General features: G+C 42.9%; 1 protein-coding gene across 2 annotated transcripts; it reads left to right on the forward strand.

Moving 5' to 3' along the window:
- The first annotated feature begins 4,749 nt into the window (after window positions 1–4,749).
- Window positions 4,750–106,550, forward strand: LOC137323667 (activin receptor type-1-like). 2 transcript variants are annotated; one of them, XM_067987433.1, is made up of 12 exons: window positions 4,750–5,157; window positions 12,255–12,342; window positions 30,375–30,448; window positions 51,672–51,935; window positions 52,454–52,717; window positions 60,287–60,504; window positions 63,483–63,582; window positions 75,383–75,529; window positions 78,487–78,762; window positions 86,608–86,805; window positions 102,041–102,171; window positions 105,197–106,550. In XM_067987433.1, the coding sequence occupies exons 3-12, from the start codon at window positions 30,382–30,384 to the stop codon at window positions 105,329–105,331; spliced, it is 1,800 nt and encodes a 599-aa protein (XP_067843534.1). In that variant the 5' UTR covers window positions 4,750–5,157; window positions 12,255–12,342; window positions 30,375–30,381; the 3' UTR covers window positions 105,332–106,550. The 2 variants fall into 2 exon arrangements, with proteins under 2 accessions (XP_067843534.1, XP_067843535.1); XM_067987434.1 differs by lacking the exons at window positions 4,750–5,157; window positions 12,255–12,342 and adding an exon at window positions 29,867–29,984.
- The last annotated feature ends 27,704 nt before the right edge of the window (window positions 106,551–134,254 follow it).

Genomic DNA, 134,254 nt, shown 5'->3' on the forward strand with positions numbered 1-134,254 from the left:
ACGATGTGATAATTGTTAATGACTTCAAATCAACCTCTCTTGCCCAGAAAGTGAACAATAATAAGTGTGGAGTCCCATTCATTCAGGTTGTGAATTATTTTAGGAGATATAAAAAAAGTTTAATTTTTATTCTTACTTTTCTTTTCTGTCTTTTTTCTCTCTCTCTTAATCCAATCTTTCTTTCCCTGTATTTCTCTTTCTGTACCCGATTTGACATTGAAATCACCCACTCTAATTCACCCTCCTTCTCAGTCCTTCCTCTGCTTATTTCTCAATCTTTAAATCTCACTGGTTAAGGAAGGAGGTACACTGTTTGTCCTGTGGTTCACTCAGGTCCCAGAAGCCCTGTTGAGAATTTGAGAGCTGCAGTCAGTAAGGAAAATAGGGTATTTATTTTCCAGGAACCAATCAGATATCAAGAAACGGCTGAGTGCATTGGATACAACAAAGGCTATGGGCCCGACAACATCCCGGCTGTAGTGTTGAAGACTTGTGCTCCAGAACTAGCCACGCCTCTAGCCAAACTGTTCCAGAACAGCTACAACACTGGCATCTACCAGACAATGTGGAAAATTGCCCAGGTATGTCCTGATCACAAAAAGCAGGACAAATCCAACCCGGCCAATTACCACCCCATCAATCTACTTTCAATCATCAGCAAAGTGATGGAAGGTGTCGTTGACAGTGCTATCAAGCGGCACTTACTCACCAATAACCTGCTGACCGATGCTCAGTTTGGGTTTCGCCAGGACCACTCGGCTCCAGACCTCATTACAGTCTTGGTCCAAACATGGACAAAAGAGCTGAATTCCAGAGGTGAGGTGAGAGTGACTGCCCTTGACATCAAGGCAGCATTTGACAGAGTGTTGGCACCAAGCAGCCCTAGTAAAATTGAAGTCAATGGGAATCAGGGGGAAAACTCTCCAGTGGCTGGAGTCGTACCTAGCACAAAGGAAGATGGTAGTGGTTGTTGGAGGCCAATCATCTCAGCCCCATGACATTGCTGCAGGAGTTCCTCAAGGCAGTGTCCTAGGCCCAACCATCTTCAGCTGCTTCATCAATGACCTTCCCTCCATCATAAGTCAGAAATGGGGATGTTCGCTGATGATTGCACAGTGTTCAGTTCCATTCGCAACCCCTCAGATAATGAAGCAGTCCGTGCCCGCATGCAGCAAGATCTGGACAACATCCAGGCTTGGGCTGATAAGTGGCAAGTAACATTCGCGCCAGACAAATGCCAGGCAATGACGATCTCCAACAAGAGAGAGTCTAACCTTGACATTCAACAGCATTACCATCGCCGAATCCCCCACCATCAACATCCTGGGGGTCACCATTGACCAGAAACTTAACTGGACCAGCCACATAAATACTGTGGCTACAAGAGCAGGTCAGAGGCTGGGTATTCTGCGGCGAGTGACTCACCTCATGACTCCCCAAAGCCATTCCACCATCTACAAGGCACAAGTCAGGAGTGTGATGGAATACTCTCCACTTGCCTGGATGAGAGCAGCTCCAACAACACTCAAGAAGCTCGACTCCATCCAGGACAAAGCAGCCAGTTTGATTGTCACCCCATCCACCACCCTAAACATTCACTCCCTTCACCACTGACACACCGTGGCTGCAGTGTGTACCATCCACAGAATGCACTGCAGCAACTCGCCAAGGCTTCTTCGACAGCACCTCCCAAACCCACGACCTCTACCACCTAAAAGGACAAAGGCAGCAGGCACATGGGAACAACACCACCTGCACCATGGGAACACACCATCCCGACTTGAAAATATTTTTTTTATTCGTTCATGGGATGTGGGCGTCGCTGGCAAGGCCAGCATTTACTGCCTATCCCTAATTGCCCTTGAGAAGGTGGTGGTGAGCCGCCTTCTTGAACCGCTGCAGTTCGTGTGGTGAAGGTTCTCCCACAGTGCTGTTAGGAAGGGAGTTCCAGGATTTTGACCCAGCGACGATGAAGGAACGGCGATATATTTCCAAGTCGGGATGGCGTGTGACTTGGAGGGGAATGTGTAGGTGGTGTTGTTCCCATGTATCTGCTGCCCATGTCCTTCTAGGTGGTGGAGGTCGTGGGTTTGGGAGGTGCTGTCGAAGAAGCCTTGGCGAGTTGCTGCAGTGCATCCTGTGGATGGTACACACTGCAGCCACTATGCACCGGGGGTGAAGGGAGTGAATGTTTAGGGTGGTGGATGGGGTGCCAATCAAGCGGGTTGCTTTGTCTTGGATGGTGTTGCGCTTCTTGAGTGTTGTTGGAGCTGCAATCATCCAGGCAAGTGGCGAGTATTCCATCACACTCCTGACTTATATCGCCGTTCCTTCATCGTCGCTGGGTCAAAATCCTGGAACTCCCTACCTAACAGCACTGTGGGAGAACCTTCACCACACGGACTGCAGCGGCTCACCACCACCTTCTCAAGGGCAATTAGGGATGGGCAATAAATGCTGGCCTTGGCAGCGATGCCCACATCCCATGAACAAATAAAAAAAATCAAAAACACTTGTTTCACTACCTCTAGACAAGTGGTTTAGACACATACAAACATACGAACAATGACGGACAGGAAAAGACCCTCTGGTTCACCCAGCCTGTAACACACAATTGTGATACCAGGCCAGTTTGGAGAAAAAAATCTGGAAGATTCCTCTCTGACTCCCCAGGCGTTCAAAACTAGTCCAGGAAATCACTCTGACCCTAATAATTCCTTGCAGCATCTACGTTTTGTAAAAGGTAATCTCTGCCCATTCTAGAAGCAGGTCCTGCTCTCGTTTGAAGGAATTCAGCGAATTGGCGTCCACTGCACAAGCCGGCAGCCTGTTCCAAAGGTCCACTGTTCTCTGGCAAATGAACCACCTCCTGACATCCAACCTACACCTGACCTTATATAACTTAAAATTTTGACCCCTGGTCCTCTCTAACCTATTTAATTGGAACAAACTGTCAACTCGAACGCAACCTATTTCCTTCATCATCTTATAAACGTCGATCAAATCACCCCTAAGTCTATGCTTCTTTAAAATGTAGAGTCCCAGCTCTTTTAGCCTATCTTGCTAACTAAGATGCTTTAAACTAGGAATTAGTCTAGTGGCCCTCCTCTGCATCCTTTCCAAAGCCTCAAAATCACCCATCATGTGAGGAGACCAAAACTCGACTCCCGTATTCCAACTGAGGCCTGATAGTTTGTTCCAATTAAATAGGTACAAGGACAAAATCATATGCTTTGTCTTATAGTCAATTGTGCTATACATACGCCCCAACACCCTAATCGCTCTAGCTATCGCTTCATGGCATTGCTTATGAACCTTTAGAGATCTGTGCACTAGAACAACCAGATCTCTTTCTTTTTCCACCTTCTTTAATGCTTTTCCCTGAAGGGTGGATGTATGTTGAGCATTTGCCCTGTCCACATGCATAACGCTGCTCTTCTTTCCAAATTCTTTCATCAGAGATATGCACCATTACCCACTTTGACACCTTACCATCTACATGGAAACAGAGCACAGTATTAACTTTTGAGTGTTTTATGAGGTAATTTATTTGGCACAAGAACAATGTTCTGGGGATATTTTTATATATTTAATTTATCTTTATGAAAGCAGTCATATTAGTGTCAAAATCACTATTTTATTTTCCAAAACTTAATGAAAAAACTTACTTAACTGTCAGTGAAGAGAACATCTTTCCAAATTATCTCCCCGTCCACCCTTGCCAGGTCCCATGACCTCCCAATTAGAGTACCCAATTCTCAGGACCCCCACGCTGCCTGACTCCATGGTAACCAGCCTGGTGCTGTCAAACCCAACCACCATCCTCTTGGTGCTACTAAACTCCAGGAGTCCCACCTTCATTGTTGCTAAGGCTTTGGATACACTCCACAGCTCTGCTAAACCCCAGAACCACCAAAACTGCCAAGCACCAGGACTCTGTCCTGTCTCCAATGCTACCAAAGCTAAAGATCCTCCAGTACTGGTAAACCACAAAACACCCCCTCCCCTCCAGCACTGCTAAATACCTGGTACTCCTCATCTGCCACTTTTCTTTGCATTCTGAGCTTTAACAAAGATTAAAAACTGAGTCTATAGGTAAAGGACAGATAATCATGGTCACCGATTTGAAGTTTTTGCAGAAAAATGTATAAAATCATGGAATTTGAACTTTAAAACACTGGCAAAAATCCCACAATACCATGTAATAAAAACATAATTTGGCTTAATTGACCACCATAAATCAATGTCCTAGAATCATAGAAAGATTACAGCACGGAAGGAGGCCATTCGGCCCATTGAGTCCACGCTGGCTCGACGCAAGAGCATTCCAGCTCGTCCCACACTACCTATATTGGTAGGAAATCGTACATTCTCTGATTCATGGTAAGCAATGCCACGGGAGATCTGCCAGTATACAAAACATAAAAACTACAAATATTAATCGGGCATTTGTACAAAACATAATACACGTTAGTTATCTTTGATTAAAATCTGAATAACTAGCAACGTTCAGTTTGGTTTGAAAAAAAATTCACTCAATGGGTGCTAATAGCTTCATACTAACAGACGCCTTGAAAAGAACATATTTCGTAATGAACTTTATCATAATAGATATCTGAGGTTAAAAAAGTTGCAACTGGATTGGTTTCCCAATATTTGCAACAGAAAAGGAATGCGCTGTCAAGTCTGAATAGACGGTGTCTGATATTTAATTGGCCCGAGTCCCCATCCCCCTCCCCCTCGCCCCAGGTGCCTGCTCGGGGAATTTGGACAAAGAGGAAATGATGTGGTAATAGGCTTGTTAATTACAGCCTGGGACTGATCAGAGCGAGAGACTGTCGCTCCACGGGGCAGAAAAACAGCACAACAAAAACGCATCGGATAGTGCGATCGGCAGCTTTTTCAACCCTTTACACAAGGGAAAACCCAGCAATCGCGACAAAAAAATAATCACAAACTTGGAGTTCCGGAAGAGCAATGTCGGCTGAATTTGGCTGACATCACCGCGTCGGTACAGTTTCGGGGAGCCGTCCTGTTCGTCTCCAAACTCCACTTAGTTCAATGGTTGAACATTTTTTTTTAAGTAGCGGCAAAGCCTGATTGAAGGTTTGGATCGATGTCGGCCTCGTCTAAGGAGGAATTTTGACTTCGCGAGAGGTAAGTTAAAGCTCTTTCCAACTTCAGACAAATAAACGAGTCCTTTCATTAGCTGTGCAGAGCTGATTGAGATAGGTGGAGTGTCAACACATCTTCACACAATCTCCAGATAACATAGATTCAGGGTTTTGTTCTTGTACCCGAGGATTTAGAAAACCTCGGCCAAGTTATTGTTCAAGTTTTCTCCCATCTGATACAGTCGCACAGCTTCAAAAGATCAAATGCCGGTTTGGTTGTTGCAGCCCCAGCCAAGTGTGGTCACAGCTGTTACACATTACAATGCAAAGTTTTAAATCTCTCTTCAACAGGGTAACCATAGGAGCCTGGTCAGAATCCTGGGAACCACACAACTTTTTTCCCCCTTTTGGTACTTTTCTCCAAGTTTAAATGGCGGCTTGAGGTATAACCTGGCAGGGCATTGAATTATATTCACTCTGCCACGCTCGGGGCTGTAATTACTGTCGAGTTTCGACCAAGTTCGATGTCCCATGTGATGGATTATTGGCTGGGAATATATCTTTCACTTTCTGCAGTTTATTTCCTATTGAGCACCATTGCAGCGGACCATTATTACACAGAATGTAAGTAGGGTGACGTTCAGCTCTAAGATATTATTAAACACAGTTCTGCTACTTGTACAAAATTAGTTGAAAGGATAATCAGTGAGGCATATAACTCTCTCTTCATCAGAGGAAGGGATTCTTTCCCCTCAAATACTTGCTTTGATCCCTCTTTATACTCATGCATTTAATTAATAATAACCATAGGTTTCCTTAGGCTGTGTTCTGCAGGCTTTTGGGATAAACTCCACTGCTTTGCTGGTTTTGGACTAGAATCATAGAAAAGTTACAGCATGGAAGGAGGCCATTCGGCCCATCGAGTCTGCGCCGGCTCTATGCAAGAGCAAACCAGCTAGTCCGACTCCCCTGCCCGATTCCCGTAGCCCTGCAAATTTTTTCCTTTCAAGTACTAATCCCGTTCCCTTTTGAAGACCATGATTGAATCTGCCTCCATCACCCCCTCTGGCAGTACATTCCAGATCCCAACCACTCGCTGTGTTTTTTAAAAAAGTTTTTCCTCATGTCACCTTTGGTTCTTTTGCCAATCACCTTAAATCTATGTCCTCTGGTTGTTAACCCTTCCGCCAGTGGGAACAGTTTCTCTCTATCTACTCTGTCTAGACCCTTCTTGATTTTGAATACCTCTATCAAATCTCCTCACAACCCTCTCTGCTCTGAAGAGAACAACCCCAGCTTCTCCAGTCTATCCACATAATTGAAGTCCCTCTTACCTGGAACAATTCTAGTAAATCACTAAGGCCTTCACAGCCTTTCTAAAGTGCGGTTCCCAGAACTGGACACAATACTCTAGTTGTGGCCGAACCAGTGTTTTATAAAGGTTCATCATGACTTCCTTGCTTTTGTACTCTATGCCCAGGATCCTGTCTGCTTTTTTAACTGCTTTCTCAACCTGCCCTGCCACCTTCAACGATTTGTGTACATATACCCCCAGCTCTCTGTTCCTCTTCCCCTTTTAGAATGCGCCCTTTAGTTTATAGTACCTCTCCTCATTCGTCCTACCGAAATATATCCCTCGCATTTTTCTGAGTTAAATTTCATCTGCCTCGTGTCCACCCATGCCACCAGCCTGTCTATATCCTCTTGAAGTCTGTCATTATCCTCCTCACTGTTCACTACACTTCCAAGTTTTGTCTCATCTGCAAGCTTGGAAATTGTGCCCTGTGCACCCAAGTCCAAGTCAATAATATCAAGAAAAGCAGTGGTCTTAGTACCGACCCCTGGGGAATACCACTCTCCAGTCCGAAAGACAACCGTTCACCACTACTCTCTGCTTCCTGTTACGTAGCCAATTCTGTATCCATACTGCTACTGCCCCTTTTTATTCCATGGGCTTGATGACAAGCCTATTATGTGGCACTTTATCAAACGCCTTTTGAAAGTCCATATACACCACATCAACTGCATCGCCCTCATCTACCCTCTCTGTTACCTCATCAAAAAACGTTAGTTAAACACGATTTGCCGTCAACAAATCTGTGTTGGCTTTCCCTAATCAATCCACACTTGTCCAAGTGACTGATAATTCTGTCCCGTATTATCATTTCTAAAAGTTTCCCCATCACCGAGGTTAAACGGACTGGCCTATAGTTGCTGGGTTTATCTTTCCAGCCTTTTTTGAACAAGAGTGTAACATTTGCAATTCTCCAGTCCTCTGGCACCACCCCCGTATCTAAGGATGTTTGGAAGATTATGGCCAGCACCTAAACTAATTTGGCAGGGGGATGGGCACCAGGATGAAGCACTGGAAAGGAGAAACAAGGTGCACAAAGGATTGGGAGATAAACATAGTACTACAATAAGAAATAGTATGATATTAGGTGGGATCAGACTGAGAGAGAGTACAAGAAAGTCTAAGATTGGTATACAGTGCATGTGTAAACGCACAAAGCATGGTCAACAAGATTGGTGAGCTGCAGGTGCAATTAGCCACATGGGAATATGATGTGGTGATAAAGGAGACCTGGCTCAAAAAAGGGCAAGATTGGGTACTAAATATTCCTGGATACAAGGTGTTCAGGAAAGAAAGGAGGAGGGTGGGGGTGTGTGTGTGGCAGTATTGATTTAAGGAGAATATTGCAGTGCTGGGGAGAGAGAGGATGTCCTGGAGGGGTCAAGGACAGAATCCATTTGGTTAGAGTGAAGAAACAATAGAGGTGCTATTACACTACTGGATGTATTCTATAGGCCACCAACTAGTGGGAAGGTTATAGAGGAGCAAATTTAAAGGGAAATTACAGAGAGGTGCAAAAGCCATAGAGTAGTGATAACGGGGGACTTCAACTATCCTAATATAGAGTGGGATAGTAATATAAGGGACAGAGAGGGAGGAAATTTTTGACGTGTGTTCAAGAGAACTTTCTTGAGCAGTACATTTCCAGCCCAACGAGGAAGGAGGCTTTGCTGGATTTGGTTCTGGGCACGAGGCGGGCCAAGTGGAGCAAGTGTCAGATGTTTCCCATTTATGGAATAGCGATCAAAGTATCATAAGGTTTAGAATAGCTATGGAAAAAGACATGTACCACTCTAAAGTAAAAATACTCAATTGGAGAAGGGCCAATTTCAGTGGGATGAGAACATATCTGTCATGGTTAAATTGGAATCAACGATTGGCAGGCAAAACTGTAATTGAACAATGGGTGGCCTTTTAAAGAGGAGATGGTTCGGGTACAGTCTAGGTACATTCCCATGAGGTAGAAAGGTAGGGCAACTAAAGGCAGAACTCCCTGGATGACAAAAGAGAGAGAGTAAGTTGAGGCAGAAAAAAAGGGGGGGGGGGGCGTATGATAGATGTCAAGTTGCTAACATAAGCGAGAACCAGGCTGAATATAGTAGTTTCAGAAGGGAAGTGAAAAAGGAAATAAGAGGGGCAAAGAGAGAGTATGAGAATAGACTGGCGGCCAACATTAAAAGGGAATCCAAAAGTTGTCTTCAGGCCTTTAAATGGGTAGGAAGCGGAGGGGTGGGGCCGATAAGGAGATCTACTCATGGAGGCAGAGGGCATGGCCAAGGTACTAAATGAGTACTTTGCTTCTGTCTTTACCAAGGAAGAAGGTGCTGCCAGAATCTCAGTAAAGGAAGATGTAGTTGAGATACTGGATAGGCTAAAAATTGACAAAAAGGAGGTACTAGAAAGGCTGGCTGTACTTAAAGTAGATAAGTCACCTGGTCCGGATGGGATGCATCCTAGGTTGCTGAGGGAAGTAAGGATGGAAATTGAAGAGGTGTTGGCCATGATTCCCAGGCTAATGTCCCTCTTGAACTAGTCCATGGCCTCCTTCCATTCCAGTCAGGTGGCCATATGTTTGTTGACAGCACCCAGCTCTACTTTGCCACTACTTCCCTCAATCTCAAGACAACCTCTGTGCTGTCAGACTGTCTGCCTGATATTAAGTTGTGGAAGAGTTAGAATTTTTTTTCCAATTGAACATTGGGAAGATGGAAGCATAGTTTTTGCCCCTGCAATAAACACTCCTTCCTTGCCACTGACTCCATCCCCCCCTCCCCGGCACTCTGAATCAAGCTGTGGAAAACCTCAGCATCCTGTTTAATCCAGAACTAAGCTTCAAACCCAGCACCATAACCACCACTAAAAGTGCTTACTTGCACCTCCACAATATTTCCTATCCATGCCCTGCCTCAACCCCTGTCAATGAAACCTTCAACCACATTTTTGTCATCCCCAGACTCAATTTCTTCAATGTTCTTCTTGCTGGCTTCCCAGTCTCCAGTCTCCATAAACATTAACGTCCAAAACTCACCTTCTGTCTGCTATATGTTCTACTCCACCATCACGTATCCTTGTTGATCCACACTAGCTTCCTGTCGCTCAAAACTTTGAATTTTTAAAAGTTCATCCTTATATTCAACTCCTTTCATGGCCCCACCCAACATATTTCTCCAACCTCTTCTAGCCTTATGGTGCCTCCTGCTTCTTTTGGTCCTCTGCTTCTGCTGTTCTGTGTATCCTTTCCCTTTGCCTAACCATTGGCGGCAGTGCCTTCAACTGCCTTAGCTCTACTCTTCAGAATTCTCTCCCTCTGCCTCGCAACTGCACTTTCCAAGTTTAAAACCCATATTTTTAACCAAGCTTTTGGTTTCTCTCCCATCAAGTTATGGCCTCTATTCCTTTTTATTTTTCCTTCCTCTGTATAGTCCTTGGAACATTTTTGCATGTTGTATTTAATTATTTTATTGCAGTGTTTCAAATATGTATTGATTTTGCAAATGTATTTTTAAATTGTAAAGAGGTCCAAAATGAAATTGGCTTGTACTTGAAAGGGTAGGTATGTTCCCTTTTTCTTTCCATCTTTCCATTCATAATCCTAATGCAGATTTTGAGGGAAAATTATCTTCCAAGTGTCAGTACAATTTTTGCCCACTTTCCACCAGGTGGGAAAATGGATTTTATTTGATTGTGTATATTTAAATCATTCTCTAAGTTGGTTCAGCTTTCCTCACTGTTGTATTTTTCTATTTTAGCCAATTATTAGGAAGTGATCCAACCAAGTTGAAGTTAATGTGATTTTTCCAATATTTCTTTAGCCGTGAACAAAATTTAAACCTGAGAAGATTAAAAAAACTATAGGCTGTACGACATAAGAAATGTTTTTGTTCCCCACATGTGCATTGTGCAGTCTTCTCTTCCTCTCTTCCCCCCTGCCCCCAAAACCGTTACAGATAGTTAGAACAATAAATCATTACTTCTTAATACATTTGTTCACAGAAAACATTGTTGTATTATGTTTTGCATTATGTAGAAATGACATATTTCCAAAATATGTTTGTGAAAGTTTATTGGTATGACATGTTTATTTATGTTTCTGAAATTGTACAATTCAAACAGCATGCAATGTTAAAATGTATGTGAAGGTACAACACATAATATAAAAGAGGTTAGATGGAACCATGATTAGGAAAACTCAATAATAACACAAAGTTGTATTGCCATGTTTGGCGTGCAGATTTAACTTTTACATAAAATAAAATTCACATATCCACCATTATATTTTGATGAAATCCTAATGAAAAAAGTCTACAGCACTAAAATTTCATATGCCCATTACACTTACTAAACTTCTTGTCTAGCCTTCCTATTATGGTTGAATCCAGGTTACACTGTCCAATTTTGGCTTCTGATAGGTGGGGCTAATTTCTCTCCTGTACCCTCTGTAATTTTGTTCATGGAAATATGTCGACAGCTCATGGAAAGTTGGGCTGAATTTTGTCTTTTACCTACTTTGGTTCTGTTTAGATGTATCTCTTCAAAATGAATACTTCCTTACCATACTTTTAAGTCTGTTCTCCATATGGACTTTGAATGTCCTGATAGTGACTGCAGGTTCTTCATACTGGACAGATGTGTAAACAGCAAAATCCTCTGCTTGGATCATGATGGTGGTTTGTTATTCTTCTGTCTCATACTCAAGGATATGATGTTGAAAAATCAGCTCTAGAATTTGAATCTCTCTGAATTCATGCTGAGCTATATTGTAATAAGATTATTTAAGAATTTGTAACATCAGGGATGATTGTGTCGAACTTGTGTGAAGTGAAAGGATTATGGGCCACTTTGAGCGACTTGCATATATATTGTGTAATATTCATTGCAATATGTAGTCTCAAGTAGTGTAAATAATAATGGTGCTTTTACACTAGTATAGTGCTGTCTCGTAACATGCTGATTTTTGCAGTGGAGACACAGATTTACCAGGGTTTCCAGATCCACTCTGATTATGGTCCATGACCTTTTTAAAAGCGGTGAACCAGTACAACAGTGGTTGCTTGGTGTCTTGATGTAAATTCACATTATAACACTGGTATGTATGGACCAATGGGCTGGCTCAGCATCTCTTCCCTCAAAATTTATTGAAAACATTATATACAACAACAACTTGCATTTATATAGCGCTTTTAATGTAGTAAAATGTTCTGAGGTGCTTCACCAAAGCGATTTTTCAAACAAAATTTGACACCAGCCACGTAAGGAGAGGTAGGTAGATTTTAAGGAGCGCCTTAAAGGAGGAGAGAGGGGTGAAGAGGCTTAGGGAGGGAATTCCAGAGCTTAGGGCCTAGGCAGCTGAAGGCAAGGCCACCAATGGTGGAGTGATTAAAATAGGGGATGCGCAAGGAGCAAGAATTGGAGGAATGCAGAGATCTGAGGATTGTAGGGCTGGAGGAGGCTATGGAGGGATTTGAAAACAAGAATGAGAATTTTAAAATCGAGGTGTTCCTGGACTGGGAGCCAATTAGGTCAGCGAGCACAGGGGTGATGGATGAGCAGGACTTGGTGCGAGTTAAGATACGGGCAGCAGAGTTTTGGATGAGCTCAAGTTTCTGGAGGGTGGAAGAAGGGATGCTGGCCAGGAGAGCATTGGAATAGTCAAGCCTAGAGGTAATAAAGGCATGGATACAGATTTCAGCAGCAGATGAGCTGAGGCAGGGGCAGAGACAGACGATGTTACAGAGGTGGAAGTAGGTGGAAGAGGAATATAACTGTCTGTTGTCTCTGTCCTGCAGACCTGTTGAAAGGGACTGACTCAAAACGAATAGCTGGTCTTCTGCACTCTCCGTTTTCGAAATCTGCTTCTAGGAAAGCAACATACAGGTGAGTTGTGTATCGCTCTCCTAAAGTTTGGGATAAATATTTTAAAACGCTTTATATAATCACTAGATTCACTGATGTTGTCACAAACATTTGGCATATCACAGATTGAATATTGCGGCCAATCTTTTTTTGTCAAGATTGCATTATTGTGTTGAACTGTGGACCTTTTATTATTAATAGCATTTTTTTGGTATAGGAATGTCTGCTGAAAGTCATTGATGTAGCAGGTGTTTAAATGATCTCAACTTTTTTTTCATATTAGCATTATATGTTTTCAGCTCTTAATGGTAGGCATTTTTTATGCCTAAGAATGTATTTTTGTGAGTTTTTTTTTACAAGTGCTTGTAAAACCAGTATGGACAACTCAGATTTCCACCTTTTTTTATAAAATCCTGATATAGTTTTACAGCCTGTGCAGAGCTGAAGATGTAATTTCCAAAGGTCAAATTTTGGCTTTCTTCCAATGACTAAGGTGTCAATTATCAATAGTTTTTTTTTCTGTTGGTTAAAGTTTTTTTTTGCATCAAAAAAAATAAGTAGTTGAACATGCAACAAAAAATATCACCTACAACTCCTCTGTCATTAAAATGTTAAGTACAGGTCAGAATTGTGATAATTGGAACCTACAAACTATAGAATTTTAATTATTTTAAAAGGACATGATGTAATCTCCACTACAGATCTGAAAGAGCAAACATATGTTTATAATCTACAATTAAAATACATGTATCATACCAACACTCTGAACTTTGAGTTGTGTGCTTCAATAAATTACAGAACTCTTGTTTGACAAATGCTTGTGATGTTTAAAGTGTGGCAATATCTATGGGGCATACACAAGACGATTCAAATCTATGCAGTTTAGTATCAATCTTTGAGTGATGCTGGTTTCAGTTTTAAATATTCAGTGGTAATCATTCCAAAGTATCTTGGCTATTTAAAGATACTCTTCAGAAAATAAAATTAATGCAAAGGGCTGTGTTGTCTTTAGAGGTATTGGGTGATTGGTACTAATGTGTGTTAGGAGAAATCTTAAGCATTAATGTTGTTTGAAAACATTTAATTTGAAACCTCTAATCGCTGCCACCACCAGTGATGGACCTGTAACCACCAGTACTTCATCTTAGTGTTGTACAGTTCAAATATTTCTGCAGACAATTTCTATTGCTCTTTACTTGGAGATGTTATTAAGGTCTTTGCATTATATTGGTTGTTTGATCTGTTTGCTACTACAACTCATTTCTTCTGTTTTTGAAGTCATTTTGGTTTGAGTCAGTCTCTGGTGTCACTCAATCTCTGAAGTGTCATATATTTTCTTTGCTCAAAACATTGTTCTGGTCACAATGAGGATCAGTTTCAGCCCATCCTTCAATAGGTTACATGTTCTACATGTGGTTACTGGGCTTTCCCAGCAGCTGAATACTGAAACATCACCAATGTTAACTTCTGATCAGGTGTAACTTTTAAGAACATAAGAACATAAGAAATTGGAGCAGGAGCAGGAGTAGGTCAATCGGCCCCTCGAGCCTGCTCTGCCATTCAATAAGATCATGGCTGATCTGATCCTAACCTCAAATCTAAATTCATGTCCAATTTCCTGCCCGCTCCCCATAACCCCTAATTCCCTTTACTTCTAGGAAACTGTCTATTTCTGTTTTTTAAATTTTATTTTGAAGTATGTAAAGCTGATCTGTCCTTCTAGAAGGATACGTTGAAAGCAATCCTTGATGTGTTGCCTCTATATAACGTGAGCCAGAGTTTGGAGCACGGCATTCAATCTAATTCCTAAAAAGAACCAGGAGTACTTTGACTATCTTGTCCAGCACAAGATGTCTTAAGTCTTTGCTACTGTATTTTTTCAGTTCACTGGTTGGCCACCAGTCAGAGCTGGTGCTATTCTGGAGCAGGTAACTGAGGTAAAACATCAGTGTGAGCCAGCTGATTTTTTTTCCATCTCATTTCCAAAGCCTTAAGAGTTGGCTGGTACAGTATCTGAATCTGAAAGTGCTCCTTCTTTCTACAGGTGTGTGATGCAGAACTTTATTAACATAAGATTTATAGCTAAACTGATTTCAGATGTTTACTGTTTGTACTAGACCTTGTTGCCACTAAATATTTTTCATGTTTCATGGAGCTGACTTTGCATCATATTCCAAAATGCCCTAATAATTAGAATATTGTGCGTGGATTTAAAATTACATTGATGTACTGGAAGGGTTCAGGAAAAAAAATGATCAAGGTGATTTTGGGACTTGGGTTATGAAGAGGGACTTGCTGAAATGAACTTGTCCTTGCTGGAGATTAGAAGATTGAGAAGCAACATGATGCAGATTTTTTAAAAGCTGAGAGGAAATGATAATACAATTTAATGACATTTGGGATTGTGAACTCAAAACTGGAGGATGCCAGTACAGAATTAACCAATCTTAAGTCCATTGAGATTAACAAGAATTTATTTTCCAACTGCAGATTAGAAATTCTGTGGAACAGACTCTCAGCTGAAGCAGTTAATGTTGTCCATTAACACTTTAAAAAAACCCCACTAATCTTGTTAGGGACAGGATAAAGATTAGAACGATAAATACAACGGAAGTGCTTTAATGTTAGTGTGGAACATGATCATTCCTGAGCTGCTAGGATTGTTTATTCTGAAGGATTTAAGGTTAGATGTGTACAGTCTACTCCTAATAATTCAGTAATTTTTGTCTTTTAAAAAAAAATTATTCAGTAATTTGAATTAAGTGACTTTGAATTATCAAGAGTAGGTTTTATTTGATCTGTCACTGGTGGTAGGGAGAAATTTTGCAAAACATTTCCTCAGGGGATGAAGTAGATTGGATAGCACTGACACTGGAATGGTTTACATGAAGTCTGTGGAATGCGTATGTTTGCTAGGCTGAATAACTTTTTTTCTATGTTTGTTTATGTTCTTATGACTGCACAGAGCAAGGGTACTCAAACTATACAGCCCTTGGTTCAAATGTGGTCCCTTGGCTCTGGTATTTCATAAAGCCCAGGTGACTCAGTTCCAGTTGTGCTTTTATTTTTAACTTACTGGTTTGTCCTGTTTTGAATTTTGGGAGCGTGGGGGTTTGGAAAAGGATGTTCTTGATGCTGTTACCTCATTGTTGGATAAATTCTTAGGATCTCCAGCTTGAATTATATACCAATTGACAGGAACATATCTATATAATAGTAAACAGTATAGAAAAAGTAAATAGTTAACACTACTTCAGACTAAACTGTGACCGTGAGACAAAGGACAGTGAGTCAAACCAATGAAAGGAGAATTTAGGAAGTTTTTCATACAAAGAGTGATCAACATATGGAATGGACTTCCAGGCAGCATAGTGGGAGTGAAAAATATGGAATCATTTAAGAAACAGTTGGATGCTGCGATGGGGGTGGGGGCTTTGTGGGTATTTTTGGATGGATGAAACATGCTTGGCCCAATAACTCATCTATATGGATCTTATGAACTATGATCTTTTGAAATAAGTATTAAAAACAAAAATATTATAAACCTGCAACAAAAAGTAATCGAGGTAGCACTTGTGGCATCTCCAGTTGCACTGGAACCAAAGCATAAAAAAATTGTACGCAGTCCAAACCTTTTTTTAATATAAAATGTTATCCCAAAAGTCATGCTGCAGTACATCTGTCTTCCAGTGCCTTCCCCAAGTGGCCATTATTCCTGTGTAAACTTGGAAATGTTTGAGTAGTCATTCAGCCATGAGCCCTATTGCAGCTGCGTCTGATATATACATATGTATTTTCCATCTGAGAACATTGGATAGCAGTTGTTGGGTGGGAGCCCTAGTGGACTTTATATTTTTGTGCAGGCCAGGGTTTGAACCAGGTATACTACAAGTTCAGTACTTTTTTTTTCCCCCCCCACCCCTCCTTTTTCCTCTTCTACCCCCTTCTCCAATTCAGAGTTTTGGGATCCTGGAAAAGAATGAAATGGAGTAGATGGCAGTGTTGAGTCTTGATTTCAACTCTGTCTAGTTCAATTTAAGCAGATAATGACAAAGATGTCAAACTGCCAATTTGGAAAATGAAACCACAGTTTCCACTTAGAGATTGAATGCGCTCCATGATAAGGTGGCAGAGAAATGTGTATCACCTTTCTGGCTGAAGAAAGTGTCAGTTTTTTTTGCTTTCCTCATCTAAGGAGGCTTTGATCCTTGCTGGGATATGGTCATGAGTACTGATCCTTTTAGTATTTTTTTCTTTTTTTTTTCTTCCCCCCCCCCCCCCCCCCCCCCAAACCAAGTGTCCATTCTGAGCTGAGACCGTAAATTAGTAGGCTATTTGATATTCACAATTGGCCTCAACTGACATCCACACATGCACTTTGCCACTGACTGACCCTTCCAGGAATCAGGAATGGGAATCCTGACTTTTATTTCTCTTCCCATCTCATTGACACCGAAGCCAATTTTAATTTGCCTTCACTCAGTGTTGTCTCAGCATAGACTAAGGATCAAGTCAGGGACCTCCCTGATGTGTATAGTTCAGCCCCTGTACTGGTGGTGTAATTATGTGTATCAAAGACTTGGGCAACCCATTAATGAAACGGAGATCATTACAGTATTGTGCTGTGCTAGATACTAGCAAGAAAGTATGCAAAAATATTCTGCATGTGTAACAGCCGATCTTTAAGCTAATTTGTAGTACTGCAATTTTGAATAACAAAGCAAATCGGGTACTGGACTGCATTCACAGGACTATCCGTCACAAAATGAAACATACCATTTTGTCCTTGTATAAGGATTTAGGCCTCATTTGGAATAGTGTGTTCAGTTTTGGCCCTCTCAAATGGTGGGTGATATTGAGGCTTTGGAAAAGATTCAGAGGCATCTATATACTTTAGAGAAGCATAGTTGCGGCGATTTGATTGAGGTCTACAAAATAACGAAGGGACTAGATTGTATGGTGGGTGGGTCAGGCCCTGTGCTGAGGGTGCAGCTGAGTGATGTTAGTGACCTGGAGAGGTTTACTGTGCCTGCCCAGTGCCTGGATGCAAGGTCCTCAGCAAAATTGATCCTCTTATTTGATGTTTTGGAGCCTACTCTAATTTTGAGAGCGCATCTTAGTATAACTTTTTAAAATAAATTAAATAAACTGGGTCGCTCGGAAACCAACAACACACTTTAATATTTTCTGTCTCATGTTTGTGTTCTATAAGCAATGGGAGTAAGTAACAGCCTATCTGGTTCTGACAGGCTCCAATTGCACCTTACAAATGATCTGATTGGTCAATACTGGTAATCTTCAGTGCCAGTGGGGGGAAAAATTATTTTTCTTGTAAAATGCTGTTAAGTTGAAAACTTGGCTGTTTCAAAACGCTGATGACTAATATGTTAGCCTTAACAATGATCGATGCCTTCTTATGCAGTCTAGTAAGGCTGCTAACAAGGAAGAAATAATACAGCAAATTTTGAATCTGGCATGATTCATTATTCTTGAAGCTATGCTGAATGTCTTTAATAGAATGATTCCATGAACATTTCTTCATCTGTTTTAAATCTCAAACATGTTCTATCATAGACATCAAACTAGTGGTTCAGTAATTCTTATGATCATGTATCAGCTCTTTCTGTAACATCCATTGTCTTTCAGCTTTCCAGTACTCTCAATGTTCTTTTTGAGACCTAAGGACATTTGTCTCTTCCTGAATCTGAAACATGGTTGGATGTATCCCATCTGATTCATGTGTTCTTTTCATGTTCTATGATTTTCTTCTTGACTGTGTGTTTTCTGGTATTTATATAAACGAGTTTGATCCTTATCTGTGCGGGGACCGCCTGCAAATATTGACATGCCCCTGGGGATACCCAATTTAACTTCAGTAAGTTTGCAAAGGAAAACAGTGCCATCATTGCAGAAATTTTTTTTAAAAAAAATGAATCTCTAGGAATATAAATAATGTGCTAGTAAATCAACAAATACAGAAAAAATATAGAAAGTTGAATTTGTGGGCCTTGCCATGAAAACCTATTATTTACATTCATTGTGGACTTTTTTTAATACTGAGATTTTCACCACCAGAAAATCAAATTATCTCACTGTTCTGGAGCTAATCGATTATAGTTTAATGGCTAATTTCCTGTTGTCAGTGTTTCTTCTATCACTCTTTTGAAGTTCCAATGTACTGTTAAATTTTGATTATTGAACAAGCATGTTTAATTCAACTAATATTCCTTGCAATACTGATTTTAGTTTTGGAAAGCTGTAACTTTAACCTAGTAACAGTGCTAAACTTGTTTGCTGAAATGTTGCATGGCTAGATGTGGTTGAAACTAGTCTATAAGCTTGCTGCTGCTTTCCTGGGTCTGACAGTACGTTACCTCTGGTTTAACTGTAAGATTATTCCATTGAATCAGCCGAACTGAAGTTTATTGGTTTCCTAGTTTCTGCGCACACAATCCTGAACAATGTTTGAAGTGGAGGGGAGGGTTAATAGCACCAACATTTTTTGGCATGTACCAGCGGGATTGGAGGATCTTATTGTTATAGTAACTACCTAAATAACAATATAATGAGTCACTCACTCACCTGACGAAGGAGATAATCTCCGAAAGCTTGTGATTTTAAAATAAAATTGTTGGACTATAACCTGGTGTTGTAAGATTCTCTACATTTGTAATCTGACCCTTTGTGTATTCGGTATACTGGGATGTACTGTTTTCCGTGGCTAACCTGTCTGAACACCAACGACACCTTTTGATAGACTGGGACACGATCACACCAAATATAAGCTATGCGATTTGAGAACCTTTCACTCACTCACCTGACGAAGGAGATAATCTCTGAAAGCTTGTGATTTTAAAATAAAACTGTTGGACTATAACCTGGTGTTGTAAGATTCCTTAATTTGTCCACCCCAGTCCATCACCGGCATCTCCACAGCAATAAGAAATTAGGCAGTTTTTCTGGTTATTTACGAAAGACACCTTGCCATTGTGTTGGAAAATCCATTGATCTCTGTTGGTCAGTGAGAGGGACAGCCTTTTTGACAGAGTGTGAGAGGCTTTGAAGAAGAAAGCGGACACCAAGATAGGCAGGCAGAAGAAGGCTGTGTTAAGACTGGGAACTGCATTGTAATAAATGGGATAGCCAGGTGGTGAAGGATCGAATACTAGATCTGGTCTTCAGTTGCTTCCAAGCCTTTATTCAGAGATCCACATTACCCCCTCCATACCTTAGATAAACTCTCATATAAATGGCTACGAGAGAGTCCCCAATTGATACGCACCACCTGAATACAATTAACACATTGATATAAATCATATGAATTCAATTAACATGTAAGAGAGTGGTTCTGTCTTGGTCTGTGGGACAGTATAGATTATTTAGTTTAAAAGCTAAGTTATTTTGCATTCTAGTACAAATGTAAGTTGTGCCATTTGAGCTAAATTGACTTTGATCATAGCTATTGTTCTGTATATTTCACTGTGCTATGGAATAAAGCAAATTACAATTTGAACCAAACTTTGCCTCATCTAGTTCTACCTCCGTCACCTTCAGAGAGATTGTAAATCACGTGCAAAAGGTACGAGTTTCTGGTCTAGATCACAAAAGGGTGATAGTGTAACAGTGTCATACAAGTAGATATAGGACAGTGTGAGTCAGTTCCTGAAAAGTAAGACACCCCCCACCAAGCCACTTATGGGAACATACTGCTGTGTATGTGTATTAATATTAAAAGTTGCTTACATTCCTTAGTGTAAGGCCAATCTGTTTGGTTTGCTAGTAAGCCACTCCATTATAGTCATTTATAATCCACTTGCTTTGCATAGAATGTTTCCTAAGTTTGATTTTGAATAATGAATTTTGCAAAAACTGCAAATTAATAGTCATTCTAAATTTATGCAAAGTTTGTGATCTCAAGGGGGATTCAACGTGCAGGGGTTAATAGTGCAAAGCACATCCACATCATCACATCATGATTGGTAGTGGATCCTCAGTCTCCCCCCATCTAGCTACCTTCCAGCTTACTCCCTCTGCTTCCAAACTGCCTTCTCCCTTTGTGAGTTCATTCCCTGTGCCCCTGACATTTTCATAATCTTCGCTCCACTGTTGTGTTTGCTGTACATTTGTAGTTCTGGTTTGGATGTAAAGTTGTTCTGCTATCCTTTTTGCTTTCCTTAACAAGAACCTTAAAACAAAAAATCAATTGGCGTTACATTGGGCACGATTTTGACCTCTAACCAGGAGGGGGGGTGGAGGTGGAGGGGGGGTTGGAATTTTCGGGTGCGAAACCCAGAAGATAAGTTGGCGGACATTGCAACTTTGAGGTCAACAAATTTTACTTCAGGGCTTAGTGTCCCAGCAGCCAGCCCGAACAGGTAAGGTTAAATTCATTTAAGTGATTGACAGGAAGGCCTGTGGTAGCGGGCTGGAAGGCCGGGATCGGAGGGAGGGATTGTAGGCCGGGGAGGAGGCGATCGGGGGGGGTCTGATGCTGGGACTTGGAGATTGGAGGTCAGGTAAAGAATCGAAGGTAAGTGGGGGGGCCACCATCGGTGGTGGTGGGGGGGATGTGGTGTGCGGCGCCCAGTCATTGGGTTCCTGTCGGCCAGATGAGCTTTTTAGGGCCTGGATGAAACACTCTTGCTCCTCCAGGCCCACAAGCAGTACAATAAAGGCACTCACCTCATGGATCCGGCCCTTCCCGCCTGCTTTCACCTGATGTGAATCAGAAGCAATGGGAAACCTGAACAGATAAGGTTAAATTCATTTAAGTTTTCCAATACACAAAGAATTAAGTACTTCAAGTATTTCAATGAGGTATATTGGCTCGCCGGCTTTAAGCAGGAGCAGGTCTTCCTGGTGTCGGTTGTGCACGTGCATACAAACCTGCCTAGGTTAAACCCAGAAGTGGCCAAGTTGGAGCCGGGATGCGGTCCCGCTCTAAAAAGTTGCTATTTTAACCTGTCACCGGCCCCCAACCCACCTGTTCTTGGGGGTTAAAATTACCCCCATTGAGTCTGCAGCACAGAAACAGGCCATTTAGCCCAACTGGTCTATGCCAGCATTTATGCTTCACAAAAGCCTCCTTCCTCCCTATTTCATCTACCCCTTTCAGCATACCCTTCTACTCCTTTCTCCCTCGCGTGCTTATCTAGCTTCCCCTTAAATGCATCTATGCTATTTGCCTCAACTACTCCTTGTGATGGCACGTTCCACATTCTTATCACTCTTTGGGTAAAGAAGTTTCTCCTGAATTCCCTCTTAGATTTATTAATGGCTATTGTAAATTGATGACCTCTAGCTTTGGACTCCTCCACAATTGGAAACATTTTCTCTAAGTCTACTCTTTCATTATCTTAAAGACCTCTTAATCAGGTCACCCCTCTGCCTTCTCTTTTCGAGAGAAAGGAGCCTCAGCCGTTCCTGATAAGTATATCCTCTCCGTTCTGGTATCATCATTGTGAATCTTTTTGCACCTTCTCCAGTGCTTCTATATCCTTTTTACAATATGGAGATCAGAATTGTTCATAGTATTCCAAGTGTGGTCTAATCAAGGTTCTGTACAAGTTTAACATAACTTCTCTGCTTTTCAATTCTATCTCAGAAATGAACCCCAGTGCTTGGTTTGCTTTCTTTATGGCTTTATTAACCTGCGTTGCTACTTTTAGTGATTTGTGTATCTGTACCCCTAGATCCCATTGCTCCTCTACCCCATTTAGAGTTATTTTCCAAGCAATATCTGGCCTCCTTATTCTTCCTACCAAAATGCACCACCTCACACTTATCTATATTGAAATTGATTTGCCAATTACAATCTGCCAATCTGCAAGTTTATTAATGTCGTCTTGAATTTTGAAGCATTCTTCCTTTGTATTATCTACAATCCCCAATTTCATGTCGTCCAAAGTTTGAAGTTGTACTTCCGATTCCCAAGTCCAAAATTGTTGATGTAAATTGTGAACAACAGTGGTCCCAGCACTGATCCCTGTGGAACCCCACTTCCCACCAATTGCTAGTCTGAGTTGCTACCTTACCCCCTACTCTCTATTTTCTATTTTGTAGCCAGCTTGCTATTGATTCTGCTACTTGCCCCCTGATTCCACATGCTCTGACCTTAGTCATGAGTCTACAATTCGGTACCTTATCGAAGTTGCTTGTTTAGTTTTGGGGGGGGGGGGGGGGGGGGGGGGTTTACAACAGCAACTTCCATATAGCATACTAACTTCTATTTGTCTAGATACCTTTTTAAAAACTCATGGGAATACATTTTGCTTTTTATATTTGAACATTTTTCCACAAAGAATTTTTAAAAGCCCCAAAATGTGACTATTTTGTCAGTGTTGGAATAGGCTTTTAAAGATTTGGGAGGAAGGTAGAGAAGTGGGGAGTTTTAGGAAAGAGTTCCAGAAAAAAGGGCCAAGCCGGCTGAAGCCTCTAGCGCCAAAGGTGGAGTGGAGTTGGGAGGGGATGCACTGTAGGCCAGAGTCACAGGATTGGATTTCCTCTTGCACAGTGAAGGCCATAGTGTAAATAGAAGTTTGAACAGTTTAGGGCTATCCATTATTAAAATATCTGCCCATCGTGTGTGCCAGCTCTTCACTAGAGCGAACCAAAACTAATTTCACTAACCTGATCTCTCATCCATAACGCTGCATCTTCCTCTGCTTCAAATATTTACTCTTCCCTTTTAAAAATGCAATGTATCTGCCTCAACTATTTCTTGTGGCAAAGCATTCTATGCTGTAACAATCCTTTTGTATATAGAAATTTCTCCTAACCCCTCTCTTCACACTGTGACTATTTTAAGTCGATGATCCACTTGTCACTGACTCCCTAACTAGAGGAAATAATCTTCCCCTATTCACTCTATCAAAACCCTTCATAATTTTAAAAACCTCTAAAATCTCCACTTGGCCTTCTATGTCCCAGTGCAAATAGTCTCAATTTCTCAAAGTTTGCTTTACCATTCCATCCCCAAGGGTACTACAAATTACAATTTTCAAATTGTAAATCATAAGTAATTATCTCGTAAAATATTAGCATTTGTAGATAGTCCCTTAGTAGAGGCTGTTGCAATTTATTAATAAAAATCTCCAATATTCCCCACTTTCCTTCCTTTCACTAGTAAAGTTCCCAGGACATTGCTGTCCCTTCAGCATGCCACCCAGATGGCCATTGTTCAAGTGAGCTTTGGATATCTGATTGTGGAGGATGTCACAGCCAAACTGACTTTACCCTCATCTGTTCCCTAAATCACAGGCACTCCGGGTGAAAACCATGAACTCCGCATCTAACATGCATTTTAAATTAAAAGTACACTTATTAGAATATATAATACATAATCCTTAATTGGAGCTATTGTTACCAAAATCAGGGTCCAGCTCTCATGCTGGCTACCAAGTATTCTTGATTGGCTAGTGAAATTTAACCGTTGCAAATTGAGAAGATAAGCGTTTAAACTGAGACACTGATATTTGTGCTAAGCCTTTTTTATGTTGGTGCTGTTTTAATTCGAATTCCGGGCAACCAGTGTCTTTGAATCAACACCTGGTGTTTACATTGCTAAACCGGCTACTTACCCTAGCCCTAGACTCTCAGACTTTTTTTTCTAAATCTATGAATTTGTTATCTGACTAAGTCAGCTGGAGTTAGCAATGTTAAATAAGAGTTGACTCGGGGATACCAGTTTCCTGAATTCTGAATTAAAATAATTGCAATATAGAAGTAGTTTGTTTCTCAAGATTCAGCACTAGATACTGCTAACTTCCCTTGATCTTTTGTCTGTTGAGTTTCTTTTCTTATGCTTCTTTGCTAGAGTGTAATGCAGATCGGGGAGGGGAGGTAAAGAAAGATTTTTGCAATGGAGTTCACTCATCAAAGGAAGTTCTAGAGAGCTTTGAGGGTATAAGTAAACATAGAGCTGGGCAATATGAGATAAAGAGAGCACAACTGAACTGGGAGATAATTCCATATTAGGATAGGTAGAGAACAAAGTAAGAAGAAAAAAATTCCTTAGGCTCCTGTGTTCTGCTCCACTGGAAATGTTTCAAGCGGGTGACACGCGAATACTCGTATGCATGTTCCTTTGTTTTGGACTCTTGCTGTTAGAATGTGTTTGAGGAGAGAGCTCAGGTTATTCGTTTTTAAAGATGGAAGGGGAAAGAGTTTAACATGTAAGCATCACTGTTTAAAACCAAATCTGTGAACCACCTCTATATACTTGGTACTTAACTTCACTCCCTTCCAAAATGTGTATAGTCTAGGCTTCTTAATTTGAAGTTGCTTTATTTGAATTGAAATCATGCAACAAAAAAAAAGTCTGTGCTGCTTTATCTAATTACTGGATAATTCAATTATTTTTGCGCCAACTCAAGAATGACCGATTTATAAATAAGCCTTTGACTTACGAATACTAGTAGTTTTGCGGACATGGTAACCAATATATAGGCATACCTGACTGTTTTTCCCCACTCCAATACTGTGAAGAACTAAGGGGAAATACAAATGTTGACGGCAGATAATTGGTGCAGTTCTAGGAGGATCCAGGATGCGTGCTTCCTCAGAAAAATGCCACTTGCAGCTTTCACTCTTTCCTTCATTGCCATCCACTTTCTGTTCTTTCTCTCCTCCAGTGTAGCTATTGATGTCAATGAAAAAGAAAATTGGAATGGAGTGTAAAATGGGCTGCCGATTCACTATAATCTGTTTTGCATTCCTGCCTAAGTCAAATTTATATCTCATGGTATTTTCAAAGTAGTCCAGTGCTACTTTCAGATTAACCTGTGAAAGAGTTCATTTCAAAATGGAAGTTCTTTGTATTGCACTTTTGGTACAGAACTATTTTTGAAAGTGGCTAATCATTAGTGTTTTTGCACTGCTGATGGTAAAACCACCCCATTTACAGAGCAGAGGAAGTAATGGACAAGAATGCTTGCTGTTTGTGCTTTTTTTAAAAAGAAAATCTGTCCTATGCTCAACTCCTCGTCCCACAGTAACTGAAGCATTTTTGGACCACCTATCGTTAGTGGCTCCAGTGCTGAACTGTTAACTGTAGAACAATAAAAACTTAAAATATACTTATTCACTCACTTTGGGCATACAGCATATTGATGTATCCGTTTTTAATACTTTTTTTTATTTTGCACTAATACTGATGAACGGTCCTAAATCTGTTTCAGTTGCAGTGTGAAGAGAGGAATGGAGATGGTCTTATTTCTTGACTTGCTAACTTCACCTTTGTTGCCATCTCATTGCGGAAGGAAAACTGAAGTCAAAAATGGTACATGGGATTTTTGACTACTGGAAATCCACCAGAGAGGTGGATTTCATTTTAAACTAGCAGTTTGCGCACTCAAAATTTTGCGTGACAAATGGGAGGCAGAATTGTGCACTCGGTTGGATCCAGTTTGCTGCTGTGAATAAGATGTTATGCTTTTTTTTTTGTCCAGTTGGTTTCTAGAGGCAGGTTTTCATTAATGTCCCCTACTGAATCTGACTTCCTGCTGTTTGAAAGGAATTGCCACATTTTATTACTATTCTCATGCATTTTGCCACTGTCCATAATTGACAATAGTTCATTATTGGCAATGTGTCTGTGAAAGCAATTACCCATTTGCAGTTAGATTCTAATGTGCACTTTAATTTAATATCACGGCTGTAGACAAGCTGTATTGCAGTACAACTTGACACCAATCTGATTCATCCTCCCCTGAAATGTTGGACAGTTTGCCAAGGCCACACCCATTAGTTTCCAGAACTAGCCTATTATTAAAGTACAGTCCAAACATAGCCGAAAAAAATCCATGCACTATTTATAGAGGGTCTGACCTCATTGGGGCTAAATATTGAATACATGTGGGAAGTTTAAGTGGAGCTGACTCTTGGCATAGCAACTCCATGGATTTTTTTTTTGCACATGAATGCTATGTTCTACCATTGACAGGCAGTATAGTTGTCTTGATTTTTTTTTAAAAAGTGGAGTTGATGCAGCTGCAAATCTAGTGACCGTTTTAACTGCATTACATCTGTGCCAAGTGAAATTACACTTAAAGTTTTGCGCTTGTTTATGTTTATTTTGTATTGTGCTCACTATAGTTAAAGCAACTGCATTCTTATTTATCTGTAATTGATAGTTGAGAGAACTCAGGTAAAGGGTTAACTTGTAAGCAAGAAATCCTGGGAGAAATGTACCACTATTCGAGTTTGGAATAAGTCTTCAATTTAAACATTTTACAAAATCAGAAAATTAGTACATTAAACAAATTTGCAAACTTCCCTTATTTACTAAATATCTCTGCAGCAGTATTATTGTTAGAGGTATCTAAACAATAAAAGATACAAATGAGTAAAATCTTAATTCTTATATATTTGTCCAATATAAAAACTCACCCCAGCCTGATGGAACAGTTTGTTTATTCAATATTGTTGTTAAGACTACTTTAATCTCCCTGTATATTAAACTTTGAAAGGAATTATAATTTGTATTATTTCTCAAAACATTGTATTATTACTGTCACCGTGAAGGAAATCTAAAAGAAATTGTAAAGTAAAGTATTAATGTTTAAAGCGGTGTCGAGAATTAAAAGGAAAACTTGGTTAAAACAGCTGTAATCATGCGCTTCAGGTTGTGTAATCAGGTAAATGTAAATTTTCATATTTTATAATGTGACTTTTGATGCTTCAACATTGTAATTGGTAATGTTGGCCTAGCCTCCATGAAACTATTTAAGTGGCTGAAAAAAAAGTAGGCTGACTCCCACGCCTATTGGTGCGTGAGAGAGAGAACAAGAGGCATCCTGTTTGTTAAAAATGGTAATATCAGCTGCAGAAACTAGCACAAAACATGTGTGGAAATGGTTGGTTTTGTAGTGGAAAATAGAATTGCCTTCAACTCACTGTGATGCATCTAAATTGGTCCTAACATGAACCTCCTTCCCACAGGTGACTTTATCTGAAGTTGGGCCTAACATGTTGTACAGAACTCACTGCATCTGTATTGGTCAGCACTCTAGGTTTTGGATCTAATCCAGTTTCCAACTGCCTGAATAAACAGGGCTTTAAACACTTTTTTAAACAAATAAAATCATCTTGCCAAATTCCAAGAACAGGGACAAGGGCAAGGCAATGATTTATTCGGCTGTCTGTTTGAGCACATTGGGCATCAAAGCCAAACCCCATCTTGAACTCGCTTGGTTCTGGTGGAGGTCACTGAATAGTGATCAAGAGCAGGAACCTTGGCCACTTTTCATATCCCTAACCCTGGCCAGCTGAGGCTACTTGTAGAGCTCATACTGCTGCCTGGCTGAGATTAGCTAATCTCGGTGTATCGATGGGATCAAACCTGGTACAGTACCTGCTTAGTGTGTGTGGTTGAGCTGTCCACTGCATTAAACTCTGAAGCCAAACTCTGATTTATTTTTAAACCATTTTGTCTTTGCTTTTCTGTGCAAAATTGTTTGTTCAAATCCAGTAGAATTCACCCTTGCACAAATGTAAATGGATTGAGTTGTTAGTTGAAGTAAACTATCAAATGTTTTTTTTCGTAATTTATCTTCATTTCTACCCTCTACCCCTGCCAAAAAAAAGCCTGATTACATCTACAATTTTCCTTTTTCTTTCCTCCCACTGGTTCAGCATTTCCATGGCCATATCCTGACCCTGCCTTAAGCAGCTGGGACTCCTATTATTTTCAATGGCATATTTGAAATTCCAATAAAATGAGATTGTTTTAACATCGATGCTGCTGCATCACTAGATTTAACATCAGCTATCCTACAAAAGCGAATATCAAGGGACCTCTACCATAAATCCATTGTACTTAATGCAGATGTTTGTTCTGTTCCTGAATTTTCCCCATTTATATTACATGTTTTCCTTGGAGTTCTTCTGTTAAAGATCTGCACTGAGTCTGGGCATGCCTTGTGCAGGATTGTGATTTACACATCTGGTGCCCAACCCCTCCCCCTCCCATCCCCCCCACACCACGCAGTCTAAAACACAGTCAGTTAATCTGCCATAGAGTGTGTACTAGATACTGATGAGACGTTCAGAATCACTTGACTTGGGTGCAAATGACAAAAGGTGTGTGTATATATACAGGCAATTTTTTTTGAAATTGTAGCATACTAAGACTGGGTAAATGGAAAAAATGATAAAACCTCAAATCAAGGGCTAGAAAATTCCACTTCTCTGTTCATCAACAGGGAGTATTTTAAAAAATAAATAAGAGTCTAGATCCCAGATTCTTTTGTTTCCTTTAGTGCTCTCTTGCCTTGATCTGTTTTTAGCTTTTTCATACCTCATGGAATTGCTTCTTTCCTAAACCAAAGGTATGTAGAATTATAGACTGTTCTGGCATAGAAACTGCCTGTTTGGTCCATCGTGCCTGCACTGATGTTTACTTCAATTCCACACTCATGCTTGCTCCCCAGCTCCCTTAATTTTCCTCATTTTCAAGCAAACATCCAATTCCCTTTTGAAAGAATTTTAGAGGCTGCTTCAACAATCAATTGTGGCACAAAATTCCACATCCTAACCACTTTGTGTGTAATAACCACTATCCAGATGCCCCAGTCTCCAAATCTGCCATCTGTATTTTCGTATCCTGTGCTGGCCTTGTTAGCACACTCAGCATGCTTGCATTGTGATATAAGAAATACACTATCAGTGTTTGTTTGCTGGTCTGTGCTGTGATTTTGTTTTCAAAGTGGAAATATAATTTAAAACAAATTTGGAAAAACCTTCAATTAGTGTCTTGTGCCTCTGCTCTCATAGGCATAAAGATTTCCATTTTCTGAATTGGTCTCTAATGGGCCTTGAGGATAGCAGAGGCACAGGTTAGTTTATAGATGTGGGAGAGCGACAGAGGTAGGTTGGCTTAATTTTTCCAAAACCTGGAATAAAAGTGCCTGTGACGTAATGTAGTGTGTGTAGCATAAGGAACATGGTACATTGCTGTCCGGAATTGGAGGCCAAATATGCTCTGATCAGTATATGTATTCTTGATTATTGTTCGTGATGGGTGATAATAGTGACTACCACAACAATAAAGGCTGTAATTAGATGGAATCTTATTCTCTTTTACCCCCCACCCCACAAGAGCAGTTGTAGGAGACTGCTTTGATATGTATCTAGTAAAGGGTGTAACCTGCTAGACGGGGCTGGTCACAGCTTCTAAATTTTACCAAGAAAGTGAAACCACAAAAATGTCTGGCCCTGGCAGGCATAATTGCATTGACTTTCAACATAGTGTTTAGTTTAAGAACAGCTGCATCTTCAGGACTTATATCTGCAGCAGGAAACAATTTATCCCAGAGACTGAGAGCTTAGGATCCCCACCGGGTGAAGCTATATAGAGACACCAATGGGACAGGCAACCAAACTCATCTCTTACACTGGTTTGTGGGGCTGAGGTGCTCATCAGTAGCTAAGTCTCAAGTGACAGATAATTTGAATAGAATGCAGCACTGAGCTGCATGTCTCAGCTCCCACAGCCTAGCCTCTGGAACACTGCCATTTTTCCTTTTAATACAGCAAGCAGAGGGATATTCAGCCAGATACTGAACCAGAGGACGTTTCGATATGTTTCCCTTAGATCTTCTGCAAGGCGGTTAACTAAAAGCCCCCATTTTGAGGACGTTGTGGCCTTAAGAAGCCTGTTTAAGGTTTGTGTAGCTGTTACTCTAAAATCTCTACAGTGACTTTCAGCATATTCACAGTAAAGTGGCAACCAGCTGAATGCTGACATAGTTTCAAAGTCGTTGGCGAGCTTTCAGCTGTCTAAACACAGTGTTGGATGGAGCCAGATAACCTATTTTGAGAAAAATCACATTGTGCAGTGTGCAAGCTGGTTGGTTCAGTAGAATTGTGGTTTCAGAAATGCCCTGGAGCTAGGGAGTATTTGGATTGTACAAGTATACTGTCTGTGTCTGTATTGTGATTGTTCCCCTCTTCCATTGTGTATTTTCCCTATGACTTTTTAAAAAAGAGTTCAGATATATGTAGGTGATGCAAAGCTTCATTTAAAATGTAAATTGTAATGTGTTTTGTTTCAGTTGTACGATGTTAACTGGTACGATGATCCTTCCTGTACTGATGACACTGGCCTTTCAGACTTCTAGCTGTGAAGGTATGGCACAGTAATGACTGGATTTTAACCCTACTCATACTGAATAAAGTGGGATACCATGCAGTTTTAAAAAAATTGTTGTGAATAGTTATTAAATGGTCAAAATGTTTGGATATGTAGCAATAGAAGCAGCGAGGGCTTCACCTTCTCAGTGTCTGTCATCAAAGTGAATTTCGAGGTGATCTAATCCATTTGTTGGGTCAGTTTATGTCATTATTTGAGCAGTATAAGTGAATACTTGGATTTCTTAAATAATCTGGTCCTAAGTTCTTGCTGCACAGCTATTCATATTATTAAAATGGCTCATGCAGGGTTTTACCAGCTGTTGGCCTGCATGTGTCGGAAGTGGAACCGGAATCTCCGAGGTGCTACTCAGATTAGCAGCTCCTGATCAAACAGCTTGGATGTCCAGTTGGATAACAGTTAGGATATCCAAGTTTTCATATGGAGACTGACCACCTGATGGTATTTGCTCCTTGTTGATGAATGAATGGTATCTTTGCTTTGTTAACTCCTTCTTCCAGGTAAGATATGGCACATTCCCATCCCTTCCTTCTTGTTAAAGTGCATCTGCCCTAAGGTCAGGGCTTCCTACAGCAGCACAGTTGAGTCTGGAAATTGTCTGTTGGTTATCCTTGGTTCACACCTCAGCTGCATAGTTCTGTGGCACAATAATCAGTGCTCCAATGACCAAACTGCCATTTCAAGTTGTTACAATCTTGCTTTCGATGTTGTTCAAAAGACAGGTCTTATTGTACAGTTGCAGTGATCTGTGTCTCTGTTGGCTTTGCTGTTTGCAGGGGGCATTGTTTTTAACAACAGGAAAGGCATCAGGCCGTATGTGGCTACTTGGCATCAGCAATTGAAACCATCGTGGACTTTATACCCTTGCAGGTGTTAGTGGAATATGAGCTCCAATGACCTGTGGATATCTGCAACTGTGGTACCGAGCCATACAGATGAAGAAAGTTCCAGATTCATGCTGGCATGCTGATCTTAGCCAGTGTGATGAAGGTATTTCCATTGGCCTTGGCTTTTCCAGGCTACGGAAGGAAACTGTTGCAAGAATCCCTACTCCTATATATTATCCAGTGAGTTCTGCTGGAAGTGTATGTGAGTGAACATTGGGTAAGAACAGAATAGAGCTCTCGGTTGCGATACCTTTCCCATCTCGTGATCAAACAGCTTGACAGAACTTGGGTGTCCAAGTCTTCAAGTGAAGACTGATCACTTGGGAAGTTGCCTGAGGGTGCTGCCTCTTCGCCAACCCAGAAATCTTGTCGTCAATTGTAGTATCTCCATCAGCCTGGCTGAACTTGAATGACTGACCACAGACCATCAATTGAACCTGGGTCCTTGACCTGTGTGGCTTAATGTCACACCATGCAGTACTGCCATACCATACTGTAAATTATTAGTGCTAATGTCATCTGTTGTGATTGTGTAAAACCCACAAAGGTCCATGTAATGGTTTTAATGACCGAAGCCAAGTAGACAGATAGTCACAGCCAGAGTTCTTTTCTGTTAGTGAAGCAGGGTTAAATTCAAATTGCTTTTTACAGGGTAAAATATGCGCTAAATCAGCTGGTGTGTTTAAATGGTCTGCTATCGAAATAAATTTGGGCCAGATTTTGCTGAAAAAATAACGGCGTCTGAACGACATGCTGTTATTAATGCGCAAATCGGCCAGCAACTTGTCACGAGGAAGAGATACCCTGTGAATTGTGAATTGCCACAAGTTGCTGGCTGATTTGTGCAGCTTTGCAAAAATGGCATCTCGTGATTACCTTCCCTGTGAATTTCATGAAGTTGTTACATTTGCACATTAATTGCCCATTAAACTTGCCATAGAAAGTTAAGTCTAGTAATTATCAGTATAAGTAGCCTTTTAACAACGTGATCATTAATGACTGCCGATCAACCTCTCAAAAACAGAAAATGCTGGAAACACTCAGCCGGTCAGACAAGTTAATATTTCAGGTATTGACCCCTCATTAGAACTGTAATGTTAACTTGTATGTTCTCTCCACAGATGCTGTCTGACCTGCTGAAGTGTTTGTCATTTTCTGTTTTTGTTTCAGATTTCCAGCATCTGAGATGGCAGTTCTGTATAAGCATCAAAAATGGGACGTAATAATTTGTGTATATCAGGGCAGTGTCAGGAATTTGCTCCTATTCAGTGTGCGTGTATATAGATTCTATTGCATTGGTTAACATGTTTGACAGCCCTTAACAAATGACCATGCATAACTATTACCACCTCTGGACATCATTATAAAGCCATGGTGCTTAGGATCCTCTCTTTTCCATTTATGTTTCTGAAACTAGAATCTTGGTTAGAGTTGCCAACTCTGGTTGGAGGCATTCCTGGTGGTGACATTCTGATCACATGACTTCTACAGATGTTATTGGATTTACCTTTTTATAAAGGTTGGGTCCCCTGTAGTTTGAGTATTTTTGCTTGTGGTTTCGTGCCAGTAGCAGTTGTGCGCCAAGATCCAAGAACCAGGCAGCCTCCCTTGAGCAGGCTAAGAGGGGAAATCAACGGTGGGATAAATTTTGAGTCCACCGGTAACGAATGGTAACTCAGTGAAATTGCACTGACAACTAATAGTAAAGTGGTAACACTCAGATTCCCCTCATAACTAAAGAATACAATAACTTAGATAGTCTATATGTAATTGGTAGTAATAGGTGTAATGCCCCGATATCCTACCTGTAGCTAGTAGTAATCCTATAACCCGTTGATATTCACCCTGACACCACAGCCAGAATCCCCCTGTACTGCACAAGGTGGGGACAGGCTCCCCAGTCGACGCCACTTTTAATAGGCCCTATCTCCTTTGGACTCTGTCTGGTTTGGACTCTGGTTCTGTGTGACAGTGACAACTCTGAACTGGGAACCTCAGTCAGAGCTGATCTGTACATGGACTTCGCACGTCAAAACCACCAGGCACAGACTGACCTGAACCAAACCAACAGATTGCACAAAGGGCAATTCTCACAGGGCACATCGTCCTGAACTGAGCTCAGCTCCAACATTCCTAAACTACTCCCTGAGTTCAGACTCAAAAAAAGGAAAGTTTTCATAGAATTATTGAAATTACAGCACAGGAGGAGGCCATTTGGCCCCTGGTCCTGGAGCTCTTTCCTGTAACTCCATTTTCCTCCCCCCCCCCCCCCCCCCCCCACCAAGAGCTTTTTATATTCCTCCTTTTCAAATATTTATCCTATTACATAAGAAATAAGAGGAGGAGTAGGCCATACGGTCCCTCGCGCCTGCTCCGCCATTCAATCAGATCATGGCTGATCTTTGACCTCAACTCCATTTTCCTGCCCAATCCCCATATCCCTTGATTCCCCTACAGTCCAAAAATCTATCTATCTCAGCCTTGAATATATTCAATGACTCAGCATCCACAGCCCTCTGGGGCAGAGAATTCCAAAGATTCACAACCCTCTGCGTGAAGAAATTCCTCCTCATCTCAGTCTTGAGTGGCCGACCCCATATCCTGTGACTTTGCCCCTTTTGAAATTAAGTTTTAGTCTCTACCTCAATAGCCACATGTAGTAACTTATCCCACGGTCTAATAACCTTCAGTTGAAGAACTTTCCTCCTCCCTTCCATCTTGTTTCTTCCAGTGTGAATCTTTAGTTTCTGTTCCCTAGTTCCCCATTTGCCCACCAGTGGAAACAATCTTTCGCTATTTACATGCAGTAAGGTTCCCAGGTTTCACTCACCCATTTACTGGCTGCTCCTCTCTCGACACCGCTCCCGCTCGTAAAATTGTAGAATGGTTACAGCACAGAAGGAGGCCATTCGGCCCGTCGAGCCCGTGCCGGCTCTCTGCAAGAGCAATCCAGCAAGTCCCACTCCCCCACTCTTTCCCTGTAGCCCTGCAAATGTTTACCCTTCAAGTACTTAACCAATTCCCTTTTGAAAGCCACGATTGAATCTGCCTCCACCAGCCTTTCGGGCAGTGCATTCCGGGTCCACAAAAAAGTTTTTCCTCTTGTCGCTTTTGGTTGTTTTGCCGATCACTTTAAATCTGTGTCCTCTGGTTCTTGACCCTTCCGTCAATGGGAACAGTTTTTCTCTATCTACTCATTCTAGACCCCCTCCTGATTTTGAACACCTCTATCAAATCTCCTTTCAACCTTCTCTGCTCTAAAGAGAACAAACCCAGCTTCTCCAGTCTAACCATAAAACTGAAGTCCCTCATCCCTGGAACCATTTCTGCACCCTCTCTAAGGCCTTCACATTCTTCCTAAAGTGCGGTGCCCAGAATTGGACACGATATTCCAGCTGTGGCCGTACTAGTGTTTTATAAAGGTTCATCATAACCTTGTTTGTATTCTATACCTCTATTTATAAAGCCCAGGATCCTGTGTGCTTTTTTAACCACTTTCTCAAAGTGCCCTGCCACCTTCGCTGACCTGTTCCCGCACCCCCTTTAGAATTGTACCCTTTAGTTTATATCGCATCTCCTCGTTCTTCCTACCAAAATGTGTCACTTTGCACTTCTGTGTTAAATTTCGTCTGCCACATGTCTGCCCATTCCACCAGCCTGTCTACGTCCTCCTGAAGTCTATCACGATCCTCCTCACTGTTCACTACACTTCCAAGTTTTGTGTCATCTGCAAATTTTGAAATTGTGCCCTGTACACCCAAATCTAAGTCATTAATATGTATTAAGAAAAGCAGTGGTCCTAGTGCCGGCCCTTGGGGAACACCACTGTATACTTTCCTCTAGTCCGATAAACAACCGTTCACCACTACTCTCTGCTTCCTGTTACTTAGCCAATTTCGTATCCATGCTGCCACAGCCCCTTTTATTCCACTGGCTTCAACTTTGCTGACAAGCCGATTATGTGGCATTTTATCAAAACGCTTTTTGGAAGTCCATATACACCATGTCAACTGCATTGCCCTCATCTACCCTTTGTTACCTCATCAAAAAACTCTATCAAGTTAGTTAATCACTATTTGCCTTTAACAAATCCGTGCTGGCTTTCCTTAATGAATCCACACTTGTCCAAGTGACTTTGTTTATTTTGTCCTGGATTATCTTTTTTCTAAAAGCTTCCCCACCACAGAGATTAAACTTACTGGCCTGTTGTTGCTGGGTTTATCCTTGCACCATTTTTATAACAAGGGTGTAACATTTGCAATTCTCTAGTCCTCTGGTACCAGCCCCATATCTTTTTTTATTCGTTCATGGGATGTGGGCGTTGCCCATCCCTAATTGCCCTTGAGAAGGTGTGGTGAGCCGCCGCCTTGAACTGCTGCAGTCCGTGTGGTGAAGGTTCTCCCACAGTGCTGTTAGGTAGGGAGTTCCAGGATTTTGACACAGCGATGATGAAGGAACGGCGATATATTTCCAAGTCAGGATGGTGTGTGACTTGGAGGGGAACATGCAGGTGGTGGTGTTCCCATGTGCCTGCTGCCCATGTCCTTCTAGGTGGTTGAGGTTTTGGGTTTGGGAGGTGCTGTTGAAGTCTTGGCAAGTTGCTGCAGTGCATCCTACGGATGGTACACACTGTAGCCACTGTGCACAGGTGGTGAAGGGAGTGAATGTTTAGGGTGGTGGATGGGGTGCTGATCAAGCGGGCTGCTTTGTCCTGGATGGTGTCGAGCTTCTTGAGTGTTGTTGGAGCTGCACTCATCCAGGCAAGTGGAGAGTATTCCATCACACTCCTGACTTGTGCCTTGTAGATGGTGGAAAGGCTTTGGGGAGTCAGGAGGTGAGTCACTCGCCGCAGAATACCCAGCCTCTGACCTGCTCTTGTAGCCACTGTATTTATATGGCTGGTCCAGTTAAGTTTCTGGTCAATGGTGACCCTCAGGATGTTGATGGTGGGGGATTCGGCGATGGTAATGCCGTTGAATGCCAAGGGGAGGTGGTTAGACTCTCTCTTGTTGGAGATGGTCATTGCCTGGCACTTATCTGGCGCGAATGTTACTTGCCACTTATGAGCCCAATCCTGGATGTTGTCCAAGTCCTGCTGCATGTGGGCACGGACTGCTTCATTATCTGAGGGGTTGCAAATGGAACTGAACACTGTGCAATCATCAACGAACATTCCCACTTCTGACCTCATGATTGAGGGAAGGTCATTGATGAAGCAGCTGAAGATGTTTGGACCTCGGACACTGCCCTGAGGAATTCCTGCAGCAATGTCCTGGGGCTGAGATGACTGGCCTCCAATAACCACTACCATCTTCCTTTGTGCTAGGTATGACTCCAGCCACTGGAGAGTTTTCCCCCTGATTCCTATTGACTTCAATTTTACTAGGGCTCCTTGGTGCCACACTCAGTCAAATGCTGCCTTGATGTCGAGGGCAGTCACTCTCACCTCACCTCTGGAATTCAGCTGTTTTGTCCATGTTTGGACCAAGGCTGTAATGAGGTCTTGAGCCGAGTGGTCCTGGCGGAACCCAAACTGAGCACCGGTGAGCAGGCTATTGGTGAGTAAGTGCTGCTTGATAGCACTGTCGACGACACTTTCCATCACTTTGCTGATGGTTGAGAGTAGACTGATGGGGCGGTAATTGGCCGGATTGGATTTGTCCTGCTTTTTGTGGACAGGACATACCTGGGCAATTTTCCACATTGTCGGGTAAATGCCAGTGTTGTAGCTATACTGGAACAGTTTGGCTAGAAGTGCGGATAGTTCTGGAGCACAAGTCTTCAGCACTACAGCCGGGATGTTGTCGGGGCTCATTGCCTTTGTTGTATCCAGTGCACTCAGCTGTTTCTTGATATCATGTGGAGTGAATCGAATTGGCTGAAGACTGGCTTCTGTGATGGTGGGGATATCGGGAGGAGGCCGAGACGGATCATCCACTCGGCACTTCTGGCTGAAGATGGTTGCAAATGCTTCAGCCTTATCTTTTGCACTCACGTGCTGGACTCTGCCATCATTGAGGATGGGGATGTTTGCAGAGCCACCTCCTCCCGTTAGTTGTTTAATTGTCCACCACCATTCACGACTGGATGTGGCAGGACTGCAGAGCTTTGATGTGATCCGTTGGTTGTGGAATCACTTGGCTCTGTCTATAGCATGTTGCTTCCGTTGTTTAGCATGCATGTAGTCCTGTGTTGTAGCTTCACCAGGTTGGCACCTCATTTTTAGGTACGCCTGGTGCTGCTCCTGGCATACTCTTCTACACTCCTCATTGAACCAGGGTTTTACCCCTGGCTTGTTGGTAATGGTAGAGTGAGGAATATGCCGGGCCATGAGGTTACATGTTGTGCTGGAATACAATTCTGCTGCTGCTGTTGGCCCACAGCGCCTCATGGATGCCCGGTTTTGAGCTGCTAGGTCTGTTCTGATTCTATCCCATTTAGCACGGTGGTAGTGCCACACAACACGTTGGATGGTGTCCTCAGTTCGAAGACGGGACTTCGTCTCCACGAGGACTGTGCGGTGGTCACTCCCACCAATACTGTCATGGACAGATGCATCTGCGACAGGTAGATTGGTGAGGATGTGGTCAAGTAGGTTTTTCCCTTGTGGGTTTGCTCACCGCCTGCCGCAGGCGCAGTCTGGCAGCTACGTCCTTCAGGGTTCTGCCAGCTCGGACAGTGGTGGTGCTACCGAGCCACTCTTGGTGATGGACATTGAAGTCTGCCACCCAGTGTATATTCTGTGCCCTTGCTACCCTCAGTGCTTCCTCCAAGTGATGTTCAACATGGAGCAGGACTCATTCATCAGCTGAGGTAGGACGGTAGGTGGTAATCAGCAGGAGGTTTCCTTGCCCATGTTTGACCTGATGCCATGAGATTTCATGGGGTCCAGAGTCAATGTTGAGGAGCCACTCCCTCCTGACTGTATTTCACTGTACTGCCACCTCTGGTGGGTCTGTGCTGCTAGTGGGGTGGGACAGGACATATCCAGGGATGGTGATGGAAGATTCTGGGACATTGGCTGAAAGGTATGATTCTCGGAGTATGGCTGTTGCTTGACTAGCCTGTGGGACAGCTCTCCCAATTTTGGCACGATTCCCCAGATGTTAGTGAGGAGGACTTTGCAGGGTCGACTGGGCTTGGTTTGCCGTTGTCGTGTCTGGTGCCTAGTGGTCCGATGCAGGTTGGTCAGTCAGGTTTTATTCTTATGACTTTTTTCTAAGCAAGATTGTACAACTGAGTGGCTTGCTAGGCTATTTCAGAGGTCAATTATGAATCAACCACATTGCTGTGGGTCTGGAGACACATATAGCCAGATCGGGTAATGACGGCAGGTTTCCTTCCCTGAAGGACATTAGTGAACCAGATGGGTTTTATTCTCATCTAAGGATGAATGGCAGATTATGGATAGCCCTTCTGCAATTTCCACCTTTACTTCCCTCCGCAACCCATGATGCATCCTGTCTGGACCTGTTGACTTATCTACTTTAAGTACAGCTAGCTTTTCTAGAAACTCCTCTTTATCAATTTTTAGCTTATCCAGTATCTCAACTACCTCCTCTTTTACTGTGACTTTGGCAACATTTTCTTCCTTGGTAAAGATCGATGCAAGGTACTCATTTCGTACCACAGCCACGCCCTCTGCCTCCATGAGTAGGTTTTTTTTGGTCCCTAATTGGCCATACGCCTCCTCTTACTACCCGTTTACTATTTATATGCCTATAGAAGACTTTTGGATTCCTTTTTATGTTAGTTACCAGTCTATTCTCATACTCTTTGCCCCTCTTATTTCCTTTCTCACTTCTCTGTACTTTCTATATTCAGCCTAGTTCTCACTTGTATCATCAACCTGACATCTGTCATATGCCCCCTTTTTCCTCCTTCATCTTACTCTCTGTTCCGGCATCCAGGGAGCTCTGGCTTTGATTGCCCTGCCTTTCCCCCTTGTGGGAATGTACCTAGACTGTACGTGAACCATCTCCTCTTCAAAGGTTGCCCATTGTTTGATTACAGTTTTGCCTGCCAATCTTTGATTCCAATTTACCCGGGCCAGATCTGTTCTCAACCCACTGAAATTGGCCCTCCTCCAATTAAGTATTTTTAGTCCACCTTATGATACTATGATCACTGCTCCCTAAATGTTCCCCCACTGACACCTGCTCCACTTAACCCACCTCAATCCCCTGAACCAGAACCAGATCCAACAGTGCCTCCTTCCTCGTTGGGCCGGAAACATACTGATCAAGAAAGTTCTCCTGAACACACTTCAGAAATTGTTCCCCGTCTCTGCCCTTTAATCTATTACTATCCCAGTCTATATTAGGATAATTGAAGTCTCCCATTATCACTATTCTATGGTTCTTATACCTCTAATTTCCCTGCAAATTTGTTCCTTTATATCCTTCTCACTAGTTGGTGGCCAATAGAATACACCCAGAAGTGTAATGGCATCTCTATTATTTCTTAAATCTAACCAAATAGACTCTGTCCTTGACCCTTCCAGGACATGCTCTCTCTCCAGTACTGCAATATTCTCCTTAATCAATACTGCACCCCCCCCCCCCTTTCCTTTCTTTCCTTCCCTCTCTTTCCTAAATACCTTGTATCCAGGAATACTTAGTACTCAATCTTGCCCTTTTTTGTGCTAGGTCTCCATTATTGCCATGACATCATATTCCCATGTGGCTATTTGCGCCTGCAGCTCACCAACCTTGTTTACTGCACTTCATGACTGTAAACCAATTTTAAACCACCTTGTATTCTCTTAGTCTGATCCCACCTAATACCATACTTTTTTTTAAACTCTAGTGCTATCTGTCTCTCCCAATCCTTTGTGCACCTTTTTTCTCCTTTCCAATGCGACATCCTGGTGCCCACCCCCCTGCCAAATTAGTTTAGACCCTCCCCCACAGCACTACTGAACCCCTCCGCGAGGACATTGGGCCCAGCTGCATTGCGGTGCAACCTGTCCGGCCTGTACAGGTCCTACCGGTCCCAATGCTTCAGTAATCTAAAGCCCTCCCTCCTGCACCATCTCTCCAGCCATGTATTCATCTGCTCTATCCTCATATTTCTGTAATCACTAGCACGTGGCACCAGGTGTAATCCAGAGATTACTACCTTTTTGAGGTCCTGCTTGTTAATCTCTTTCCAAGCTCCCTAAAATCTGCCTGCAGGACCTCTTCCCTCTTTCTACCTATGTCGTTGGTACTAATATGGACCACGACCTCTGGCAATTCACCCTCCCCCTTGAGTGTTCTGCAGCCGCTCAGTAACATTCTTGATCCTGGCACCAGGTAGGCAACATATCATCCTGGAATCACGTCTGCGGCCGGAGAAACACCTGTCTGTTCCCCATACTATTGAATCCCCTATCACTGTTGCTTTCCTGATCTTCCTCCCCTTTTTTCCTCCCTGCCCCCCCACTGTGCAGCTAAACCACCCATAGTGCTGTAGACTTGGCTGTGGCTATACTTCCCAGATGAACCATCGCCCTCACCAATATATACTGGTTAGAGAGTGAGATGCACTCTGGACTCCTGCACTACCTGCCTGGTCCTCCTTGTCTGTCTGATGGTCACCCAGCCCCTCTCTGCCTGCATTCTCAAGCTGTGGGGTGACCACCTCCTGAAATGTGCTGTGCACATAGCTCTCAGCCTCGCGCATGCACTGCAGTGACGTCAGCTGCTGGGCAAACTCTGAAACCCGGAGCTTGAGTTCCTCCAGCTGATAACATTTCCTGCACCTGTGGTTGTCTCGGACAAGGGACGCGTCCTGGAGTTCCCACGTGGCACAAGATGTGCATTCAAAGGGACTGAGGTGCCCTGCCATGCCTCGATTTATTAGATTACTAACTCACTTAACAGAAATAAACTAAAGACTTAAAAAAAAATACTCACCAGCTAATCAACAATCAGCTTCTTCACTTTTTAGGTTTTTTTACCTCGCTCCCGGCCCTCTCCGGCGCTCTGCTCCCTGCCGCCCTCGCTCCCGGCCCTCTCCGGCGCTCTGCTCCCTGCCGCCCTCGCTCCCGGCCCTCTCCGGCGCTCTGCTCCCTGCCGCCCTCGCTCCCGGCCCTCTCCGGCGCTCTGCTCCCTGCCGCCCTCGCTCCCGGCCCTCTCCGGCGCTCTGCTCCCTGCCGCCCTCGCTCCCGGCCCTCTCCGGCGCTCTGCTCCCTGCCGCCCTCGCTCCCGGCCCTCTCCGGCGCTCTGCTCCCTGCCGCCCTCGCTCCCGGCCCTCTCCGGCGCTCTGCTCCCTGCCGCCCTCGCTCCCGGCCCTCTCCGGCGCTCTGCTCCCTGCCGCCCTCGCTCCCGGCCCTCTCCGGCGCTCTGCTCCCTGCCGCCCTCGCTCCCGGCCCTCTCCGGCGCTCTGCTCCCTGCCGCCCTCGCTCCCGGCCCTCTCCGGCGCTCTGCTCCCTGCCGCCCTCGCTCCCGGCCCTCTCCGGCGCTCTGCTCCCTGCCGCCCTCGCTCCCGGCCCTCTCCGGCGCTCTGCTCCCTGCCGCCCTCGCTCCCGGCCCTCTCCGGCGCTCTGCTCCCTGCCGCCCTCGCTCCCGGCCCTCTCCGGCGCTCTGCTCCCTGCCGCCCTCGCTCCCGGCCCTCTCCGGCGCTCTGCTCCCTGCCGCCCTCGCTCCCGGCCCTCTCCGGCGCTCTGCTCCCTGCCGCCCTCGCTCCCGGCCCTCTCCGGCGCTCTGCTCCCTGCCGCCCTCGCTCCCGGCCCTCTCCGGCGCTCTGCTCCCTGCCGCCCTCGCTCCCGGCCCTCTCCGGCGCTCTGCTCCCTGCCGCCCTCGCTCCCGGCCCTCTCCGGCGCTCTGCTCCCTGCCGCCCTCGCTCCCGGCCCTCTCCGGCGCTCTGCTCCCTGCCGCCCTCGCTCCCGGCCCTCTCCGGCGCTCTGCTCTTCATTTGTTAATATGGTTTGTTATTAATTTAATAAAGTAATCGCAGTCATATTTTCTCAGCTCTTAGTTAGAACAGTGAGTTGAACAGTGAGTTAAACTTAGAGAGCAAAAAATGCAGTCATACTTACCAATCACCTACCTGACTGTCCTGACGTCACTCTTTCAAATTGCTGCCCGTGAATGAAAAAGGAAACACTCTCGGGCCTCCTTTTGTGCCTCGCCCTCTTTTCTCCCGCTCTCGGGCCTCCTTTTGTGCCTCACCCTCCTCTTCTCTCCTGCTCTCGGGCCTCCTCTTATGCCTCACTCACATCTCACTCATCACCTTAATGCTGCTGCTCCTGGCTCTGTGGTAAATGCTGGTCCCCATGCCCAGCCCCAGCCCATGTCTCCATCCCCCACCCCGAGCCGCACTCTCGTGACCCACGATCTCCTTCTTTACTCCCAATCCCCCAACCCCAGTTTCCCTTGCTCCCCATTCCCCAGTCTCCCTCTCTTCCACTCCACTCTCGACCACCCCCGGATTGCGCTCCACGTGGCCGCGGGTGATGTCACCAAGCCAGAGGCTTTTCTAACAGCAGACGGTGATGTCAGAGTGGGGGGCGGGGGTGTGCACTGCAGCGGGAAATTTAGATCCTGATATCCTGTGCTGCTGCAGGCAGGGCTTGGGAGAGGTATCCTCGATTCCAGGAGGGATGCGAACCCTACTCGTGGTGCTGTGGAATTTGTCATGTTTCCACAGCATTGTGGATTCCACAGCATTGGAGTGTTTAATAAGATTGTACACATGCAGGTATTTAAAAGCCATGATTCATGAGTTTGGCCATTGGACTAGATTCACACACTGGGAGCTAGAAGCGGGTGGCAGTTGATCAGCTTATGTGAAATTTGAATTTTTTTTTCTCCATAGAGTTTGAATTGATTTCTATTGAAATTAGGCTGAAATCAAAGAGAAAGTAACACAATAAAAGGAGCATGTTGCTTGTCAGCCTTTGTTTAGAACATCACCTGAGGTCTGCATCTGCTGCCTGCAATTTGTACAGAATTGAAGATATTTTTTCTCTTTATATTTTGGAGCAACAACACAAAACACTGTCCCCAAATTCAACATTCAGAAGGGCCATTGGATGGCTGGTTGGGGAATGGAGAAAGTGCTATGCTGGTGCAATAGGGAGTGTACACTGGTTGAGGGTAAGGCATGTTATTGGGGCAGATGGAGGGAGCTTTACTCTGACTACGCTATACCTGACCTGTGGGTGCTTGATGCTGACATTGGATAACTGAAATGGAAGCAGTTTCATTCTCTAGCACTGTTGTGTTTTGTGAGAAATTGGTTAAAAAAATCCCAAAAGTAACCTTCATTTTTAATTTCTTTCTAAGTACTAAGGTTAATATTGTTACTTAGGATTTTTTTTATTGGTGTGCACAAATATAGATTTAAGTTTGGGTATAATGTGAATTATGAAATATTAGACACTTGCAGATCTGCATGAAAGGAAGGACATGCATAATTTTAAAGCTTAAATGGTCAAATGGGTGGTAATTTGACCCTTGTAGTTTAGATGGTAGGATATGGTTTTAAGGCTTTGTTTCCCCCATAGAAAATTTGGTTACCACTTGTGGACTTGACAGTCTAGTTTTTGGTTGGGCAGTCCAGAAATTTCTAAGTCCAGTTTCTAATACAGAAGTCTCTTATTATTTTCCTACATCTGTGGCTTGTGATAGACAGGCATTTAGTTATTTAAAGTTTCCAATTCATTTTCAACAAGAGAAAGCAAACATTAAATTCCATTACTCCCTGCCCCAACCCTGTGCTGACTCTTGTTTGGTTCCAGACTTGGAAATAGGTGGCAACCCCGAGGAAGTTATTGATTTCAGCAATGAAGTGTAGGATTGTGAAAGACAAAATACGCTAGCCAAAGATTTCCCATTGACTGCAAACATCCAAGAGAGTTCTTGGGTGGTTGCTGATTGATCAAACACTGAACAGTGTGTCTATTGACACCACTCTGTCAGCCAATGAGTTGGAGGTGGGGTGGGATTTACAGCAGGACTCACAGCATACAAAGTCTACTTAAACAGCGCACTGCAGCAAACAACTTTCAGAGTTTATTTAAAAAGTCTCTGCGCTCTACAGCGAACCGAACTCATGACTAAAACTACCGCGATGTCTCCTGATAAAAGCAGGGTGATTGCTCCATCAAAACGCAGTGAGTGGAGGATAGCTACATACAAATTATATGTGTAAAATCAATCCCAGTCACTTACAACAGTGCGGTCTCCAGGCGTGATTAACAGGAATTACCCAATCATCTCCATTCTGGCCGGGAATAGTTGTATCGCTGTATGCAGCCATGTTTGATGGGCTTAGTTGATAGCACTCTTGCCTCTGAGTCAGAGGGCTGTCTGTTCAAGCCCCACTCCTAGAGTTAAGCACATAATCTAGGCTAACACTTCGATGCAGTACTGAGAGAGTACTCCATAAAGAGAGAAAAGAAAGAACTTGCATTCATATAGCACCTTTCACAACCTCAGGACTTCCCAAAGCGTGATGCAGCCAAAGAATTACTTTTGAAGTGTGGTCGTTATCGTAATGTAGGAAACACGGCAGCCAATTTGCACATAGCAAGGCCCCACAAACAGCAATGAGATAAATGATGAGATAATCTATTTTAGTGATCTTGACTGAGGGATAAACGCCCCTGCTCTTCTTCAAATAGTGCCATGGGATCTTTTATATCCACCTAGAGGGCAGATGGGGCATCGGTTTAATGTCTCATCTGAAAGATGGCACCTCCGACAGTGCAGCACTTCCTCAGCACTGCACTGAAGTGTCAGCCTGGATTATATGCTCAAGATTCATGACTGCGGTTTGAACCTACAACCTTCTGATTCAGGTGAGAGTGCTGCCACTGACCCTCTGGAGACCCCCTACGTTGATGAATATGCTACCTTTCCAATGAGACATTAAACCAAGGCCCGATCTACCTGGTCAGCAAAAGATCCCATGGTATTATTCAAGAAGAGCAGAGTGTTCTCCTGGTGTTTTGGCCAATACTCGACCAGCACCATTAAAACAGATTAACCAGTCACTAATCTTATTTGCTGTTTGTGGGTCATTTCTGTCATGTTTGTCTACGTAACAACATTGACTGTACTTCAAAAGTAATTCACTGGGCTGTGAAGTGATTTGGAACATCCTGAGTATATGAAAGGTGCTTTGTAAATGCAAGTTCATTGAGTCTTCCTGATAGCTGGCTTGGGTGTCATTAGTAGAAGCCTATTTGCTCTTATTGTCATGTTCCAATTACATTAGTTTCCACTCTGCGGAAACTCCAGTTCTGTTTCGTTTACCTGAAGAAGGATGCATACTTTGTGGTAGTTAGACTGGAGCTAAAATATTATAAAGTTCTACGATGCATGTGTTGAATACATTGTGCAACACTGCAATGAGATTCCATCACTGGAAGACTTAGTCTATTGTGGGGTATGGAATCTGGAGCCCCAACCAACAACTTATGGTCCAACTGCAGTGGATAATTTGAAATTGGCAGAAACCAGCACTTCCATTTCATTTACTTTTGGTGCAGTGTAGGTTTGGAGCGACCCAAGCACTTTTGGAACTGGATTGGAGCTGACTTTGGAGCCATTGTAGTTATAACCATATAGAATATAGGAACAGGAGTAGGCCATTCAACCCCTTGTGCCTGCTCTGCCATTTGATAAGATCATGGCTGATCTGTGATCTAACTCCATATACCTGCCTTTGGCCCATATCCCTTAATACCTTTTGATTGCCAAAAAGCTATCTATCTTGGATTTAAATTTAGCAATTGAGCTAGTATCAATTGCCGTTTGCAGAAGAGAGTTCCAAACTTCTACCACCCTTTGTGTGTAGAAATGTTTTCTAATCTCACTCCTGAAAGGTCTGGCTTTAATTTTTAGACTGTGCCCCCTACTCCTAGAATCCCCAACCAGCGGAAATAGTTTCTCTCTATCCGCCCTATCTGTTCCCCTTAATATCTTATAAACTTCGATCAGATCACCCCTTAACCTTCGAAACTCCAGAGAATACAACCCCAATTTGTGTAATGTTTCCTCGTAACTTAACCCTTGAAGTCCGGGTATCATTCTAGTAAACCTCCGCTGCACTCCGTCCAAGGCCAATATGTCCTTCCGAAGGTGCAGTGCCCAGAACTGCTCACAGTACTCCAGGTGTGGTCTAACCAGGGTTTTGTATAGCTGCAGCATAACTTCTGCCCCCTTGTACTCTAGTCCTCTAGATATAAAGGCCAGCATTCCATTAGCCTTATTGATTATTTTCTGCACCTGTTCATGACACTTCAATCATCTATGTTCCTGAACCCCTAAGTCCCTTTGAACATCCACTGTTTTTAACTTTTTACCATTTAGAAAGTACCCTGTTTTATCCTGTTTTGATCCAAAGTGGATGACCTCTCATTTGTCCACATTGAATTCCATTTGCCACAGTTTTGCCCATTCACCTAATCTATCAATATCGCTTTGTAATTTTATGTTTTCATCTACACTGCTTACAATGCCACCAATCTTTGTGTCATCGGCAAACTTAGATATGAGACTTTCTATGCCTTCATCTAAGTCGTTAATAAATATTGTGAATAATTGAGGCCCCAAGACAGATCCCTGCGGGACTCCACTCGTCACATCCTGCCAATGTGAGTACCTACCCATTATCCCTACTCTCTGTCGCCTTTCGCTCAGCCAACTTCCTAACCAAGTCTGTACTTTTTCCTCGATTCCATGGTCTTCTATCTCTTAGCTAACAGTCTCTTATGTGGGACCTTATCAAATGCCTTCTGGAAGTCCATATAAATAACATCCATTGACATTCCCCTGTCCACTACTTTAGTCACCTCTTCAAAACATTCAATCAGGTTTGTTAGGCACGACCTACCTTTCATAAATCCATGCTGTCTCTCTCTGATTAACTGAAAATTCTCGGTGTTCAGTCACCCTATCCTTAATTATAGACTCCAGCATTTTCCCCCAACAGATGTTAGGCTAACTGGTCTATAATTCCCTGGTTTCCCTCTCTCTCCTTTCTTAAAAAGCGGAGTGACATGTGCAATTTTCCAATCCAGAGCGACAGTTCCTGAATCTAGAGAACTTTGAAAGATTATAGTTGGGGCAATCTTCAATGTGCTCACCTACTTCCTTTAAAACCCTGCGATGGAAACCATCATGGGGATTTGTCACTCTTTAGTGCTATTATTTTCTTCGTTACTGTTGCTTTACTTATATTAATTTTATCGAGCCCCTGTCCCCGATTCAATATTAGTTTTCTTGGGATTTCCGGCATGCTATCCTCTTTTTCGACTGTAAATACTGACTCAAAGTAATTGTTCAACATGTCCGCCATTTCCCCATTGTCAATGACAATGTCCCCACTTTCAGTTTAAGGGGCCAACACTGCTCCTGACCACCCTCTTTTTCCTAATGTAACTATAAAAGTTCTTTGTATTGGTTTTGATATCCCTTGCAAGTTTCTTCTTATACTCTTTTTGTAGCTCTTACTATCTGTTTTGTGACCCTTTGTTGATCTTTGTATCTTTCCCATTCGCCAGGATCTGTTCCATTTTTTGCCTTTTTGTATGCTCTTTCCTTATGTCTTATACTGTCCATTACCTATTTACTTGCCAAAAAAAGCCATGGACAACTAGAGTTCTTGCCCCTCGGGTGTATAAACCGATTCTGTATCACGTTAAATGCTTCTTTAAACATTTCCCACTGATCATCAGTCGTTTTACCCATTAACAGATTTGCCAGTTTACTGTGGACAGTCTCTGTCTCATCCCATTGAAGTCTGCCTTACCCAAGTCTAGAATCTTAGCAGCTGACTCACTTTTTTCCCTTTCAAACACTACATTGAACTCGATCATGTTATGATCGCTATTGGATAGATGTTCGCGTACAGTTAAGCCGTTAACTAAATCTGGTTCATTACTCATTACTAAATCTAGTATGGCTTGCCCCCTTGTTGCCTCTGGGACATACTACTGTAGAAAACTATCCCGGACACACTCAAGAAATTCACTACCTTTCTGACAGTTGCTCGTCTGCTTTTCCCAATCTATGTGAAGGTTAAAGTCCCCCATTAAGACCACTATGCCTTTCTTGCACGCTTGTCTAATCTCTGCATTTATACAATCTAGCACTTCAGAGCTGCTGCCAGGGGTCCTATACACAATTCCCACTATAGTCTTAGATCCTTTCCTATTTCTCAATTCAACCCATAAGGTCTCTGGCTGCTTACCTCTCGTTATATCCCCCTTTATCATTGAAGTGATTTCATCTCTAATCATTAAGGCTACTCCTCCCCCCTCTTCCATTTTCCATGTCTCTCCTGTGGACCTTTTTATAACACGGTATATTTAGTTCCCAATCCTGACCATCCTGCAGCCATGTCTCAGTGATAGCTATCATGTCATACCCTCCAATTTGAACCTGTAGTTAATTTAATTTATTCCTTATGCTCTGTGCATTTGTATATAGAACTCTTAGTTGGGCCACACACCCTAGCCTGACCTTTAGCTTTGATGCTGGGTTAATCGCCTTGCACCTTCAAGTTTTCACTTTATCTGTAGTGTCTAAAGTACACTTTCTTTCTGCTGCTCTATGCTTTTCCCTTTCACTTGTTCTTGAACAACTGTTTGTACTATTTGTATTGTAAATTTCCCCTTTGTCTTCCCCTCTCTTGCTGCTCTTAACTTTACTCCCTTCTGACTCCCCTCTCAGGTTCCCATCCCCCTGCCACTCTAGTTTAAACCTTCCCCAACAGCACTAGCAAACACTCCCGCGAGGACATTGGTCCCGGTCCTGCTCGGGTGTAACCTGTCCTGCTTGTACAGGTCCCACCTTCCCCAGAACCGGTCCAAATGTCCCAGGAATCTAAATCCCTCCTACACCATCCCTGCAGCCACGCATTTATCAGGTCTATTTTCCTGTTCCTATACTCACTAGCACGTGGCACTGGTAGTAATCCTGAGATCACTACCTTTTGAAGTCCTGCTTTTTAATTTATCTCCTAACTCCTGAAATTCACCTTGCAGGACCTCATCCCTTTTTATTAACCTATGTCGTTGGTACCAATATGGACCACGACTAATGGCTGTTCACCCTCCCCCTCCAGAATGTCCTACACCCTAGCACCAGGGAGGCAACATACCATCCTGGAGTCACGTTTGCGGCCACAGAAACGCCTGTCTGTTCCCCTTACAATTGAATCCCCTATCACTATAGCCCTGCCACTCTTCTTCCTCCCCTCCTGTGCAGCTGAGCCACCCGTGGTGCCACAAACTTGGCTCTTGCTGCTTGCTGATAAGCCATCTCCCCCAACAGTATCCAAAGCGGTATATCTGTTTGAGAGGGAGATGGCCCCAGGGGACTCCTGCTCTACCTGCCTAGTCCTTTTACTCTGTCTGGCGGTCACCCATTTCCTTTCTGCCTGTGTAATCTTTACCTGCGGTGTGACCACCTCACTGAATGTGCTATCCACGATAGTCTCAGCATCGCGGATGCTCCACAGTGAATCCACCCGCAGCTCCAGCACACGTGGTCGCCAGGGACACTGGTAGTGTCCATGACTTCCCACATAGTGCAGGAGGAGCATATCACGGGTGCGAGCTGTGCTGCCATGACTTGCCTTAGATTTACCCTGCGTTCACCTCTCAGACTCTCCTCCCGCTGTCGGTCTCTCCTTTTATACTGTGCTCACCTCTCGGACTCTCCTGCCTCACTTGTGACGTCACACAGTAGTTTTCTCTTGTTGCAGGTCTGCTGCTGCTTTTATTCGCTGCTCTATCTTCTGCTGCTCAGGTCCGCCGCCACCGCTCTGCGGAAAAAAGTTAGGAAAAGCAAGGCAAAGCAGCACCTCCTTCCCCCACTTCACCGAACTCCCACACTCACCAAACTCTCAGCTGTTCACTCTGTGCTCCGCTACACTATCAGAATGATGCATAACCTGAGAAGACCTTACAGTGGGAAAACTGGGAGAGAGAAATGAAATTGGCAAAACTGATATAAATAAATCAGATCATTTTAGAAAAAGGAAAAGTATCAAGATACGTGAATTAACCAATGTTATGAATGCACTGCAAAGTCTCCAGAAGGAGCAAAGTTAACCATGTTTAACAGTCAATTTTGGTGAGTGTCTGTTAATACATACTGGCTTTTTAAAAAAAAAACATTTTTCAAAAGTCAAACTGCTCAGTAAAGTTGTAGTCAGATTACATGTAATTTATCCTGCAGTATGAAATGTAGGAAGGGGAAGTCAAATACATGGTTCACTATTATTAAGGATCATTAATCAGTTTTTAAAGCTGGGTTAAAAATCTTTTTTCAGGTTCTGTTTTTCATGTCAAATAATGGGAGAAAATTAGGATAAATGGGACCCAAAAACCCTAGATAAATTTGGAGAAAATAAGTTTTAATTTAGAACCTCAATAGAAGGTCACAAAACAAACAAGGAACTAAAAAGGCACAGTTAAGCTAAATAACAATCCACAATTATTTACACAGTTCACAGATATCACTTTTAAGGGCCTCAGTCCCAGATCCAAAAGCTCTGGCAAGCATAACCTTGCAGCAGTTGCAGTAATTACATTTGCCAAAACAGGAAACCGTGGTGGAGGCCAATAACTGACATCACTGGATTTCCTGTGGTCTTAATAGCACCTCAATCCTTCAACCTGAAACACCTGATGGGATTCTGTTAATGGAGATGTCCCAGTAAGCTTCTCCTATCCTCCCCTCTTAGCCCTTCCAGAGTTGATCGTTGACCTTCAAATGCCGATTTAGTAAAACCTGTTCTGATTGTGAGAACTAATAGGCGGGCGACACTGATATCAGTTGGTATTTGAATTTGTCTGTTTACTTTTGACTTATACTAAAAAAAATCTTAAGCATCTTGGAAGATTTCCCCTTTTAAATTTCTTACCTGCTAGTCTTCCATTCCAGTGGTGACCATGTAGATCATAGGTTACCCTACTACTGCAAAGGCTGAAGTTATTCAAGACCATTCTCCCTTGAAAGATTTTGGTGTTGGAAAGCAGGTCATGAGATACGCAAACTTCATTTATAGTAGAAATTGGTTTAGAAAAACAACTGAAAGATCCCTAAATATTTTATAGTAGGATGAACACAGTTATTTCAATTAACGTAATAAGTATTGTGGTTTTCTGAGGTTTGAAACTTTTGGAACTCTTATGTGAAGGATATACACCGAACAATAGTTAAAATTGAGTTTCTGTACACCTTGTGCTAACACAATTCTTAGTTTGTAGTATTTGCATATCTGTGGGCTTGATGGACTGCATCTTGAATTTCTCTAATTGCTCAATCAACAGGGGCTCACAACTTGTTCTGGATTTTGTTTTGCAGATGAGGAGCTGAAGTTAAATGCAGGCCTCTATGAATGTGTGTGTGAAGGGATGTCTTGTGGAGGAGAGGATCGGTGTTTTGGGCAGCAGTGCTTTGCTTCACTGAGCATAAATGACGGTCACCCAGTTTATCAAAAAGGTTGCTTCCAGGTATATGCACAGAGTAAGCTGACGTGCAAAACTCCACCATCAGCGGATCAGACAGTAGAGTGTTGCCAGGGCTATTTGTGTAATATGAACATTACAGCTCATCTGCCACCAAAAGGTAAAACTCTTTATAGAACTCTGGCCCCCATCAGCCCACTACTAACATAATTGCCAACTGTCCGTGTGTTGTGCAAACCTCTAGTATTTACAGCCCTAATTCACACTGTGCAGCAGCGGAGAGACAGTACATGTATAGAACAGATACATCACGGTGCATTGTGTGGCGAGTTCAATGACTTCAAAAACAGCGTACTTTTCTGCCATTTGCTAATAACGCAGAGTCCAGATGTTTAGATCTGATTGTGTGAATTTTATCTGGGACATCACAGCAGCGGAACATTAGAAACAGTTAACCTAATAAATATTGTGGTTTTCTGAGGTTTGAAATTTTTGGAACTTTTATGTGAAGGATACACATTGAGCAATAGTTAAAATTGAGTTTCTGTACACCTTGTGCTAACACAATTCTCCGTTTGTAGTATTTGCATATCTGTGGGCTTGATGGACTGCATCTTGAATTTCTCTAATTGCTCAATCAACAGGGGCTCACAACTTGTTCTGGATTTTGTTTTGCAGATGAGGAGCTGAAGTTAAATGCAGGCCTCTATGAATGTGTGTGTGAAGGGATGTCTTGTGGAAGAGAGGATCGGTGTTTTGGGCAGCAGTGCTTTGCTTCACTGAGCATAAATGACGGTCACCCAGTTTATCAAAAAGGTTGCTTCCAGGTATATGAACAGAGTAAGCTGACGTGCAAAACTCCACCATCAGCGGATCAGACAGTAGAGTGTTGCCAGGGCTATTTGTGTAATATGAACATTACAGCTCATCTGCCACCAAAAGGTAAAACTCTTTATAGAACTCCTACCAGAACACTGATCTACTAACATAATTGCCAACTGTCTGTGTGTTGTGCAGATGTCTAGTATTTGCAGCCCTAATTCACACTGTGCAGCAGTGGAGAGACAGTAAGTGTATAGAACAGATACATCACGGTGCATTGTGTGGCGAGTTCAATTACTTCAAAAACAGCGTACTTTTCTGCCATTTGCTAATAGTGCAAACCGAGTCCAAAAAGTTTAGATCTGATTGTGTGAATTTTATCTGAGAGATCACAGCAGCGGAAAATTAGAAACATGGGAGACTATTGGTACTTTTGTATTGTTAAATAATACACAATCTTATTTTGTATCTTCCTGCACTGTTCTTTGAATATATACTGCATCTGAGAATCTTGCCCACTATTGTTTTACTCTTCTTATTGCTTCCTTTTCAGTTTGCAAAAGTTAAAATTCTATGGTTTTTAAAAATAATTAAAAAGTGATCAGCATTATTATTTCTAACTTTATACTATTGTGCATGGTACTGCTCAGCATACCACGGTGCGGGTCAAGCTGTTTTTGATGAGAACAAAGTGTTTTGCTCACTTTCTGCCACTGTTGTCAATTTGGCTCATAATGCAGAAGATCAATATCCATGTTGATTCTTCCTCCTCCTCATTTTCTTTCCTCTGCCTCATCTATTTGTGGTGACGCAACTCGTATTTAAGCCTCATCCATTGCTTGCTACTGCTCACCAGTGGGGGAAAAATAACTCTGGAATGGCACAAAGCAAATTAGGTAGTCAGTTCTGTGGACCCTGTTCTGGTTCCAATTTTTATCCCTTAGCAATTACATCCATTTTCTCAAAGATAGTACCTGAATACCTAGAAAAGAAGGCTAGGTTCAAATCCACGCAATTATGTTTGTGGTTTAAATGTTTGCAGGGCTCAGAATAATCAGTTGATGTTAGCAGTTTACAATCGCAGGATTTATATTGATCATGCTACTTATATCTAACATCTTTCACATCTAAACTACAGAGCTAACAGACTTATACCTTATTCTATCATCATCAGCTTTTGATTTGCATGTTGAGATGTATTACTTTTATTGCAGCCCTGTTATTTTTTTCATTAAATTTGAGTCAGAGGAACAGAGAATTCAGGGGGAGGCTGGAGGAGAGATTACAGTTGGAGAGAGGGGCGAGGCCTTGAAGGGATTTTGACATGAGGATGAAAATTTTAAATTTGAAGTGGCTCCTGCTCCCATAACAATGTAGGTCAGCGAGGACAGTGATGGGTGAGGAGGACTTGGTACGGGATAAGATATGGGTAGTAGAGTTTTGGATGAGCTAATGTGTATGGAGGGTCGTGGGTGGGAGGCTGGTGAGGAGAGCATTGGAACAACCAAGATTAGAGAAGTCAAAGATATGGATGAGGGTTTCAGCAGCAGAGATGGGACAGGCGCTCTCATGAAGGTGTAAGTAAGCGGTCTTTGTAATGGAGAGGCTATGGGGTCAGAAACTCAGCTTGGGGTCGAATAGGACACACGTTGCAAACAGTCTGGATCAGCCTGAGACAGTGGCTGAAGAGGGGGATCAAATCGGTGGCAAGGGTCAGGAGTTTGTGGTGTGGGGGTGGGGGGAGGGCTAAAGATGATGGTTTTGGTCTTCCCAATGTTTAACTGGTTGAAATTGTAGCTCATCCAAGCCTGGTTGTCAGACCAGCAGCCTCGCAACACAGGGTAGTGAAGGTAGAGCTGGCTGTCATCAGTGTACTTGTGGAAGTTGAGCCTATGTTTGCAGTTGATGTTTTCGGTTCTTGTAAGGTTATGGTTGTGGAATGGTTACATGTTTTTTTAATGTATTCAATTACTGAGAAACCAAAATGATGCTACCTCTGTCATTCTTGTACGAGTACTTGCTTTTGTATCACATGCAAAGATATTCTGCATTCAGTGTTTGCTGATGTTTTTAAGATGGTTAGCTCTTCCTTTAAACTTCTGCATGCTATGGACAGTGTTTCAGGTAATGATTTTATCTGTGAGAGAGTGCAACAGCAGAAGCTGCTTAAATGTTTGAAGCTGCTCTGGAGGTATTCTGTGCAGACATTTTGGAGAGATGCAGAATGTTGAGATGCATCAGCATTAGTTCTTTGATTTAGTGGCCTGGCTTTAACTTTGGCATGGTTCTTTCTCTGCATTGATCAGTCATGATCTTGTAAGGGATGACTGCTCAGCTGTAGTTTGACATTGTAGTAGCTAGCTCTGTAGGTCATTCTTGTGTCCACTAGTTTGTATGGCTTTAGACTATGTAGTGATGGGTTTTCTCACTGCACACTGCCAGGCAGTGCTATGGTATTCCCTTCCTGTGTAGTATGCTGAAGGTTGCTATTTGGGCTACTGGAGGATTTTCACCCTTCTGGCTTGCCAGCTATCTTGTTTGTCTCCACATAGCTCTAATATGTTTACCAAATGGAGGAGTTGAATGCTCTCTCATAAGCATAGTTAATTTATAGATAGTGGTAGGTGAACAGTAAGATCAATCTTTAATGATGTATTATTTTAAGTACTAAGAAGATAAACTATTTGTAGATTTGTTCCCTAATTCTTACAGTGCCTGCAATCAGTCGGGTCTCTAATATCAATATAGATGACTTCAGCAATTTGATAAATGAGGAAAAAGGGCCAAGGACCATTTCCTAACAGACTGCTTGTGTAGATGCTTCAATAAGATGACTAACCTTGTGTATTGTAAACAATTTTACAACACCAAGTTATAGTCCAGCAATTTTATTTTAAATTCACAAGCTTTCGGAGGCTTCCTCCTTCCTCAGGTAAATGTTTACCTGAGGAAGGAGGAAGCTTGTGAATTTAAAATAAAATTGCTGGACTATAACTTGGTGTTGTAAAATTGTTTACAATTGTCAACCCCAGTCCATCACCGGCATCTCCACATCATAACCTTGTGTAGGTATTACAATATGATGAATATCTGTTTATTTTTTTCTCTGTGAGGTATCCAGTTCAGCTCACCAGATATGTCACAAAAGGACGGCTCCTCTATTGAAGGTTGTTGAAGCTGCTCCCCTAACTTGGTGCTAGGGGTTGAGAGAATCCATTTCTTGATTGAGAAAGTTATCATTTTTTGTCTGAAGGCATATTGGCAATCAGATTTTTTTTTTAATGTGGAGCTTTTGTTGTACTGTCATTTTTCATGGAAGTATCCCCCAAAAATATAGCACAGCAATATAGTAAATCAATCTTTTTTTCAGATCCAATTTATAGTATATCTGCAGGTTACCATAGTCTGCTACTTTAACCATGAATGAAATACAATAAAACAAAAACTAAATATGCAGTACAACAGCAATGAAAATGTAGAGTAAGTAATATGCAGCTGTTATGACACTTATTAATTGAGCCAAACCTCAAGGGAATCTTTATCATCACTGACTCGAGCAGTTTTATTCACTCTTCAGTAGATCATTAGTCCAATTTGGTGTATCTGGTGATTTCTATCAGATTACAGGTTTTCTGAATCTCTTCAGACATGTTATTGATGGTACAAACTCCCAGGTACAGTTGCACTGTCACCAATATCTTCTATCACATCCTTAATTTTACTGCTGCCCGCAGTAAAGGCATGTAGAAATTCAGACATTTAGGCTTCCCATTTGTTCCTCACAACAAGTAGAAATGCCTATTAACTATATTAATTGGCAGTTAACATTATCCAGTTTATGTGCTTCCATTGAATCCCTTACAATAATAACTTTGGGATTGCTAGAGTTTTTTAACCCACTGAGACAGTAAATCTACAATCACCCATCCTTTTGAGTCGGCAGCGCATTGATTTGTGGAAGATAATTTTTGCAATGTTGGTTTTGCAGTTATTAGACTTATTAACTTTAACTTGTCACTGAAGTAACATCGCAATCAAAGCTTATTAGAATCCTATCCACTGACAACTTTCTCATAATGGGCAGGTGGCAATACTTGGTTCGTTGTTGTACAGCTGTGTACACAGGCCATTTCTTCCCCAAGATTTGAACACCCAGGGTTGGGCTGGCTTTGAAATACATAAGCATTATTTCCATGGTATACTTTGCAGGTGAATTTTGAAAGTGATAATTGCTGTGCTTTTCTTGTAGCTCTTGTCCTCAGCACCCAGTTTAGCAGCCTCTGTAATTGAAGCAACTTGGCCTTTGGTCCACGTTGTGTTGCTTGTAAGATGTTGTTACCCACCCCATATCAATTCTGAACATTGGATTCATACATGATGAAATTATGCTGCTGGTTGGTTCTCTTTCTCTGATATTTTAAGTCAAATCAAATTTTAATTCTAACTCTGTTCCAGCAGTCTCATATAATGCAACAAAATTTGACATTCTCCCTGCATGCCTTCACAGTGCAGTGCAGATAGGACCTTGATGTACTTCAGCGTCAGTAGATATTATCATGGGAATAGGCGCATACATAAACAAAATAGCCATGATCAAGATCTTGGTATGTGGCATTGTGGATGTGAAGCTATGTTGACCACTCTGATATCCTGTATTGGTGTTCCAATAGACTGTACCAGCATAGTGGGTGATTGAGATTTGCAACAGCTTATAATTCACTGCTATTTGAATTTTTAAGATAACTAGTGGAGATACTGCACTGTAGTGATCAGTTTCTGATTTTGATGCATTAGCATAATGGTTGTTGCTTTGAATCTTTTTGATTTGACAGGGATGGTTGAAAAAGATGAGCCGGGGAGCAGCTGGTTCATCGGGTAAGGTTTTTAGAGTCTAAGCACCCAAGAACTCAGAGCAGGTAGTTTTTACAAAATCATACTTTTGAAGCAAATGTTTAAATTTCTTGTGCTTATTTGTGATTTTGTCTGATCGAGATGTACTTCAGTGGAATTTTATTTGTGCCTGATCTTGGATTCCAGATGACTTTTCAACAAATAAGAGCAGATGTTGAACAGTGTAGCAACAAAAGAGTGATATGTAACTCTCCCTCAAGAAGAGGGACAGTAGGATTGGGACCAATGTTGAAAATACACACTTTCAATAAACCTTTGGAGTGTCTTTGAGAATGACGCAGGTTGGAGCTGATCTTTCATTTATAGCTCTGATTATCTGGATTTTCCATGATTTTTTAGTTGCCTACTCTTCCCATCTATCAAAGCATTTCTGTATTTTGGTTAATGCTACATCTGAACTAAGCTAGAGCTATATTTGTTCTATTTGTTATGAACTGCTTTGCCTGAGGCATAATGAAGTTTTAAATCTCTTGACTGGTAGTTGATGTTTTTTTCCTAATTTGAGGCTGTTCCAGTTGGGGCCATCACTACAGCCAAATGTTGTGCTCAATATTCCAGCCAAGATATCAATGGAAAACCACTTGAATACAGATCAGCTGGTTTGAGGTGATCAGAGTCGGTCCTAAACTCTACTTTTATATTTCTGAGAGCAAATTGGGTGAGACTACGTGTGACCTCAAATGAAATGCATGCAGCAAGACTATTGTCTACTACCACCGCCCCCCCCCCCCCCCATCCCTATTGGTCTTGGTGTCAATTGAAGTTGCTGATTTGTGAAAATAGTGCACTTAGATGGTGAAGTTGATTAGTGACACGGCAGGTGAAAAAGAGTAATCAGTTGATGAAAAGGCTTTCTATCTTGCGTGGATTACTTCTGTCCAGACAACTTGAAAAGTCATTTGATTCCCAACCTTGTTTATGGGAGGGTGCCAGTCCAAAAAGAAAGAAAGACTTGTACTTATATAGCGCTTTTCATGACTGCAGGCCATTCCAAAGTGCTTTATAGACAATTAAGTATCTTTTAGACGTGTAGTCACTGTTGTAATGTAGGAAACTGTTCAGAATATAGGGCAACCCTATCACCATATGTCCTGCCAAAAGATTGTAAAGTACAGCCCTGCTCACTACCTGGTCCTTAGTATCTCCATCTTGTCAGAAGGCGCAACATGGGCAAACGATAACTGGCTGTCTCAAATGCCACAAATATTTGTTTAATGTAATTTTATGATCACACTGTATCCTTTCCATAGATTGTTTGACTAATTTTTATGTCAATGCTGAGTTGAGTGTATCTAATAATTTTGCCATGTAGCAAAAAATTGTGCAACACTACAAAGCTGGAGCATGTCATCCCTTTACAAATGGAAATATAAACTGTTATTTTTCCTCTTGAGTTGTGTATCTTAGGAACTAAATCTGGAATCTTACTGAAATTAGTCAGAAATCTTTAAATGGTTAGTTCAGGAGTTTTTCACAATTCTTTTGCTCCATTTTCTCTCAAGGCTTTAGTTTCCTACTAAGGTAGTTTCACTGGCATTGTCATGTCTGCTATTTCACCCAAGTTATCATTATTTACGTGTGGGTCTTCACTGAATGTTGGTACGCTATACAATTATGGGTGCATCACAGCCAAGCTTGATTCTGTCTTCATCTGACACCCATACACACAAACTTCAATGGGGTCACTGGATATTGAATAGGGGTGGGAATCTTGGCTGTGTTTTCTCCTTCCTTCCCCTTGCCACCAAACTAAGGGGCAGTGAAGCCAAAGTAGTGTCCCAACAGCTGCCTCCATTGAGATTAGGTAACTCAGCAGGGACCTGAGCTTGAACCCAGGACCTTCCTGGTCTTTATGCCTTGGCTAGTTACTGGGTTAACTCTCTGAATCATCTGGGGAGGGTATGTCTGTTCAATTATGCTGGTTTTGAATGGGGTTGATGCATAGAAAAAGCATTACTCCTTTCTAAAAGAACAGGCCTTTGTGTGTGTCCTCTTTGGCCTTAATATGTGAATACTTCAATGACATATCACTCCTGAAAGGTCTGGCTCTAATTTTTAGACTGTGCCCCCTACTCCTAAAATCCCCAACCAGCGGAAATAGCTTCTCTCTATCCACCCTGTCTGTTCCCCTTAATGTCTTGGGGGCTTCGGTCAGATCACCCCTTAACCTTCGAAACTCTAGAGAGTACAACCCCAGTTTGTGTAATCTGTCCTCATAACTTAACCCTTGAAGTTTGACTTATGGGGAGAGGTTAGATAGACTGGGACTTTGTTCCCTGGAGAGTAGGAGGTTGAGGGGTGATCTTGTGGATGTCTGTAGGATAGTGAGGGGCATAGATAGGGTAGATAGTCAAAATCTTTTCCCAAAGGTAGGGGAGTCTATAACGAGGGGACATAGATTTAAGGTGAGAGGGGAGAGATACAAAAGGGTCCAGAAGGGCAATTTTTTCACTCAAAGGGTGGTGAGTGTCTGGAACGAGCTGCCAGAGGCAGTAGTAGAGGTGCATTTGGACAGTTACATGGGTAAGATGGGTATAGAGGGATATGGGCCAAGTGCAGGCAATTGGGACTAGCTTAGTGGTATAAACTGGGCGACATGGACATGTTGGGCCGAAGGGCCTGTTTCCATGTTGTAACTTCTATGATTCTATATTAAATATGATGTAAAATGCCTGAAATGTCCATGAAACTTTGGGGAAATTTGAGGTTTTACCTGTCATCTTATAACTAAATAAATCTTGATTTTTTTTTCATAATTTCTTTTCCTTCCTTTCAAAGGAAAGTCTCAGCGAGGAGCAGCACTGGGTTACAGTGTAAGAACCCTGACTATTGTTGTTATTGCTCCAGTAATTGTGCTGATCATTGTCTCCATGGTGACGGTACTGATATTGCAAAAGCTCCACCAAAATCAGATGCAAAGGCTAAATGCTCGAGAGGTTGAGTACGGGGCCATTGATGGACTGATTGCCTCAAATGTTGGAGATAGCACGCTAGCAGTAAGAATTGCTCTCTTATTTTTATCCTTTTTCATCTGTCTTTTTTTGGCTTTGAAGCTTTTGTGTTTGTTTTCCTGTCTCTGGTCAAAAGCACTTTTGCATCATGTGGATTTTTGATATCAAAAGTTTTCTGTACTTGCCACAGTATTTTGAAAACTGGCTAGATATTATAAATCTGATGCTTTTGTATCTTGTTCCACCTCCTGCATTTTCTGAATGTATACTTAAAAAAAAAAAAAAATGACAGTAAGCCTATTCTGTCCTTGGAAATTCATAAGAGTATTCTTTTCTCTTCCTTGCCCGCAACCCCCCCCCCCCCCCCCCCCAACAAAAAAAAATGTACAGCAATTTTTTTTTGAAGAAGCAGCTTGGAACTTGGTATAGTAAAAATAGTGGAGTAGAGTCCATGTCATATCAGTAACAGTGTTATAGCAGTAGCAGAGTAATAAGCCTGGGGATTGGGAGAGTTTTAGAAACCAACAAAGGACGACCAAAAAATTGATTAAAAAGGGAGAAAATAGAATATGAAAGTAAACTAGCAAGAAATATAAAAACGGATTGTAAGAGCTTCTACAGTATGTAAAACAGAAGAGAGTAGCAAAAGTAAACATTGGTCCCTTTTAGAGGCTGAGACAGGAGAAATTATAATGGGGAATCAGGAAATGGCAGATGCGTTAAACAAATATTTTGTATTTGTCTTCGCAGCAGAAGACACAAAAAAAGCATACCAAAAATAATGGGGGACTAAGGGGTAAATGAGTGTGAGAAACTTAAAACAATTAATATCACTAGAGAAAAAGTACTGGACAAACTAATGGGACTAAAAGCTGACAAATCCCCTGGACCTGATTGCCTTCATCCTAGGGTTCTAAAAGAGGTGGCTGTAGAAATAGTGGATGCACTGGTTATGATCTTCCAAAATTCCCTAGATTCTGGAAGGTAGCAAATGTTACCCCGCTATTCAAGAAGGGAGGGAGAAAGAAAACAGTGAACTACAGGCCAGTTAGCCTGACATCGGTCGTTGGGTAAATGCTGGAATCCATTATTAAGGAAGTGGTAACAGGGCACTTAGAACATAATATGATTAAGCAGTGTCAACATGGTTTTATGAAAGGGAAATAGTGTTTGACAAATCTTAGTTTTTTGAAGATGTAACTAGCCGGGTAAATAAAGGGGACCCAGTGGATGTAGTATATTTGGAAATTCAAAAGGCATTCGATAAGGTGCCACATAAAAGGTTGATATACAAGGTAAGGGCTCATGGGGTTGGGGGTACTATGTTAGCATGGATAGAGGATTGGTTACTGGACAGAAAAGAGAGTAGGGATAAACGGGTCATTCTCAGGCTGGCCAGTGGGGTGCCACAAGGATTGGTGCTTGGGCCTCAGCTATTTACAATCTATATTAATGACTTGGATGAAAGGACCGAGTGTAATGTATCCAAGTTTGCTGACGATACAAAGCTAGGTGAGAAAGTGAGCTGTGAGGAGGACACAGTCTGCAAAGGGATATAGACAGATTAAGTGAGTGGGCAAGAAGGTGACAGATGCAATATAATGTGGGGAAATGTGAGGTCATTCACTTTGGTAGGAAGAATAGAAAAACAGAATATTTTTTAAATGGTAAGTTATTAAATGTCGGTGTTCAGAGAAACTTGGGTGTCCTCATGCAAGAAACACAAAGTTAGTATGCATGTACAGCAGGCAGTTAGGAAAGCAAATGGCATGTTGGCCTTTATTTGCAAGGGGGTTGGAGTACGAGAGAAAGGAAGTCTTACTACAGTTGTACAGGGCTTTCGTGAGACACCAGTTTTGGTCTCCTTATCTAAGGAAGGATATATTTGCCTTGAAGGCAGTGCAATGAAGGTTTACTAGATTAATTCCTGGGATGAGAGGGTTGTCCTGTGAAGAGAGATTTGAGTAGACTGAGCCTATACTCTCTGGAATTTAGAAGAATGAAAGGTGATCTCATTGAAACATAAAAGATTATGAGGGGGTTTGACAGGGTAGATGCAGAGAGGTTGTTTCCCCTGGCTATAGAGTCTCGAACTAGAGGGCATAGTTGCAGGATAAGGGGTCGGCATTTAAGACTGAGTTGAGGAATTTCTTCATGCAGAGGGCTGTGAATCTTTGGAATTCTTTACCCCAGAGGGCTATGGATGCTCAGTCATTGAATATATTCAAGGCTGAGACGGATAGATTTTTGGACTCTAGGGGAATCAAGGGATATGGGAATCGGGCGGGAAAGTGGAGTTGGGGTCGAAGATCAGCTGTGATCTGATTGGCGGAGCAGGCACAAGGGGCCTTACGACCTACTCCTATTTCTTATGATCTGGAATGCACTGCCTGAAAGGGTGGTGGAAGCAGATTCAATAGTAACGTTCAAAAGGAAATTGGATAAATACTTGAAGGGGAAAAATTTGCAGGACGATGGGGAAAGAGCATGGGAGTGGGACTAGTTGTGTAGCTCCTTCAAAGAGCTGGCACGAAGGGCCGAATGGCCTCCTTCAATGCTGTATCATTCTGTGATTCTATGTACTATCATGAGCGGTGCCACCCATCCGCTTCCTTCTTTCAAACTTTAAATCAAGAATTTATTACGTGATGTAAACAAGTATTGGGAAAACAAGTTGGCAATTTTGCTGTACGAAGATTTCAGTTGTTTTATCCATCTTGCTAATACTATACAGAATGTGCACTACTTATACACATGACATGGTGCAGCAGCAGCAGAGTCTTTGTCTTGCCAACACTTCCGGTACTGATAGCTGACTAGAGCTATACAGAAGGTGCCTATAGCAGTAGTTTTGTGTTCAAAGGAAATGATTGCAATAGGAAGCTGCTGTCTACAGCTATGACTTGTCTCAAAACAATTTCAAAATCTTGCCTTCCTCTTATTTTAATCCTTCAGATTTTAAAAAATTTTTGAAAAACAAATAATTGTGTTTCATTTTGTAGCATCATTTCTTTTTCTTACAGGATCTGCTGGATCACTCCTGCACATCAGGCAGTGGATCAGGTCTTCCTTTCCTCATACAGAGAACAGTAGCTCGGCAGATTACTCTTGTGGAATGTGTAGGTGAGTCACTATTGATGGTTAAACAAGTTTTCGTTTTGTTTCCAAGATGTGCTGTTGTCCCTCTCCCAGAGTGAGGCAAAGAGGAAAAAAGAAACCCATGTGTTTTGTTTCCCCTCTCTCTCTCTCTCTCTCTCTCTCTTTCTCACCCCCCCCCCCCCCCCGCAAAAAGAAAACTCACCTTGGAGCTCCATAAGGCTGTTAACATTCCCAATCTTTTTAGAATTATTCTTTAAGGAGTATTTGGGGCTCCAATTTGTTTTGTGAACAAATACTATATTTGAACAAATACTGAACAGAAAGTGTAAACTTTGGTTTCTGAAAACTGGGTGTTGTTTCTCAAACTACATGAATTCTACAAATATACATTTGCTGTAAGTAAACTTGTTATAGGCCTCCAAACAGCAAGTACATATTCTTTTGCCGCTCCCTCTGCAGGTGTATGGTGGGAGGGGGGGATGCTAGAGAAAATTAAGATGTTTTTGACTCGGCTATGCCCCCATTCTCCTCCACTTCTCTCTTGAAAGGTCCTGATTCTTATTCTCTAACCCCCCCCCCACCACCCCCCTTCTATTTTCCTTCTGAAGGTGTTGATTCTTACTGTGTTGTAGTTTGGCACCATCAGCACGCAGCTAGCTCACCTAGGTCTTCATTCTATGTATGTGAGTCTAGGCAGTGAGTGTGGGCAGGTCACTCAACAGTAGAGGGTGCCACAGCCAAGTTTGATCCTCTTTGACCCAGTGTCCACGGTCATTCGCTTTCCCACACCCATCACTAAATGCAGACCAGGAGTTGGAACCCTAGCTCATTTTCCAATCCCTAGCTCAGAGGCACTGAGCTAACTCAACATTGACCAGGAATACAACAGCTTTTGAAAGAGAAATTCAAAGTGAATAGCTGCTTTCTTTTCATTTTTCATTACTTTAGTTTTTCTTCCTCTCTGTCACAATACCTGATGCTACCTGAAAAAACAGCAGGCTTTGTTGCAACAAAATTGTTAAATTTATGGAGAAAATGTGCAATCTTGTCTATTTACATTATTTTATCAGAGATTCTTTGCAATTTTTATAGTTTTCAGGTGCACTAGAATCTTGGGAATTCTATTGGCTGTATCCACTTTGTGGATCAGGGATCTGGTAAAATGCAGAAATCCAGAGGGGGGTTTGGGTGTGTGTGTGTGTGTTGAATTGCTATGATAGTGGAAGTAGTAATTTCATTTTGTGTATCACAAATAACTGAATTAAAAAAGGAAGTTGCAGCTGCTTCATGTTTCCCTCATTGAAAGGCAAAAGTACTTTTTTAAAAAAAAACTTTTTTTTGAAAGGTAAATTTGAATCAGATTAAGTTTAATTGAAACCCAACACCCTGCTTACATAGTCTCCGTTTTAATTTGCTTGTTCCAGCTTGGTGGATTGTGACAAGTTGTGGTCTCCAGGGATCTGTACTTGGGCCTCAGCTTTTCACCATATATATCAATGACTTGGATGAAGGATTAGAGAGTTGTATATCCAAGTTTGCAGATGACACTAAGTTGGGAGGCACAGTAAATTGTGCAGATGGGACCAGGAAGTTGCAAAGGGATATAGATAGATTAAGTGAGTGGGCAAAACTGTGGCAAATGGAGTTCAATGTGAAGAAGTGTGAAGTCCTCCACTTTGGATCTAAGAAAGGCAAATCGGAATATTTTCTTAATGGTGAGAAACTAGGAATTGTGGAGGAGCAAAGGGATTTGGATGTCCATGTACACAGATCACGAAATGCTAGTGCACAGGTAGGAAAGGTAATCAAAAAGTCTAATGAAATGTTGGCCTTTATCTTGAGGGGATTTGAATTCAAAATTGAGGAAGTGATACTTCCATTTTCTTGAGCCTTGGTCATACCCTATTTGGAGTGTTGTATTCGATTTTGGGCACCAAACCTCAGGAAGGATATATTGGCCTTAGAGGGGGTACAGCACAGGTTCACCAAAATTATAACAAGGTTTAAAGGGTTAAATTATGAGGACAGGTTGCATAAACTTGGCTTGTATTCCCTTGAGTGTAGAAGATTGAGTGAGTGTAAAATGGCAAAAGGATTTGATAGGGTAGATACAGAGAAACTATTTCCTCTGATGGGGGAATCCAGAACAAGAGGGCATAATAAAATTAGAGCTCGGCCATTCAGGAGTGAGATCAGGAAGCAACTTTTCACACACAGGGTAGTGGAAATCTGGAATTCTTTTTTCCCCCAAAAGGCAGTGGATATGGGGACAATTGGGGCTTTGAAGACTGAGATCTGTAGGTTTTTGTTAAGTAAGGGTATCAAGTGATAGGGGTTATGGTATCGTACAGAACAAAAGAGGTCATTTGGCCCATCGTGCTTGTGCTGCCTCTTTGGTAGAGCTATCTAATTATAAAGCCCAGGATCCCATATGCTTTTTTAACCGCCTTCTCAACTTGTCCTGCCACCTTCAAAGATTGGTGTACATACAACCCCAGGTCTCGCTTCCTGCTCTCCCTTCAAAATTGTATATTGCCTCGCCTCATTCTTCCTACCAAAATGTATCATTTCACACTTCTCTGTGTTAAATTTCATCGGCCATGTGTCTGCCCATTTCACCAGTCTGTCCATGTCCTCTTGAAGTCTATTAGTATCCTCCACATTGTTTACTGCATTTGAGTTTCGTGTCATCTGTAAACTTTGAAATTATACCCTCTATACTCAAGTCCAGATCATTAATATATATCAAAAAGAGCAGTGGTCCTAATACCGATCCCTGGGGAACACCACTATATACTTCCCTCCAGTCTGAAAAACAACCGTTCACCACTACTTTCTGCTTTCGGTCCCTTAGCCAATTTTGTATCCACGCTGCCACTGTCCCTTTAATCCCATGGCTTTAATTTTGCTTACAAGTCTATTATGTGGTACTTTATCAAATGCCTTCTGAAAGTCCATATACATAACATCGACTGCACTACCTTCATCAACCCTCTCCATTACTTCGTCAAAGAACTCAATCGAGGTAGTCAAACACTATTTTCCTTAACTGCAGGTAAATGGAGTTGAGGTACAGATCAGCCATGACCTGATTGAATGGCAGAACAGGCTGCAGGGGCTGAATGGCCTACTCCTGTTTCTACGTTGCTTGCAACATGTCCATGTCGCCCAGTTTATACCACTAAGCTAGTCCCAATTGCCTGCACTTGGCCCAATAGAATCACGGGATGCTATTTTTCAGTTGAACTGTATGCTTAGCATGAGTGCCGCTCACAACATTACATTGTACCACTGCCAGAAGAGCCAAACAATGCTGGGCAACATCATTATATTTATGAGCTATCTCACTGTTTTGCTGCAAATCTGCCTTTCAAACTTTACATAATTTTTTTTTACAACATCCAAATCCCAATAGCTGTTTTCCATTTCTACGAAAGGAGTAGAACTAACGATTAACTATAAATGCGAAACAATCAAGGAGTCCCACACTCACTCACCTGACGAAGGAGATAATCTCCGAAAGCTTGTGATTTTCAAATAAAATTGTTGGACTATAACCTGGTGTTGTAAGATTCTTTACATTGATTAATGAATGGCAAGAGTAGGTAAGCAGCATTGAAGAGCTCCACCTTCTCATAAAGCACAGTAATGCAAGTAGGCAATGTATGAGCTTGGCTCCCTGCATGCATTGCTTTTAAAATGCTGCTAGGGCAGCACCATTAGAGTGAAACTTGAAACAAATCCAGTTGTGTGCCGTGGATTTTGGCAAAACTAATTGGGGCTCGAGCAGAATTGCTTATGAGGTTCCATGAAAGTGGATTTCACATAATCGTTTTACTGTCATTTACAATTAGATAATTGTAAAATGGCACACACCAATTCTTGATCAAATTTACATTATTACATGGTTTAATAAACAATGGGGTTGATCTTAACTTTACCCACCTGACAGAAAATGGAGGGGTAGGCAGTTAAAATTCGATTCACTCCACGTGATCTCAAGAAACGGCTGAGTGCACTGGATACAGCAAAGGCTATGGGCCCCGACAACATCCCGGCTGTAGTGCTGAAGACTTGTGCTCCAGAACTAGCTGCGCCTCTAGCCAAGCTGTTCCAGTACAGCTACAACACTGGCATCTACGCGACAATGTGGAAAATTGCCCAGGTATGTCCTGTCCACAAAAAGCAGGACAAATCCAACCCGGCCAATTACCGCCCCGTCAGTCTACTCTCAATCATCAGCAAAGTGATGGAAGGTGTCGTCGACAGTGCTATCAAGCGGCACTTACTCACCAATAGCCTGCACAGTCTTCAGTTCCATTTGCAACCCCTCAAATAATGCAGTCCGAACCCACATGCAGCAAGACCTGGACAACATCCAGGCTTGGGCTCATAAGTGGCAAGTAACATTCGCGCCAGGCAATGACCATCTCCAACAAGAGAGTCTAACCACCTCCCCTTGACATTCAACGGCATTACCATCGCCGAATCCCCCACCATCAACATCCTGGGGGTCACCATTGACCAGAAACTGAACTGGACCAGCCGTATAAATACTGTGGCTACAAGAGCAGGTCAGAGGTTGGGTATTCTGCGGCGAGTGACTCACCTCCTGACTCCCCAAAGCCTTTCCAGCATCTGCAAGGCACAAGTCAGGAGTGTGATGGAATACTCTCCACTTGCCTGGATGAGTGCAGCTCCAACAACACTCAAGAAGCTCGACACCATCCAGGACAAAACAGCCCGCTTGATTGGCACCCCATCCACCGCCCTCAACATTCACTCCCTTCACCACCGGCACACAGTGGCTGCAGTGTGTACCATCCACAAGATGCACTGCAGCAACTCGCCAAGGCTTCTTCGACAGCACCTCCCAAACCCGCGACCTCTACCACCTAGCAGGACAAGAGCAGCAGGTACCTGGGAACAACACCACCTGCACGTTCCCCTCCAAGTCACACACCATCCCGACTTGGAAATATATCGCCGTTCCTTCATCGTCGCTGGGTCAAAATCCTGGAACTCCCTTCCTAACAGCACTGTGGGAGAACCTTCATTACACGGACTGCAGCAGTTCAAGAAGGCAGCTCACCACCACCTTCTCGAGGGCAATTAGGGATGGGCAATAAATGCCGGCCTTGCCAGCGACGCCCACATCCCATGAACAAATAAAAAATTTTTAAAAATCCCCCCAAGTTACTTAACCCACCCTGAAGCTGCTGGGAGTAGACAGATTTCAATTTTCACCTGTTCTCTTGAGCAGGCGGCAAGGCCAGATGGGTCCTTTATAGAATGTGCATCTCTGGTCCCGATGATATCTTCAGGACCCAACTGCATTATTAATTGGAGGCCTGAGCAGGAAATAGCAGTCAGTTTCCCGCAAGGCCATTGCAGCGCAGGACTGGATCGGGGCCAGAAGAGGCCCAAAAAGGCAAGTTTGTAAACATTTTTTATTTCCTCGTGGAGCCAGTAGGAGCAGGAGTGCTCCTCTGGACCCCACAAGGAAAACTAAGACCATCCCGCCTCGATCTCATTTCTCCCCTCCTGATTGTAGGAACTCCCGTGGGACAGTCAGGCAGCCACTCCCGTGGACTTAGCTGCTCGGCGGTCTCCAAACTTAGCGCTGCTTGCCGCCAATTTCCTGCATGGAATGGGTGGAAAGTTGGCTCGTGGTATTTAAATGAAACCCAGAAGTTAAAATGCCCCGGGACACACATTTTTCTGGCGCAGGTGAGTTTTGAATGGACATCAAAACAAACCAACCCTCGGTTAAAATCAGGGCCAAAGATTCCATAGCTTTCAATGATTTTAATGATTTGAGTTTTTTTTTTCCCTGATGGTTCCTTTGGATCCTCACTGGTGGCACACATTATTATTCATTTGGGAGGGTGGGATGGTCAATGACGTGAGTGGGTCTCCAGTCCCCCAATTTCCACTCTGCCTTCATTGTGCTTTTGTTGATCAATGGTCAGGATATGCGTCTTGTTGGGGGGTCAGGGGCCGATGTTTTCAGGACATTGCGAATGAATTGCTCCATCCAGTGGTCAAACTGAGGAGTCCCTTTTTTTTTCTTCTGTCACTCTGTGGATCACTTTGTACCTAATTATTTTTAAAGCTAATTTAAGATTTTTAAACAGATGTGCTTGATTATGTAAGGGAGTGATAAATTAATTTCAAAGATGTGGAGATGCCGGTGATGGACTGAGGTTGACAAATGTAAACAATCTTACAACACCAGGTTATAGTCCAACAATTTTATTTGAAAATCACAAGCTTTCGGAGGCTTCCTCCTTCGTCAGGTGACTGTCAGGAAATCCTTGAACGTTTCGCATTTATGTTCAGAGAACAATACCTGGTGATTACAGATAATCTTTCCAACTGCCCGTTGTCAAGGCAATCAAAGTGTTCAGACAGAGAGGTGTTACCTACAGGACCACCGAATATACAAACGGCCAGAACACAAAACAGAGAGAGAGAGGGAGAAACATCCAAAAGGAAGAGAAAGACAGAAAATGACCCGTTGAATTAAAAACAGATAACTTTTATTCGCTGGTGGGGTTACGTGTAGCGTGACATGAACCCAAGATCCCGGTTGAGGCCGTCCTCGTGTGCGGAACTTGGCTATCAATTTCTGCTCGACGATTTTGCGTTGTCGTGTGTCTCGAAGGCCGCCTTGGAGTACGCTTACCCGAAGATCGGTGGCTGAATGTCCTTGACTGCCGAAGTGTTCCCCGACTGGGAGGGAACCCTCCTGTCTGGCGATTGTTGCGCGGTGTCCGTTCATCCGTTGTCGCAGTGTCTGCATGGTCTCGCCAATGTACCATGCTCCGGGGCATCCTTTCCTGCAACGTGAGGTAGACAACGTTGGCCGAGTCACAGGAGTATGAACCATGTACCTGGTGGGTGGTGTCCTCTCGTGTGATGGTGGCATCTGTGTCGATGATCTGGCATGTCTTGCAGAGGTTGCCGTGGCAGGGTTGTGTGGTGTCGTGGATGCTGTTCTCCTGAAAGCTGGGTAATTTGCTGCGAACGATGGTCTGTTTGAGGTTGGGTGGCTGTTTAAAGGCGAGTAGGGGAGGTGTGGGGATGGCCTTAGCGAGGTATTCGTCGTCATTGATGACATGTTGAAGGCTGCGGAGAACATGGCGTAGTTTCTCCGCTCCAGGGAAGTACTGGACCACGAAGGGTACTCTGTTGGTTGCGACCCGTGTTAGTCTTCTGAGGAGGTCTATGCGATTTTTCGCTGTGGCCCGTCGGAACTGTCGATCGACGAGTCGAGCATCATATCCCGTTCTTACGAGGGCGTCTTTCAGCGTCTGTAGGTGTCCATCGCGTTCCCCCTCGTCTGAGCAGATCCTGTGTATTCGCAGGGCCTGTCCATCGGGGATGGCCTCTTTGACGTAGTTAGGGTGGAAGCTGGAAAAGTGGAGCATCGTGAGGCTGTCCGTGGGCTTGCGGTAGAGTGAGGTGCTGAGGTGCCCGTCTTTGATGGAGATTCGTGTGTCCAAGAAAGAAACCAATTCTGAGGAGTAGTCCATGGTGAGCTTGATGGTGGGATGGAACTTGTTGATGTTATCGTGTAGTCTCTTTAGTGATTCTTCGCCGTGGGTCCATAGCTTGAGCATACTTTAGCAGACAATCAACGATCTGGAACAGCAGACAGAGGGATCCGCGGTACAGCAACCGAAGAGGAAAGAGTCACACTGGACTCCTCCGGAGGGTCGCTGCCCTCAGCTGGACATGTATGCTCAAGCTGTCAGGAAATGCGTCAATGCCAGATTCATCAGCCGCACTCACAAGACAGTCCAGAATGTCACCCGAGCACAACGCAACGCCATCAACGCTCAAGACCAACCGCAACATCGTCATCAAACCAGCGGACAAAGGAGGAGCCATCGTCATACAGAACAGAACGGACTATTGCAAAGAAGCATACCGACAACTGGACAACCAGGAACACTACAGACGGTTACCCGCAGATCCGACCAAAGAACACACCCACCAGCTCAACAAACTGATCAAGACCTTCGATCCAGACCTTCAAAGCATCCTATGCGCTCTCATCCCACGTACTCCCCGCGTGGGAGACTTCTACTGCCTCCCAAAGATACACAAAGCCAACACACCCGGACGTCCTATCGTATCAGGCAACGGAACCCTGTGTGAGAACCTCTCTGGATACATCGAGGGCATCCTGAAACCCATCGTACGGGGAACCCCCAGCTTCTGTCGCGACACTACAGACTTCCTACAAAAACTCAGCACCCACGGACCAGTTGAACCAGGAACACTTCTCACCACGATGGACGTCTCGGCACTCTACACCAGTATTCCCCACGATGACGGCATCGCTGCAACAGCATCAATACTCAACACCAACAACAGCCAATCTCCAGACGCCATCCTACAACTCATCCGCTTCATCCTGGATCACAATGTCTTCACCTTCGATAACCAGTTCTTTACCCAAACACACGGAACAGCCATGGGGACCAAATTCGCACCCCAATACGCCAACATTTTCATGCACAAGTTTGAGCAGGACTTCTTCACCGCACAGGACCTCCAACCAACGCTATACACCAGGTACATCGACGACATTTTCTTTCTCTGGACCCACGGCGAAGAATCACTAAAGAGACTACACGATAACATCAACAAGTTCCATCCCACCATCAAGCTCACCATGGACTACTCCTCCAGAATCGGTTTCTTTCTTGGACACACGAATCTCCATCAAAGACGGGCACCTCAGCACCTCACTCTACCGCAAGCCCACGGACAGCCTCACGATGCTCCACTTTTCCAGCTTCCACCCTAACTACGTCAAAGAGGCCATCCCCTATGGACAGGCCCTGCGAATACACAGGATCTGCTCAGACGAGGGGGAACGCGATGGACACCTACAGACGCTGAAAGACGCCCTCGTAAGAACGGGATATGATGCTCGACTCGTCGATCGACAGTTCCGACGGGCCACAGCGAAAAATCGCATAGACCTCCTCAGAAGACTAACACGGGTCGCAACCAACAGAGTACCCTTCGTGGTCCAGTACTTCCCTGGAGCGGAGAAACTACGCCATGTTCTCCGCAGCCTTCAACATGTCATCAATGACGACGAATACCTCGCTAAGGCCATCCCCACACCTCCCGTACTCGCCTTTAAACAGCCACCCAACCTCAAACAGACCATCGTTCGCAGCAAATTACCCAGCTTTCAGGAGAACAGCATCCACGACACCACACAACCCTGCCACGGCAACCTCTGCAAGACATGCCAGATCATCGACACAGATACCACCATCACACGAGAGGATACCACCCACCAGGTACATGGTTCATACTCCTGTGACTCGGCCAACGTTGTCTACCTCACGTTGTAGGAAAGGATGCCCCGGCGCATGGTCCATTGGCGTGACCATGCAGACACTGCAACAACGGATGAACGGACACCGCGCAACAATCGCCAGACAGGAGGGTTCCCTCCCAGTCGGGGAACACTTCGGCAGTCAAGGACATTCAGCCACCGATCTTCGGGTAAGCGTACTCCAAGGCGGCCTTCGAGACACACGACAACGCAAAATCGTCGAGCAGAAATTGATAGCCAAGTTCCGCACACACGAGGACGGCCTCAACCGGGATCTTGGGTTCATGTCACGCTACACGTAACCCCACCAGCGAATAAAAGTTATCTGTTTTTAATTCAACGGGTCATTTTCTGTCTTTCTCTTCCTTTTGGATGTTTCTCCCTCTCTCTCTGTTTTATGTTCTGGCCGTTTGTATATTCGGTGGTCCTGTAAGTAACACCTCTCTGTCTGAACACTTTGATTGCCTTGACAATGGGCAGTTGGAAAGATTATCTGTGATCACCAGGTATTGTTCTCTGAATATAAATGCGAAACGTTCAAGGATTTCCACATTCACCTGACGAAGGAGGAAGCCTCCGAAAGCTTGTGATTTTCAAATAAAATTGTTGGACTATAACCTGGTGTTGTAAGATTTAATTTCAAAGAGTATTGTAGTCAGCAATCAAGGGTTTTATCATTAATGTAAAACTGCTCTTTTTGCTACTGACCAAAAGGCTGATTTCTGCTTCCTTCTTTGATCAGTGTTATCTGCGGTGATTAAATGGAATGAAGATTTCTGCCTGCTGCAGCCTGGCATGATGACAGTCTCCTTGTGTTGGAGATAGTGATTAAATGGGGTAGTCCATGATTCACATCTGTAACACAGTGCAGGACATATGGCATCATGTGTAGAATAGACTGGTGAGTGTGGCAGTTCAGCAGGTTTCTCTGGTAACGGGGCATCAGGAGGCTGTTATAAGGGGGATTGATGCATCTGGAGTGGCAGTCATGATGGCTTCCATAGATTCCTTGCATGATGCTCTTAAGAGCAGTATAGCTCAGGACTTTCACTACTTAATCCAAACTGCTCAGTCTGTTATGATGCAGACCATTAACCTTACTGAACCTGCGCCCAGCAGTAATGGTCTGCAGGCTTGCAGATGTTGCTGTTTCTCACAAGCATGACAATGCGATTGTGTCATTCCAGGCCCCTCCAATCTCACCACAGGAGCAAACTTCTGTTACCACCAAAATACACCAATAAGATTGATGGATGCCAGAAAGACGCAGAGAAAAAAATGAAGTCTTCCTGGCCACTGCTCTTAAAAATAAATCCAGCAGATTTATGCTGATGTGGCTAATGGCTGCAGGAGATGTGAATGGAGCCGACAGAGAAGAGAGTTATAAAAGCATCTGCTACAGAAAAGCAATAGACAAACATGTGAAATCCATGACTGCTAGTGGGTCTCCCCTGGAGTCACTCTTCTTAATAAATAAATAAATAAATAAATAGGACTATCTGTGAAAATTGACTTTGTTGTACAATTAACCCTTTTTGTCTCTTCAAATCTTTCTTCTTTATTCTGCCACTTTTGTATACTTTTCTTTCCCACCCTTTTTTTGTTTTTTGGCTTGTCATTTTATTCTTCATTGGCTTAATTGAACTGTTTTTGAGTGTTCTGTTTTAGTGCTTCAGTTTATTTTGTTTTGTCTTGTTCCTTGTCCTCTTCAACCCATTTACACTATTTGCTTAAATGAGTCCATAGCGTGAGAAATGATTGGTCTAGTTTTTTTGATCAGGGCCACAATAAGAATTGCTCTAAATCCAGAACTTCCTGTAGCTGATGTTTTGGGGGAGGGAACACAATGGTAGTAGGAGCTAAGCCTTGAGCAAGGTGGAAGTGGAGCCAGGAGAGTGAACTTTGTCACTGGGCACTGTGGTTGGTACAAGAGGCGCAACTGAAACAAACCACATATTAGCCACTATTTTGGAAAATACTATTACATGCAAAGCATATCCTTGTTAAATGTATCAGCTTTGCCCATTTTTATATAATATTGTTACTGTGTATAAGAAAGACATTTCTCTGCATTTTGAAATTTAAAATTGAAAGTTTTTTTTATGGCTTCTAATTTTCATGTTGGTTGTATCCAATCAAGTAACAAATTACAATCCATGTTACTGTTGAGAGTATAGCTCCAAATCCTCATGCAGCTGTTTGTTTAATGTCCCTTTCAATTACTAAATTTTAAGACTGGGTATATAATGGATAGTACAGTCCGTAGAATGTAGCATAATTTATATCTCGATGCCTATTATTTCTCATTCAACATATTGGGGGTATGTTGAAGCAGCTGATCATCGCTGTATCAGTATGGTACAGGTTGTGCCGTTGGAATGTATAGACATGCGTAAAGTGTATGTTCCACTGGACAGGTGAAGTAATGTGCTATTTTTCCTGTGGTGTGTTACACAGGCAAAGGACGTTTTGGAGAAGTCTGGCGGGGTCAATGGCAAGGAGAAAGTGTTGCAGTAAAGATATTTTCTTCTAGAGATGAGAAATCCTGGTTCAGAGAGACTGAGATCTACAACAGTGTACTGTTGAGAAATGAGAATATTTTAGGTGAGTTATTGCATTTTGCATGCCTGAAATGAAAAAGCTGCATCAATTAGTTTTAAATTTCTGTTGAAAGTTATGCATGATTGGTTTGATGCTTCTCTGTCTGATTTGATACTTGTGAGATCTTAGCTGGGTCAATTGTTGGGATGCTACCATTGGCCTCTTTTGGGGGGGGAGGGAGGGGGGAAGATGAGCTCGTGCTCTTGTTCCTGATGGCTATCCAATGACCCAGCTGATAAATGCTTATGCGCCAACATTGGCTGAGATCAGGATCTGGCTCAGTTGTGAACCCATCTTTTATTCCCCCCCCCCCCCCCCGCCCCGCCCCGCCATGGTGGAATAGTCTATGAACACTCATTGTCTAGGCTGCTACATGAAGAATGGCTATCTGAACAAGGTACCAGAAGGCTGCCTCTGTCCACAATGCCATATTCTAGCAAGAATCAGTACATTTAGGAGAGAAGGGAAAAAGATCTGAGTGCTTTACTCAGGTTGGTGGAGATTCCATAGATATATGTACGTGAGATTCATATAATTAAAGTCCTTAAACTAGTTGTCTGTAATTTGTTGGTAGACCATGAACTCCAGGTTTATTTGTCTGTAAAGCTATAGAACCAGTAAAACTCTTAAACTGTTCAGGGTCTTAGGTTCATCTATAAGCACTGATGTTATTTTATGCTTGGTTTCAGTTATGAGTGTTTTCTTGCTCCACATTAACCATCCTAAAGAACAAAGTGCAGGGCAGCCTTACAGACAAATAGATCTGGAGATCATGGTCTACCAACAAATTACAGACAACTAGTTTGTGCAAACAGTCAATTTTTTAAAAATTCATTCATGGGATGTGGGCATCGCTGGCAAGGCCAGCATTTATTGCCCATCCTTAATTGCCCTTGATAAGGTGGTGGTGAGCTGCCTTCTTGAACCGCTGCAGTCCATGTGGTGAAGGTTCTCCCACAGTGCTGTTAGGTAGGGAGTTCCAGGATTTTGACCCAGCCACGATGAAGGAACAGCGCTAAATTTCCAAGTCAGGATGGTGTGAGACTTGGAGGGGAATGCGCAGGTGGTGGTGTTCCCATGTGCCAGCTCCCCTTGTCCTTCTAGGTGGTAGAGGTTGTGGGTTTGGGAAGTGGTGTCGAAGAAGCCTTGGCGTTTTGCTGCAGTGCATCTTGTAGATGGTACACAATGCAGCCATGGTGTGCTGGTGGTGGAGGGACTGAATGTTTTAGGGTGGTGGATGGGTTGCCAATCAAGCGGGCTGCTTTGTCCTTAATGGTGACTAGCTTCTTGAGTATGTCAACAATCTAGTTCTTAAATGAATTCCGTGCATTTTTGCTTTTGGTTTCTATCAACCATCTCCTTAAACGCCTTTCTGGTTTATCCTTCGCCCTCACCTTCAACAAATGAGGGGCTCACAGACCTCTTTGTCACTAAAATGAAGACCATCCATTCAGCTGTTTCTGGTGCTTCTTCCTTCCCCTTGCACACCAAGCCAAATGTCCCCCTGCCCTGGACCTGAACCCATGTCTTTAGTTTCTCTCCTATCTTCCCTTATGCCCTGTCCAAGTTCATCATGTGCATGAGACCTATCTGCACACTTGACTCCATTCCCACAAAACTGACAACCCAACTTCCATTCCTGGCCCCCATGCTAGCTGATATTGTAAATGGTTCCCTCTTCTCAGGTACTGTCCACCTTCCTTTCAAAACATCACCCCAATCAAAAAAAACTCACCCTTGACCCCTCAGTCCTTTCAAATTACTGCTCCATCTTCAACCTCCTCTTCCTCTACAAAGTCCTTAAACATATTGTCACCTCCTAAATCCATGCCCATCTTTCATGTAATTCCATGTTTAAACCTCTCCAGTCAGGTTTTTGCTCCTTCCACAGCGCTGAAACAGCCCTAATTAAAGTCACAAATGATGTTCTCTGCATCTGTGATCGTGGTGTACTATCCCTCCTTATCCTTCTCGACCTGTCTGCAGCCTTTGACACGGTCGACCATACCATCCTCCTCCAACGTCTCTCCTCCGTTGTCCAGCTTAGTGGGACTTGTTTGGTTCCACTCTTGCTTATTCAACTGTAGCCAGAGTATTTCCAACAATTATTTATTTTCCTACCCTTGCACCTTTACCTCTGGCTACAGATGAATCCTTTGCTCGCTCTCCCTCGTTGACCTTCTGCCTCTTGGCAACATCATCTGAAGACATGAGGTCAGCCTCTACGTGTACGCTGATGACTCCCAACTCTATATCTCCACCATCTCTCAATCCCTGCACTGCCTCTGCATTGTCAGGCTGCTTGTCCAACATCCAGTCCTAGATGAGCCACAATTTCCTCTTGTCAAACACTGGGAATATCAAAGCCAATTGTCTTCAGTCCCCGCCACAAAAAAACGCACGCTTGTCACCGCTTCTATGCCCATCCCTGACCACTGTCTTAGGTTGATGCCTGCTCGCAACCTCAGCATCCTATTTGACCCGATGCTGAGTTTACAACCCTATATTCTCTACATCACAAAGACCACCACTTCATATGCCTCTGCTCCGTTACCTGAGTCCATCTGCTGCTGAAACCCTCGCCCATGCTTTTGTCACCAGCAGACTCCATTATTCAAGTGCTCTCCTGGTCAGCCTCCCATCCTTCTTGCTTTGTAAACTTCAGCTCATCCAAAACTCTGCTGCTCATGTCCTATTCTCCACCAAGTCCCGCTCATCCATTGCTCCTGTCCTTGCAGACCTACATTGGTTCCCGGTCCCCAATACTTCCCATTTAAAATTCTCATCTTTGTGTTTAAATTCCATCATGGCATTGCCCTTCTCTGTAATCTCCTCCAGTAAATATTATCATGATTGGCATATATTTGACATGTAAAACATACCTAACATACTACTCAAACTTATTGTGGAACAGTGTTTATTTCTTGTGAAGGTCAAAAATTGTATTTTTTTTTTCATAGGTTTCATCGCCTCAGACATGACGTCCAGAAATTCTAGCACACAACTATGGCTAATTACACATTACCACGAGGCAGGGTCTCTCTATGACTACCTGCAGCACACAACTCTGGACACTGTTGGTTGCTTGCGAATATCATTGTCCATTGCCAGTGGTCTAACGCACTTGCACACGGAGATCATTGGGACACAGGGGAAAGTTGCAATTGCACATCGAGACCTTAAAAGCAAAAACATCCTCGTTAAGCAGAATGGACAATGCTGCATAGCGGACTTAGGTGAGCACTTCTATTAATGGTACACCATCAATGCTGTTGACATCAAAGATATGTTAGCAGTGAGATTTATGACCACAGTGATGCATATTGCAAACCAGTTTTAAATAAATATACGATGTAAGGTGCAACAAAGGTTCACTAGATTGATTCCTGGGATGAGAGGGTTATCCTATGAGGAGAGATTGAGTAAAATGGGCCTATATTCTCTGGAGTTTGGAAGAACGAGAGGTGATCTCATTAAAATGTATAAAATTTTTTAGAGGGCTTGACAGGGTAGATGCTTCGAGGCTGTTTTCCCCCGGCTGGAGAGTCTAGAACTAGAGGTCATAGTCTCAAGATAAGGGGTGGGCCATTTAGGACTGAAATGAGGAAAAACTTCTTCACTCAGAGGGTTGTGAATCTTTGGAATTCTCTATATCCCAGAGGGCTCTGGATGCTCAGTCGTTGAGTATATTCAAGACTGAGATCGATGGATATTTGGACACCAAGGGAATCTGGGGATAGGGCGGGAAAGTGGAGTAGAGGTAGAAGATCGGCTGTGATCTTATTGAATGATGGACCAGGTTCGAGGGGTTATATGGCCTATTCCTGCTCCTATTTCTTAAAAATACGTATAGAACATAAGAATATGAGTAACATGCTTGGAAAGTTTGTTTTTAAACCAAAATGTGTGTCACTTTGCAAAGAGAATAGACAGGCCTACATCTTCACTAATGAAAGAAAGAAATTGCATTTATATAGCGCCTTTCACAACCTCAGGACGCCCCAAAGCACTTTACAGCCAATTAAGTACTTCTGAAGTGTAGGAAATATTCTTTCATGGGTTGCAGCTAATTTTAGATTTGTTCTACATACAAAAAAATTTTGTGGAACATCATGGAGGTAATTTTAACCCCAAAGAATGGATGAGTTGGGGGCGGGTGGAAGGTTAAAATATTTTTTCCAAGCGCGACCACAACCCAGCTCCAATGCGCCCACTTCTGGGTTTAACATGGGCACGTTTGGATGCACGCGAGCAACTGAAATCTGGAGGTCTCGTCCCCTATTGACGCCAGCGGGCAGATTGTTAATGGGGCAATTTACCTACTTGAAATACTTGGTCGGTAACTTTTTGTTGATTCTGAACCTGAAACAAATTTTACTTCACCTGCACATGTTTCCCATGGCTTCTGAATCTCGCCATTGAAATGGAGGCAAGATGTAGCCAAGGTTGATTTGCCCCTTTTAAACCTGTGATTGACGCATCTCAATTACAGCTCAGGTTTTGCAGCTGGTCTCTCCGTTCTCTTAGGCGAACGTTTAGCAGGGAGTTCTTTGTTAGTTCTCTATTCACTCTTCCAGCCATCACTCAGTTAAATTAAATGTTCAGAAAATAATCAATTGTTAGCATCCTGAATCAATCTTGAGCATATGCATAAGCTTATATTTTGAAAAATGATGACAAAACCTGAAATATTGGAATATTCTGCAGTCAAGTTACTTGAAATAAAATTTTATGATTCTAAGAACTTGGCTCTTTTGCTAATATAAATTAGAGCACTCCAAATTCTCATTCATTCTTTATCTTTTGTGTGGTCTATCTCTTCCCTTCTGGCTTTCTCTCTCTCCTCTTTGGCAGTAGGCTTTCCATAGATATTTATTAGAAGCTCGGACTCTCAACTATTTGGATGTATTTCTTCACTCCCCACTTCCAGTAAATAGTTCATCCCTTTCTCTAATTTTCTCCTTCAGTCATATCTGCTGTAATAAATCTACTTTCCACGCCAGAGTTCCTAAGGTCCTTTTTCCTCAGCTGAGTCTTCCCTCAGCAGTGGTTGACACGCCCTTTGATTGAATCCACCACATTTCCCACATGCAGCAGAAAATAACTGCTAGGGACATCTGTTATGCTTTTCATCTTTTAATGCTAGTGCTGGTGCTGTTAGGAAGTTCAAAATATGAATGTTATTTATATTGCACTGATCATCAAATTGCTTCTCTCCTGCTCACTCTGGTATATGTTCCTTATTCCTGGCCTGAATCTGGAGCCAGCTCTTCATGCCCTCCCCACCCCGTGCAGCCTCAATGTAGACCAACTTGTACTGCTGTGGGTGCGAGATGCTGGTGGCTCCCATAGGCTCCCTGTTCAACTTCAGTACGTTGGCTGCAGGTCTTTCCTTGTTTAATATTGGTATATGTGTCTGCTGGCTTCTCCCCACCAATATAGGATCAGTAATAAAAAACCTAATGTTGTTTGTAAACATAAGGAAGAGTGTAGAGTACCTTAAAAACACAGCAGGGTATGTAACTTGCAAAGTGTAAACATCTGTGGAAATCCAGGATGCTGGAAACACACACAGAATCAACAGAATAATCCTCAGAGCAATAGGCAACCCCAAAGAATGAATCTCAAATAACATGAAACACAGAAGCCAACCAAAAATGATTGGAAAAAGTTTAACAAATCTACTTGAATTACACTTGTGGCTGGCAGCGGGTGTACAAATCCTGCAAATGGCTCAGCAAACTTCCAACCTGCCGAGGAAACTACCAATTGGACTTATTGCTGAGTTCTTGGGAAGCATCAAGACACCCCATCCAGAAATCAGATAAATCTTAACCTCCTGCCTCATTGCCCCTTTTCCCACTCGTCCCTTTCTTTCCCCCCCTCACCTGCTTCTCCCCTCCTCCTGCTCCCTCTCTTCCTCCCCTCTCTTTCATTTTCCATCTCTCCTCTCCCTTACCATCCTCCTCTCCCTCACCCCAAACCCACCCACCCCCCCCCCCCCACCCCCGGACCTCTCCCTCTCTCCCCTCCCCATTCCTCCTCCTCACTGCCTCTCCTGTCCCTATCCTTCCTCTTCCCCCTCATTCAGTCTGCCATCACTGTTCTCACCCTCTCCCTTTCTTTCACCCCTCCCCTCCCTGCCTTGGTTCAATTATTTGCCTTGATTGACCTGAAAAGTTTCATTAGTTTTGACTCCCCATGTGCAATGCCATAGGAGATCAACTAGCAAAAACTGCAACCAATGAAAAGAAATCTCTCTCCCACAGCACCACCATTGCATCACTTTCTACATCACCTGGTAGAATAATAAACGTGGCCCCCACTCAACTCAGCAAAAAAAAAATCAAACCCACTGAGCAAAAATTGGAAACCAAGTCAATGAGTATATATCAGAACAACCCCCAAAAAAATGACCAAAAGCCCAAATGCATCCCCACAGCATAGGACCAGAAACGCATAGTAGAAGTTCCAGGATAGGACAACAAACCACCTCCTCCCTACCATTGAGCAGAAATTCTGGCATAAACTCTCCTTCACCCCCATCTCAGAACTTGCTGGTTAGGATTTAAACCAACATTCACCCTGTAAGCCTCTAAAGAAAGAAATAACTTGCATTTATGTAGCAACCATCACAACCTCAGGATGTCCTGAAGCACTATTGTAATGTAGGAAATGCGGCAGCCAATTTGCATACAGCAAGGTCCCACAAACAGCAATGAAATAAATGACCAGATCATCTGTTTTAGGTTTTGGTTGAGGGATAAATGTTGACCAACACACCAGGAAACTCCTCTGCTCTTCGAAATAGTGCTGTGGAATCTTTTACATCCACCCGAGAGGGCAGACAGGGTCCGAAAGATAGCACCTCTGACCATGCAGCACCCCCTCTACTGCACTGAAGTGCCAACCTAGATTATGTGCTTGCGTCTCTTCAGTGAGACTTGAACTCATGACTTTCTGACTTAGAGATGACTGTGTTATCACTGAGCCAAGGCTGACATATAATTCTCTCCAGATCCTGTGTGCTCTGATATCCTGAGCGTGGGTGTACCCTCCATGCGAGCAAATAGTTCTAATTACATTTACCTACACTGTTGCCTTCAAACTCTCTCTTATCTTTATTCACCAATTAAATCTAATCTTGAATGTTGACATAATTTGTGCCGCAACCACTAACCCTGGAAGTGAATTCCACAGCCTCACAGCACTCTGTGTAAAGAAGTTTCTCCTGCTGTCTTATTATAAATGTCTTGCACTTAATCTTGTATTTATGGTCCTTTGTTCTTAACCCCTCAACTACTGGAAACACTCTGTTCTCTCTGCTCTGTGCCATCCATTGCTAGTTTTTAGCACTTGTTTCATATTGTCCCGTAATCGGTGTTTAAATGAAGACAGACCCTGAGCTCAGTAATCAATTCTCATATGATGGTGGCTCCTGACAAAGTGTGGCAAATTTCAGTGCGCTCAAAGGCTAATCAGAAACTTGTACTACCTCGATGTTTTTAATTGTGCAGTGCTTGGTGTCTCAGACTGACCAGAGAGCCAGTCTGTAGGACGTTTTAATATACTTAATGGCATTTTTCCAGAAGTCTTTCAAACTGATATTGAAAACAAAGCAGGAGGCATTTAAATTTGATTAATGTGTCTTACAGTTTATAACTAAAAAATCAGATTGTTTATTATTTGATAACAGCATGTCACATCAAACAACTTTGTGTAACAGGTAACTTGTCTAAAATATTTGTACTAAAGAAGGTTGTGGATTTGATCCCCATTCTGCGACTTGACCATTTAATCTAGGCTGACACGTTAGTGCAGTACTGTGGGAGTGCTGCATTGACAAAGCTACTGTTTTTTGGATGAGACATTAAACTCAGGTTTCATCTGCATGTTCAGATGGATGTATAAGATCCCATGGTATTTTGGCCAACATTCATCCCTTGATCAACTAGTAATTTATATAATTGCTGATTGTGGGTCCTTGCTGTGTACAAATTGGTTGCAAACAACAGTGACTACACTTCAAAACTAATTAATTGGCTGTGAACTGCTTTGAGATATCCTGAAGATGTGAAAGGTGTCCTATCGATGCAAGTTTGTTTGTTCTTTAAAATGTCCAGAGCAAGTTTATGACACTCTCATCACCATGGCATTGAGCTCCAGATAAAGATTTCACCGCATCGGCAGTCTCCTCCAGCTCACTTATGTACACCTGCTGGTTCAGTGTAGTTTTTGCCTAACGATGGGCTAGCAGTAGGCAGTGCATGACCAGAGGAAAAGAATTTAGAAAAGTTTTTGATATGTAGAACCTGAATCAAATTAATTAATGTTTCAAGAGGCTGCCATTGCTTAGAAGGAAGCATTTAAAAATCCTCAGTGTTGCCATCAAAACTGAGGTGAAATTGTACAACTACCTACACCTCTCCCTGGTACTCTAGATCTGAAATCCAGCAAGTTACAAGGCTACTTTCAAAAAATAGTATTAGCTAGGCTACATGCATTCTGCCAAATGGCTACCGTGGCATAGCTTTCTCACATCTCTTATTACTGAGGACACTAAGCAAACCTGATCCCTCCTCTCTAATCTAAAATAACTAGGCCACCCTTTGATAGATTTTTTAAAAAGATAGACCCTGCTAATATTGGGATTAATTTCCAACCTGCTGCACACGTACAGCATTATGAAGCAAATGTTGAAAAGGTTTGCCCTTCGCTGCAGATTCGCAAGTAAATTATCTCTTTTTAGGACTTGATGGTTGGTTTATTTTATGCACTTTGAAACACAGGATATTGACCCCATATAAATGCAATATATACTGATCTGAGCACAATATGAAGTGAGTAATTTTTCAAATAGTTTAGAATTAGTTTCAAATTCATAGCAAGAAGTTATCTATCTGAGTGTTGGCCATTATGGACCACATGTAGTGTGTTGTACTTTTAATAGTCTAGTTTTAATGTGGAGAGTATTTTAGTTATCCCTGCTAATTCAGTATGAATCCAGTGTGGTAGTTCAAGTACTACTGGACTCTATTGTTCAAGTATCATAGAAACTAGAACTTGTCCTTGTAGAATTCAAAGACCTAGTCACACAAATGCCTTTTTGGCTGCTCCTGTGTCAGTTTTCAGAAACACAAAAATAAACCATGCCACCAGCATTTTGAGTTACATTTTATAGTGTTGTCTTCAAGCCACAAACTCCAAGGCTGGACAAAGAACAGGAGTGAAATTGGTCTTCGGCGCTAATGCAAAATGGACGATGGAGAATAGGCAGCCCGTCATACACCCCGTCCCATTGTAGTCAGTGATATGGGGAATTTATATAGAGAAGAACCTGATATGGAGTGGGGATGGTGTTGGAAGTTGGTAGGCTTGTGTGGAGCATAAACACCGGCATGGACCAGTTGGGCCAAATGGCCTGTTTCTTTGCCGTAAATTTTATGTAAAAAAAAAATTAGATTCAAATCAGTCAGCATTTTTTTGGTACTTTTTAGATTTTAGGCTTTAGAACCATTAAATAGCTTGATTTCCGTGCATACTATTTTGCGCTTCACCAAAGAAACAAAGGGTAGCCCTGCCACCTACTCCATGAGGACCTGCAGCCATGCTCTGCCTGCACTGCTAGCTCCATGGCTACAAAAATGATGACCACACTTAACTGTAAAGGGAGCCATAGGGTATCTCTGCAATGTCAATTAGGATGCAGTACAGGAATGCATTTGTCAGGTGACTGAAGCACTTTACAGGAGAGCTGACTAATTATTTGATTAAAGCAGCAGTGAGATAGGATTGCTGACTTTCCCAAGGTCCAGGGTGCAATACATGACACCCCGATTGTTTTATGAGCTCTAACTGTCAATGGCCCCTATGCTGCCGTGAGATTCCACAGTTAATCCCTCAACAGGAAGGGCTCCCACTCTGCACGTCCACATTGTGAATAACCACATGCAAAAGGATCCTGCATGTGTGAACGTGAGATTGATGGAAATTGTCAGTGTATCTGTTCTTTGGAATTTGGCCTTCCCTGACCCCCTCAAGGAAGAAAATCATATCAACAGATAGCTTGTGGGTGATGAGGCCGTACCCCTGCTCCCATGGACAATGATCCTATTAAGAGTTATAAGTGAGAAGAACAATGGCCGATTGAAATTTAAGATGGACAAGTGTAAACTACAGCACATGGGAAGAAAAACAGGTAACATACTATTTCTATGAATGGAAATAGCTCAGGATGAAGTTGAGAGAGAGCCAGGAGTCATAGTAGACTCAACACTCAATGTCCAACCATTACAGGGCAGCTATTAACAAAGCAAATTGAATGACAAATTTAGTAATATCAAATCCCACTTCAGAGACTTGAGCATGTAATCTAGACTGGCATTTGAATGAGCACTGAGGGAGTGCTGCTCTGTTGGGTGTGCTGTCTTTTGAATTAATGTTAAACTGAGGTCCTGTCTGCTCTTCCAAGTCACTGCAAAAGATCCCATGGCACTATTTGAATAAGAGCAGGGGAGTTCTTCCGATGTCCTGGCCAACATTTATCCGTAAACCAACAGGTTCTTGGGTGATTTTATCTCATTGCTTCTCTCTCTTTTTCTCTTTTTTTTTCTGTTGGTAATGTACCAATAACTGAAGTAAGACTAACTGGTCTATAATTAACTGGATTATCTTTGCCCTTTTTGAAGAGGGAGAGTAACACTAGGGAGTTACCTGATTAATTAGAGGTCACTACTTCTTAAATGTTCCCTTACTTTTAGTTTGCCTCCTTGCTTTGCTTCATTACCCAGTTCTTCCTCCCCAATCCGTGCTGTCCTTTGCTCCCTGGCCATGAATGGGACTATTGCAACATTACAACCATGCTGTAATCCCCAGACTACCCATGAGCAATACATTAGAGATATATCTGTATCTGAAACTGTAATTATAGTGTTGTTCAAATGCTCAGTTGGTTTCCCTGCAAAGTATGAGGAAAAGTGAAAGATGCTTAAGTATTAAGGGAAACTTCAAGTTGTTCCGATCCCTGATGGAATGCTGTGGAATTTTGTTGTAACTTGCTGACTTTTTATATTTGTTTTTAGGTCTTGCCGTGATGCACTCGCAGTGCACTAATCACTTAGATGTGGGTAATAATCCCAGGGTAGGGACCAAGCGATATATGGCTCCTGAAGTATTGGATGAAACAATCCAAGTGAACCTGTTTGATTCCTATAGGAGAGTTGACATCTGGGCTTTTGGACTGGTCCTCTGGGAAGTAGCAAGGAGGACAGTTAGCAATGGTGAGTGCTTGGAAGGTATTTTTGGTTCATATATTTAAGTCTTAATGTAACAACTGTGAAGAGAATTATCACTGGCTTGCAAGTTTTACAAGCAAATCTTCCAAAAAATGTTTTTAAAGTTGTATAATAGGGCTATCCGTTATTATCTTCATTTCATGAGTGTATAAAGAGTACTGGTTGGCTTAGTCCCAACAGCTGTTTTTTTAATGACATTGAAAACTTTATAAATATAACATATACATTGATTTTTGCCTTTGATTTCAATAAGTTGTATTGATAGGTGCAACATGCATTTGCACAACTTCACTAATATTTTTAACCTGGATTTCAATGAAGTGTAATGGTAGATCTTTGAATTTCTAAGTATTTCTCAGTTCAAGTGGACAAGGTGATATATTTTGTTAATTTGCTTGAAGAGAATGATTTTGAGCTATCTTGTACTGTTGAGAGAAATATGAAATGATGAATTAAGAATTTCTCTCATGAAGCATTTTGCACAACATTACAGCATGGTGCCATAAATGTAGTTTTCTCTATAAACTGTCAATGAACTATACATGATTGCCCATAAGTAGGGACAATACCCCATGGTTGGGTAGATGTTTCCTATTTGTTCTTTACTTTGCTGTGCTCAATGTTTTGAGGAAGTGTTTTTTTAATTTGTTCATGGGATGTGGGCGTCACTGGCAAGGCCAGCATTTATTGCCCATCCCTAATTGCCCTTGAGAAGGTGGTGGTGAGCCGCCACCTTGAAACGCTGCAGTCCATGTGAAGATTCTCCCACAGTGCTGTTAGGTAGGGAGTTCCAGGATTTTGACACGACTATGAAGGAATGGCAATATATTTCCAAATCGGGATGGTGCGTGACTTGGAGGGGAACGTGCAGGTGGTGGTGTTCCCATGTACCTGCTGCTCTTGTCCTTCTAGGTGGTAGAGGTCGCGGGTTTGTGAGGTGCTGTCGAAGAAGCCTTGGTGAGTTGCTGCAGTGCGTCCTGTGGATGGTACACACTGCAGTCACGGTGCGCCGGTGGTGAAGGGAGTGAATGTTGAGGGTGGTGGATGGGGTGCCAATCAAGCGGGCTGCTTTGTCTTGGATGGTGTCGAGCTTCTTGAGTGTTGTTGGAGCTGCACTCGTCCAGGCAAGTGGAGAGTATTCCATCACACTCCTGACTTGTGCCTTTTAGATGGTGGAAAGACTTTGGGGAGTCAGGAGGTGAGTCACTCGCCGCAGAATACCCAGCCTCTGACCTGCTCTTGTAGCCACAGTATTTATGTGGCTGGTCCAGTTAAGTTTCTGGTCGATGGTGACCCCCAGGATGTTGTCGATGGGGGATTCGGCGATGGTAATGCTGTTGAATGTCAAGGAGAGGTGGTTAGACTCTCTTGTTGGAGATGGTCATTGCCTGGCATTTGTCTGGCGCGAATGTTACTTGCCACTTATCAGCCCAAGCCTGGATGTTGTCCAGGTCGTGTTGCATGCGGGCATGGACTGCCTCATTATCTGAGGGGTTGTGAATGGAACTGAACACTGTGCAATCATCAGCGAACATCCCCATTTCTGACCTTATGATGGTGGGAAGGTCATTGATGAAGCAGCTGAAGATGGTTGGGCCTAGGACACTGCCCTGAGGAACTCCTGCAGCAATGTCCTGGGGCTGAGATGATTGGCCTCCAGCAACCACTACCATCTTCCTTTGTGCTAGGTATGACTCCAGCCACTGGAGAGTTTACCCTCTAATTCCCATTGACCTCAATTTTACTAGGGCTCCTTGGTGCCACAATGCTGCCTTTGATGTCAATCCCTTGAATTACTCCAATCTTATATGTAATACATTTTTCTTTTAGTACTATATTTGAAATAGGTTTAGGTAGGACAAGAGGGCAATGAAATCTGAGAGAGGGCACGGTGAGTTGAGATGGAGATTGAAATCACTGAGAATGAGGAGTTGCTCACTGCAGAGGTTGCGGGAGGATATCTCTGGGAGAAACTTCGGGGTGAAGTTTGGGGAGATTGCAGGGAATGAGTATTTGAGAGGTGCTTGAAGCAAAAGAAGGTGCCAGAGAAGTAGGGGAAGAGACCAAGGTGTGATTTGGTGATCACTTGACATAAAACAAAACCTTTTATGCAGAAAATATTTTTCCAAGTTAATCTTATTCTTTAACATAATATTTGCACTTGTGCATTATTTACAATACCATGAAAAATAATTTTTGTAATTTCTGATATCCTGTTTAGAGTTTCGACCTACTCCAAAAACTTCTGCTTCTGCGTGTGCCAACTCACCATTTTCTGTCCATTTAAAATGAATGGGTAGAAAGTGGCAGGCTAGCGAGTACAGAAATAGAATATCCAGGCCTATACCTTAAGTCTGAGTTGCTGCATCTGTGGATAAAAATAAGTCCAAAATATTTGAAATATTCACACGCTTGGATAATCATTTGAATAGCTATTAAATGTTGTTAAAATGTGGGGAGAAACTAAATTATTCGTGCTTTTGCGGCTCTTTATTTAGCACAGAAGTAATGGGTTGGACTGAGCCATGTGGCATAATAGTCTTCACGTTGAATCATAGAAAGTTACGACACAGAAGGAGGCTATTCAGACCATCGTGTCCATGCCCATCGAAAAGAGCTATCCAGCTTAATCCCACTTTCCAGCACTTGGTCCGTAGCCCTGTAGGTTACTGCACTTCAAGTGCTCATCCAAGTACTTTTTAAATGAGTCGAGGGTTTCTGTTTCTGCCTTTACCACCCTTTCAAGCCGTGAGTTCCGGATCCCCACCACACTCTGGGTGAAGAGATTTCTCCTCAGCTCCCCTCTAATCCTTCTAACAATTTCTTTAAATCTATACCCCCTGGTCACTGACGCCTCTGCTAAGGGAAATAGGTCCTCCCTATCCACTCTCTCTAGGCTTCTCATAATTTTATACACCTCAATTAAATCTCCACTCAGCCTCCTTTGTTCCAAAGAAAATGACCCCAGCCCATCCAATCTATTCTCGTAGCTAAAATTCTCCAGCCCTGGCAACATCCTCATAAATCTCCTCTGTACCCTCTTTAATGCCATCACATCTTTCCTATAATGTGGTGACCAGAACTACACGCAGTACTCAAGCTGTGGCCTAACTAGTGTTTTATACAGTTCTAACATAACCTCCCTGCTCTTTTATATTCTATGCCTCGGCTAATAAAGGAAAGTATCCCGTATGTCGCCTTAACCACCCCATCTACCTGTCGTACTACCTTCAGGGATCTGTGGACATGCACTCCAAGGTCCTTTTGTTCCTCTACACCTCTTTGTATCCTTCCATTTATTGTGTATTCGCTTGCCTTGTTTGCAGTCCCCAAATGCATCACCTCACATTTCTCTGGATTGAATTCCATTTGCCACTTTTCTGCCCACCTAACCAGTCCATTGATACCTTCCTGCAGTCTACAGCTTTCCTCCTCACTATCAACCATATGGTCAATTTTTGTATCATCTGCAAACTTCTTGATCATGCCCCCTACATTTAAGACCAAATTATTCATATATACCACAAAAAGCAAGGGGCCTAGTTCTGAGCCCTTCGGAACCCCGCTGGAAACAGCCTTCCTGTCTCAAAAACACCCGTAGACCATTACTCTGCTTTCTGCCACTGAGCCAATTTTGGATCCTACTAGCCACTTTCCCTTGGATCCCATGGGCGTTTGCTTTTTTGAACAGTCTGCAAGAGGGACCTTGTCAAAAGTCTTGCTAAAATCCATGTAGACTACATCAAATGCGTTACCCTCATCGACTCTCGTTACTTCCTCAAAAAATTCAATCGTCAGACACGCAATGCGACGTGACCGTCCCTTAACAAATCCATGCTGACTGTCCTTGATTAACCCATGCCTTTCTAAACGATTTATGCTGTCCCTCAGAATTGATTCCAATAATTTGCCCACCACTGAGGTTAGACTGACTGGCCTATAATTACTCGGTCTATCCTTTTCTCCCTTTTTAACTTTCTTATTTGAATTCTCAATGTACAGTCACTATTTTGAGTGTACATTCACATATATTATGAAGCTGCTGTACATTTTGACTGCTGTGCTTGTAGAGGGGTGGGGGGGTTGTTTGGTACATCCAGGTTTCTTAGCATGATGGTGCTTTTAAAAGAAGTTTCAGTAGTTTAGCCACAAATAATTGTCTACCAAATTTTATTGGACTGTTTCTATTATAAAGGAATCCACTATGTATCATTAGCAGTTTTAAAATTCTAATTAGCAAAAGAAGAGAAACTAGGACTCTTCATTAAAGCAGAGGTGTTGAGAAGATCAGAAGAATTTTGATAAAGTAAATAGGAAAAAGCTATTTCCACTCTGCTGTGACTCAGTAATTAGAGGGCATAAATTTAAAATAATCACCAAAAGAACAAAGGCAGAGGTTAGGATAATTTCTTTCTATGCAAAGTGTTGTTAGGACATGGAATGCCCTTCCAGAAACAGCAGTGAAAGCAGAATCCATAATAGCTTTTGAAAGAGAAGGGAAAATGCAAAATATAAGTGTATGGGGAAAGGGCAGGGAATGGGTCTAAGTGGATAGCTTTTTCAGAGAGCTGCCGCAGGTGTGTTGTGCTGATTGGCTTCCTTCTGTACTGATTCTATAATTCTATCCAGCAATGCATCCTAAGCATGAAGATATTATACAGGCCAGCTGTGTTCTGTAGAGTTTTAACTTCTTGCAAAGATCTACACTACAGATAAATCACAAGAAAATTGCAATTTAGCAAGAATACATTGTAGGTAGGAGATGCAAAGATGTTAACATCCATTTTTTTTTGCTGTTAACGCTCCTCCCGTCCAAAAAATCTAAAGTAATGAAGAAATTCAGTGATTGTGATATGATTTCCTCATACCCCAGCAACCCTTGATTTGAACCAGTTGTTTTGAGACGTATATTTTCCACCTTAAATTTCAGCAGTGTCTCAAAAATGATGAGTAGTAATTTGATGGATGATGATCAGATTATACCTGTAGTGAATTTTTTTTTTGCTATCACTTCATCCAATTGTGTAATTTCTCCTCTTTGTAGTGCCCTGTGACATCTCCTTAAATTAATTTTTTCTGCCATCTGCATCAGTTGCTCTGCTTTCACATTAATAAGAAATTATATTGGTGTCCTGCACCTTTTTTTCAAACGGGATACAATTTTTATCTCTACACTGATTCCCCGCTTTGCACCCTTCTGCCTGGTGGCCCTCGTATGTTCAGCTCAAAGGGTCATATAGGAAGATACTTACAATTTGCGAGCCAAGCCACAGAGATCATGAATATCTAAGTCTTTGATTGCATTAATATGGGTTGCTCGCTTCATTTTGAGATGCTCTGATGTAATGATGTTTATCATAGTTGGTATAGCGCAGGAGGAGGCCATTCAGCCCATTATGCCTGTGCCGGCTCTTTGAAAGAGCAATCGAATTAGTCCCATTCCCCTGCTCTTTCCCTTCAAGTATTTATCCAATTCCCTTTGAAAGTTGCTGTTGAATCTGTTTCCACCACCCTCTCGGGCAGTGCATTCCAGATCATTATAACTCGCCACGTAAAAAAGGTAGATATTTGATAATTGATTTTCCCAAGGCCAGCATAAGCTCTATTAAGTCTCCTTTCTGGTCAGTGACGTCTTCTGGACTTTGTTCATGATTGGCCTAAGCGACCTAAAATGTCCTCGAAGGAAAGATTTAGAACATCACCCTGCTACCATCATTCATTAATTGTATGGCTTGTTTAGCATACATACAGGCTGTGCTTCATAGCCTCAGAGATTCTTATTTTCATAAGAGAAAATATTTACTTGAAATTCTAATAAAACCCAGAGCTGCTGATTAATATGTACGATATGAAATGGGTTTTGCAACAAAATCTGTTTTCTTCTTGTATTTGATTGAAGAAAAGTGTTCCAATTAATTTAAAACCAGCCTTTAAGCTGAAAGTTGGATGGTTTTCATGTGCTACACCAAAATAGCAAGTGTAGAATATTAATTCTGCTGCTCTTCAGCACTTAAACCATAGTTCAAACATTAGTTATGGATTGAATTTCCTCTTTCCAAAAGCCTTGAATGTGTTTTTTCTCTTGCTGCACTTAGTTTATGATGCATTAAGTGGTGTTATTTTGGAGAAAATTGCTGTTCTATTTGCTATTTCACTTAATGATGAGCCTTGTACTGAATACATTTCCAGGAAGCCATTTGCCACAGAACCATTTACAGACCTCCCTTGACTAAATTTAAAAATACATTAGCTAGAAAATAGCAAATCTGACTAGTGTAGGTTTTAAAATATATTTTAGAAAGTTTATACGTGCTTTAACTGAACATTGAAGGCTCATGAAAGCATTCCAATTTTGAAATATATGCATGACTGTTTTTAACCTGTTTTTATGCAACCGCTCAGAAGGAAGAAATGACACCAAGTAAACTACTTTGTGTTTTCAATATTTCAGGATATATATGACTCACACTTTCAAAACATGGAAGATATAATCATTTTGCTAGTTGTATAACCAATTAATGATTATTAACAACTGTGCTCATTTTTTGATTTTAGCTGGAAAACATATTTTTCCCTTGTAGAATCTAACCCTTCTAAATTTGTTACAGCAAGGATCAATATACAATAATACACGATAGTTTCAATTCAGATATAATGAACACAGCATGTATACACCAGAACAGAAGAAGCAGACTGAAGATGCACATTGCATCATGGTGCTAAGTTCTGCTAATGACTCTGGTCAAGATAACAAACATACTTGTGAAATTACAAGAAAGTGTATTTTGAAAAGCAAAGAATTGCAAAAGATAGAGGAGTAACAGATGAACGTCCTATTACACACCTTCTATTCAAAAAAAATAATTGTTCAAGTTGTATAATGTAAATGCCACAATCATTACTGTGACTGCAGGCCAACATTGTAAGGAAGTGGGAGGGAATAATTGTATTTTCAGGAATACCTGAGTTAAAGTGAAGCAAAACCTATTTGCTAAAAATGTGTGATCTGCCATAAACTCTGGAACTAGATGTTCTATCGTGGATGGATTACCTGGACAGCCAAAATCCACCTTCTGGCCATGTGGTATATTGATTAACTGTTCCACATATAGATCCACAGGAACAGAAATGGACATTATTAAAACACAGAACCATGGACTATTTGGGTCTATTAAAAGGTCTGTCACTAATTTTATCAGTAGCTAAGTGGAGTGGTGAACCTTGTGTCTGCTTGCATTCTCCCCAGATGTGTTAGGTACTCAAATCTGAATAGAATTGCTTCATCTGAATCCCAGTCACAGGAAAACATAATGAATATGCTCCTGGTTGGAGATGGAATTTGGCATTTGTACATTTAAAAAAAAATGATTGAACTTCAGAACAAAATTATTTTAACCTTGACTTTTGAAAGGAAAATCCTGAGTTCCAATTGGACAATGTCATTATCTAGCTCATAATGTTCACTTTTCAGTCACACTTTTTTTAAAAAAAAAGGTACTTTCACAGGGAGTTATCCACTTTTTTATAGAAGAACCTTTCTTCTGATTTTGATCATTAATATTCACTAGAGGAGATTGTCATTGGATCAGATACACATACAGAGAAGAACTGCTAATTCTTTGTGCTGCTTTTTTCCGTTGTGATTCAAACAGTGTTCTGTAATCCAAAGGCAGTGTGAACAGTTTCCTTTTTTTTTGTCTTGAAGCATCATGGTCTGGAACACTTAATGTGTTGATTTGAGGAGGGGGGGGGTTTCTGGTTGAATTTTCTGACTCTTTTCACTTTGGAAATCAGGTCAGTTGTATTAGGTACTCTGCTAAAGAAAAGGACATTTCAAATTCACGTAACCAGTTGTGAATACTGACCTGGGATAAAAGGTCCTAATGAACCTAAGTATTGGTGATACTTAAAAATGGAAAATCTATTAGTTATAAAAGTAGATGTTTTCGCTGTATAGATGCAGAGCTGGCTTTGGGTACAGCAGAATGGGAACACTAAATGGCTAATAAATGCAAAAAAATGACACCTATCAGCTGCACTTTCATCCATGCAATTGTCTAGGCTCCAACTCTCCAACATTTAACAGGGCTCCCACAAGTAAGGTTATGATTTCCCAAATAATGGAGGGCTCCATTTCCCACATTACAGTACAACACATAAAGGCCCTATATGTAACCAATGCTGATGTATTTTGCAGGAAAATGTAGCTTTGCACATGTATGCTAGTTTCATTTGGGAAGATAAAGGGGAAAAGACTGTCAGGCCCATCAATGTTTGGCCTAACCACCAGGTGCTGCAACCTGCTGCACCAAACCTATCCAAGTGCTATTAATGCTGGGGAGGCCAATTTCCAGAAAAAAAAATGGGGAACCTCTTTACCTCTATAAAGTAATCAAAGTACTTATGGGTGTGTATGCGCAATAAACTTTTGAAAGCGGCAGGATCGATAAGTCATTTTGTATTTAAGCTCTACATTATCTGCTCTATTTACATTGCTAAATACCATTTCCTGCAGATTGCAAACTTTTACTTCTGAATCTGACAGTGCTCTATTTTTAAACTGTTGCAACTAGTAATCTAAAAAGCAAACTACTGCAGAAGATGGAAATCTCAAACGAAAACAGAAAATGCTGGAGACACTCGACAGATGCTGCCTGACCTGTTAAGAAAACACAATTCAGTTGATATTTTGGGTACAGGATCCTTCCTCAAAAGTGGAAGATAGTACAGCTTAACAGCATTTAAAAAGGAACATAACAAGGGAAAGGGGAAAGGTGAGGAAGGAGGGAAAAAAAACTCTCACACAACTACACACCGGAAAATAAATAGAATGACCTGTAAAGTGCTTGGGTGGAGAACTGGAGATGCTTAAATGGCAGAAGTGATATTATGCCTCCTTTTGTCTCATGCACATGAGAGAAATTAAAGATTTTTTAAAATATACAAGACGCAGAGGGAGTAGCTAAAAGAGGATAGGTAGGTACAATGGGAAGTATGAAAATCTCACGAAGCTCCAACAGCCCAGGAGTCTGGTGGAAGAAAAGGATACAGAGCCTTCCATCAGCACAGTGCCCTGGGATATTTTTCTACGTGAGAGATGCTATCTAAATGCAAGGTGATTGTTCTTGGCCTCAAGTCCTTAGGCCAGCTTTGTCTAGATGAAATTTATAAATAAGTATTACTAGGAGCTGGTGTGGGGGTGTTTTGTGCATTAAAAAAATCTTTGAAATTGATAGGTTTCCTTTTAAAAATATCATTTACACATTATCAATAGCATTCTCCATGCCTAATAAAACATTAGACAAGTAATATTTAGTTACTGTTTCAATCCTTACTCCCTTCCCTTGCCCTTGGAGCACTCTATCTAGATGTCCTGCTCTGAACAGAAGAAACTATTGTTTGTATTGATGGGTGAAATACAACAATCTGGAACTTGAGCACACCAGCCTTCTTGAGCGGAAGGCTCTCTACTGTCTCTGCCACTGGACTCATCTAACTGCATTTTTTGGTCCCTGTTTTTAACAGTGCAGAAGTATATGTATTATTGCTATTTGAAAGATGATTTTATATCTGCTAACAATGAAAATGTGGAAGGTCTTCAATCCAATTAATTTGCTAAGAAATATGTTCAGAATTGTAATAACTGGACCGTAGGTGTAGATTGTTGTCTTCATGGCCTGGCCGATAATCTGGCGGAGTGGCTTGCCTGTCCTTTATAGAACCTGCTTGATTTTCACTCTATTTAATTCAATGGAGTGAAAATCAGGCTGGTGATCCACTTCGCCAGATTATCGCCCAGACAGTGAAGCTGAAAATCTACCCCCTAGACATTGTTTTATAAATGTTATGGTCATAATATGCTTCAACTACAGTTCCTGTTCTTGGTTCCAGTTATAGAAGTCAGTGTAAGCTTCAAATATTTTGTTGAATATTTGTGTTCATCAAGGAAAGGCATGTTAGTACTGGGGCACCATATTTCAAGTACCCAGTGACTGCATCAAGCGTTCTCAGATCAGGTGGTCAGCTAAAGAATAAAGGTCCTGCTACGCTATTAATATCTTTGCACCATCAAAGAGCACCCACTACAGCTCCAGCCAGGATGACATTTATTTTTCACACCCCAGTCGTCCTTGTGGCCTTTCGAAATGATAGTCAACTAGACCTAAATTAGGTGCGGTTTTGTGCCATGGCCCTGTGGTCAATAGGGAATGGGTTGTCAATGTTCAAATTCATTTCACGTAGGATCCTTACTGCCAGAAAAGAGAATTTCATCCTATTGATCTCAATTGATTCTGGTGTGAAAGGACAGTGGGCTAGAAAATGGTTCCCGAAGTTCCAAAATGGCGTCCGGAATGCATACGCACACTTCTAGCGTTACGTGCGCCATTTTGGTACAGGTTTCGCGCACGCGCAGATAACAAACGCCTGCGTTATGTAAAGTAGGGAGAATATGCATAGGTCAGTGTGCAGTGCTGATTTAAAGTGATAAGTGCCAAAATGGTGTCTAATGCTCCACTCAACGCATGTTCTTAACCATGAACACCTGAACATGTCTGAGAGTGCCTGGAGGACTACCGACCAGCACTATTTAAAGGGATCATGCACGTTACCTGCTGGATTATTGCTTCTGGACACTGGTAGCTAGAAGGTGGTGTTGTTGAAGCTTCCTGTACTTAGAGGTGCTATAGTATATTTGAGAGTGGTTTAGCAGGTACTGCCTTACAATTGGTGTAACTTACAACAGTGTTTGAATAAGATTTCTGACAACCATGGGTGGTCCGCTGGGCATTGAACATGACTGAGCAGGTCAAGTAGGGAGGAGGTGGTGCAGGATACTGAGCAGGCAGCCATATCCCATGAGGGGCCTTCAGGGAACACCACACGTACCTCCAGATGAGCGAGGATCAGTGCATCTGACGGCTGAGGTTCACCAAAGAGGTCGTGTCGGAGATCTGTCACCTGCTGCAGTCACAACTACAGCCTCAAAGCAGGGCAAGGACAGCATTGCCTGTGGTTGTGAAGGTAACCGTGGCACTGAACTTCTATAGTTCTGGACCCGTTCAGCTCTCTGCTGGTGTGCTGTGCAACGTCCCATAGTGTGCATTGAACTGCTGCATAAGAGAGGTCATGGAGGTACTACGAGATGCGTAACAGGCTCATCACATTCCTGAGAAAGGAGAGAGAAGCAGAAGGAGCGAGCACGAGGGTTTTCTCTCATCGCAGGCTTCCCTAAGGTGCAGGGTGCTATTGACTGTACGTATATTGCCGTGCGTGCTCCACATCTCAATTTGCCATTTTCATGAAACGAAAGGTGTTCCACTTACTGGCCACATACTAGCTGCACATACTCAGCACGTTGTGGCGGTCAATGCCCGCTACCCTGGGCACATTCATGATGCCTTCACTTATGTGGCAGTCCAACAGGCCAGCTATCTTTGAACTGGCTCGGCAAGTGAAAGGTTGGCTACAGGGTGACGAGGGCTATCCTCTCAATGAGGTGGCTCATGACCCCAGTCATGAACACATGCATGCGTGCAGAGCGGGCCTACAGTGAGAGCCATGCTGCCACACGCAATGTCAATGAGCATACCATAGGCATCCCAAAGCAACGCTTCTGCTGCCTGGACCATTCTGTTGGGACCCTGCGCTACTCAGCTGAGCGGATGTCAAGAATTGTTGTGGTATGCTGTACAACCTTGCCGTTATGAGGAAACAGCCCTTACCACCGATTTATCCGGCAAGACTCTGAGGAGGAGACGGAAGGGGAAGTGGAGGAAGACGCAAGGGGACAACAAGGAACACTGGCCTTGTCTGCCAGTGCTCTTTTTGCTCATCTGAACGATATCAATAATATGAATGACATCTCCCAAGTCACCAACAGTCCCACACTCCCCACACGCCCTCTCCCACATCACCATCAATCGCTCCCCATATGACTACACATTGCAGAAATAAAAACCACCACTAAATGCAAATTCAAATTCACATTTATAAATTAGCACATGAAATGATGCAAAGAAAATTAGACTATTCACCCATATGCATTCCCTTAGTGCCTGTTGTTCGTGTGCCTTTACTTATCCTAGTGCTCCTACGAGGTGCTTCCCCAGTGGCTGGAGCATGGGTGGTGGGAGGCTGCTGACCTTCAATGGAGGAGCGTGCAGATGGCCTTGGAGGACGACCTTGAGCAGTTCTGGGCCGGGTAGTCCCGGCTTCAGACTGCACCATCTTGGCATAGGCTGCAGCAGTCTGGCCTGACTGGCTGACAGGCAGGGGCACTGGCGGAATAGTAGGGGTAGGAGCAGGAATGCTGTCGTCCGGACAAAGGACAGCAGGTCTGACCGCCATGGTGCTACTGCCACTCGCGTGGGGCGGCGCTTCAGCAATCCTGGTGATCAGCTGGCGAGCAGATTGCTGGGGTGTTGTGACGCCCTGGAAGCTTCATTCCACTGTGGCACCCAAAGCCACGATAGCAGCAATCTGCGCTTTCATAGCAGTAGTCTGAGCTGCCATTGCAGCAGTCTGAGCTTCAACTGACACTTGCAGACCTTTGAACACATCGGTTTGTGCTGCAATGGAAGTCGCGACATCGGTCATCAGACACTGCATCATGGTGGGTTTCACAGGTGTGCTGATGGAGCTGATCACCTGTTCCATGTGGGTAAGGATGGGCTCCACGTTCTGTGCAAAGCCGTCTGCTGAGTTTGAGATGAACTCCTCCATGCTCCTTGACATTGTGCGCAGGCTCTCTGGCAGGCTTTCCAATGCACCAAGCATTTGGTGGTGTACGCCCATCAGCTGTCTTCTATAGCCTCGCCCGTCGAAGTCATCATCTGACCCGTCGGCAGCAGAACCATTGTGCGACCTCGCTTTCCAGTGAGCTGGCACTTATGGTATCCATTCACCCCGCCCCGGCTCCTGCGCACTTGTGCTCAGTGTCTCACCACGTGCAGATCCCTCCTCTATCCTAGCCTCTAAAGGACGCGGAGTGTCAGAATCTGAGCTGGTGGATATGAGTGTCAGATCAAGTGACGGTCAGGCTTCAGTCTCCTCCTCCACCACCTCTGACGGTGCCGGCTCCAGTTCTTGGGTATCTGCAATGACAAAGGGAAACAAGTTGAGTTGTGGAGTGAGGAGAGGAGCAAGAAAGACGTGTGTACTGACACCATCTGCAGCACGAGTCATAAAAGATTGTGGGATGAGGGAGATGTGGAAAACGAGAAAGAGGATTAGGTATGCAGAGACCCCTTCATTGGGACCTCCAGTGCTGCCGGTGGCCAAGTCTGCAGTGACGGCCCGCCCAATGATGCGCAACACTGTCTCCTCCAGGGAGGTGAGGACATGTAGGGGTGCCGGTTCTCCGTCCGTTCTTTCCTGCTGGCGGCTGTTATGCACCACCTTCTCCTGCAAGGCCGAGCGAAGTGTGTCAGTGAGTATCCTGTAAGGTGTCTGGGTGATGTGCCTATCCTGGTCGAATAGCTGTCAGTGTGTGTGACCTGTGAGTGGTGGTTTTCTGGCGTGCAAGTGTGGTACTATGTGAGGGTGAGATGCAGCATGCAAAGTGCAGCGTTGCATACGGCTGGGCAGTGTTTGTTGTTGGGTGGGTGACTGGTGGTGTCGTGCGTGGAGCAGTGGTACAGTTGGTAGGATGTGCCACTTGAGACACTTGCATTCACTCACCTTGACCACTCGTGTCAAATTGTTGAACTTTTCTTGGCACTGCAGCCACGTGCGCGGTGCAGCGCTACTGGCATTCACCTCCTGGGCCACTCCCTCCCACTGCCTGCGTAGCTGGTGTCTGGAGGGTCTCCTACCACCCTGCGGGTACAGGACGGCCCTCTTTTCGTCCACGCCCTCCACCAGGGCCTCCGGTGCGTCGTCAGAGAACCTTGGGGCGCGTTCTCTTCCTGGTCCAGCAATCCTGCCTGCTATCCTACATTGCTCTCAATTGACTGTACACCTCCCCTTTAAGAGGTGCAGGCTGCCTTTAACTAATGCTGGCCACGCCCCATTTTGGGCCTCCTGCTTGCGTGTGCAGCCTCTCAACAGCGCGGGCAGCGTTGGCTACATGTAGGAATCGTGTAAATGACGGGCAGCACAAATCTCACGGGCTGCCTGCATTGGAAGCATCGGGCGTGGGTTAATTGCGAACCACGATGCCTGCGCCTGGATTCGGGGGCTATCGAATTTAACTTCCTGCGTGCCACCCTCTCACACTGTACAGCTTATTTTTAAGATGGATTTTCCCTGCCCTGACCCATCACCAATTACTGAGTAGCTTTCTCCCTGTCCTGACGGCACTAATTTACACTGGGGTATTGTTCTACACATACTGAGAACCCTCCAGCAGCTGATCCTAAGTGACCATTCTTTGTGTGCGCTTGGATAGTGAATGTTAGGCTATTTGAGCACATGGGCCTCACAGCTGAACCAAATCCTGTTGCCCAACATCTGCACATTCCAGCAGGGAAACCTGCAGCTGTTTACTACCATGCAATGCGGTGTATTTGCTTACTGAATCAGTGGATAGCTTTGCATTTTTTTATCTTAACCTGACATACTTTTGATACCATATTGCTTTTTACTCCACTAAAGCAAATATTCATCAAGTGTATAGCCTGTTTGATGGTATGTTTTTTAAAAGACAACTTTTTTAACTATTTGGTTTTTGCTCAGGTCTTTATGTAGGTGTATAAAAAGTGCTTGTAGGTCTGATATACCATGTCCATTTTAGGAACAAATAAATGATCTCCTGTTCATTGTGTACCTAAAATGTCAGATGCCATTTAAATCATTAATCCCAGACGCCGAACCACCGTACATGTTGAACATTGTACCTGTTACACAAATGGTAAAAAGGATTAATCTAGCAATGTTTGAAATAGTTCCCCAGGTAAATTTCCCTGTGGGAAACCAGAAGAGCTTGTCATCCAAGGAAACTGGTTAAAGTTATTTTCCAGTTCTGGAACTAATTATGTCTGCTGTATTCAGGGATCACAACACTTGAGATCTGTAGCATTGCATATAAATATATATATATTATATATATATATATATATATATATATATAAAAAAATATAATTTCCTATTCAAATATCATACTTTTGTTAATTGCACATTTAGTTATTGTTCTCGCAACATTAACTTATACTATGACAAAATTCCCCATTGGTGTATTGAAATATTTGACTTGGATTCATGCAATTTTTGGTTTGTTTAGGAATTGTAGAAGATTATAAGCCTCCATTTTATGATTTAGTTCCCAATGATCCTGGTTTTGATGATATGAAAAAGGTCATTTGTGTGGATCAACAAAGACCAAATATTCCTAACAGATGGTTTTCAGACCCAGTAAGTATTGATATTTTTCTATCAGTGATGTAATATATTTTCAATATGACTATACTGCAAGTCTAGAGCTTTCTAGATTCCCCATTATATTGTTAACTGGATACATGATTTCTTACTTCTTGGGAGTAACAGAAAGCAAAATATAATGCTTAGACATGCTTAATATGCAAGTCTAAAATTGAATTTGATGCACAGTGGAAAACTGGAAAAAAGTGTAATAGTATTAAAAATGAATGCTGTATACTGCAGTAAAACATTATCACCTAATTGGGAGTATTATCTGCTAATTTCATTCAACAGGAAGTTTGGATAAGGAATAATGAGATGGCCATAAGTTAAATTTTATTGCATTTTGTGCAGTTTTGGGCTGGTATGTTACGTGCATACGTTTTTGTGCAAATAGGAATCCTAATAAATTATGCCTGTATTTTGCACCTCTGTTACTCAAATTCAGCTTTACTTTTTCTATATAATTGGTTGATCTCCTGTGGCGTTGCATACCGGGAGTCAAGGCCAAGTTTAGTGTTCAGATGAAATGCAGTTAGACGGCAGCGGATAATTGGACCAGGAAATGTAGACATAGTCCTTATTTTTATATAATTTCATTATAAATTTCTATGTCCATATTTATATCCTTTAAAAATTCTTGCACCCACTGATTGAAGGATGCAATCACTACGTACGCTGCTCTATTATTTGTGTAATTATACATGTGTATAATTGCATAAATAATACAGCAACGTACGTAGGGATGATGCACAACTATCCGTTCTTATCACTTTATCATATCCTTTTTGTCAATACTTGAACTGCATCAATATTGTTTAAAATGTTCACAGTTAGCATTTTTAATTTTGATTCTTCATTTGAGTTGAATTTTTTTTGTAAAATTAAGTAGTTGGATCTCTCAAAACTAAATGCTGATGCATGAGAAAACGTTATCGTAAATAGCCTTTAGTTGGATGACTTTGCTTCTGGAATAGCATAGAACATGCTGTACCTGAAAATTATAATGGTAAAATGCAACTTATCTACTTGGTGTAGCAACTATGCATTAGAATCATAGAAAGGTTACAGCACGGAAGGAGGCCATTCAGCCTGTCGAGTCCGCGCTGGCTCTATGCACGAGCAATCCAACTAGAACCACTTTCCCGTCCTATCCCCGTAGCTCTGCAAATTTTTTCCTTTCAAGTACTTATCCAGATCCCTTTTGAAGGCCATAATTGAATCTGCCTCCATCACCCCCTCGGGCAGTGCATTCCAAATCCTAACCACTCAATGTGTTTTAAAAAAAAGTTTTTCCTCATGTCATCTTTGGTTCTTTTGCCAATCACCTTAAATCTATGCCCACTGGTTCTTGACCCTTCTGCCAATTGGAACAGTTTCTCTCTATCTACTCTGTCTAGACTCTTCATGATTTTGAATACCTCTATCAAGTCTCCTCGCAACCTTCTCTGTTCCAAGGAGAACAACCCCAGTTTCTCCAGTCTATCCAAGTAACTAAAGTCCCTCATCCCTGGAACCATTCTAGTAAATCTCTTCTGCACCATTTCTAAGGCCTTCACATCTTTCCTAAAATGCGGTGCCCAGAACTGGACACAGTACTCCAGTTTCAACATAACTTCCTTACTTTTGTACTCTATATGCCTCTATTTATAAAGCCCAGGATCCCGTGCACTTTTTTAACCACTTTCTCAACCTGCCCTGCCACCTTCAACGATTTGTGCACATATACTCCCAGATCTCTCTGTTCCTGTACCCCTTTTAGAATTGTGCCCTCTAGTTTATATTGCCTCTCCTCGTTCTTCCTACCAAAATGAATGACTTGCATTTTTCTGCGTTAAATTTCATCTGCCACGTGTCCGCCCATGCCACCAGCCTGTCTATATCCTCTTGAAGTCTATCACTATCCTCCTCACTGTTTTGTATCATCTGCAAATTTTGAAATTGTGCCCTGTACACCCAAGTCATTAATATATATCAAGAAAAGCAGTGGTCCCAGCACGACCCCTGGGGAACACCACTCTACACCTCCCTCCAGTCCAAAAAAAAAACAACCATTCACCACTACTCTCTGTTTCCTGTCACTTAGTCAATTCTGTATCCATGTTGTTACTGCCCCCTTTATTCTATGGGCCGCAATCTTGATGATAAACTAGATAATTAAGATGCCCTGAGCAACTGTTTGTATAATGTCTTATTGATGTTTCAAACAAAACTTGGGGAAGTTTACGAGTGTGAAAATCAAACCACTTTGATTTGTTGGGCACGTGTATTTGAATAATTGCAAGAGAAAGTTGAATGATGCAAAATATGAGGATAAATAACAAACATAGAATTTCACAATGTTGAAATGCAAAAATTGAATTTTGCTCCATGGAGGATACATTGTTCTGGGAGAAACAGGGGTATCTATTTTAGAGTGCATTCCTACACCACTGATGGAATATGAGTGAATTACTCATGAACTTTCTTTAGGTTTGAAAGCCCCATTCATGCTGACACCTCCAAAACTCTGTGTACGGTTATGGTGGTGATGTCATGACGTGTGCAGCAAACATTCCATTTTTTATGGAAGGAGGAACAATTGGGGATTTATTATTTTGGCAATTTAACTTTTTTCTTGGCTCTGTTAAAATTTTCCCTTTTGGACCAGAATTGCAACAAACCCTGTCTACCAGCAGGTGCGTCTTCATTGCTTCGCTGAAATGATGAATCAGTTTGATTCTCTGCACCAGTTGAACTTAAAGCTTTTAATTTTGTGGGGTTCCCCGTCCTTGGTTTTGCCACTACCTTCATCATGCAAAACTGTAAGACCACACCTCAAGCTGCAAAAATATAATGGTCTTCCTTAACACTTAGCAGTCAGCTAAGTGGCAGAGAGAATGGTTATGGAGAAATTACTTGTCTGTGGGTTTCAAAAAGCAAGAGTACTGGAGAAGGACAAGAATTTTAAAAATTCTATTTGAATGAGCAGTGATGATGGAAAATATTATAATAATCCCCATTACATCTTTCTCAACAGACATTAACATCTCTTGCAAAGGTGATGAAGGAATGCTGGTATCAAAATCCATCTGCAAGACTAACTGCCCTACGCATCAGAAAAACTCTGACCAAAATTGACAACTCATTAGATAAGTTTAAAACAGACTGCTGATTATTCAGTTTTGTGAAGATTGCCTAATGGGTGTGTTTCCACATCTAGGGATATAATGGACTGAAGAGAGGTGGTTTTGTAGTTTCTGGAATGCTACTTCTCAGTATTCAGTATAACTAATTAAAACAGAAAATGCTGGAAATATACAGCTTGTCTGTCAGCATCTGAAGATAAAAAGATTAACATTTCGGGTGTATATCCTTTGTCAGAACTCATTTCCAGGTTTTTTTTTCTATCCATATGACTATTCTTGAAACATACTTTGCTTGAAGAAATTAATGTTGCAACGGTAACAAGGTTGATTGCATGTGAAACTATGGAAACCCAAGCATATCATTTTAGCTGTTTAATGTGTGACCAGAAAAGAAGCTGAAGATAATTAAAACAATACTTGCAAAAGTAACACAGCTTGGGGACATTGAACGAAAATTTTTATCTGCTGTTGTAAAACCTTGACAGTATCTTTTAAGTTTATGGCTTACTATTTATACTCCAAATGTGGTACTCATTGTTGTGGCCTTTCCATAATTATTTTGCACTAGTGACTTTTGCTTTCCTTACATGCACTGTATATGTTACAGTTTTAAATGCATAAAATCTTCCAACAAGCCAAATTAGAACTTTTTATATGATCTAGCACCTATCTGATGGCAATTACATATTATTTTAGACAAAATCTCCAGCTATAATTCTCAATTGTTCTAATTATTGGTATATGCTACATGCACTGATGTTAACTCAAATGTTTTCACATCTGCCTTTCCAAATTTGTGAATTATTTATTGCAATAATGCCAGTGCTGACTTGTTTTCCATGATTGTGAAATGGTACTGCAGTTAGATTTTCTCTCTTTTATAGGTAGATTATTGACTGTAATCTATTTCACAAGATGTTTACATTTAACATGGTAAATATTCTGTCTGCAATGTTAGATCATAAACTATATAAACCTGTTCTTTTATATCTTGTGCTTTGTTGCATATTGTAAATGCTCTCACAAAAGCAAAAATAATTTAAGTGCACTAGCAACTTGTAGGTGATTTATATCAATGAAATATCACATTTTTTGGATTGTGAAAACTTTTGGTGGTACAAGGTCTTATCTGTAAAATGTACATTGTGAACTTTACCAGAGAATTAACTACTGTATTTTTGTTTTAATCTATATTTTATACTATAGCAGTCATTTGTATAATTTAAATAGAACATTTGCAAATGCACCCGCACATACTCTTTGTGATTATTTCCTTAAAAGTAGCTGTCGGTGCTTTTTCCCTAACAGTTTACTTGATGTTCCAACTTCATTCCGCTCCATATAGGACAGATAATCTAATTGGAAATCACAGGGGATACTTGCTTTGGATTTTTGCCCAACACCATGTGAGATTTAGGACTGAGATGAGGAGGAATTTCTTCACTCAGAGGGTCATGAAGATTTGGAATTCTCTACTCCAGAAGGCTGTGGATGCTGAGTCGTTGAGTATATTCAAGGCTGAGATCGATAGATTTTTGGACTCTAGGGGAATCAAGGGATACGGGGATCAGGCAGGAAAGTGGAGTTGAGGTCGAAGATCAGCCATGATCTTAGTGAATGGCAGAGCAGGCTCGAGGGGCCGAATGGCCTACTCCTGCTCCTATTTCTTATGTTCTTATGTTCCCATAATTCAACATCTATCATGTTATTTTTCTCCTAATTGACATCCATATTTGCATTGCTTCCACGAATAAGAAACCCTTTACCATGGAGCTTTTGGCTTGACTCGGACACTTTTTTCTGCTTCTGATTTAATATTGTTGAAATTTAATTTTTTACACCAAATTCTGTTTTCAAAACTTAATTGAAGTAAAGTCTTTCCTGTTACTAGTCACAATTAATAACTCTCCAGGGATCAAAACACATTTTGTGATTAACAACAACAATTCCATAGAAGCCCCTACTTCTTGGAAGATGTGATGAAATCAATAGTGGAAGAAGTGGGAACTCCTTAGATTGTCTCACACAAACACGTACACCAAGTTAGACCACAGTTCTTACTCCTTTCAACAACTACTTGTGAATAAGAACATTTGTAAACAAATTAGGAGGCGTGAGATCAGTTTTGCCATTCAAGAGCTTGCAGATCCTTCCCAATTTTGGAAGATGATGCAAATAGAGACCATCATTGCCCATTGTCCCAGTACCTCAATCCTGTCTTAGATTTGCAGTCACTGCCCCTTTTGGTCCTTGAATACCAAGTCCGATAATTAAAAGTCTACTGTCCATCAGGAAAGCATTGGATACCAAGGTACAATTAGTCAACCCTGAGCCAGATGATTTTTTTTTCATTTGAGTGCCCAGTTAGACCAGGGTCAAAGTGGCAATCCGGAACTCCAGGGGACTGAGAACAATTTAAGAAAGAACTTGCAATTATATAATGCCTTATCATGTCCTCAGGACATCCCAAAGTGCTTCACAACCAATTAATTATTTTTTAATATGGCAATTGCACCAGCCAATTTGTACACAAAATATCACAAACAGATGAATGACCAGTTTATTTATTTATGATGGTGTTTGAGGGAGGATGTTGGTCAGGACACTGGGAAAATAATTTGTTCGCCATTGGTCATTTACAGATCCAATAACTTCAAGCAAGTGTACAACATTTATCTGTAGCACAAGTAGCTTTATCTACAATAAATAGGCACTGTTTGCCTTTGTTCTGCTTTCTTGACTTTGGACAGTTGGCTGAGAGACAGTTCAGTTCTCTTCATGTATTACACTCCGGACCCCAAGCAACAACAACAACTTGCATTTATATAACATCTTTTAAAGTGGTTTAAAAAATGGTCCCAAGGCACGTCACAGGAGCGATTATCGAACAAAATTTGACACGAGCCACATAAGGAGATATTAGAACAGGTGACCAAAAGCTTGGTCAAAGAGGTAGGTTTTAAGGAGCGTCTTAAAGGAGGAGAGAGAGGTCGAGAGGCAGAGAGGACTTGGGAGGGAATTCCAAAGCTTAGGGCCTAGGCAGCCGGAGGCACGGCCGCCAATGGTGGAGCGATTGAAATCGGGGAGGCACAAGAGGCCAGAATTGGAGGAGCGCAGAGATCTCGGAAGGTTGTATAGAGCTGGAGGAGGTTACAGAGATAGGGAAGGGTGGGGCCATGGAGGGATTTGAAAATAAGGATAAGAATTTTAAAATCGAGGGTTTCAGCAGCAGATCGTAGAATAGTTACAGTACAGAAGGAGGCCATTCAGCCTATTGAGCCTGTGCTGACTCTTTGTAAAAGCAATCCAGTTAGTCCCATTCCCCCGCTCTTTTACCGTAGCCCTGAAAATGTTTTCCCTTCAAGTATTTATCCAATTCCATTTTGAAAGCCACGATTGGATCCGCTTCCACCACCCTTTGAGGCAGCGCATTCCAGATCATAACTATTCCCCGCTTAAAAAAGTTTTTCCTCATGTCACCTTTGGTTCTTTTGCCAATCACCTTAAATCTGTGTCCCCTAGTTCGCTCTGTTACTGCACCCCCTTTAGAATTGTACCATTTAGTTTATATTGCCTCTCCTTGTTCTTCCTGCCAAAATATATCACTTCACACTTCTCTGCGTTAAATTTCATCTGCCATGTGTCCGCCCATTCCACCAGCCTGTCTGTCCTCTTGAAGTCTATCACTATCCTCCTCACTGTTTACTGCCCTTCAAAGTTTTGTCATCTGCAAATTTTGAAATTGTGCCCTGTACAGCCAAGTCCAAGTTATTAATATATATCAAAAAAAGCAGTGGTCCTAGTACCGACCCCTGGGGAACACCACTGTATACCTTCCTCCAGTCCAAAAAACAACCGTTCATCACTACTATCCATTTCCTGTTACTTAGCCAATTTCGTATCCATGCTACGACTTCTCCATTTATTCCATGGGCTTTAATTTTGCTGACAAGCCTATTATGTGGTTCTTTATTAAATGCCTTTTGAACATCCATATACACATCAACCGCATTGCCCTCATCAAAAAACTCGATCAAGTTAAACACGATTTACCTTTAACAAATCCTTGCTGGCTTTCCTTTTTTAAGCCATACTTGTCCAAGTGACTTAATTTTGTCCCGGATTATCGTTTCTAAAAGCTTCCCCACCACCGAGGTTAAACTGTAGTTGCCGGGTTCATCCTTAGACCCTTTTTTGAACGAGGGTGTAACATTTGCAATTCTCCAGTCCTCTGGCACCAACCCAATATCTAAGGAGGTTTGGAAGATTATGGCCAGCACCTCCGCAATTTCCACCCTTCCTTCCCTCAGCAACCTAGGATGCATCCCATCCGGACCGGGTGACTTATCTATTTTAAGTAGAGCCAGCCTTTCTTGTACCCGTTCTTTATCAATTTTTAGCCCATCCAGTATCTCAATCACCTCCTTTTACTGTGACTTTGGCAGCATCGTCTTCCTTGGTAAAGACAGATGCAAAGTACTCATTTAGTACCTCAACTATGCCCTCTGCCTCCATGCATAAATCTCTTTTTTTGGTCCCTAATCGATCCACCCCTTCTCTTATTACCTGTTTACTATTTATATGCCTATAGAAGGCTTTCGGATTCCCTTTTATGTTAACCGCCAGTCTAGTCTCATACTCTCTCTTTGTCCCTCTTATTTCCTTTTTCACTTCTCCACTGTACTTTCTATATTCGGCCTGGTTCTCATTTGTATTATCAACCTGTCATCGGTCACGCCCCCACACCCCCTTTTTCATCTTCATCTTTCTATCTCTTTCGCCATCTAGGGAACTCTAGCTTTGGTTGCCCTATCTTTCCCCCTCATGGGAATGTACCTAGGCTGTACCCAAACCATCTCCTGTTTACAGGCCACCCATTGTTCGATTACAGTTTTGCCTGCCAATCTTTGATTCCAATTTACCTGGGCCAGATCCGTTCTTAACCCACTGAAATTGGCCCTCTTCCAATTAAGTATTTTTACTCTAGATTGTTCCTTGTCCTTTTCCATAACTAATCTAAACGTTATGATACTATGATCACTGTTCCCTAAATGTTCCCCACTGACACTTGCTCCACTTGACCCACCTCATTCCCCAGAACCTGATCCGGCAATGCCTTCTTCCTCATTGGGCTGGAAACATACTGATCAAGAAAGTTCTCCTGATCACACTTCAGAAATTCCTCCCCCTCTTTGCCTTTTACACTATTACTATCCCAGTCTATGTTAGGATAGTTGAAGTCCCCCATTATCACTTCTCTATAGTACTTGCACCTCTCTAATTTCCCTGCAAATTTGCCCCTCTATGAGTTGAGGCAGGGACGGAGATGGGTGATGTTACAGAGGTGGAAGTAAGCGGTCTTGGTGATGGAGTGGATGTGTGGCCGGAAGTTCATCTCAGGGTCAAATAAACTAACTAACTGAGGCCTCAGTTAGTGGCCAAGGAGAGGGATGGAGGCAGTGGCTAGGGAACGGAATTTGCAGGGACCGAGGACAATGGCTTCGGTGTTCCTAATATTTAATATTAATATTTAGCAGGACATTTTTTTCTGACATGACATTTTCAACACCATTTACAGTCTATTTCAGGGGTGTGTCAAACTTCTGAGCTTCACAACTCTAGTCACTTTATCCTTTCTCATTACAAATATTGCACTTCTTGGCTACTTATTTGTTTCAGCTGCTTTTGCTGTTGATTTGCAAGCTTTAGCTATGCCAATGCAAGCCTTCAATGTCAGTTTTGGTTCTTGTAGAAGTCTCTTAGTATCGTCGTTCTGAATCCCTGTAACTATTCTGTTTCTGATTAGAGTTTTACTTAGAGCCCCAGTGGTTATATGTACCAGCTAAGGAGTGAAGACACACTACGTACATCTCTATTATTTCATCAGGATGTTGTATTAGTCTCCACAACACACAATATTGCCAGGTGTTTTCAATGCCTCTCTGCCGATATAGATCATTTGTATAGCAGCTCTGACATTTTTTGATTGTTTAATGAAACGTGATGCCATCTCATAACTGTCCCAAATTCTCATAAAACCTTTCCAATTTATGGCTAGATTTCCTGCCATCTGTAATTTTGCTGGAATTGGTACATTTTGAATAATAGATTTACAGAACTGTACAGTGGCCACATTCCCTTACAAGGAGCATATAGATCTCTTAGTCACCAAGATTGATACCATCACTTGGACAAGTATGAGCTGAACAAAGGGAATCAGTATGCATTTGTGAAGGGTAAGTGGTGTCATAAGAACATAAGAAATTGGAGCAGGAGTAGGCCAATCGGCCCCTCGAGCCTGCTCCGCCATTCAATAAGATCATGGCTGATCTGATCCCAATCACAAATCTAAAGAACACAATAAGTCGGAGCAGGACCCGGCCACACAGCCCCTGGGCCCTCTCCGCCACCCACAGGGCATTGACCGATCCGAACTCAGCTTCATGTCCAATTTCCTGCCCGCTCCCCATAACCCCTAATTCCCTTTACTTCTAGGAAACTGTCTATTTCTGTTTTAAATTTATCTAATGATGTAGCTTCCACAGCTTCCTGGGGCAGCAAATTCCACAGACCTACCACCCTCTGAGTGAAGAAGTTTCTCCTCATCTCAGTTTTGAAAGAGCAGCCCCTTATTCTAAGATTATGCCCCCTAGTTCTAGTTTCACCCATCTTTGGGAACATCCTTACTGCATCCACCCGATCAAGACCCTTCACAATCTTATATGTTTCAATAAGATCGCCTCTCATTCTTCTGAACTCCAATGAGTAGAGTCCCAATCTACTCAACCTCTCCTCATATGTCCGCCCCCTCATCCCCGGGATTAACCGAGTGAACCTTCTTTGTACTGCCTCGAGAGCAAGTATGTCTTTTCTTAAGTATGGAGACCAAAACTGTATGCAGTATTCCAGGTGCGGTCTCACCAATACCTTATATAACTGCAGCAATACCTCCTTGTTTTTATATTCTATCCCCCTAGCAATAAAAGCCAACATTCCGTTGGCTTTCTTGATCACCTGCTGCACCTGCATACCAACTTTTTGATTTTCTTGCAGTAGGACCCCCAGATCCCTTTGTACTGCAGTACTTTCCAGTCTCTCGCCATTAAGAAAATAACTTGCTCTCTGATTTTTCCTGCCAAAGTGCATAACCTCACATTTTCCAATATTATATTGCATCTGCCAAATCTCCGCCCACTCACCCAGCCTGTCTATATCCCCTTGCAGGTTTTTTATGTCCTCCTCACTCTCTACTTTCCCTCCCATCTTTGTATCATCTGCAAATTTTGATATGTTGCACTCGGTCCCCTAGTCGAACTCGGTCGAACTAGTCTAGTTGATTTTTTGAGGAGGTCACTAGCACAGTGGATAAGGGAGTGTCTATGGATGTCTATTTGGACTTCCAAAAGGCATTTGATAAGGTTCCGCCCAAGAGATTATTAGTAAAAATGAAGGCACACTGAATTGGAAGAAACTCTGTGACATGGGTTGGTAATTGGTTGGGGGGGGGGGAGGTGGGTAGGAGTCAGAGTAGGGATAAAGAGAACGTTCCCTGATGGGATGTGATATTCCCTAGGGATTTGTACTGGGGCCTCAGCTTTTCATCATTTATCTCAATAATTTGGATGAAAGAATAGAGTTTCTCCATGTTTGCAGATGACACTTAAATTAGGAGGCACAGTAAGTTGTGTAGATGGGAGCAGGGAATTACAAAGAGATATAGACAGACTAAATGAATGGGCAAACTGTGGTAGGTGGAGTTCAATGTGGGTAACTATGAGATCATCCACTCTGGATCTGAGAAAGACAAATCTGAATATTTTCTTAATGGTGAGAGACGAGGAGCTGCAGAGGAGCAAAGGGATTTGTGTGTCCATGGAGACACATCACAAAGCTAGTGCATAGGTACAAAAAGAAATCAAAAAGGCAAATAGAATGTTGTCCTTTATCTCAAAGGGGATTGGAATACAAAGGGGAGGAAGTGATGCTTCAGTTATGCAGTGCTATAGGCAGATCCCATCTGGAGTATTGCATTCAGTTTTGGGTACCGCACTTCAGCCTTGGAGAGGGTACGGCGCAGATTCACTAGAATGATACTGAGGCTTCAAGGATTTATCCAGGTGTTTAAAATGATAAAGCGATTTGATAGAAGATACGGAGTAACCATTTCCTCTGGTGGTGGAATCCAGAACAAGGGGGCATTATCTTAAAATTAGGGCTAGGCCAGGGAGTTAGAGGAGTGAAATCATGAAACATTTTTTCACACTAAGGGTCGTGGAAATTTGGAACTCTTTCCCCCAAATGGCTGTGGATGTGGAATCAACTGAAATTTTTGTTAGGAAAGGGTATCAAGGGATATGGAGAAAAGGTGAGTAAATTGCAGTGGAGATCAGCACATGATCTAATAGAATGGTGGAACAGACTAAAGGGTCTGAATAGCCTACTCCTGTTGCTACATTTAAAATCCTCATATTTTTAAATTCCTTCATAGTTTCACCCTTTCTTTGCAGCCTCTTCCAGCCCTATATTTCCCATCGAGCCCATGCTGGCTCTTTGTAAGTATTTGATCAGCTTAACATACTTAGCTAATAAATACATTAAGAAGCTGGATTTCCTCCTTCAAATTTTTTTTTCTTCTGTATCTCTTTTTAAAATGTTTTGGTAGGTTAAAGTGAGTTACTTCCAGTTGTCACAACATGTAATATTTGTTGTTAAGTTCAATTGGTTTCAAACTAAAAAAGATTGAAGAGCTTCACAAGATAATAATGCATGAGGAAGGCCATTTAGTCCACTGGATTCATCCAACCAGAGAAATGGAAGCAGTGGTTGTGATCTGAAGTTATTGAAATCAATGTTGAGGCACTTTACAACCTTCTGGACTCAACATTGATTTCAATAACTTCAGATCATAATCACTGCTCCCATTTTTTGGACTGCAGGTGCTGGTAATGGTTCTGCATTTACAGCTCCTCTAGACCCATCTTTTGTTTCTTCACTTGTCCCATTACCACCCTCCTTGCCTTGTACCATCATCCCTATTGTCATTTAATCACTCCTGCCCCTCACCCTGTCACAGACCTTCCCTTTTGTTCTTTCCTTCCCTCCGACTTTTGCCTGGCTCTGTACTTGCTTTAAAAATTGTTAAATCTTTAACTTCCAGTCCTGATAGTCGACGACCTGAAACGTTAACTCTGTTTCTTTCTCGCCAGATGCTGCATGACTTGCTGAATATTTCCAGCATTTTCTGTTTTTACTACAGTTAATTATGTTTAAAAAAAATCTAAAGGCTATAAAGCATATGATAGGCAGCGTCCACTCGGTTAAGCAAATATGACCTAGGCTAGTGAAGCTGACTGCACCCTTCTCCTACCTGAGATCTCCAATCACCTGATTCAAACTGCAGATAAATTGCCACTGAGCAACGCCTGGAGCCTGGGAGTCGGAGCGCGCGTGCGCCTTTTAAGGCGAGCGCTGCAAAGTGAAGTGAAGAGAGCAGCGCCTCTACAGCAGCAACAAAGTCATCCTCAAGTACCACGCTCACTGATCTTTGATGTGCCGCCATGGCTAGTCTGAGGTGTGTGGCTTGGATTTTTTCTCTCAGCTGTATTCACCTAACTACAGGTAAGATGCTGTAGTTATATAAATACCTCTCCTCAAACTCAGCGCGACAGACCGATTGATATAAATGTCAATGGTTAAGTGACATGTTTTTCTAATGTGAATGATATTGTGATGTTTTGACTTGTGTCTTATAATGTGAATTTATTTATTGCTGAGGAGCCGCTCAGCCCGTCCTTCGACAGGTACTTTACTTGTGATCCCAGCGCTAATGTTAATATTGTTCATAGTTACTTCCTTTTGTTTTTTTTCTGTTTTGCACGAAATTGTTACTAAGGAGAAGTTAGGCAAAAATCCATCCTACTGTATTGCTTCAGCGGATGTTTCGTTTGTGGATATCGATATGTTTCTAAGTCATATTTGCTTAACCTAGTAGACAAATGTAAGGAATCTTACAACACCAGGTTCTAGTCCAACAGTTGGACTATAACCTGGTGTTGTAAGATTCCTTACATTTGTCAACCCCAGTCCATCACCGGCATCTCCACATCATAACCTAGTAGACGCTGCCTATCATATGCTTTATATCTGTTAGATTTTTAACATAGTTAAAACACTTGTACTATGAATCTGAACTTATTGTACTGATCCCACCTTTCCTCCCCTCCCCCAAGTTTGACAATGAAATTTGGGTTCAAAATTTCCTTGGCATTAAAATCTGGCAAGATTCTCCCAACCTTAGTTTCCAAGACCTGTATCTGTTTGCTCCCTGATCCCCTTGACCCTAAAAAATAAAATCTGCTGAGTCTGCTTGATACCAGTTTTTAAAAAATCAAATTCTAATCCTGTGAATGTATGAATGATGTGTGCTTGAAGTTTAAGAGAAACAAAAACTTGCTGTGCAATATAAATGGTGCAGCTCCCAGTTTGCTAGTGTAGTTGTTGAGCCTAGTTGCAGGCCACAGTGTCTGTGTGAATTTGAAGCTGGGACAACCTTGCTAGATTGTGAGATGCACCCACTCTTGTCCCCTCTACATCTACGAGTTTAAAAAAGGCACCTAGATTAAAGGTGGTTAATACGCTCATTCAAAATCAGTTTCCCAGAGACTTAACTATGAGCAATTCATTACCTCGTCCGGGTAGTTGAAAAGCACCTCGCATCTATTGTGTTGAAAAGTCCTTTGTTCTCTGTCCTTGCCCCTCTCCCTGAAAGAGATGAACAAGGAGGCTTCTTGAAACTGTTAAGCTGTGAGGACAGTCAGGTTTTGTTAGAGAAAGTTGTGAGGTCTTTCACTGCATTGAAGAGGCTGGAAATGCTGAAGGATAGTTAAAGGTCCTCTTGTTTAAGTCATGTGAAACAACTGTGATGTGGGAAAACATGGTGTGTCTTTTATTTTATATCATTATAAATTGTATTTGTTGATTATGTGAACGTGATCTTAACTGATGTGTGTTCACACATCATGAAATAAAGCAGCTTAATGATTTTTATCAAGCCTCATCTCATCAGTCTGCTTTGGGAGAGATTGAGGAAGTACACATGCAAAAGACACAAATCCAGTTCTGATCACAAGGAGGTATTGTTACACTATCTACAAGTGTGAGTTAATTCCCATAAAAAATGTGACACCACTGACCCCAGGAAGGTATCTACATCAGATCCAAATTTGTAATAGTGGGAACTTAATTGCCATGTTTGTCTACATAACAACAGTGACTGTACTTCAAAAGAAAGTCTTGCATTTATAGAGCGCTTTTCACGACCTCAGGAGGTCCCATTGCACTTTACGGCCAGTGAAGTACTTTTGAAGCGTAGTCACTGTTGTAATGTAGGAAAAGTTAATATGGCAGATTGGACTCCGATGACTTCGTCGGAGCCTGATCTGCATATTTAAAGAGGACCCCGCCAGCTTGGGATGGGTGTCCTTGCTACTTGCAATTTAAAATTGCAGCCGGTCTTGTCGGGGCAGGAAAGCATTGTGCAAGTGCCCCACTCCTATTTAATTGCCAGGCAGGGGGAGTTAAAATCTAGTCCAGAGGGCTCAGTGGTTGTCTAGGTCAGAAAGTTCTGGGTTCAAGCCCCCTCCAGGCAATTGAGGACAAAAAAATTCTAAGCTGACACCCCAATGCAATACTGAGGGTGTACTGTATTGTTGGAGGTCCTATCTTCCCAGATGAGATGTTAAACCAAGCTTCCTGTCTGCTCGGGGATCTAAAAGAACCCATTTGAAGAACAGCAGGGAAGTTCTTCCAGTGTCCTGGCCAACATTAATCCCTTAAGCAATACTACCAAACATGAGATAAATGACCAGTTAATCTATTTGCTATTTGAGGGACTTTGCTGTGTGCTAGTTCGCTGCGGTGTTTGCCTATTTGCCTATATATCTACCAGTGACTGCACTTCAAAATAACTAATTGGCTTTGGGAGTCCTTTTTTATCTCCCACCTCTCCCCCCACCCCCCATATTTCCTTCCTCTCTCTCCGCTCCCCTCTCTTTATTTTAAGATCAGCTTATTGTAACATTCTTAAATTGTATTAGCTGGAAATAATCTGCAAAACAAAGATATAATTTGCTCTTGTATTAATATTAAACTTTCCTACTTGTTGATTGATAGATCTCCTGAGGCAGTAAGAAATCTTAGAACTTACAGCACAGAAGGAGACCATTCGGCCAGTGGTGCCTGTGCCGGCTCTTTGAAAGAACTGTCCAATTTAGTTCCACACCCCAGATTTCTCCCATTAACCCTGCAAATTAGTCCTCTTCAAGTACATGTCCAATTGAATTTTGAAAGTTCCTATGGAATCTGCTTCCACCACACTTTCAGGTAGTACTTTCCAGATCTTAACAATCCTCCGTGTGAAAAAAATTCTCCTAATTTCCCCCTCGTTCTTTTGCCAATTATTTTAAATCTATGACCTCTGGTTACTGACCCACTTGCCAGAGGAAACTGTTTCTCCCTACTTGTTCTATCAAAATCTCTCATAATTTTGAATACCTCGATTAGGTCTCCCCTTAACCTTCTCCGCCATAAGGAGAACAATCCCAGCTTCTCCAATCTCTCCACATAACTAAAGTCTCTCATCCCTGGTATCATCCTGGTAAAGCTCGTCTGTACCCTCTCCAAGGCCTATTTCTCCTTCCTAGAGTGTGATGCCCAGAATTATATACAATATTCCAACTGAGGCCTAACCAATGATTTGTAAAAGTTTGCCATGCATTCCTTGTTTTTGTATTCAATGCCCTTATTTACAAAGTCAAGTATCCCTTACACTTTCTTAACTGCCTTATCAACTTGCCCTGCCACCGTCAAAGATTTGTCTCTCCAGCCTTAAAAACATCCATTCACCACTACTCACTGCCTCCTATCCCTTAGCCAAATACGTACCCAAGTTACCATCTCTTTAATCCGCTGTGCTTCTATTTTCTGAATAAGTCTGTTATGTGGTACTTTATCAAATGCCTTTTTGAAAGTCCATATGTACAACACCTATCATATGTACAGCACTACCTTCATCAACCCCCTCTGATACTTCATCAAAGAACTCAATCAGGTTAGTCAGACATGATTTGCCGTTTAAAAAATCCATGTCGGCTGTCCCTTATTAACTCATGCTTCTTTAAGTGAGAATTAATTTTGTTCTTGACAATGGTCTCTAGTAGCTTTCCCACTACTGACATTAAACTGTAGTTACCAGGTTTATCCCTCTCTCCTTTTTGAATAGGGGTGTAACATTTGCAATTCTCCAGTCCTCTGGCACCACTCCCATATCCAAGGAGGATTGAAAGATTGTGCTAGAGCTTCTGCTATCTCCATCCTTGCTTCCCTCAGCAACCTATGATGCATCCCATCTGGACTGGGTGACTTGTTAACTTTGAGCGATGCCAACTTATTTAGCACTTCCTTTCTTTGAGCAGTGCCAACCTTTTAAGTACCTCCTCTTTATCTATTTTTATCCTATCCAATATCTCTACTCCCCTCCTCCTTTACTGCGACATTAACTTCACCCTCTTCTTTTGTGAAGACAGATGCAAAGTCCTCATTCAGCACCTCAGTCATGCCCTCTGCCTCCACAAGATTTCCTTTTTTGTCCCTAATCAGCCCCACCATTCCTTTAACTATCCTTTTATATTTTTATATGTTTATAAAAGATTTTTGGGTTCCCTTTTATGTTACCCGCTAATCTTTTCTCATACTCTCTCTTTGCCCTTATTATGCACTTTTTCAATTTCCCCCTACACTCTCTATTCTGTCTGGTTTTCTACAGTTTTCTGTACCCGACATTTGTCATAAACCTTCATCTTCTGTTTTATTTTAACCTCTATTTCCTTTGTCATGCAGGGAGCTCTAGCTTTGGATGCCCCAACTTTCCTCTGTATGGGAATATGCCTGGTTTGTACCTGAATTTTCTCCGCCTTGAAGGCCTGCCATTGCTCATTTGTTTTCTTGGCCAATCTTTGTTTCCAGTCCACCTGTTCTAGATCCCTTCTCAAATCACTGAAATTGGCTCTCTTCCATTTGGGTATTTTCACCTTTGATTTTTCTTTGTCCCTTTCCGTAACTACTTTAAACCTAATTATATTATGATCACTATTACCCAGATGTTCTCCCACTGAAACACATTCCACTTCATTCCCCAGAACTAGATCTAGCACTGCTTCCTTCTTCATTGGGCTAGAAACATACTGATTAAGAAAGTTCTCCTGTACACATTTAAGGAATTCTTCACCCTCCTTGCCCTTTACTCTGTTTTTCCCCAGTCTATATTAGGGTAATTGAAGTCCCCTACTATTACTGCTCTATTGTTTTTACATTTCTCTGAAGTTTGCCTACAGATTTGTTCCTTTATCTCCTTCTCACTACTTGGGTATCTATAGTAAGCACCTAGCAATGTTTTAGCTCGTTTTCTGTTCCTTAACTCTAACCAAGTAGACTCAGTCTTTGAACCCTCTAGTCTATCGTCCCTCTGTAGAACTGTAATATTATCCTTAATCAATACTGCCACCGCCCCCCCTTTCTTTTCTCCTTCCCTATCCCCCCTGAATATATTGTAGCCAGGAATATTTAGTTTCCATTCCTGCCCGGGTTTAAGCCAGGTCTCTGTCATAACCACTATATCATAACCCCATGTGGCAACTTGTGCCTGCAGCTCATCAACCTTATTTGTGACACTCCTCGCATTAACACACATGTATTCCAACACCAGGCTAGTCTGCTTTGCTTTTTTCCTCCATCCAATTCCTGCTGTTTCTACACTATTCTGTATCTATTGCTATTTGTCCCCCCTAGTTTTATATACACGATTTTAAATTCAAAGTCTAGGGGCAAACAAAATCGGGGATTTCCAGAGCGGGAACGAATCCCAGCTCCAACCCAACGAAAAATGTGCATGATCCAGACCCATCTGGGTGCGTGAGCAGTTCAGGAACCTGGAAGTACCGCCAGCAATTAAAGCCAGTGGGACGATATTTAAAGCAGGAATTAAAGTAGTTAAACTCATTGAAATTGTGATTAATCTTTTTATTGATGCTGGGGAACGATTTCAACGCTGCCTCAACATGTTTCCCGTGCTATGTGAAGGGGACTCAGTTCTCTCAGATAAACTTTTGGCTGGGAGTTCTTTGCGTTCAGACTGAAAATTCTTGGGTCACGCAGAATTGTTCTGTTTACACATATTTGCCTACATTTTGAACCCCCTCAAACTGACAACATCATGATGGGGGGGTGCAATGGCTGCATTCACCAGTACATCTGAGGAGGAGGCACATCATGGCATGCACTTCCGCCACTTACAGCTCCACAACACAGAGGTGCGCCACAGGGACCTGCAGAAGAGCAGAGAGGACAACAACAGAGGGACCGCCGTCACAGGAGGCACTGCCCTCGTGAGAGGGTCCACAGACCGAGGCTGAGCTTCCTGGACCTCTTTGAGGAGCAGTGCCTACGAAGGCTGAGAGTAAGTCGCCAGCTGGTCGCAGACATCGCGCTCCTTCGTGCAGAGCTGCTCCCGGCTGGGCCTGGTGGCATCGCATTGCCCGTGGCAAAGTGACCACTGCCCTCAACTTCTTCGCCTCCGGATGCATTCAGAGCACCAATGGTGACATCGCCAGGGCCTCTCAGTCATCTGCCCACAAGTGCATATGACAGGTCACCGATGGTTTGTTTCGCAGCGCGTCCCAATACGTCAACTTCCCCATGGACGACCTCAGCCAGACAGAGAGGGCAGTGAGTTTCCACTCTGAGACTGGCTTCCCACGGGTACAGGGTACAATTGATTGCATGCATGTAGCAATCCAAGCACCTCCACATGAGCCAGGTTTATTCATCAACAGAAAGGGGGTATCACTCCATCAACGCGCAGCTCGTTTGCAACCACTGGAAATGATTTCTTCACGTGTGCCAGATTCCCTGGCAGCTGCCATCATTCATTCTGAGGGAATCCAACATCCCAGCCCTCTTCCACGCACTGAACACCCTTAAGGGCTGGCTTCTCGGAGACAAGGGATACCCCTGCACTCGTGTCTCATGATACCTGTGAGAAACCCCATCAGCGAGGCACAGCGTCAATACAACAACTGTCACATCACCACCAGCAATGTCATTGAACATGCAATAGGATTGCTGAAAATGCGATTTTGGTGCCTGGATCGGTCTGGGGGAGCACTTCAATACGCACCAGCGAGAGTGGGTAGAATTATAGTCTTCTGTTGTGTCCTGCACAACGTGGCGCAACAGAGAGGATCGTCAGTTGATGATGCCCTATGCCCTCATCCAGCATCCACATCGGCCATCAACATTGAGGAGGAGGAGGATTACGAGGAGGAACCCATTGGAAAAACAGCGGCTCACCTGGCTGCTCGTGTGGCCAGGGAGTGACAGATATTTGAACAATTCTCATAAGGACATCTGCAAAGTGAGGATGGTCCAGTCCTCAGACCACCAGGAAAGAGTAGCACCAACACCAGCCTCCCCAACCCCTTCACAAAACAGTCCTACAACTACACATACATCCACTGTAAACGCACCCACTGGGTGACATCATGTCTCGCCATTCATGATGAAGCACATGAAAGGGCGCTATCACAAAAGGCAGTCAGGAATGGGCAAGATGTGGCAGTAATGGTGAGAATGCTAACATTTAATGTGAATTTAACAAAAACCAAATATAAATGAAAAACATGACAGTCTGTCAGACACCCTTGTGCATACCCTTTGTGGTCACCAAACCATAGCCCTTCGCTTCCTATTACTTCTACGTGCTGCATCCCCTGTGGCTGTAGCGGTAGGTTGCTCATGTTCATGCCCTGATTTTTGAGATCCTTTTGGCGTATGCCGTCTGGGTTTAGGAGCCCATGAGCCAAAGACTGCTCCACCTGCACCTGTGCAGGGGCAGACGGCCACCTGGTGAGGAGGCAGCATTGTGGGTACTGGTTGAGAGGAGGGCAATGGGGGAGACATGGGAGCGTTTTGAGTGGTGTCCCCACTTTCATGTCTCCTTTCGCCATCATCCCTCTCCTGGACCAGGGCCACATCACTCCCACCACTCTGCTGGACAACAGTTTGGAGGACATGTGTGATGCCTTGGACGCCCACCTGTAATGTTTCTGTCTGCCTGTTTAAGGCGGCAGAATGTTATTCACCCTGAGTCCGCACGGCAGTTATCACTGCCCGAATGGACTCATTTGTGAGCCGTTCTTGAAGCTCAATGGAGGCTAGCCTTCTCTCCATCGTGGACATTCCTGCACTTACCTGTGCCACCAGTCCACTAATGCGGGAGTTGGACTCCTCCATTTTCTCTGCAACTGTGGAGAGTGTGCATGGCACCTGTTCCAGTACCTCGCAAATGTACTGCTGTCCCTCGATTATTCTCCTTTTAAAGGATGGCCCCCCAAGGTTCAGTATCTGCATCCAGTTGAGCAGAGCTTGGAGAGGAGTGCGCCCACCGACGTGGACTCTCCACAGCTGCCTCTGCCACCAGTGTCTGCTCGTGCTCGCTTGTGTGTGGTGACTCACCAAGTGCCAACCCAACTAACTGACTTTTAGGACCCACCGAGGTATGAATATCTGCGCTGGTGGATGACTCACTAAGATGTGACGGTGCACCCTCAGAGGCCGGGAACTCCTCTTAGGAATTGCCCTCTCCCGTCACTTCGGTCGCTGAAGGGCCTGGAAGAGAACAGAAGGCAATATTAAGAATTATCACAGATGTGTAATGTTGCGATGTGCATACTGAGCTGTTCAGCATGCCAATCATTAATAACATCAATTCAGGTTGTGTGTGATGAATGTTAAAGTTGTGTCACCAGATGTTTGTCGGGTGCCAGTTTCGGCATCCCCAACAGCCAGGCATTCCAGCGTCCAGCTGATCTGCAGGGCCTCCTTCTCCGGCTCTGTGAGGACCACTATTTGTTGTGGCCCCCCTCCAGTCCTCTCCCTCTCCCGTGCATTTTAAGCTCTCTTCTACAAGGGGAGAAAGTACAGACGTGAGGGTGAAGTAGTCAGCTGATGAATGCATTGCTTTAGGTGAGGCTGACCATGAAAGAGATGCATCAGAGGGTGAGTATCAGACAGAGACATCACATTGTATCAGGATTGGGGTGTGTGGTAGTAGTGGGTTCACAAATGGGGAGTTGAGGAAGTGAAGGTAAGTTAATGATGAGTGTTAAGTGGGTGTGAGGAGTGATGTGATGGAGTAGGCTTGGCAGGGCAGAATGTGAGGGGGGTGGGGGTGATGTGCACCACGGAATGCAAGAGAATCAGTAAGTGTACTCACTTTTGCTGACTTAGTTAGGTCATTGAGGCGCTTCCTGCACTAGACCCAAGAGCGGGAGATGTTGCTCCTGCTGGTGATCTCCTCTGCCACCTCGAGCCAGGCCTTCTTGGTGGCAGAGGCAGGGTGCTTCCTCCTATCTGCCAGGTACAGCGTCTCCCTCCTCCTCCTCCTCACCCCTGCCAGCAGCATCTCAAGTGAGGCGTCACTAAATTGTGGAGCTGGCTTGCCCCTCTGCTGCTCCATTATGCCTGCTTGCTCCTTTTTCCAGCAAAAGCCATTGATGCAATGGCCCTTTAAATACAGATAATCCAGCTGACAGCAGGTCATGCGGGTGCACAATCTATCCTCTGTGCAGCTTTCGGACGCCAAACCTGGAAGCCACGTTAAGGGCTATCAATTAAGTTGTGATCGCGTGGGGAACGTTAAGGATTTATTTTTCGGGTTTGCCACGCGTCCATTGACCCCTCTCCCCTTTCCCCCCCACCCAACACTGCCATCCCACCGTCAAATTAAAATGGTGCCCCTTGTCTCTCCTCTCTGCTGCTACTTCCTGGTTCCCCTCCCCATGCCAAATTAGTTTAAATCCTTCCCCACAGCACTAGCTATTAAGATTTAATGTATATCCACACCATATTTCAATTTTTGCATCTCTTGAAAAATGAATGAGTGAAAGGAGTTGCAAAGAGAATCCTCTATGAATGGCTAGTCATGCTGTCAACACTTCCAGAAATTACTTCAAAATATTATTGACGAGAGAAGTTCCAAGTTTTTCTTAAGATTTTATAAGCCTGAACAGCGGTATGCAAGAAAAAACAATCTGCACAGCTTCTGGGATTTTCAAGTCAACAACAAATAATCAGTGTTTAGGAACATAGGAACAGGAGTAGGCCATTCAGCCCCTTGAGCCTGTTCTGCCATTCAATGAGATCATGGCTAATCTGTATCCTAACTCCGTCCACCCACCTTAGCTCCATATCCCTTAATACCCTTGGCTAGCAAAAATCTATCAATCTCAGATTTAAAATTATTAATTGAGCTAGCATCTACTGCTTTTTGTGGGGGATGTTCCACACTTCTACCACCCTTTGTGTGAAGAAGTGTTTCCTAGCTTCTCTCCTGTATGGCCCGACTCTGATTTTAAGGTTATGTCCTCTTTTCCTAGACTCTCCACCAGCAGAAAAAGTTTCTCTCTATCTACCCTATCAATTCCTTTCAAAATTCTAAAAACCTCAATCAAATCACCCCTTAACCTTCTATATTCCAAGAAATACAAGTCAAACACCGCAGCTGTTTGGGCAATTTTTTAATGGAATTTTTGAATTGTAAATGTAAACAATAAGAGTATGTGTGTCATTTTATTGACTTCAGTTTTACTGGGGGTCCTTGGTGCCACACTTGGTCAAATACTGCCTTGATATCAAGAGCAGTCACTCTTACCTCACCTCTGGAATTTAGCTTGCATTAATGTTTGGACCAAGACTATAATGAGATGTGGAGCCGGAACCCAAATTGAGCATCGGTGAGCAAGTTATTGGTGAATAAATGCTGCTTGATTGCACTGATGACGACTCCTTCCATCACTTTGCCGATGACTGACAGTAGGCTGATGGGACTGTAATTGGCTGGGTTGGATTTGTCCTGCATTTTGTGGACAGGACATACCTGGTCAAATTTCCACATTGTCGGGTAGACGCCAGTGTTGTAGCTGTACTGGAACAGTTTGGCTAGTTCTGGAGCATAGGTCTAAAACACTGTATCATACAGTTCACTATCCTCCTTAATACATAAAATAATAAATAAGCTACTCATTTTTTCACTATACATAGGGGGTAATTTTCGCTTTGGCCGTAGGTGGAAAACTGCTAGATGCGTATCAGCCATCCATTATGAGCCCTGCTGTGAAATAAGTCAAACAAGAAAATATGTTGGCTAAATGATCAGGTGAATAGCTCTCTACTTTTGTAATTTCCTTACTGAACAACAGTAAACATCACCCCAAAGTATGTAGAATCTAGGAAAGTGAGCAGCTGTTGCTGGTCCATGTGAATGATTCTTAAGTAAGTGCTAGAACAAGTCACTCAAGAAGCATTTTTATTACAGTCTTGTCCAGATGGACAAAACTTTCTATGGTGTGAGTTTATCATAAAGCAATGTTATACAGTGATATTTTCAGGTTTCTACATTTGTGTATCCTTATATGTCAGCATCTTAGACTGAAAGAAAAATTGTTTCCATACCTATTTGACTCAAATCACATGCATGGTTGCAACAGCCTTCAAGTAATAACTATGATGGAAGATTTTTTTCTGTGCACAATATACAGCAAAGTAGTTAAACCATTTATAAAGAACAAGTTTATGATTTTGTTACACATAATAGACACGGGAAATCTTCCCTCATATAAACAAGCACTGTGATTAGAAGTGCAGGCATTGCCTACATTCCACTTTGCTGTACGCCTTTTGGAATCTTGAGATGAGTTCCAGTAACTAGTTTTCAATATTTTCATCATGCATTAGGGACTTTTGAAACTGAATAATTCCTAGAAACTTGCCTCATAGCAGGAAAAGGAATACCTATTCCTGAGAGAGAGATATTAAAAAAGTCTTGTTTGTTTAATTTCGTGAGTCCCAAATGCAACTGAGGTAATTCAGTGTTCATAAGCCCAAATTACAATCTTGCAACACACCAAATTGTTGTTTTCTAAAACCATAATTGAAATGATGGTCTTTAGAATGTTTTTTTTTGTAAATTCTTAAATTGAGTAATGCAAACCTAGTTTACTTGTCAAGTCTTGGCAACAATTTTTTTTTCTCAGCATATTTTAATTGCCTTTAATTGCTGATGTATGTCATCCATTAGCTCAGTCCCTGAAGGAGACTTGCTTTTTAAATGTCGCCAGGCAACTGCTGTTGACATACAGCACATTGTAATTTCTATGAAACTGATGAGAGTTGGTCTTTTCATATAATAAGTTAGCTTCTGGGATAGCAGAGGTATGATTTTGGTCTATCAGCAAACTGGGTAGATATTTATGTAGTTGTATGACAAATCTGGTTTTGTTTTATTTAAAGTACTGTGTCAGTTGTTCTATATTATTTAAGCCTGAGTTCCTAATCAAATAAGAATTACTTTAACTCTTTATTAGAATGTATCAGGTATTTTTTTGCAGTATCTTTACAGGAAGTTAAAGGATTAGTTATAGGTTTGCATTTGAATGGGCCCATTCTAGGTATTTAATACTTTTTGAACTTTCTCATTGATTTTTTTTGCACTTTTTATTTAATGGAAATAAGTGGATGAATACCATAAATGGACAAAAAAAGTAGGAATGAGAAAAGGCCATTCAGGCTATCTGGCATTGTTCAATTTCAGAATATTTTGAAATAGCAATTTTTCTGTTTCTTCTGAGGAAGATAAATCCATTTCATGCAAATATTGGAAAGGCATATGAAGCAGTCTCCATTTGGAAATGATCCAAAAGGAGGTACACAGCACTTTTCTCTCAAATCTAAAATGAATTACAGTAATTGACAGGGAAGGCGGAGTCCACAGGGGTGTGAATGAACCAGAAGCTGAGTTCCAAGCACCATTATACATTCTAAAATAGCCAATATTCTACAACAGCTGGCATATGCAAAACTGCTGAACATGATTCTTGTAATACTGTACCATGTAACTAGTCATGACCTCCGTTACCGTCACACATAAATACTGGACTTTGGGCTAGTCAGCAGTTATTAGCCTATTTTTAGTTCCTGATGAAGTACAACAATCTATTGTTCACACAAAGTAGATCATTTTTGCTCCTTGCAATCATGTCATTTGGTGCAACAGTTGATTATGTCGTACCAAGTTATGAATCAGAGGTATGAATGCTGTTCTTGCAATAAATCAACTCCCTTTCTTACTGGCATGTTGTTCTCATAAAATATAAAACAAAACAGGTTTTCTTCTTTTTCTTTATATATCCTCAATATATTTTGCTTTTTATAACTGCCAGAATTAATAGTTGGGGCCCGATATTACCAGGGCGGCGGGTTCGCGGCGGGGGGGCGACCCACGCGCCCGGTGAAATCAGTCTGCCCCGCGCACAATTGCAGGCTAATTGGATCCACTTACCTCTTGTTCCGGGTTCCCCGCGGCTGAGCTGCGCGACGGGCGGACTGCGCATGCGCAGTAAGGTCTGTCAGCTGGAGGCGCTCTATTTAAAGGGGCAGTCCTCCACTGACTGATGCTGCAAGAAATAGGAAAAATTACAGCATGGAGCAGCTACCGGGTACGGTAGCATAGTGGTTATGTTACTGGACTAGTAATCCACAGGCCTGGACTAAAATCCAGAGTTATGAGTTCAAATCCCGCCATGGCAGCTGGCGAATTTAAATTCAATTAATTAATTAATTAAATTCAATTAATTAAATAAAATCTGGAATTAAAATACTAGTATCAGTAATGATGGCCATGAAACTACCGGATTGTCGTAAAAACCCATCTGGTTCACTAATGCCCTTTAGGGAAGGAAACCTGCCGTCCTTACCCGGTCTGGCCTATATGTGACTCCAGACCCACAGCAATGTGGTTGATTCTTAATTGCCCTCTGAAATGGCCTAGCAAGCCACTCAGTTGTAAAATCTCGCTACGAAAAGTCATAATAAGAATAAAACCGGACGGACCACCTGGCATCGGACCACTAGGCACCGGACACGACAATGGCAAACCATGCCCAGTCGACCCTGCAAGGTCCTCCTTCTTAACATCTGGGGACTTGTGCCAAAATTGGGAGAGCTGTCCCACAGACTAGTCAAGCAACAGCCTGACATAGCCATACTCACAGAATCATACCTTTCAGCCAACGTCCCAGACTCTTCCATCACCATCCCTGGGTCTGTCCTGCCAGTGGGACAGAGGTGGCGGTAGAGTGATCTACAGTCAGGAGGGAGTGGCCCTGGGAGTCCTCAACATTGACTCTGGACCCCATGAAATCTCATGGCATCAGGTCAAACATGGGCAAGGAAACCTCCTGCTGATTACCACCTACCGTCCTCCCTCAGCTGATGAATCAGTCCTCCTCCATGTTGAGCACCACTTGGAGGAAGCACTGAGGGTAGCAAGGGCACAAAATGTACTCTGGGTGGCGGACTTCAATGTCCATCACCAAGAGTGGCTCGGTAGCACCACTACTGACCGAGCTGGCCGAGTCCTGAAGGACATAGCTGCCAGACTGCGCCTGCGGCAGGTGGTGAGCGAACCAACACGAGGGAAAAACTTACTTGACCTCATCCTCACCAATCTACCTGTCGCAAATGCATCTGTCCATGACAGTATTGGTAGGAGTGACCACCGCACAGTCCTCGTGGAGATGAAGTCCCGTCTTCGTACTGAGGACACCATCCAACGTGTTGTGTGGCACTACCACCGTGCTAAATGGGATAGATTCAGAACAGATCTAGCAGCTCAAAACTGGGCATCCATGAGGCGCTGTGGGCCATCAGCAGCAGCAGAATTGTATTCCAGCACAATCTGTAACCTCATGGCCCGGCATATTCCTCACTCTACCATTACCAACAAGCCAGGGGATCAACCCTGGTTCAATGAGGAGTGTAGAAGAGCATGCCAGGAACAGCACCAGGCGTACCTAGAAATGAGGTGCCAACCTGGTGAAGCTACAACTCAGGACTACATGCATGCTAAACAGCGGAAGCAACATGCTATAGACAGAGCTAAGCGATTCCACAACCAACGGATCAGATCAAAGCTCTGCAGTCCTGCCACATCCAGTCGTGAATGGTGGTGGACAATTAAACAACTAACGGGAGGAGGAGGCTCTGCAAACATCCCCATCCTCAATGATGGCGGAGTCCATCACGTGAGTGCAAACGACAAGGCTGAAGCGTTTGCAACCATCTTCAGCCAGAAGTGCCGAGTGGATGATCCATATCGGCCACCTCCCGAAATCCCCACCATCACAGAAACCAGTCTTCAGCCAATTCGATTCACTCCACGTGATATCAAGAAACGGCTGAGTGCACTGGATACAGCAAAGGCTATGGGCCCCGACAACATCCTAGCTGTAGTGCTGAAGACTTGTGCTCCAGAACTAGCTGCGCCTCTAGCCAAGCTGTTCCAGTACAGCTACAACACTGGCATCTACCCGACAATGTGGAAAATTGCCCAGGTATGTCCTGTCCACAAAAAGCAGGACAAATCCAATCCGGCCATTTACCGCCCCATCAGTCTACTCTCAATCATCAGCAAAGTGATGGAAGGTGTCGTCGACAGTGCTATCAAGCGGCACTTACTCACCAATAACCTGCTCACCGATGCTCAGTTTGGGTTCTGCCAGGACCACTCGGCTCCAGACCTCATTACAGCCTTGGTCCAAACATGGACAAAAGGGCTGAATTCCAGAGGTGAGGTGAGAGTGACTGCCCTTGACATCAAGGCAGCATTTGACCGAGTGTGGCACCAAGGAGCCCTAATAAAATTGAAGTCAATGGGAATCGGGGAAAACTCTCCAGTGGCTGGAGTCATACCTAGCGCAAAGGAAGATGGTAGTGGATGTTGGAGGCCAATCATCTCAGCCCCAGGGCATTGCTGCAGGAGTTCCTCAGGGCAGTGTCCTAGGCCCAATCATCTTCAGCTGCTTCATCAATGACCTTCCCTCCATCATAAGGTCAGAAATGGGGATGTTCGCTGATGACTGCACAGTGTTCAGTTCCATTCGCAACCTCTCAAATAATGAAGCAGTCCGAGCCCGCATGCAGCAAGACCTGGACAACATCCAGGCTTGGGCTCGTAAGTGTCAAGTAACATTCGCGCCAGATAAGTGCCAGGCAATGACCATCTCCAACAAGAGAGCGTCTAACCACCTCCCCTTGACATTCAACGGCATTACCTTCATCGACATCAACATCCTGGGGGTCACCATTGACCAGAAACTTAACTGCACCAGCGATATAAATAATGTGGCTATGAGAGCAGGTCAGAGGCTGGGTATTCTACGGCGAGTGACTCACCTCCTGACTCCCCAAAGCCTTTCCACCATCTACAAGGCACAAGTCAGGAGTGTGATGGAATACTCTCCACTTGCTTGGATGAGTGCAGCTCCAACAACACTCAAGAAGCTCGACACCATCCAAGATAAAGCAGCCCGCTTGATTGGCACCCCATCCACCACCCTAAACATTCACTCCCTTCACCACCGGCGCATGTGGCTGCAGTGTGTACCATCCACAGGATGCACTGCAGCAACTCGCCAAGGCTTCTTCGACAGCATCTCCCAATCCCGCGACCTCTACCATCTAGAAGGACAAGAGCAGCAGGCACATGGGAACAACCCCACCTGCACGTTCCCCTCCAAGTCACACACCATCCCGACTTGGAAATATATCGCCGTTCCTTCATTGTCGCTGGGTCAAAATCCTGGAACTCCCTTCCTAACAGCACTGTGGGAGAACCGTCACCACACGGACTGCAGCGGTTCAAGATGGCGGCTCACCACCACCTTCTCGAGGGCAATTCGGGATGGGCAACAAATGCTTGCCCAGGGGGAAGGCTGCTCCCAGGTTTAATGATGCCTCACTCCAGGTATCATTGGATGGGGTGAGGAGGAGGGCGAGGACAGAGATCCCCCCACCCCCCGGCGGGTGGGAGGAAGCAGCCTGCCTCTGCCACCAAGAAGGCCTGGCTCGAGGTGGCAGAGGAGGTTACCTGCACCGCCAACATATCGCGCACCTGCATACGGTGCAGGAGGCGCTTCAATCACTTAAGTAAGTCAGCCGAAGTGAGTGCACTTACTCATTCCCCTACACTCCGTCTCCCACATCACCACCCCCACCCCACATCTCCTTTTGCACAGCCAAACACTACTCTGTCATATCACTCCTCACACCCACTCAAACCTCATCCTCATCTTACCTGCACTTACTCACCTCGCCAGTACTCATCCCGCCACTACCACTCAACCCAATCCTCATACAATCTCATGGCTCTATCTCATACTCACCCTCTTTCATGGTCATCCTCACTCAACCTACCACTACCTGTGCTGCAGCCACAGGTCATGCATCACATATGTGCAGTAGGAAGCGTAAGGCAAACGTGTCGTGAGCATGAAGGGGATGCGCAAGGGTGTTTGAGGGTTTGTCATGGTTTTTACTTATATTTAATTTCTGAGCAACTCACATTACATATTATATTGGTACCACTACTGTCACGTCTTTGCGAGTCTTGTCTGGTTTGTGCAATAATGCCCTTTCCTGAGGATCACAATGAAGACCCACAGCTGATGCCACCCATTGTGTCACTGCAGAGTGGGTGTAGGTGTATTTGCAGGGCTCTTCTGTGCAGACGACTGAGAGACAGGTAAGAAGATGGTGCTCGGGCCAGCTGGGAGCAGCTCGGCATGAAGGAGGCCGCAGATGTCCACGACTACATGTCGAGTGACTCTGAGCCTCCGTGTGCACTGCTGCTCAGAGAGGTCCAGGAAGCTGAGCCTCGGTCTGTGGACCCTGTGGCGAGGGTAGTGCCCTCTGCGACGCATCTCTCTCTGCGGTTGCCCTCCCTCCTGCTGTGCAGGTGGATGTGTTACAGCACTGTGTTGTGGAGCTCCACGTGTCAGAGGTAGATGGCGAGGCTGGTGATGCTGTTTGCCCTCCGAGGAGGTCATGACTGCAGCTACAGCGGCCCCCATCCGGAAGATGTACATTTGAGGGGGTCCGCAAGGTAGGTACATTTGTTTGGGCACCGGGGTAAGTGTGCAAGTTGGTGAATTTTGTTGCTAGGAGGAGGGTGGTGGAGGCCAAACTTTGTCCAAAGTGACAGAGTGGCCTCCTGTAATGAGTGAGGGTCTACCCCCCACCCCCCGCCCCCACCTGTCAAATGGACCTTTGCAGCTGCCACAGGCTGATGGCTGCAACATGTCCATTTGAACTGGGAGTGTTTCCTAAACGACCTGAAATACCAAAATAAATACCTTAAGTGGCACCCTGCCGGCTTTAATTGCCGGCGGGAGTCCCACATGCGGGTGCTGCACGCGCATGTCAGCGTGTCGGTGGGGAACCCAGAAATGGGGCGGGTTGGAGCCGGGCTCCCGACCAGTCCCGGGAATCCCCGATTTCCGTAGCCCCCCCCCCCGCCAGGAACGCACCCAATCGCGGGTGCTAAAATAGAGCCCTTGATCTTAATACATATTGTACATAAGACAATCTAATTGGCAAGGTTGTATTTTATTTGTTTGTTAACAAAAAGGGTCTGGATGTTTCAGCACACTTTTAGAAGATGAACCATATTACTGACCATTTTATGAGAGTAAAATTGGGAGTATTTGATTCTCAACAGAACCTCCAAGATTGTTTTCAGCCTTATGCTCACTACCATCTACTTGTTATTTACAATATGTATGGATTTTAAAAAATTGTTTACCATTATGCAGCAACTGTGGTTAGACAACATAAGTACGTATAGTGGCTGCGTTCGTGCTAACGCAATTTGTCAGCTATATGTGTTGGGCGATTTATATGAATTTAGTTATGTACAACATTTATGTTTGCCCAAACTATTAAATGTAAAGGTTCTACTGTACTTGCAAATTCACTTTCATATTTCAAGGCATGCTACAGTGCTTTAATAGCTTAAATACCTTTCCACTTCGAGTGAATTAAGCATACAAAGTAATTGCACCTTCAAGAGGTACAAACTACTCACTGCACATGTTCATTACTGCAGTCAGTGCAAGCTGTAACTCTACTCTTGTTAGAGGTAATTAAGTATAATAGGTAATTGCAACGTAACAAGATGTGAGTTATTCACTAAACACCTGTTTCTGCCCAAAATGGCCAATGCGCCATAAGCGGCGACTTTGTAATTGACCGTAATGATAATGACAAATGGTTTGCCTTATTTACCTGAATTAAATGTGGGTGGTTTAAGTGTTGGGGACTGTAATTAGATGTAGTTGAAAAGATAATGGGCCAGAACTTGCACAGAGCAACGTGGCAACGGTCGCTGCGGCTCCTGTGAATTAAATTTATGAATGTACTTACTGCGGGCTCTGTGGCATCGACTTGCGTGATTTTGAGCTTTTAAAGAATTGTGTGCAATCAACCTAGCCTCTGAACAGGGTAAGTTGATGCGCATGGAAATGTCTTTAAGAATAGAAGACACACCCGCAAAATCTGTCAGGAAGAGAAGTCACGCCCACAAGCAGACAAGCAGACTTCATTCATTTTAAGTTAGTATTCTGGAAGTCATTGTAAATGAAAAAATTAAATTTTTTAAATTAAAAAGCCAAAGAAATAATTGAATTAAATTAAAGAGACAGAAGTGAAAAGTAAAAGAAATTTTTTTTTTTCATTTAAAAAAAATTTTCTTTTAATCACCGAAAACAATTAAAATAAGGAGTAATATGAAAATCCATATTTTTAAAATTCAATTTTTAGTTGTTTTGCAGTCAATAAGACTAACTGCGCTTTTAAAACTTAGTTTAGACCTGGTATTTTTAAGCATACCTTTTGGTGGTGTAATTAGTTACTTTCTAGCTGGGCAGATGAGCAAATTTGCAATATTTAAAATTGATTTCTCTGATTGCAGTGTGCGATGGCCCTTTAATTCGCAGCTGTCA

The sequence above is a fragment of the Heptranchias perlo genome, chromosome 7 (assembly GCF_035084215.1).
Source record: "Heptranchias perlo isolate sHepPer1 chromosome 7, sHepPer1.hap1, whole genome shotgun sequence".
In the NCBI taxonomy this organism is placed as follows: domain Eukaryota; kingdom Metazoa; phylum Chordata; class Chondrichthyes; order Hexanchiformes; family Hexanchidae; genus Heptranchias; species Heptranchias perlo.

What these genes read in the sequence shown, in the direction of transcription:
- LOC137323667 (XM_067987433.1), top strand. Translation starts at nt 30,382, where the DNA reads ATGTTAACTGGTACGATGATCCTTCCTGTACTGATGACACTGGCCTTT. An exon ending in AGCTCATCTGCCACCAAAAG is followed by an intron (nt 51,936 to 52,453) that starts GTAAAACTCTTT and finishes TTTGTTTTGCAG; the next exon opens with ATGAGGAGCTGAAGTTAAAT. An exon ending in ACAGATGGTTTTCAGACCCA is followed by an intron (nt 102,172 to 105,196) that starts GTAAGTATTGAT and finishes CTTTCTCAACAG; the next exon opens with ACATTAACATCTCTTGCAAA.